Below are 144,179 nucleotides of genomic sequence, written 5' to 3'. Positions count from 1 at the left end.
GACCCAGAGAGAGCTATTAAGTCTTGGGAGCATTCCCAGAAGGGATCAACGTTGGTCTTAATTAATGAGCTAATTAGCATGAGAAGAGGTTGATATAAAAGAGCAGGACAGGCAACTTGCTGCTCTCTGGCTTCCTGCCTCTTCATGAGAGCTTTCCCTGTCTCACATTCTCCAATCATGATGTTCATTATGCTGTGACAAGTCAAGGGGGTCCTCATCAAAGCTGAGATGAGGCTGGTGCCATTCTCTAAATCTTCAAACCTGTGAATTAATCTTTTTTTTTTTTTATAAAGCACCCTGCTTCAGAATTTTGTCATAGAAACAGCAAAGTGACAAATATACTAGCTGTGGCTTTGTGTTGATGATGTTCCTTCTGTTTGGAAAATTATTTCTCAATCTTACACGTCTTCATTCAGTCTGTTCAGAAGAGTCTCTGCTTAGGTATCACCTTTTCACAGGTCTTCTTTTACAATGGCTTGGAAAACAGCCATTTCACTCTCCTCAGGAACTCTACTACATAAACACTCCTCTGCTCTATTTCTTTTAAAATTAGCCATCACACACACACACACACACACACACACACACACACACACACACACACATGCATTGCCACTGCCAATAGATTTTAAGTGGATTCTCTTCTCCAAAATAACACAAGACACATAATGGACTCAAATACATACCAGAATTATAGCTTAAAACTTTGAGATGCTTTTTACTGTAAAAATAGTGTATACCCAGTGCTTTCAGGGGTTTAACAAATATTACTTTAATGTCTAATACCTTCTAGGCACTGGATAAAATACTGAGTAGAAGAGTGATAATATTTATTCCCTATGGGAAAAGAATGCATCCTATTGTGTGTGTGTGTGTGTGTGTGTGTGTGTGTGTGTAGCGAGAGGGGGGGGCATATACACACACCACATACAAGCACACACACTCTCACATGCAGAGACATATAACAGATTACTTAACATATAATGTCTCAAGTGTAGCAATAGAAGGCCATATATAGTGGCTAAGAATATTAGGTCCAACTTGAGAAATCAAAAAATATAAGATTTTTAGAAGGAAAAGATGAAGAGCTGAGTCTATTAAAAAAGCTGTTTAACAGATTTTCAAAATGCAATAAACACTCATGTTTTTCATAGACATTATAAATGGTATGTTTTATTTAAATTAGTTCAGATCATCTTTCAATAGTAAAGTAGATTTGTCTTTTCTCAATTTTTCTTTCCCTCCAATAAAAAAGTTTAAGTTAAAAGGGTTACTGAATATGTCTTCACAGCATCTTCTTGTTAGAGAGACTTCACAACCTCACATACTGTCAACACAAAAACCAGCAAGCCATTATAATCTTCCCTATTCCTTAATTTTCACACCAAAGGTCTTCTTAAATCAGATCCTTTTCATCAATGATTCTTAAATTCATTTTTCTCCCTTTTACTTCCCCATTGCCTTCTCTTTAACACTCACTATTTTATTTTTAGATACATCTAATATCCTAACTATTTTCCATGAATTTATCTTTCATCACTTTCAAACATCTGAAGAATATTACAATGCTCTTTAAGCAAAACAAATTGGATAATATTTTCTCCTTTCTGCCCTTTATCATCACTAAAATAAGCATACATCCCAGCTTTCCAAATGCAAACAGCTTAGTGCTAAACTTGAAATTCTAATTTAATTGTTAGTAATGTTCCCTTCTACTTTCACAAGTGTCTTGTCTGAATAATAAATTAATACACTTACCTTCTAATTGCCTTCATTATTTAGTTTGAATTCTATAGTCTTACAAAGTCTTCATCATAACATGAGTCTTACTAATCAGAGCGGCAAGGTTGATCTTGAAAGCTTTTTTACCCTGCATGATCTCATTATATCAAAATCATGGATTGGGTTTTTATCATAGCTAGCATTCATTACCATGAAAGGCATTGGACAGGTACTTAAGGATGACAAATGATTTTGGAATAGTTGCATTTGAAATTAAAAATATTAATTAATCATTTTCTGTTTATCACCTGTTGGTTATTGAGTGCATATTATTTTAACATGTTTATTTGTTCATTGACAAAATTATTGTTGACCACCTAGTTTATGTTATTCAAACAATGTCATGTGGATGCTCAGAGACAGAGAAGCTGAGGAAACAAAGATATAACTACCTACAGGCACAAGCCTCACAAGAAGATATTGCTGTAACAGGATTCAAGATATTGTAAAGACAAAAGTGGAAGTGATACACTCTCAGGGAACGGAGGGGAAAAAATAGCACTATGCCAGAAATGGCTCCTAGACTGGGTCCTAAAGAAGATCAATTGTTTCTCTGACACATAACTTGAGGAGGCTATTCCAGACCTGGATATGCAGGGATGAAATAACTAGGCACATGGAAGAAGATGTAAATATTCAGTAGTACCGGAGTAGGAAATAAGAGGAGTCATGGATGAGTCTAGATCAAAGGGAAGCCAGAACTTAGAGAGGATTATTGGCGGGTTGCTATAAACAATAGTGAGTTTCCAAGGGGTGTCAGATGAAGGAAGGGCATGAACTGACTGGAAATGCAGACAGGTGTGATAGACATATTGTAGACATACTGAAAGATGCAGACACCTACCCTGGGGAAATAAGACCATTTAAGATACTCAGGAAAGCAAAACAGGGTGCAAATTTAAGTTCTGCTGTGGAAAATGGGAGAAGATCAATGCTGGGCAAAAATATTAACGAGATAGATTTGAAAGACTTGTTGACTAATTGGATGTGGAAAGTGAAGAAACATGGCCATAAATTTCAGGTGTTCATTTGGGAAGATTTAATGTTTGGTGCTGCCAAATAGAAGTCCATTGGATTAAACAAAGAGGAATAAAGGAAGGAAAGAAGACTAGAAATAATCACCCAAAATAAGGACATCTGTATGAGAAGCAAGTTTTTGAGGAATGATGAATAAAGAGAGAAACAGTAGTGTATGAAAAAGAGGATGAAGAGGTAGAGAAGTAGGAGAATGATCAGAAAAGAAGAATGTTGTAGAAACTTAGGGTTGGAGGATTTCAAACTACAGACAAATATCAAAAATAAGAAATTCTTCAAACTTGTTCAGAATTGTAAGGAGTAGAAAATATAAAAAATACATTCAATGTAGTATGCTGATTTTAAGTCCTTTGGGTATATACTAAGGAGTGGGATAACTGGTTCAAATGGTGATTCCATTCCAAATTTTCTGAGGAATCTTTACACTGCTTTCTAGAAAAAACAGCATATTACCGTGATGCGGCCACATCAATGTTTACAGCAGCTAGATTCACAATAAGTAAGCTGTAGAACCAACTTAAGTGCTCTTCAATAGATAACTGTATAAAGAAATTGTGGAATATATATATATATATATATATATATATATACACACAGTGGAATATTATTCATAAAAAAGAATGATGTTATGACTTTTGCTAGCAAATGGATGCATCTGGGGACTATCATGCTAAGTGAAAAAAGCCAACCCCCAAAACAAGGGTCAAATGTTCTCTTTGATAAGTTGATGCTAATACACAGCAAGGGGTAATGGGTCTGGGGAGGCAAAAGAAGTCCATTGGATTAGACAAAGAGGAATAAAGGAAGGAAGGAAGACTAGAAATAAGAAAGACAGTAGAATGAATATGACATAACTTTTGTATGTTTACATCTGAATAAACTACCAGTGAAATGCCACATCATGTACAACACAAAAATGGGATCCTAATTAGAGTGAGTTGTAGCCTACGTATAAATAATATGTCAAAATATACTCTACTGTTGTGTGTATCTATAAAAAAACAAATAAAGAGATGGAAAAAAAGAAATACATTTATATAGAGAAAACTGAATTCACATAGAGAAAACTGAATTTAATGATCCTTTTGCAAATTCATGGAAAACTGTGTAAAAGTTTACTCAGTTTTATATTTATCCCACATACATTGGAGTCAGTTCCTCCAAGTTCCATGTTCCATTTTAGGAACTGTGAATACTCACATGAATAGGGACAATCTCTGACTCCCAGTTCAGAAGGGTAAATCAGATATAAATCCAGATGAAAATTTTATTGATTGACCCCACTATGTTGAGTATAAACGTAAAGCTTTCAAATTTTTCTTTATTGCCTTTAACCATATTACATTCACCGTCTCTTCTGCATCCTTTAGCAGAATCTGGGTAGACATTATAACTTCCTGAAGGTTCTCAGTCATTAATGTTTCAACAGCATAATCAATTCAAAACTTCCTCATCCTTCATACCAGGTTAATTTACTTAGCTGTGATTCCATCAACTGTGGGTAGCTTTCTGTGATGTGTGGCTCTCTGTGTAGGATTTGTCAGCAGTGTCAGACTTTCTCCTCATCTTTTATTCCTTATGGGAAAGTGGTGTCATCCTTACCAGGGGTTTACACCTTTTATAGCTCTTCTCCCTGAGCAGACTCTCTGGGAAGCCCTACAGCTCTATCCTGCAACTTCTACTCTCCTTCCCTGGAGGAACATCAGGTACTGGAGACTTATTTCAGATGCTCCAGTGCTGCAGAAAATTGTAAGGGAGTATTGATCATGTAAGTCCCATCAGGCACACAACATCACAGTCCATACAAAGCTTTCAATAATGTGTTCATCCACCCCCAGAAATATGGAGCAAGAACTGGAGCAAGAACTAGTCTCAGTGTCTACGTTTGTATCCTTCTTCCAATTCTAGAGGATCCATGTCAAAACTCCATTTAATTGACTAAACCAGACAGGCCTTCAGATTTTGCAACTCACTGACCATCCTAACAGGGAAAATAATTGCAACCTTTTCTTCACACCCTAACTCTAGGTGATTTTCTTGGAGCAAGCACCAATTTAGTTATTACTATGTGGGATTTAGGGACTTAGGGTTTAATGTAAAAGAAGTGGGTATGTCTTTAAATAAAATCTGAGGTAACGTATATAGTGCTAATTATTGGTGGATCTCCTTATAATGTAAATATTTTCATCCTCAGTTTTGGGTCTTTGAAAAAATTTTAGGAATTATGGAGCATCAGAATAAATGATGTATAATGAAAAAAAATGCTATATATAATGTTTGAAAAAAAAAAAAAAAAACCTCCCTGCCTAAACGGTTAATTTCAGTGGGCCTGGGATTTATCTGAATTGTCTTGCTCACTAGAATTAGAATTAGCCATTAGTGCACTGAGGGTTTAAAAAAAATTATGAGGTGTAGTGACTCCCACAGTCCTTGATATAAAATTCTGACTTCTATAGTTGGTGATAATATTGAATTTCATCAGTATTAACAGTTTAACTGTTAAAAATTTTTGTCTGTATTTCATGAAGATTAAAAATACTTTAAGCTATTAAATATTGTATACATGTTTTTAAAGTTGGTTGATAAACTGGTACAGACAGTTCTAATCCTAAAAGGACAATATACTAGAAGGTCAATCTTCAATTGGAAAATAGCTTGGAGAAGAAAATGGAGGTGGGGGAAGTGATACTTCTTGACTCTGCTTGTGTGATGTCATTCCCATGAAGGTCTAAAGCTCGGAAAAAAAGAGGATTCTGGAAGTTTTACAAGATACTATTCTGGAGGAAACATCCTACTTCAACTACATGGAGTGAAAGACTAAGATTCTATGCTTACTGAGAAGGTTGTTGGAAATGGCCCTTTGTTAGTTTATTACCTAAAGTCTAGCTTCAAACCTAGCATTTTAAATGTGATGCTGTTACTGCTAGCTCCTCTGAATTCAGCATAGTCCCTGGATAGAAACATTCTGGCACTTTGTCCTGTGGGAAATCCTCATATTTCAAGTAAACACTGTGTTAATGCATATTAACTCTGCTGTGGCCATTTTGAGATTTTTTAATATCTTACTAATTTTAAAAGTTAAATCAAGTGAAAAACACTGCAACATTTAAAAATTTTAAATCACAAACTTTATGAACCTATTTCCAGATTTTAAAATTCAATGCATTTTCAGTAAATAATAGAGAACTCTTTTTAAAACAAAAAAGTACAACAAACTTGTGACATAGATGAAGCCTTTAAACAATGGTTCTATTAAATTTCTAAAATGAGTTTAAAGAAATATGATATCATATTACATATTAATATGCATGACTGTGTCTGAAAATAATATGAGTTAAAACTTTTCTCAACAAATCAATAGGAAGCAAAATGTTTGTTCAAACACAAATGAGAATTTAATTGGTATTTTTAATTAAAACCATAACTCACATTATATGTCAATTAAAAGAATAGGAGTGTTTTGATATTTGCCACTTAGAAATTAATATAGGTGATGAAAATTATACTATTGTTATGAATTTATGTTGACAATGAATTGGCCATAAATATACATGCATGAATATGTACATGAACATACATATAATAAATGCTATATGCTACATGAATTTAAAAGTTAACTGTGCATTAATTCTTTCATAGTTTTAGTTTGTTTTTTTTAAAGAGAGAGAGAATTTTTTTTAATATTTATTTTTTAGTTTTTGGCGGACACAACATCTTTGTTCTGTATGTGGTGCTGAGGATCGAACCTGGGCCGCACGCATGCCAGGCGAACGCGCTACCACTTCAGCCACATCCCCAGCCCAATTCTTTCATAGTTTTTCAATGAAAATATTTTGGAAATGAATGAAGAAGAGAAGGCTGAAGTGGGAGAAAGAGCTGGAAAAAGTAGAGGAAGCAGGTGAAAAATACATCTGAGATAAAGTGTGATAAATTGGTGCATTCTGAGAACAAAATACAAAGTAATGGAGAATAGGCTCATATTTCCAACTAGAAAGTTAACTTGTTCTTTCATGTTGTGACTGTGTTGAGCACCAACTAGGCTAAGAATGCAATAATGAAGGAAAAAAAACACAAATATTGGAAGCTGGAGAACTGGGTTCAGATCTTGAACTTATACTTAAAGCTCTCTGAGAGATCAGTTTTCTTGTTTCAAGTAAAAGGGACGAAGCAATGCATTATTCTAACCTCAAATGTGAATAGGGAGTTAAATGCTAACTGAAGCAGGACCCTACAGACTGTTTCAAGGTAATGATCAAAAAACGTATCCCTTTTACTTTTTCATACGAAATTATGATTTATTAACCTTAGTACATTTCTTGTTTGTTGTAGGGGAAAAGCAAACACTATCTCAAGTTATCTTAATTAATGATTTGCTGAAAAGATGTTTTGATTAAATTACCCATGTCCATTGGATTTTCTATGCATGATAATGTGAGTATTTGTTGCAGATTTTGGTGCAGCAATGATAAAATAAAATTCTACATATCTGCAATTTAAGAAGAGTTGTCCCACTAGAATTCCAAACCATTTGCAGTTATTGTTCAGAGCCTCCTAGTTCAAATTTTAAAATCAGTTATTGAGGTAGATACTAAAGTTTACTATTTCTGGATTTATTTTCAAGAACTATAAAAATAACATTGAAAGCATATACTAGAAATGTTGTTGTACATTTTATTAGTTGATATGTTTGCTATTTACTATTTTAAGCATAAAATAAGCTAATAATCTAAAAATTTTCTTTCTTAAATCTGTTTTTATTTATCTAGATAAACTTTCTATGAACTATTATATAATTTTACCTTCACTAATTCAGAATTCTTTATCTATATTTTATCCTAATCACTAACGATATCAGTAAAGTCTTAGGAAAATAGGAGCCATAGTAGAAATATGGGTATTGGTTCAGTTGTCTTAAAGTACTGCAAAGGAGGGACTGGGATTGTCACTCAGTGGCAGTGCACTTGCCTAGCATGTGTGAGACACTGAGTTTGATTCTCAGCACTGCATATAAATAAATGAATAAAATAAAGGTACATCAACAACTAAAAATTTTCTGTAAAAAATACTGCAAATGAACACAATAGGGTAACAGAAATATTAGTGGGTGTAAGAAGCATGATTCTCCTATAATATTGGGGCCACAAAGGTCAAAATTTGGGAACAAGCACCAAAAAACTTAAAGCAAGAATCCCGTGAAGGTGGCACTTCTATTTCTGAGGACAGGTTACCATCAAGCCTGTGCCACCACATCAAGAGTCCCAAGGAGATGCCTTGAAGAATGGCAGCCAGACTCCAGGAGGGAGGGCACTGCTTGGACAGTTGGTACCTGGATGGCTGGCAATTCAAAATCCTAAGGAAAGAGTCCCACATTCTTGGGCTTAGACATTAGAGGAGGGGGTGCTACTTTTCAGGTCCTGGAATCCCTGAGAAAAGAAATCACTGTTTCGGGGAATACAGAAAGAAATTAGAGACTAGAACCAGTTGCTGCTGTAAGAGTGGAGGACTATGGCTTGAGAGGGGTGGCAGTGATAATAGCAGCCATCAAGCAAGAACCCTGGAATCCTTTTCTCCTTGCTGTGCATTATTCATCTCAGTAAGGTCCTTTATTGGCAGACTCATAGAAGTTTGGCTGGGGAAGAAACATATTTTGTAGATCCTCACACTAGTACTAGAAAGAAAGGAAAGGAAGAATAGCCTTGGACAGTAGCTTTGTAACTGGAACTGTGACACTTTCATAGGTTTACAAAAATCTTTCTCATCATCAACTCTGTTCTGCAAATCAACTTATTCAGACGTTCATATGAGTTGGTTTTGTGGTAATCCATCAAGAAAGAATAGAGTGCCCAGTGTTTTTGGAAAGCTAATTAATATCTTAGTATAATTTTTAACTCAATATGCAATATTTTTATTTGAGCCCAATCAGGAAATTTTTTGAAATATCATACTCTTTTCAATTGATTACCTGGCTATAATGATCTAGTTGTAAAGCTGTCATTAATTTTGATAAATTATTACTTCTTATCAAGAATATAAGTATTAATAAGATATATCTTCTGGTTTTGGACTTTATGAAAATGAATAATAAGTGTTTTACTATTATTGTCATCCACTGCACAAATGCGTGGCTGTGGTATTCATTGAACTAACAATGTCCTTTATACAGAATCAGTCCAATATTAGTCAATCTGCTCTATGCTTGTGTCCAGTGGTGAAAGATATGACAGGGATTTGATTAAGTACATAAATTTGTTTAGTCTTTATAGGGGAATAGCCCTTCATGTTGCCAAATACCTTCCTGGTTCAGGTAGACATCTTTATTCTTGATGTTTTTCCAGCATCCATAAAGCTGCATTTATTTTAAAGTTCCACTTGCATCACATTTTGTCACTGAGCAAACACAGCTGGACATAGAGTGTACTCTATAACAGTTGGAGGGACAGAAAATTTGAAGAATGTACTATAAAACTAATGTAGTAGGCAGGGTAGACCAGTTTTCCCAAAAAGTCCATGAATGTACAACTGATTGAGTTGCTGTTCTCAAGTTTTCATTTTCTTTGCAGAGTTTCCAATAGTTCTGTCATTAAAAAGTATTTTTGCCAGGATCAATGACTTCAGGATTGAATCTGGGAAATAAAGTGTCCAACATCCAGGTAAAAAGAATATGTAAAGAAGAGTGAGTGTGTCAAAGCTGCCCTTTCTTATTCTGATATCATTCTGTTATCTGGATGAATTTCATTCATTAAAGGAATAATAAGACTAACAACATTAGTAAAGATGGAATCTGTGGGTAAGAAAAGGGGAAGAGTAAAATTGCCTGAATTGATCTCATTCTCATGAAAATATCAAATAGTGAGCTAGAATGATGTAATCTCATATTTAATTAATAGTAGATTTTATATATATATATGAATACATAAATATAAAACATTTATATTTTATAAATTTATATATTATAAATATTTTGTGTATATTTTAAATATGTATATTATAAATTTATATTTTATATATGTTATAAATATATAAATATTTTAAATATTTATATTTTATCATTATGTTTATACAATTATAAAATATATATTATAAATATAAATAGGTTATGTATAGTTTACATATATACATATACATATTGTATATACATATAAATATACAAATCTGCATTTAGGAAGACTGGAGCAAATTACCAAGTTCCAAAAAATGAAAATGATTCCCAGGGCAAAAGACTTCACTAGTCCTCACAGGGGTTCCTTGGGTAAATAGGTAGTTCCCTATGATAAGGAACAATGGGAAAACAAAGAGGACAAGTACTGTGAATTCAAGATCAGTGAGTGAACAATCATTTGGGAACCTCCTGATTGCTTGCTCTAGCCCAATGCCAGGTACTGGAGATGTAAAAAATGTGTGACCATTGCTCAGTGGTTCAATAAATAACACTGATATGAAATGAATAATTTGATAACACTTCACAATCAAAATTTCAAATCCCAGAAAAATCTATTTAAAACATCAATCCCTTGGAATATTGGAAAATTCTCTACAAGGCTATCTTCCTTTTTTGGAGTTAATGTGCATGTTTTATACTGAATTGTCGAGGTTTTCAGAACGGGAAATCTTGCAGGGTAGGAAGCTCAAGAGTATGTTAGTCAACTCTATCTGAGATAATCAATTTAGAGGAGGAACGATTTATTATGGCTTATGGTTTCGGAGATCTCAGTCCATCGTCACTTGGCTTCAGTGATTCTGGGCCAGAGGTGAAGCAGGACATCATGGCTGGGAGGGTGTGACAGAGCAAAGCTGCCTACTTTGTGGTGGTCAGGAAGTAGAAAGAAAGAGGGCCTGGAGATAACATATAGCCTTCCAGGGAATGCCTCCCATTAGCTAACTCCTATGACTAGGCCCTACCTCCTACTCAATAATGACATTAAATTACAGATCTTCCAATGGGATAAACCGCTGATAAGAACAGAGCCTTCATGATCCAATCACCTTCCTGAAGGCCCTGTCTCTGAACACTCTGCATTGAGGGCCAACCCTTCAATACATGAGATTTTGGGAAATGTACCAGATCCAAATCTTAACAAAAAAATAAAGGATGCTTTTGTTCTTCCACTTGGTTCTAGAAAGAGTGATAAAATCAGACAATACACATTAAATAATCTAATAAAAATTTAGTTCCTGACTTTCTCAGGTTTAAACTTTGCCTGCTATATGGATGATTTCTGAGGATAGCACACCTATTTAACAAGAGACAGCTGACATAATATCAGTCATAAGATACTGATGGTTTTAGAGTCTCCAATTCAAGCTTCAGAACATTATTTTTAGTTGTGCATATTTATTTTAAAGTATTCATAGTGCCAGCTTATGTACTCTACCCCCAGATTTTGTTCTCTACCTTCTGAAGCTGCAGAGCACAAAACAAGCATTTTAAAAGGGAATGATTGGGTGGTGCTAATTCTATGCATTCTATTCCCTGGCATATTAGAATATGAGAGAGTGGACAAAGGTATTAATAGATTTGATTTTACAAAGTGGCCTCTGCGTCATCTACTGGTATGATACCTGTTGGGCTGGGCATGTAGCTTCTCAAAGGTTTAGGTTCCCTGGACAAAGCAATGTGTAATGATTATCATGTAGCAACAGTTTTACTTTGTAAATATAAATACTACCTTGACATATTTGTTTGCCAGGACTCTCATAACAAAGGACCACAGTCCATGTGGCTTAAACAAGAGAAATGAAATTCTCTTACAATTCTAGAGGCATTTTACCTTTATATAGATACGGTTTACCAGGGTTGATTCATTCTAAGACCTGTTTTCTTGGCTTGTAGATGTCGGGTTTATTCTAGTGTCCTTATGTTGCAGTTTCTCTGTATGTTTCCAATGTGCTCTATTCTCCCTATGAACATATCAGTCATGTTGAATTAGTACTCATTCTAATGACATCATTTAAGCATAATTTACCCTTTGAAGATCCCCATGTCTAAATACAGTCATTTCCTGAGGTACTGAGTGTTATGATTTCAAGGAATAATTTGCAGGGATGAAATTATCCCATAACACTTGGGATGTTCGAAGTATCGTCTAGCAGTGCCTCAGTGAATGGCTGCAAAGACCAGCATTTTAGGAGAGAATACTTTATTGTTTTTTTCCCCCATGGGATATAAGAAAGTTCAACATGAAAACATGAAAGGAAAAGACAGAAAGAGACAAAGGATAAGGTGGAAAGATAGAGGAAGAAAAAAAGTGAGATATGTTATATCTATTTTATTCTGGCTAAATGAGACATCTTGTGCTAATGCAGAAATGTTCAGAGATAGAGTGATTGGATTGAGGAGCAGTAACTAATCAATCCATCCTCGCTTAAATGGGCTGACAGGGTGTTAACTGTGGGCAGGGGGGTATGACTGGAGGAGGTGGGTTAGGGGGTGTTATTTTTCTCAGTATTCCCCTATACCCTGCTTTTGGGCTGCCATGAATTTAACAGCACTCTTCCACCATGCCCTTCTGCCATGATATTCTGCTTCATCTTGAACCCAAAGTAAGAGTCATCCCACCATGAACTGAATCTTTGATACTGATCAGATTGTATCATCAGTACAGCCAGGAGCCCTGGGCATTGTCAATTGAAATAACTAAATAAATTTCCATTTTTCCATATAATCAAACTTTAGTTAATAATCTTATGCATTTATGTAATTAAGAGAGTTGATTAGCAAGAATGTATGTAAATTAAACTGGCTTTCTTCAGAGAATTGAAGTTTGTGACAGAATATTACAACTGATCAAGTTCTATCTTTATCATTTTTTTTTCCTCTTAAGTTGTTCTTGGGTGTTTTAGTCAGTGATGAAAGTATGACTAATACAACCCGTTAATTATGTGAAGATTCTAAATTCCATCCCCTGTATATTGAGCAGGATTTCTATATTACTTTTTACCTTCTTTAAAGGTCTTGAAATAATGTCAATCAGAATATGCAATTCATATGTTGACAACTTTCTCATAATACCTTCTCTAAATCCATAGAAAAAATAAATTTGATTAATCTTCCCATGCTCCCCCTCCTCATATCAGAGAAAACATTCGGCATTTGGTTTTTTGGGATTGGCTAACTTTTAACATTATATTCTCCAATTCCATCCATTTACAAACTCTAGAGAGAGAAAAGGAGAGGGAGGAGGAGGCGGGGCAAGGGATAAAAAAAAAAAAGATGGTGGAATGAGATGGACATCACAACCTTAAGTATTTCTATGAAGAAGACACAAATGGTGTGAATACACTTTGTATATAAGCAGAGGTATGAAAAATTGTGCTCCACATATGTAATATGAATTGTAATGCATTCTACTGTCATATTTAACAAATTAGAATGAAAAAAGAAAAAAGAAATTTGAATATTTTTCAAAGGCTCAAAAGCTCAACAACATTCCAACACTGACAGAATAAATTGAAAGGATTTTAGATGAGACTTGTTATATTATTACTGGCTCCAATTAGCACTCTAAAAAATATAGCATTCTTTCTATGCAATTAAGCTATATTCTAAAAGATGTTATGTTAGTTGTTTTTTCCTTTGAGGAAATGAAAGATGTAGAGGAAATCTTGAATAATAGAAATAATGTGATCATGAGGCTGTGGATCAAGAATGCCAAATAGCCCCCTGTTATTAGAAAAATAACATGTAAAAATTATATTATGTAGCTGGACGTGGTGGTACATGCTTGTAATCCCAGCAGCTCGGGAGGCTAAGGCAGAAGGATTGAGAATTCAAAGACAGCCTCAGCAAAAGCGAGGCACAGAGGAACTCAGTGAGACCCTGTCTCTAAGTAAAACTACAAAAATAGTGCTGGGGACGTGGCTCAGAGGTTGAGTGCACCCAAGTTCAAGTTCCCTTGTAATACCCCCCATCCCAAATAATAATATAATGAACAGTGCTGGCTATTTATTATAACAGGAATCATGTACTCTGCAATATTATTTTGTTCAGGTAGGAATTAAAGAGCATGATTCCTTCTGGGAAATCAAGTAACCCCTTCTACATTCTATTCTTTGGAGATAAGTTTCTGAGATGCTGACCCTTCCACAATGGAAGGGACATGTGTCCTGTTTCATTATTGCTCTTATCTGCCATTTTGCTATGCTGTTGTTAGCCCTGATAATAAAAGACACCCATGAGCTTCCATGAGCTCCCACCTGTCTTTAAATATGTCTCTCTGTTACTAATACTAATACATGTAATAGTAACCGAATAATAAAGACAGAACTTACATTCTGCAACCGTATAATAAAGACAGAACTTGACCACTTGCAATATTCTGTTACAAATCTCAATTCCCTGAAGAAAACCAGTTTAATTTACATATACTCATGCTAACAAACTATCTCAATTACATAAATGCATAAGATTATTAACTAAAGGTTGATTACATGAAAAAATGGAAATTTCTTTAATTATCACAACTGATAATACCCAGTGTTCCTGGCTGTAATGATACAATCTGATGAATTTTTATTTGAAGCTTTTTTAATAGCTCTACTTTTGTTAATGATAGAAAAGGGAAGAGAATTGTTTTAAACAGAAGAACTTTCGATGTTTTCAAACATTTTCATGTCTGTCTTAAATTTTACTCTTCTAGTTTGTTTCAATTTTTAATATTAGTTTGGATTTATAATTTAAAAGACAGTGTTACATATATGGTTGAACTCAATTTCATTCTGCTTTATATCTTGATGCCAATCACTTCTTAAGGAATTATAATTTTGTAGACGATAAAATTGAATTATTTTAAACAAATTATTTGAATAATTATAATGAGTATAAGGCAGACATGGAACAATTCTAATTTTCTTGTAAGTCGAATTTTTCGAAGGATTGATTTGTTTTGGTGTTTTTCTTCTTAACTGGGAAACTTTTATAATCCTATTTTATTCTCATCTAATCAGTAGCTCTTCTGTGTTCAAAACTAAGTCTATCCTTAAATTATACAAGCATTATTTTGGCACATGCATTTGCTCAGCTAAGAAAAGAGCAGCACGATGATTATTCTTGGCTTTTTTTTCCCTCTACAATATGCTTTATAAGTTAATTGGGGTCAGAGCCTTCACATACCATCATAGTAATTGTTTACATGTACTAGCTCAATCCATTTTCACAAACATATGAGGTATATATAGTTAATCATTATCTCTTTTTTAAATTTTTTTTTTGAGAGAGAGAGAAAGAGAGAGAGAGAGAGAGAGAGAGAGAGAGAGAGAGAGAGAGAGAATTTTAATATTTATTTTTTAGTTTTCGGCGGACACAACATCTTTGTATGTGGTGCTGAGGGTCGAACCCGGGCCACACGCATGCAAGGCCAGCGCGCTACCGCTTGAGCCACATCCCCAGCCCTAATCATTATCTCTTAAAGAACAGAGAGCAAGTGAAGAAAACGGTAAACTGCAAGAATTGATGTTGTACTGTCAGCTGCTTAAGAAGAATATGGATCCTCCATGCTTCCTCACATACTAGTGACATGACATAAAGAGGAAGTGGCCTTGGACAACCACTTAAGCAGAAATGTCATGGAGCAATTGTATTGGTAAGAACTTTCTATTGAAAATGCCAACAAGAAATACATTTCTTTGATATATGATATTATGTTCTTAGGATACATTTCAAGAAATACAATTGCTAAGTCAAAATGTATATTGGATGATATATATATATATATATATATATATATATATATATTTTTTTTTTTTAAATGATCTTTTAGAGATGGTAATTTTTCAATAATAAAGGCAAAGGATTATCTCTTTGTTGCTGGGCATATTAATATCATATGTTGCTTTCTTTTCTTATCGACATTTACTTACTTTTCTTTAATTAATTTACTTTAATTCTTTTTTAACAACAAAAAATAAAGAAGCATTATATTAATAGAGTGTCATGTCAGTTTGTCCTGCCATAGAAATTTACTTTGTCTTTTAATCTATGCTGAAATTGTTATTTCAACTATTTAAATGTTTCCCACAGATAAGATCATAATCCAGAATGACTAAAGAGATGGAATGCTCATTTAATTGATTATTACTACAGACATTCCCACAGAGATAACCAAATCAATTAAATGCAATCTCTTTCACATTTAAAAAATCTTGCCAAATTACATCACTACTATCCTTTTTTTTTAGTGTACATTACATTTGCATCATAGATATGTATGTGCATGTGTTTGTATTCTATTCTTTTGTCTGTATCTGGGAGGTATATGTTAGCTTTTTATTGCTGTGACCAAAATAACTCACAAGAACAACCTACAGGAGACAAGACTTGTTTTGATTCCCCATTTCAGAGGATTTAGTTCATGGTCAGTTAGCTCCATTGCTCTGAGCCTGAAGTGAAGCAGAACATGATGCCATTGTGGGAGAGAATTTCTTAGCTCATTGCAGCTGGGGATTGGGGAGAGAATAGAGATAATCGAGATAGATAGAGAAAGGAGCCAGAGAGGAGATAAACCTTCTCAGGCCATGTCCCCAGTGACCTAGTTCCTCCAACTAGGTTCTACCTCTCAGTAGCCCAGTCAGCCATTAATGTCCTCATTCACTGAAGAAGTTAGAACCCTCAAGCTCTAATTATTTCTGCAAAGCCCCACCTCTGAGCACATGAGACCTTGAAGGATACTCCATATCCAAACTGCAACATTCCTCCCCTAGCTTCCACATGTTCACAGCCACCTCAAAATGCAATATGTATTCAGTCCATCTCCAAGAGTCTCCAGAGTCTTAACAGTTCCAGTATTGCTCAAAAGTCCAAGTCCAAAGTCTCATCTGAACTCAAGCTAAATTCTTGGCTATGAACCCTGTGAAGATCAAAAGCAAGTTACATAGATCCAATTTACAATGGCATAGAAAAAGTCATTGCCATTTTAAAAGACAGGAATGGGGGCCCAGAAAGGAGGGATGGGACCAAAGCAAGACAGAAATCCAGGTAGGCAAACAGGATTTGCAGCTCCATATCCAGCATCCATGGCACATGGTGGTGAGTTGTGGACCCCAAAGGGCAGGGGCAACCCTGTCTCTTTGGCCTTGCTGGTTGCAGCCCACATGGCCTCTCTCTTGGGCTCTGTTCTGCTCTCTGCCGATAGCTTTATTCAGTAGATGTTTCATGTTCCTGGCATCTCCAAATTCCTGTGGTCTCCATTGCAGCTTTGGCTTCAACTCTTACAACTTCACAGTCACTCTCTTAAGAACAGCTTACAGGATTCAGACCCTGCTGCATACTACCTGATCTCACAGGCAGTCCTTTGACTTCATGACCCTGTAACTCCCACTTTTTTTAATCCCTGCAAAACCAGCACCACATAAATGATTCCAAGGTCTGCTGCCAGCAGGAACACTAACTAGGTCCACTTGGAGAATGGCTATAATTGCCTCTGAGTCACTCTGCAGCTGAGCATGGTGAAAGGAATACTGGGGGAAGAGCTTCCTAGGAGGCCCTATGGAGATTGGGTGCCCTGGCTTCCTTTCAAAGTTTTCAATTTTAAACCCTTAAGTCTGCAATGGGAGAGATCTTGCTAATTCCTGTGATACCCTCCAGTCATCTTTCTTATTGTCTCTGAAAACTTCTTGGTATCCCACAATCTCTTTAATGTCCCCTAAAGTCTTCACTAACCTTTCTTGACCTCAATTTTACATGCACTTATCTAGTCAAACTGAAAGTTTTAAAAATCTTTCTACTGTTTTCTTCAATTGTCATAGTAAACTTGACTAAAAGCCATCAACAATACCCTTGCTGCTGCCTGGATGCTGTTCTGCCTTAGAATTTTCTCTAACAGATTAATTAATCTGTCACCATTAGCATCAGCCTCAGACAAAGTCTCAGGACCTGAACAAAATGTTAACAAGTTCTTTGCTAGAATGTACCACATGTAGAATCTATCGAAATCCCAACGGAGTTCTCATTCCCACAGGAAACCTTGTGAACAAGATCTTTGCTTTCTGTATCCCTATGCACATTCTGGTCTCCCAAGATCACACCAGAATCATTCATTCAGCTCTTCTTGCAACATTCTAAGGCTTATTTAGCATGCCTGTCCAAACCTTTCCAAACTCCTCTGCAAACCAATTCCAAAGGCTCTGAACCATGTGGTTAGGTATAATCAGAACAGCATACCCAATTCTTGATACCAATTTCTGTTTAGTAAGCTTTTCCTATTGTGCAAAATATCTGATGAGAACAGCTTAGAGGAGCAAAGATTTGTTTTAGCTCTTTCGTTCATACAATTCAGTTCATAGTCAGGCGATTCTCATCTTTGTGAGATGAGGCAAAACGTCATGATGAAGTTCCTGGCAGAGGAAATCTACTCAGCTAACAGCAGGAGAGATAGATATATCTGAGTGAGAGGAAAGGGCCAGAGAAAAGACAAACCTCTTACAGGCCATATGCCCAATGAACTACTTCCTCCAATTAATTATTATTTCCAAGTACTTAATTTAGCTGTCAATAGATTAATTTAGTGAAGAAGCCAGAACCCTTATGATTCAATGGCTTCCCAAAAGTCCCAAGTCCAAGCACAGGACACTTTGGGAGACATTCCAGATCGAAACAGAAATAACTTCATTAATTGAAAATGAGCTACACCACATGTGAGTAATCCGTGATATATATTATCAATGAATCCGTGATATATATTATCAATGAAAGTAAAATCATTGATAAAAAATGTGATGATGTTTATATATAATTTTTTGTTATACATATATTTAAAAATATATCTATGAAACATCTAGTTAGACTTCTGGTAGGCATTAAAATGTGTATGTACGCATATTAATTTGTGTAGTCTAAATCTTAATAAGAAAAATAAAAATTCAGAAATTTATTCTTTTAATTTTTCTTAGGTGCTTAGTATGCACTATAATGAAAAAAAAATTCTTGGCAGTTATTAGTCTGATTACTTGAAATTTCTTTTTATTCTTAACTAAATGCACACACACCACAAACAACTAGCATTTTCATGAGGAAAGCTAAAAACAATTTGTATAGAAATGGTCTCAAAAGAAAAAACTTAGAGAAGGATCATAGAGAGTTTGCTTAATAGAGTTGACTTGACAGAAAATTATTAATAATATTCAATATATGAAGAATCAGAATGATTAAATTAGATATTTAGCTATTCTTGTAAAAACAAAAGAAATTTAATTCAACTGATGTATATGGAATATGAAGGTAAAAATAGATGATTGATTAAATGCATGATATGATAATACAATAATACATTTTCTAATGAAAACAACATAAAAAATCTGCATTTGTTGACACAGATGTTTTGAAACTACAGTATTTAGCATATAGTCACTAAGAAATAATTTTTCCTAATTTCCTTTTTTTTAATGTCTTCAATAACATAAATTTCAAGTTTTATGTGGAATAATAAACTCAAAACATTATTGAAGTATTTTTCCATAGTGCTGAGAAAAAAATTTTAAATGTCACTTTATACTCTCAAGTACTTTACACAGAAAAAAGATTACATGTATAGATATGTTTGATATTATAAGAAACATGTTCATTTATTAATTTGCTATGATTTCTCTTTTTACAGTGGCCTTTTGACTTCAGTTCAAAACAATACACAAAACATTATATAAATTCTTCTGAGCAATTTTTATCTATTGCTTTCTGCCATTCTGAACACAAGTACTATTGAAAAGTAGCTGTGTCCTATCAATCTGCCCATTCTTCACTCTCCTGGGATGCTAGAGTTTGAGTTTTTCTTTGAATTGGATATTCTTCTGAAATCTTTCAGTCAGAGGCATGAAGAGTCTGGCAAATTTGGAACAGAATTGTTGCCTCATTCTATTTTTCTCCCTTAACAAATCAACATTATACAGAACTTCGCTACTACTCCTTTAAGAAGTCAAATTTGAGAATGTAAAAAGTCAGTAAAGATGGGGAATATTCATTCTGTCACTGTTACTATATAGTTCTTCAGGCTACTGATGCAAACTGCTACAAATCATGCTATTTTAACCCACACTTGAGAGAAACAAAAAACAACATTTGGCAGATTTTTAATTAATTATCCCTCACATTGTTCCTTGATGTCTCTTATTCCCTCTTTCTACAAATTTCCATCCCTGGTTGGAAATATTTTACTCACCATAGCAAAACAAAGTTATTGATGAGAATACCAGATACCTCAGGTGTGTGGCTGATGAGCTGAGATTATGGAAGGCAGGATATAAGGTGGGAAATGACTCCACTGAGAAAAAGTTCTTCCATGGAACCCCAAAAATATGGGGGTGAGGTGACAAAAATGGCTACTCATATTGGAGAGATTCCACTATGTCTGGCTCCCTGCTAAGAAACACACCATTTATTCCTTAACAATTGCACAACTAAGTTATTACCATTACATGGAAGTAAAAGCTAGAGATTAGGGAGGTGAAACACTTGCTCTGAGTTATCTTAATAAGTAGCAGAGCTCTAGTATCATTCGAGTTGTACTTGTACTTCCACTTGCAGAAGCCTGTCATTCTCACCAAAGCTAAGTGCATTTCTTTCGCTTATCGATGCTTTTTCCTTGTAATTTTAAAGTCATTTGAAAATTCAGATTCTAAAATATTTAAATATCCTTTCTGTCCTTTAAAGTCTTTTTAATTTTTTTTTTAAGTTGTCAATGGACCTTTATTTTATTTATTTATAGGAGGTGCTGCGTATTGAACCCAGTGTTTTACACATGCTAGGCAAGGGCTCTCCCACTTAGCCACAACCCCAGCCCCATCTTTTAAAGTCTTAATCTTGCATGTCTTTATGTTTTAAGGATCACACGAACTATAGGAATATCTAAAATTATTCCAATTGAATATCACACAGTTCACATGATATTTTCCTATAGTCAGAATTTATTATCACTCTTCATTATTGTTCATTATTTTTGCTGCCTATGGTATCATAGAATCAATATGAAGCAGCCCATGGGGTCAGATAAGATAAACTTTGGACACTGCACTCCCTGTTCATCATACTTTATTCTTATTTGGAGTAATGCTCTCTCTTAAGTGCACCCCTTTCCGAAAATCATACACAATGCCGTCCCAAAACCCTGCAGTATTTTTTCTCTCCTGCATCATCCAAAACAGGAGATTACAAGAGAAGCCTATTGGAGCTCTAGCTCTTGTCTCTCACATAACTTCAGAAGATGAGGGGAAGGTGCAAACAGAGAATAAGAAGCAGATAGTCCAAGGTTCAACACTGCCTTGGTTCTGTGTTCACAGCAAATATGGAATATTATCCAAATATAAAGATTAGTTTTTCCTCATTTAAACACACAAAATCAATTCTTTCCTCTTGTTAATCATGTCACCCTAAAAATTCAGTCTTCTTTGGGGACAATAAAGGAAGTTTTAGTTAAGGATGCATTTCATAGAATGTTAATGTTTTAGTTTAGATCTAAAAATATTCCTTCAAAATCTTGTGTTTTGAAAGCACTATCTCAAATGAAGCAATGCAGTTCAGAGGTGGAGTTTTTAGGCAATTATAAGAGCTATAACCTTATGGGTGGATTAATCAATTTGACAGATCAATAATTTGAATGGACTACAGGGTGGTCAATGTATGTAGAATGGCTGTGGCTAGAGTAAGTAGGTCACTGGGTGGGGCATGACTTTGGGGATTATATCTTGTTCCTGGCTCTGCTCTCTCTCCACTTCTCTGCTGCCAAGATCTGAGCTTTCCTCTATCAGGGCTTCTGCCCTGATGTTCTGCTCCACTTTAGGCCAAAGCAATGGTGTTGGTCCGCCACTAACTGAGACTTCGGGAAACCGTGAACCCAAAAAGTTTTTCTTCTTTGAAAATTTTCTTGTCATGTATTTTGGTTACAGAGATAAAAAGTTGAGTGTTAATCCATAGCTAAATTACTGAATTAAACCCAGATAAAACAATCCTATAAATGAAAGGTGAAGTATTTAGATTCCATTTACAAAAGAGAAAAACCAACATGAATGTGGTAGTTAATGCTCCCACGAGGTTATTCTTCCATGTTTCTTATGAGGTACAGGTGCTTTACTTGCTCTAAGTTTTAATGTTATATTCAGAGAGGCTAAAGATTTACACAAGGTCGTGATGAAAAGAGAAAGAGAACTCTGTATTAACTTCCAGTTGCCTTCTTTGTCTTTGAGTAGCTCTGCCTCTTATCTCTGTGTTCTGACTTTAGGTAGAACATAAATAACACCCTGTTGATATTATCTATAATTAAAACTTTAGTGAACACTTACTACATTCAAAGTGCTTTGAGGAATGAAAAGAACTATAATTAATTCAAAATAACAAAATTTATTTAATTTTTTTTCTTTTGTGTGGGTAGTGAGAAATCATTTCTCCTCACTGAGGAATATTAATAGAAACAAACCTAATTTTCAAGTATGAATGTACTGTGTTGTAGGAACATAAATTCTTGATTTCCATTGTCACAGTCAAGTTTAAAGGCAAGTCTAACCACAGCTGGATCTCCCCTTGTTCCTACCCACCCTATGCCACACCCATTCTGTGGACTTCAGAGAGAGATTATCTCAACTCTGCCTCATTTTTTTTTTTCTTCAGTGTTGGGGGCTGAACCCAGGAGGGTTCTACAGCTAAGCTATATCCACAGTCCTTTTTATTTTTTATTTTTATTAAAAAAAAAAACAGAAATTGAACTCAGGGGCTCTTAACCAGTGAGCTCTAGCCCAAGCCTTTTTTATTCTATACTTTAAGACAGGATCTGCTAAATTGCTCAGGGCCTCCCTACATTGCCGATGTGATCCTCTTATCTCAACCTCTTGAGCTGCATTGGACTACAGGTGAGCACCACTGTGCCCAGCTATTTTTAATTTTGAGACAGAGTCTCACTAAGTTATTCAGTTTGGCCACAAACTTGTCATACTCCTTCTCAACTTCCTGCTGGGATTATAGGGTATGCCACTGTACTCTGCTTCAGCTGCTTCTTAAGAGTGAACTCAGAGTTTCAGATCACCTATCTACAGAATTTACATAAAATTTAGCTTACCCACTTGTTATTATTAAATGACATGTTAGTTCTTAACCAACCATAAAATGTCATACAAGGGTGTGGAATTTTGCTGTTACAAGAAGCACGAATGACCCCAAATAATTCGTTCTTTGGTCTGCTAGTGGGACCTAAAATATTTTTTACCTCTTTAATTTAATGCACTTGGTCTTGAGGAGGTTCCTGTTGAAGTATGAAATGTCATATTAAACAATACATTGAATAATTGACATCATAATCTATCAAGGTCCCTGGATGTGATGTGTCATAGTGGAAAGCATATATTATTGTCAATAATAAAATGAAACGATAAAAAGCAATAAAAAAGACAGTAGAATGAATCAGACATAACTTTGCTATGTTCTTATATGAATACATCACCTTTGAAACTCCATATCATGTACTACCAAAAGAATGGGATTCTAATTAGAACAAGTTATACTCCACGTACGTATAATATGTCAAAATACACTCTACTATCAGGTACATCTAAAAAGAACAAATTTTAGTAAAAGACAAAGCTACTGATGCATGCAACATCATAAATGAGTTTAACCAATATTCGGAATGAAAAAACATCCAAGAGGTACAAAACAAAGGTCATAGTATGAGATTTTGTTTTTATGGAATGTGTACAACTAGAAGAGGCCTAACTTGGAAGGGTACAAAGCAACTTTCTGGGCTAATAAAAATGTTCTATGTCTCCAAAGTGAGATGTTACACTAACTCATGGATTTTTCAAAACTGATATAAATACACTTAAAAATGAACATTTCACTATATAAGTTGCATTTTCATTTAAAATATCATCTAATGTTTTTGTTATTTTAAATTGTTGCATTTTATTAACGTAGGCTGAATTATTCACAGTTGAAAATATATACGTAAAATTTAGAATTTGCTAAAAAGGAAAGGGATTGATAGTGATAAAGTGGATAGACATATAGATGGGATAAGATCAACCATGTACTGACTCCATATTCATATGGGAGTCCTTTATTCTCTCTACCTTACTATGGGTTTGAATATTTTCCGTAGTAAAAAGTTGGAAAGAGAGGAATTCTCTAAGTTCATGTCTTCATTTACAAAAGGGGAAACTGGAGACTGGAGAGCATAAGTTCTCAAAGTCAATCAGTTCCCAAGTCCAGCCTTCTTTCTCTGATCCCAAGGAAACAAAATACAAACCACTGCATTACAAAGGCTACTTTAAAAAAAAAAAGGCATACTAAGGGTGAAGGAGTTCAAGCAATAAATCTCTTTTTCTTACAAACATATACGTGTGTGTGTGTGTGTGTGTGTGTGTACTTTTCTATATGTTTAATACATAATTATTTAATTCTTTTCCCTCCTGGTTTCAAAAGGTTGTATTTGGTCTAAGGATATCTAAAATGTCTTTACTTAAATTTTAAATAAAACTTAAACTTCATTTTACACAACATTTAGAACCTAAATGAGTATAAGAGTCAGAGAAAACATTTTTTCCTATAAAAATAAAAACAAAACAAAATTTAAAAATGCAGCAAAAAAGTTGTTTTTCCTTCTAGTACTGTTCAGAATCCAGGCAAAGAAAGCAAAGGCTTTCTGCTGGAGGGAGGAGCTTGGTTCTCCATTCCGGTGGGATCCGGGAACAGCTGTTCTCCACTCAGCTCTGAAAGAGGTGAAAATGTATTAACCTATGCAAAGATTGTCTTGAAGCTCGCGCTTGTACGTCTTTTTGTCTGTGTACGTGTGTGTGCTGGGAACTGGAGAGGGGGCTGTCAGCTCCGAGTGCAACCAGAACCAGAAGTCAGAAAGGTGAGTGGTGTGCAGAATCTGCCTTTCAAAAATTGGATATGATGCTCCCGGAGGGTAAAACCACACCGGATTTATCTCCTAGACCATGTTCTTGGGTCTAGAAATAATGTCCCATTTCGAAGAGGGAATGTCTTATGATCGCTTGTTTTCGACGGCTGGGGAATATTTATTTCTTGCTCTACAGATGGGAAAAAAAAAAAAAAAATCAGCGTCTGGCATCCGCTGATTGGTGGAAAAGAAAATGGTGATAGTGGGGTGGGAAGAGGATTTGCCCAGCCTCCTGGACCTGTAACTCTTCCGTAGTCGTCTTCTTTCCCCGGGACCCTTTCGGGCTCTTGCCAGATTAAGAGCAAATGAAAATCTTGGGGATGTTTGAACAAAAGCGACCCTTAACATTGTGCCTTAGACCGTATCGATCTCAATGGTGCCAGGAAACGTGCTCCTGATGGACCGGTTGTGAGCACCCTTGCCAAAGCCGCCTGACTCCCTCAGCTTCTTCCCAAGAGCTGGGCACTGTTTTTGGTGGTGACTCTGACGGGAGGGTCCCCAAGAGGAACCAAAGGAAAGCCCAAGACAGGGAAGCAGGTGGTGGGGAAGCGGGGGAGACTAGAGCCCAAGCGTAATTGTGCCGGATAACCCCAAGAGCCCCCGTGACCCTGAACTCGAGGTGAAGCGCGGAACAGCCCACCTATGCGCCGCCCGGACCTTAAGGGGGGAGGTGCAGTTGGAGGTGCAACCTGCTCCCCCACCCCCATCCCCATCTCCATCCAAGAAAAGGAGCGAAGCGCACGCGGCAGCGAAAGCAGCGAGCGCGGGGAGAGGGGCGGGGAGAGGCGCTGACAAATCAGCTGTGGAGGCGGTGAGCCGCGGGGAAGGAGGAGGAAGAGGACGGGGGAGGAAGACCGAGACCACGAGAAGGGGGCCGGAGCGAGGGGGCTAGCGACCCAGCGCGGCGACGTGGAGTGAGGTGCGTGCTGGCTTTAGAGAGCCCTCGGGGACCCAGCCCCGCCGTTTCCATCCTCTGCTCTCTCTGCCGCCTTCCCTTTCTACCTTCTGTATCTTTTTCTCAGATCCTCCAGTGTGGGGGGACGGGGAGTGGCAATTCGACGACAGGTTCGCGGGTTTGCCTCCCACGCCCCCACTCTCTCGTCCCTGTGTTGTGCTGACAGCAGCCTCCACGGAGGACCATCCTCTCTCCTGGTGCCGCCTCCGCCCTTCCTCTGTGCTCCTTTTCCTCCCTCTACCTATTTAAATAACATTTGGAAATTGTTTAGATTTAAAAAGGAAAAAAAAAAAGAGGAGGAGGAATTGGAGTTCTGGAGACGCAGAGGGACACAGGTGAGTACCTGTAGATATAACTCCCCAGCTTTGGAAATTCTGGGGCGGCAGTGTGGGTGGGGGGGACTGGTAGTAGGGGAGTCACCGTGGACTCCTGGGAGGTGGTTTGGTGCAGCGTTGGCGACCAGCTGCGTCGGGGTCTTTGGGTACTTGTGGGTTAGTGAGCTTAAGGAAAGTAAATTGACCCAGGTTTCCTCCTGCTTCCTACACTCCCAGCTTCTCCTTCCCAGAGGTTGAGGGGTCAGGTTGCTCCTCCGGAATATGCTTTTGCTTGCGGAAACGCTAGGATGATGGATGCGTGAACATTCAACTTTTATTTCTCTTATCACATCCCGCTCCCCCTCCCGCAGCCCGCTTACTCAGTTTTCTCCGGAAAGTGAGGAAGCTGCGTTTGGTAAATAATTAAATGGAAGTGCAGAGAAGACAAGTCAACAGGTGGTGAGGGGTTAACAAGTGCGAGGCTCAAGGTCAGATACCACGTTCTAGCTGAGGAAGATGCTCTCTGGGTTGGCTGGCGCTAGACTGGAGTCTGCCCTTAGGATAGAGAGGACCTGCTCTGAGTAGATAGCCCAGGGCGGAGGTGGATGGTCTGCAGGATTAAAACCAGCGCTTTTGGGTTAGCTGTTAACATAAGGTTCAGCCACATCTGGAGTGGGTAGATTCCCTCCCCGCTCCTGGATCAACCTATAAGCCTTCGGCTTGGATTCATTTTAAGGATTCCCCTGACCCCAAGCCTCCAGCTCCCTTTCTTCTAAGCATGCTTCTAACTTTACTATTACCTTTTGGACCCTGGGAAGTTGAAAGAGAGGGTCCATCTTTTCAAGCAACTCCACTTCTGAAATGCAGGAAGAACAACTCAGATAATTCATCCTAATCTATGTTTAGGTGACTAGACTTTTACTAGCCAATGTGGATGGGAGATGCTAAATTTTTAATACAAAAGCTAAAAAGACTGGTCTGTCCCATGGGTGAAATGGGGGTACTTTAAAGTCTCTCAATCTTGGGGATTTCTACTGTGGTTCTTTAGTTTTTTTTTTTTTTTTTTTTTTTTTTTTTTTTTTTTTTTTTTTTTTTATCTTGGATGTTTTAATCTTGGTTGTATTTGTCCAGATGTTCTCATTGGAAGTGTATTTTGTGTTCTCCAGGGTAGTCTCAAGGAAATCTTTAGCCATGGATGTATTCATGAAAGGACTTTCAAAGGCCAAGGAGGGAGTTGTGGCAGCTGCTGAAAAAACCAAACAGGGTGTGGCAGAAGCAGCCGGAAAGACAAAAGAGGGTGTTCTCTATGTAGGTATGTAAACCCCAAATGTCATTTCATCTCTATTTATGACTGAAGGCTCAGAATGATTGATACTCTAAATGCTGGTGCTTCTTGCTTGATTCATTTTCGCGTGATCACTTCTCAAGAGGATGGTATGAGTCATAGCTGTCCATAGGTAGGTGAATGCAAATGTGTGTGTTTTAGCAAATAGTAAAAGATAAGGCTAATCTTTTGTATTTCCAGGATCATTTTGCTAGAAAACTAGGATTTTTATTTCTTCCTAAATGAAGATGAGCAATTAAGGTAGAGGATGAGCATATGGAGTGGTATAGAAGGCATGGATGCTACTTCTAGGTTTATGGAATTAAAGAAAGCATGGTGTCAATCCACCGTAAGGGAGCAAACATTTATAGCCTGAAACCATTTTATGAATGCTTCTCATCAAAGTTTATAGCAGATCACTTTTACTTATTCTTCAAAGACTCTTTTTTTAATTGAATCTCTCCACCAATTTTTTCTTAAAATATACTTTCTTTACTTTAAGATATTTTCAGAAAATCTTAAAATGAGTGTGAACAAGAGGGAAAAGATTGATAAGTTAATTTCAGCTTATTTTTTTGTAAAGTGTGATTATGTATTTTAAATGAAATTTGAAGTACAGAATTAGTGACATCCAGGTAATTGCTGTCTTTCTCTCTATCCTCAGTTTTTAGATGTTTTGCAATTTCAGGCTTACAACTATTCTTTGATATCAATTACTCAGTAACTTTGTTCTCTAATGTTATTTTTTTTTTAGAATGCTAAGACTTACTCCCTTAGTTTGTAATAAACACATAAACTATTGCATATTGATGTAATGTATTGCTCTTTTTCAGATAATGAATAGATCTTGTCATTTAGAACACTTATATGTTTTCATCATTAACTGTGAGTTTGGGAAAATAAAACGTTTTTATTTTTCAGAGATTCTCTTATTTGCCGTTAAGTGATTGTATAATATTGTAATATGTTAATGTGTCAAATGTTCTAATAATGTTCAATGCTATTGTAGTATCTAACACATAGTATATCTTACAAATTATTTATTGGTTATGTTCTGAAATCCAATTAAAAGTTGAACATGTATATAGGACTTAGGATGAAAAATGACCAACTGAAGACATGAGAACATGGTCCAGGTTTTGGTGAATATTTCTGGTAAAAGATCATATAGTAATTATTTGGCTTTAAGATCCCAGTCTCAACTACTCAACTTTGCCGTTGAAGTGAAAGCAACCATAGATGATAATTAGTATGTCTGTGTTTCAAAAAAAACTTTACCTAAGAGGATAGTAGACTGAAATTGACCATAGGCCCATAATTGGACTACTCATAAAGTGGAGAGAACACAGACTTGATGTTATACAGATCTAAGTTTCATATTACTTCTTACCTTTAGTGTCTTGGTGAAGGTACTTAATTTTTCTGAGTATTACTTCCCTCATTTGTAAAAATATGATCTAGAAAAATACAACTACCTTGTGGGATCTTTGTGAGAATGGCATACTAAAACAGGACATCTGAGTAATTGAGCACACTCTCAGTTATAAGAACTATGGTTATTACAATCAGATCAATTCTCCAAGAGAGCAATTACTTTGCCAATATGATTTATTCTTATCTTTTTATCCTTTGTTACAAAAACCATTGTTAATAACAAGTTTGAAAGACTAGAAGTGATCAAAGAAAAATGTATAATTTCACTTTTGTCTGAAGAAGTTTGGAAGAAGCCTCAAAAGTAATCTCATTCCATATATAAAATACATATTTGAAAACTACCTTTTACATGATTGAAGAAGTATCATAACAATCAGTGTTATTTTTATGTATTTTTTCCTCCCTTGGTAAAATCTGTGTACAGAAATTTTCAATTAGCCTACTTCAGTTTAGTAGATACAAATCTCCTCAATCACATGACTCAAAATTGTAAACTGGGATTCAAAAAAGCAGAAAACTTTAATTATCTTTAATTAAAGATAATTAAATTAATTATCTTTATATACTATAAAGTATTGAAAAATAAATGCAAGAAAATGATGATCTTCACAATTCTTCTAGCATCCTGCTCAACCAGCAATGTGGTCACCGGTGTGACTGATCTCAAATGCTCAAGTCACAGTATGCTTTCACCTCACAGGTTGAGAAAGTCAACACAGCATGTGCAAAAATTGTACAGTGGAGCTCTTGCAAATCCCAGGTGTTACTTGTGATCTTGTCTACCCTGCACCCCTGTGAGGTGGTGAGAGAGGTGAGATAGGGAAGGAGTGGGCTACCTTAGCTCAAAGAGGTCATCAGCTCTGCTAGCCCTTCAGCTTTGATATCTTGCTATCACATAGACCCTTGGTACTTATTTTGTAGTATGTTTTATCAGTTAGAGATTGCTCATGAGTTAAGGGTTAATAATCAATTAAATTAAATTACCAATGAACAATTATGACAGCAAAGAACAGGTCATTGGCTTGATGTGTGTGTGTGTGTGTGTGTGTGTGTGTGTGTGTGTGTGTGTAAACTTCATAGGGACTCTTGTCTTTGATTCTAAGTGCATTCCACAATTTAACCAAGGGTCAAATTCCCAGGTACTGCTGAGGCAGAGAGGGAAAACCAGATCAGCCATTAAACTTTTCCACAAGTATTTATTTACTTTTAAAAATGTGGAGTGCAGGCTGTGAGGGTGAGGGATAGAGATGAGAGACATTCTTTTAAATACAAGGTGTTCTTATTGTGCATTGCCCAGTATACACAGATTACAGTTAACACAAAGTCACACCTGTCCCCTAACAGCACAATTTAAATTTCTGTTATCACAGTGCATAAATTGAGAGTAACTGCACAAGGCATAAACTTTACTGCTAGCTCTTCAGCCCCCATACCATTACATAAATAACAGAATTGCATTATACTCAACAACTAAACTACATCACCTTTAAAGTTTGTCAGTGATTTGTCACTTTGCATTTGTCATGCTGTTCATGCAGAAGCAACACCTGTAGTTGTATAGCCTCCTTGTATTCTAGTGATCAGTCCATGTGATATTTCACAGAAGTGCACAATAGGCACAGCAAAGAGGCCCACAAAGATGAAACAAATAAGTGAAGTAGAAAATGCTGGAAGTAAAATTTGAATCAAACACATGTTGATTTATTGAAGAAATAGCTGATCACAGAAATATGGTTACTAGTATAGTTCAGAGACTCTAGGTATGCTGTCAAGAAGACTCTTGAAAGTAAAGAGTGAAAGTAAAGTATATCAACATTAGGGAGGAGGGGCTGGATTGGTTGGAGTGTTATCAGAGGAAGTAATGTCACAAAACACTTTAAGAAACTATCAGGGAGATATTATCATATCAAAAGTGCAAAGGATAACATTGTGGAAATTGATCTAAACTTAGAAAGACTATGGTGGTTCTTTAAAACATAAAAAGGTGGGGCTGGGGATGTGGCTCAAGCTGTAGCACACTCACCTGGCATGCCTGTGGCCCAGGTGTGGCCCAGGTTCGGGCCCAGGTTCGATCCTCAGCACCACATACAAAGATGTTGTGTCCGCCGAAAACTAAAAAATAAATATTAAAAAATTCTCTCTCTCTCTCTCTCTCTCTCTCTCACTCTCACTCTCTCTTTAAAAAAAAAAAAAAAACATAAAAAGGTGCCCAAATAGAAAGTTATGCAATGATAAAGCAAACACTGTTTTAAACTTCTTTTTTTAAAAACTGGGGATTGAACCTGGGGGTATTTTATCACTGAATTACATCTCTGGCCTTTTTTATTTTTTATTTATGAGACAGGGTCTTGCTAAGTTATTTAAGGCCTCACTAAATTGCTGAGGCTGGTCTCAAACTTGTGATCCTTCTGCCCCAGCCTCTGTAGTTGCTGGGATTATAGGAATGTGCCAACATGTCCAACTTAAACTAGTTTTGATAAAATTTTTATGAAGCAGTAAAACACTTTCATTGTTAATATTTTGAATTACAGTATACTAAATAAATAGCATTTTAAGAGTAAGTTAAATTAATTTTAACCTTTTTCATTTCTTTATGTATTTATAAATAAGATTAAATTATCTTATTTCAACAATAAAGGTCATAAGACAATCAGGTTTTTCTGCTGACTACTTGTAATTTTCCACTCATTAATTATTAAGATAACTTACACAGCTTTGGCTCAATGCATCTCACAATGTCACAATACCATTTAAAAATGAACCTTGTCTGGAATGTTGTATTATATATAATGCTATAATATATACTTTGACATATTTAACAACCGTACATCTTCATTTTTATGACATTTACAATTTGGTGCTTTGTCCTCTGCTTTAAACTGCAAATCCCTTTGCAAACATTATTTATGAAGAATAATAGTTATCACTTACTAAGTATTTGCTATATACTAAACATGCCTTAAGAACTTCATATGAATTATTTCCTTTTATCATCATGTAGACCAGTAATGTGTATTTGTCTATTTTGAGGTGATATGAATATTCAAACTCTGACATTCTGAATCCAAAGACTACATGCTTAACTATAAAGCTTTAGTTTATGTTTTATTTGTGTTGGGGGGGGGCTCTTTACATTGATATTGAAAATTCTTAAGAATACTTATTAAATCTGGAAAGTTCCATTGGCTATTTTTATATCTTATAAAATAGCAAAGGTTCAATAGGTTCAGATATGATGCATGCACAGTTCACTTAATGCCATATTTTTATATGTTCAAACATATTCAATAAATATTTTCAATATGATCTTATGTATTTATTTAGATCATCTTATCAATCATATTATTAGATCATCAAAGTCTTCTAAATTTTAAATAAATTTGGATCTAGAAACAACCTCAGATAAAACATTTTTCAAAGTTTGATTCATGAATTACGAGCAAGAGTTAATGAAGATTATTAAAAATTTAAATAGCTGTACAATGTATTTTCTTACCATTTGGACTCTGACTTGATGGTCAGCATTTTAAAACCAGCACAACCACTAAGTAATTATATTCTGTCCCCATGGTTTTAAAAACATTTTTATTTTGAGAGTAGTTGATTAATTTATTTATTAAATTTGCTGAAAAGGAAACTGAGGCTCCCTTACAATTTTCTGGTTTATTTTAAAAAAACATTGCTAGTTATTTCTTGTATGCTCAGGAAGGGTTTTACAAAATTTAGTGCATTTTTTAAATGAAGCTTAATAATTATCTTAATGTTCACATATGAGTTTAAATCCTTTTCAGCTTTTATGTCCTCATTTCCTTATATTCTAGGTCTTGATAGAGCAACATTATTTGAGGTTTAGAATAGCTTTTAAATGAATCTCAAATCTATTTGCTATTTTATTTTAGCCCAAAAAAACCTTTTAGTCCAAAAAAAAAATGGTGTCAACTATACTAAAAATTCAACCTCAGAGAGGTTATGAATGAAATAATTAAGAAACATAGTTTGACTGATGCATGTAATGAGTATTTGTTTGTAAATTTAGTAATGGTCAAGGTGTGAAGGAAATTCTTACATTTATGTCCTTATTTCCTTATATTCTAGGTCTTGATAGAGTGACATTATTTGAGATTTAGAATAGCTTTTAAATGAATCTCAAATCTATTTGCTATTTTCTTTTAGAACAAAAAAAATTCTTTTAATCCAAAAAAATGGTGTCAACTATACTGAAAATTTAACCTCAGAGGTTATGAATGAAATAATTAAGAAACATAGTTTGAATAATGCATGTAGTAACTATTTGTTGGTAAATTTAGTAATGGTCAAGGTTTGAAGGAAATTCTTTTCTTACATATGAACCAAGGTTGAATGTGCTTGTAGCCTATTAGTATATAGCACTGGGCAAAGCACTGTGGTTTTTAATTTCCTCAGGTATGAATTGGGCAAAATACACTTCTATTACATGAATATCATAGAGATTAAATAAGATTTAATAAGCCTTTTACATAATAGCTGCTTGACAAATGTTACTGCCTTCTTTTGCCTTCCATCTGTGTTTCTGGGATATCTCATCTATTGGGCTGTGCTTTTGTGGTTTCAACAGCTCTGAATCTAAAATCTTTTTCTCACTAACTCCAGTGTTATCTCACTTTTTGTCTTTCTGTATGTGGAACTGTGAAGTGGGAAGCAAGGGAATAAAAGGTCATTTCATGCCCAAGTCTTTTCTTTCATTTTTTAAATTAAGTGTATTTTATTAACTGATATAGAAAAACACAAAATTGTTTATATTAATAGAGTACCATGTGATGTTTTGATATATATATATACATATATATATATATATTATGTAATCAGCTTAAACATATCCATCTCAAACATTTATTATTTCTTTATGATGAAAACGTCCAAAAATCTCTTCCTCCAGCTTTTTGAGATATATAGTGCACAGTTGCTCTCTGTAATCATTGTGCAGGACCACCCCAGAACTTCCTACTGCTGTATAACTGCAACTTAGGGTCCACTGATCAACCTCTCCCTACCTCACCTCCCTCCTGTTAGCTTTGATTTCTTCTATCTGTGGTAGTGATTACTCAATTTCCTCCAGTTTCCTTTGTTTTTATGTTTGGTATCCTCAGGAATATCTTGACACATGAACTTCTGAAGATTGAGATTTTAAAATTTGGTTCTATTTAAAATTGGCTAACTAATCATCTAAGGATGATTTGAGACTTATGTTTTGAATTTTTTTGTTTTATAGGTTCCAAAACCAAGGAGGGAGTGGTTCATGGTGTGACAACAGGTAAGCTCTCAGAGACTTATATCCAGGGATAACATTCAAAATATAGGGTAACCAATAGGGCATTAGCATTGATTATTTAGAATGTAATTGTAAACAACTACTATGCCTATAGAGGAGCATTCTAAGGGAGTATTAGCCTAATTTAAACTTATTTATGAATGTTTTAATTATACATATTCATGAAAAACAAGAAAGGCATATATTTTAATTGCCAAGAATTGCTAAGACTTTGCATTGACCTGCTCTGTTTAATCTATAATCATTGGGCATTCGGGTATTCCAACCAAAAATCGGCAAACTGCTAGCATTAACAAAATGTGAAGGTTATTATTTGTCAAAATAGTAACATAAAATTTCAAGTCCAATAAAATATTCTGGGCATAAATTATGCTGATTATAGTATTTCTTTTATGATTCAGAATACATTATAGAAAATAACCTTGAGGTGATTATAAATTGTTTACTATATTTATCTCTACTTGGACCAATTGTGTCAATAATTTGAATAAGTCAATAAGAAGATTTATAATTAAAAAGTAAAAAGAATAGTGAAAATGATGGTTATGATGAGCATCAGGAGGATGAGGATAATAATGATAGAAATAGAAAAATCAAAGGAGAATAAAAATTTAACAAATTATCCTATAGACTCACTGCCATTGTTCCATGTTGTGATGACTCTCTTTCCTGAGAGGTGTGCTGAGATGAGATACCATCAGAAGCATGAATCATATCACCAGAAAGCCTTAAATATAATAGTGCCTCACCAAAATAACATGTTTTGTGTCACTAAATTATAAAATGGAGATGGGGAAAATGAAATAGGAATCTTAAATCAGTTGTTGGTTATGACTGCAAACACTAGAGTCAATCCTCTCGGGTTCAAATTTCTCTTATACACACCAGCTGTGTGATGTTCTGCATGATTCTTAACCTCTGTGTGATTTAATTTACCCATCCGTAAAAGAATTAAATGAATCGATATACACAAAGCATTAGAAAACTGAAAGCAAATAGTATGCACTATACAAGTATCATTTCTTTCTAGTAGACCTTTCTTAAGCAACAATTTTATAGCATATGAATAAAAGCATCTTATATGTCTTTTTTTTTGCGGGGGGGGGGGTGGGGGGTGATGGGCTACTGGGGATTGAACCAAGAGGAACTTTACCACTGAGCTACAACTCCAGCCCTTTTTATTTTTTATTTTGAGACAGGGTCTCAGTAAGTTGCTTAGGGTTTTTCTAAGTTGCTAAGGTTGGCCTCTAAATTTCGATCCTCCTGTTCAGCCTCTCCAGCCACTGGGATTACAGGCGTGGGCCACCACCCCCAGCTCATATGCCTTTTGAACTTATATTTTTTATAAAACTGAAACTACAAAATAAAACAGAACTCTTTGACAACTGAGTCTATTAAAAGCTAATTATGCAGCTTCCATTTACTCTGTTGTAATCCAATATATAATGCAGAGAACTAGGTAAGTCCCTTCCTGGGGCCTTCTGTAAATATTATCAACCTTGATTTTTGTAACAAGTGGATAGCAGACAGGAGGAGGCTATACTATCTGAAGGCAGCCAACCTAGATTAATGGTATTCCATTATGACAGTCGAGGGTAAATCATGTGGTTTAGAAAGAAGACAGCAATTCCCAATATTTCCATCTGCTGAAAATCACAGAAGCTTACTAATACTTACTGATTTCTAAAGGAAACTATGAAGATGAGCTACAAGGATTAAATGTTGACAAGTTTGGAAATTTTCAGTCTTTTCCAGAATGTAATTATGAGTGTGTGTGTGTGTGTGTGAGAGAGAGAGAGAGAGAGGGGGAGGGAGGGAGGGAGAGACAGAGGGAGCGAGAGGGAGAGAGGTGCTCAACATTTTACAAAATATTCTCTGAAGTAAAATAGCCCATGAGCTTATGTTTCTATGGTTTGGTAATGTCGTAAATTGTATAGTGTAATCCTTCCTTTACTATGTTAAAGAACAAGAAATGTTCTTTGGTAAAATTAATTCTCATAACATAGTTTAATCCAGGGTTTTTCAACTTTATTTGACTCTTGAAAGTTTCTTTCAATATTTATAGGGTCAAGAGAAACTAGTGTTTCACAGAAAACTATGAGAAAGGCCCTTAGGTAGCAAGGATATAGTGGTTTAGGCTTGGTCAATAGTACAGTCACCATACCAGTTAATGACCCTGGAAGTAGCAGAATATCAAAAAGATGTCATAATTACTCTGACTCTGAGAAGGCATTTCAAGTAACTAGCTGCAATAAGTGCCACTCCTCTTCCACATCAGATAAACACACTAATTAATTTGTTGTATTTACTATCAAACCCAAATTCCAGTTATGGGGATAAGTAAGTTTGTGATAATCACTTCAGTGTATAAGGAGAGAGAGAACTGATTGCTTATTATACTTCGTCTAAAATGTTTATATAGGAATATCATAACTGTTAAATAAATGTTGTTCATTATTGTCTTTATTGAGGAAAGCAAGAAAATATTTTATAGTACATACATTATCCAATATTGTTAGAAGAATACTTTCCCCAAGATTCAGCTTGTGAGTTGCTTGTGCAGAAATATAGATTTCAGTCAACTTATGCCAGGGATTTTCTATCAATAAAATCTAAAGAAGTAAATTCTCTAAGTAGATAATTTCAAGGTAAAAAAAAAGAAAGCTTCACTTTAAATCCTGGCATTTGTTGGGCCTCAGAAAATTATATTTAAGTTGTCAACCAAAGCATAATGTTAAAGGAATATATGAGAATGTTTTAGATTGGACTAACTGAAACACATGACTTTTTTTTAATAGTTGTAGTTGGACATAATACCTTTATTTTATTTAGTTATATGTAGTGCTGAGGATTGAACCCAGGGCCTCACATGTGCTAGGCGAGCACTCTACTGCTGAGCCACAGCCACAGCCATGAAACACATGTTTGGAGAGATGCTTTAAACATAAATTAGGATAGGCCAGGTGCAGTGCCTGTAATCCCAGTGACGTGGGAGGCTGAGACAGGAGTATTGCAAGCTTGAGTTCAGCCAGTCTCAACAATTTAGAGAGGCCCTAAGCGACTGTCTCATAATGAAAAACATAAAGAGCTAGAATGTAACTCAATGGTAAAACACTCGTAGGTTCAATATCTAGCACACACACACAAAAAATAAAAAACAGAAAACAAAAAACCAGAAACACACATACCTCACATATATGTAGATTTTTTTCATATAAGTATGGTATAAAGAAATGTCGAACACTGGATATTTTCTGAAAGTTTTGATTCTTATCAACAGAGATTTATTACATCACAATAAAACATACCAAAACTCATTTTCAACATGATTTAATAATATTCCTCAGTAAATTGTTTTAAATTTATTTTCCCCAAATCTAGAATTTGTATACCAATTCAAACTAGAACTTCTTATTTTATAGTTTGGTTTCATGTCAAAGATTAGATTTACCTTATTCTAAAACTTGTTTCTGTATTTCCATTTTGGAATTTTTACTTAGCTAAATAAAATGTAAATTTAATGATTGAAATTAATGTAAACATTTAAGATAGACACTATATTCCTTTTAGTGCATTCCAAATTATGTGTTGACTGTCTATTAAGGGATAATATAGGAAAAATAAAGCAGGATCCTTTTATTTGAAATAAAATAGGGCAGATGAAGAGGAGCTGACTAGTGGTTAATGGATGATTATAGTGCAAGGCAGAAGGAAGTTCAATAGCAGAGTATGTCTAAAACTTTATGAAGTCATGTGGTGAGGAAAATAGGTACTTTTGGGAAAAGGTTTTTTTTTGTTTTGTTGTGTTTTGTTTTAAATGGAATATGACATTTGAGCTGAGTTTCAGCAAAAGCCAATTGAGTCTGCTTAGTGAACAGGAATGGGATAAAGGCTTCAAACCAGATGGAGCTGTGTGGGCAAAAATGGGAAAGACTGGCACATTGGGAAGGAGATAAGTGAATTCAAAATATTATAGTATCTATTGGTTGGGAGGAAAGTAATCCTTTGTGGTCCCAATTATAAGTTCTTTTCTTTTCTCTTAAAATTAAATACCTTCATTAAATTCAAGTCTACTGATTTGCATTTCTCTGGGTTCCTTTTGTTCTGGCATCTCAGTGAGTAGAAAAACAGCTTAAAAGACCTTAAATGGGAAATACTAAGGTCAAGGTCAGGGGAGATCCTCTTGGAATAATCAGTCCTAGAAAAATCTCTTCAGATGTGTCTGTTATTGCTATCTGTTCATTCTGCCATTTATAATGGAATTAATTTATTTGCTATTAAAATAAGCCTAGTGAAATTATAGTAACATACAAGGTTCATTTTACTGTGAAGTTTATATGTGTTAAAACAATATATTAAAGTTTATACATACGTAAAGGATTATCTGCATACTGTAAAATTCATGGCTGGCAGAAAAACCGTGAGTCTGTTGAAAAAAAAAAAATCAAAACCTATTTTTGTCTTGCTTTAAGATTTTATGACAAGAAAATGTTCGTCTTGAGCAAAACTTTCTATTCGTGTTCTTGGAAAAGAAAAGAAATGACAATTTAAACCATACAATTCACTATTTTTAAAGGATCGGCATTCCAGGAATGTTAAAGTCATAAAATTTTCAGGACAGTCTTTCACCGGCATTTGAATAGAACTTGAATTGTGGTTAGCAATGATTCTTCAAGAGGTATCAGCCATGACCTAAAAGGGAAGACAGTAGGTAATCTACAAAGTTCTAGCCTAAAAGGCAGATAGATGCAGAGCAACATCAGCTGTGGATTCTTTTTGGTTTTAAGCTTTGTGATCCATGTCAGGCTTCCCCACACTGCTTGGACTAAAGAGTCCTTACAAACCACGTTTGCTTCTATGACCTCAGTTCATCCTGCTTAACTATTGGCCTTTCCAGCTAATGATGTCAGCTCTGCATAGTATAATAATCATGTGAATAACACTTAAGAGCTGATATAGTGTAACTCTTTGGGGTCACCATACTGAGGCTTATCTGGAGAGTATAAAACATGATGAAAAAATAGTCTTTTTATTTGTTTAGGAGAGTGCCTGAGGAAGAGTATCCCTCAAAAGCAAAGATTTCTTAAGTTTGGAGGGAAAAACAAAGGATAAGTTTGTGAGATAAAATGAAAGGCAAACATGACATACATACATGACCTAAGGCTTTGACAGAGGTTTGGATGAAGAGGAGCTGTTTCATTTCTCTACTGACCTTGGAAATATTAAAAGAACAGAATCTCTTTCTTTGGTTAGTTTTTTTTCAAAGAACCCTTTAGTTGATTGAAAAAAACAACAACACAGAACCTTTTTTAAATTGGAGCTTTCTTTATGCAATCTTATGGAAATAATATGGAAATATCATTCAGCACTTAGATATAATTCTTGAATATCTTGGAGAATTTTTGATATGAAGTTAAGATCTCTACTTACAAATCCACTCTGTACTATTAACACTGCCTTCTCTTAAGTTTTATTTTACTTTATTTTACTAAGATAAACTGAGTGACAAATGAAACTGTTATCAGACTCAAAGTCAGGCTCCTAAATTCCCATTGAACTTATGGAAATCAATTTTATTACTAAGAACCCTTCTGTTTTCTAAAAGGATAGACGTTGCCTTCTATTGTTGTTTATTTCTAGCATGTGTAGGTAACATGTATACTATCTTACCTGAAAGGCTTAGGACCAGTAATGTTTCAAATTTCAATTTTTCCTTTTTTGGTTCTGGAATATTTACATATAAATAAGGAGATATCTTAAGAAAGGGACTGATGGGACCCAAGTGTAAACAGAATTTTTTTTTGTTTCATATACATTTTATATGAATCGTGGAAATAATTTTATATGACATTTTAAATAATATTGTGTGGCTCCATGTTGGTGCCCAAAAGTTTTGAATTTTAGGAGCATTTCCAATTTTGGATCATTGGATTAGTAATGCTTCACCTGTAAGCAGTAAGTGTTATATTACTTTGGAGGTGTGGTGAAAATGAGTTTGCTGAGTGAGATCAAAGAATTGGTACTGAAAATGAAATAAAGAAATGCATTTCATGCTGAGACTGATTCAACTGTAACTAATCCTGTAGTATGGCTTTAAGAACACTTTCCTCAATATAAATCCAACCCAAACTGCTAATGAGTGTATGTTCATGATAATTAAATTTGAAGCACCTTTTAGCAATGTGCACAATTACAATGAAATGCTTCAGCAAAGATTCAAAGATTGAATCTTGGTAGATTTTGTTTCTTCTGATTCCTTCATCACATCATCTAAGGCTTATGTCAATACAGATGTATAGAAGTTCACAGTGAAAGTATTTAAAGTCACTGTCATCCCACCATGCATTAATCTATTGTTGCTTTTGATTTGTTCAAGTGGCTGAGAAGACCAAAGAGCAAGTGACAAATGTTGGAGGGGCAGTGGTGACCGGTGTGACAGCAGTAGCCCAGAAGACGGTGGAGGGCGCAGGGAACATTGCAGCTGCCACTGGCTTTGTCAAAAAGGACCAGCTGGGCAAGGTACGGTTGCCTACGTTTTATGCTATATTTATAAGGTCATGAAGTCATGGTTCATTTTCCCTTGAGGGAAGAGGCAGGAATAAAATGCTTCCTGTGAGGGATGGCTGCCTGACCCTCCCTTCTTAAAAAAAAAAAAAAAAAAATTACTATCTTTATATGGATTTTGTTCTTTGCAGTAATAACCCAGAGAAATGCCATATAAATTGTACAATAATCATGATTGTTTCAATTTCTGGAAGAAAGTTAATGAAACGAACAATGTAGTAAATGCCAAAAGGATCAGTGACATTTCATAAAGAATGGGTGCTTTCATGTGAACTATGAATCTTAGAATTTCTCTTTGTTGGAATAACAAATCTCTTTGTGCCTGTACTCTCAATTTCTAAAATGAAGATCTTTTAGTTGATTACTGTACAATGACATCATCTCCTATTAAATGCCATATTTGCATATCAAATAACAGCATTTTACAAATATATGTTGGTCGGAACAGAGAAAGTTAAAATGCATGCCAATCAGATCATGGTTCTGGAGTGATTCATAAATTTTCAGAAGAATTTTAACTTTGCATATCTTGATAAATTCAGGACTCTACTAAGATTATATAATAGGTCTTATGACTTTCATCTTAAATACAGAAATAATAGAGTATGAAATGTGAACCAAAGATGAAATTTTACGTATTTCATGATCACAACATCAGGATGATTTTTGCTTTACCCCTAGCACAGTGGTTTCCTTGCTATTCCTTGAACGAATCAAGCATATCCTGGCTCTGTTTCCTTCTCTGCCTAGAAAGCTCTTCCCCAAGATTGCATACTTGGCTCACTCCCTCATCTCCTCAGGACTTTTTGAAATGACACTTTCTTGGTGAAGCCTGCCTTGACCTATTTAAAATTGGAAACCTCTCCTGTGATATTTCCATCTTTCTACTCTGTCTCATTACCCTTCCCCCTTTTTTTGCCCAAGTGTTTATTGTCTTTTAAAATAATAATTTACTTATTTTACATATGTTGTTTATTTCATTTCTCCTCTTGCACAAAGTAAGGATTATGAGAGTGGAATGTGTTTATTTTGTTCACTGATATTTGACAGGGGTCCAGGAGAATTTCCAGCCATGTGAGATAATTAATGAATTTTATTAAATTAAGGATAGATGAAAGGAAGAAAATATGTGAATAAGCAGAGTGACTTTCTGAGTCTTTTGTAATCATGTGCATTCTATAAGAACATCAGTTATTCAGCCATCCATTCAAAGGTTATAATCAAAGTGTTTTGGTGATGAATGTTTTGATAACTGTGAGAAAGGAGCTTTGTGTGGATAGACATTTTTTGGTGTATGTGTGTGTCTGTGTGTGTGTGCGTGTGTATAACTGATCCTCGTATACTCCTAAGTAGCAGGACTACCTTGGTGGCCCATTAAAATATTGATAATAAAGAGGAAGGACTAGAAATTGGTGATATATTTACATTTTCCATATGTAGTTACATTGTCTGGCCAATTAATGGTAATCATGGAGAATCTGGACTGGGCTTCTATAGAATTCCTTCAGCTAACATTTAAATGTATGCTTCACTATAGCCATGCACCTGTGTACAGAATGTTTTTTTCCAATAATCTTATTCGTGCTAATAGTTATACTGATTCCTATTTCCAATTTGAAATTATGTTCATAGCTTTATTGCATTCAGAAGTTACAAGGGACTTCAGATACTAATACAGAAGCAATTAACTTGCTTTTTGATCCAGTTTCTTTTGACAATCTAATAAAAGCTATAGAACCTCTCCTCAGAAAAATGCATGCTCACATGTAGACACAGGAGGGCCTAAGGAGACATCCATTGACAGAAGCCATGATTTAGCACAATCCCATGATTGTACTGAAAGTCACAGAGGAGACTTAAGTATCCAAGGTCGCACAACCAGGCGGGGTAGACTGAGCACCCAGAATGTTGATCCATCTACTTTAACACTCCCCTGACAAATCCCTCAATAGTGAACCTCCTCTGGGTCTTTATAAACTGAAATGTGGACAACCAGATTTAACTGGAGAATTTCATTGCTTCAGAATATGAAGAAATCAGGCAAACATACACCCTCTACTTTTTGCCTTTATTTAAAATATATAATGCAAAATGCAAATGAGGTGTGAAAGTGCTTTATCATTTTCAAAATTGCTTTTTTTCACCTTTTAAAAACACGGCTACTTATTTTAATAGTTTAAAGCAGAAATCTAAATGATATAAGAAAACCATTTGGAGATATTTCTCTAATGGGTACTACAGGTTCTAACAAGTTTCTAAAATGAAACGAAGTCATAAGACCTAGAAATTGCAGCATGGCTATGGGAAAAATACATTGGACTGGGAACTAAAATGGCTGATCTTTGTGTCTTGCTTGGTCATTAATTGACTGGATGACCTTTTGCAGATCCCTTAAAACCCTTTCTCATTTACTAGCAAATTCTACTAGAAAATTGTTAAAGCCAAATTTAGCAATAATATGCTGAGTTTCTATAATAATTCAAGGAATATTCTAATAAACACCCATAATTATGGCCACATCTTTGGAGTTCCAAAAATTCTAAAGAATATAAATGAAATTATTGAATTATTCAATATGAAATTTAAAATAATTTTATCTTTTACACTCTAATTAGAATGATCCATGTGAATAGAAGTAACTTTTTCTCACTTCCTTCTTTTCTTTTCTCCTCTCTTCTCCTCATCTCCTTGCTTTTTCTCCATCTTTCTGTTGTGGTTTGAGTATGAGGGGTCCCCCGAGAAGGCTCCTGGGTTAAATTAGGGATGTTCAGGGGTGAAAGGATCAGATTATGAGAGCTATAACCTTATCTATCAGTCCATCCTGAGTTGAATGGACCAACTGGGTGGTAATTATAGGCAGGTTGGGTGTGGCTATATGGAAGTAGGTCACTAGGGTAGTTCCTTTGGGGTTTATGTTTGTCCCTGGCACTTGATCTCTCTCCCTCTGCTTCTTGGCTATCATGAGCTAAACAGCTTTCCTCTACCGTGCCCTTCTGCATCACCTTGAGCCCAGAGTGATAGAGTTGGCCAGCTCTGAAATGAACCTCTGACAGTGTGAGCTTTACCTCTTCTAAATCATTCTGGTCTGGTATTTTGGTCAGAGAAATGAAAAGCTTACAACCTCTCTTCCTCCCTCCCTCCTTTCCTTTCTTCTTTTCTTTTTTTTCTTCTTCAAGCACTTGTTATTCTAGAAATAATGATGGTTTGCTATATGCTAGAAACTTGGAGAAACATGAATGTGACAATGAGGACTGTTAGATATCTGAATTGCAGGATGAGATGAATGGCTGTGCCATTCTCTTGGCGATTGGTATTTCTCTTTAGGATCAGAAATGCTGCAAAGTAGGAGAGGGCATTGGTTTCCCCCTTTATGCCCTTGAAGGATATCTGGTTTATAATTGGATGTTCTCTCTCCCTTCTTCCCCCTTTTTTTTCTGTTTTATTTGAAACTAAGATGTTTAGTAGTTAATTTTTATTTTCCTCTTTTTATTTGGTGCATTTATTTCTTTGGAATGTTTGCTTTGATGTATTCTACCTACTTTTGATGTTAACAGAAAGATATAACCACAGCTACTTAAAGTGGTTTCTCTCCAGCTTTATTAAGGTATGATTGATAAATAAAAATTATATGTTTATGGAGTATGATATGATAGTTTTTTTGTTTTGGGTCCTTTTGTTCTGTTTTTGTTTGTGGACTTGGGAATTAAACCTAGGGTTCTTCCACTGAGCTGCATTCTGACCCCTGAGTTTGATGTGTGTGTACATCCTGAATGATTCCAGGGTCAACATTATTAACATATACATTATCTCACATAACTATCATTTTCTTTTTTGTGGTGACATTTAAAATCTACCCCCTTAGTACATTTCAAGTATATAATATAGTAGTATTAACTACAGCACCTCCTGCTATACATTACATCTCAGAACTTATTTTTATTCTATTTATTTATTTTTGCTTCATTCTATCTAATTGAAATTGTATACCTTTGACCCCATTCTTTTCCGTCCACCAGTCCCTGGCAACCACTGTTCTATTCTGTTTCTTTGGGTTTGACTTTTTTCGGGCTTCACATAGAATAGAAATCATGCATCGTTGGTCATTCTGTGCCTGGCTTAGTTTACTTTGCATAAAGTCCTCAAATTTATCCACATGGCAAATGGAAGTGTTTCTTTCTTTTTTTTTTAACACTGAATCATATTACAATGTGTGTGTACACACCACAGTTTCTTTATCTATTCATCTGTGGATTGACCCTTGGGTTTGTTGCATACCTTGATTATAGAAAATAATACCACAGTTCATGTGGGAGTGCAGTTATCTTTTCAAGATCTATGTACCTAGAACTCTGATTGCTGCATGATGTGATAGTTCTGTTTTTAATTTTCCTAGGATCTTCCATACTCTTTTCCATAATGGCTGTACCTTTCTACATTTTCAACAACAGTGTAAAAGGGTTACATTTTCTCCACATTCTTGTCATTCTTTTGTCTGTTTTATAAAAGATATTCTAAAAGGTATGATGAGGTCATATCTCATTTGAATTGCATTTCCCTGATGATTAGTGATGTTAAGCATATTTTTATATGCCTACTGGCCATCTTTATGTCTTCTTTTGAGAAATGTCTATTCAGATTAGTTGCTCATTTTATAAATCAGGTTATTTATTTTCTTGCTATTGAGTTGCTTGAGTTCCTTCTATATTTCGAGTTCCTTCTGTATTAATTCCCATCTGATGTATGGTTTACAAACATTTTCTCCTATTGCATGGGTTGTGTCTTCATTTTTTTGATCATTTTCTTTGCTGTGCAGAAGCTTTTATGATTGATACTATTCTATTTACTTAGTTTTGCTTTGTTGTCTGTGTTTTGGGGGTCATAACTCCCCAAATTATTGCCCAAATCAATCTTGGAAAATTCTGCTTTATTTTCTTCTAGTTAGTTTTATAGTTTGTTGTATTGTGTTTATGTAAGTTTTTAATCCATTTGAGTTGATATTTGTTTATGGTATGCGATAAGAGTCCATTTTTAAAAGAAATTTTCATGTGGATATCCAGGTTTCTCAATACCATATACTGAAGAGACTACCTCTTTACCATTGCATGTTTTTGGCATCTTTGTTGAAGATCAATAGATTACAAATGTGTGGACTTATTTATAGGTTCTCTTTTCATTGCCATTGCTGTTTATGCTGGTTTTTTTTGATAGTGCACTGATATTTTGACTACTACAGCTTTATAGTATTTTTTAAAAATCAGCTACAAAGATATCATATGGCTTTGCCATTACTTGTGGCTCAAGATTGTCTTGGCTACTTGGAATATTTTGCTTTGACTCTTTGGGTTCTGTATGAATTTTAAGATTTCTTTTTCTATTTGAAAAAATACAGTTAGAATTTTGATGGGTACATTAAATTTCTAGATTGTTTTGGGTAGTACAGACATTTTCAGAATATTGATTGTTCTAATCAATGAGTACAGGTAATTTTTCCAATTATTCGTATTTTCTTCAATTTCTTTCATTCATGTTTTATGATTTTCAGAATACTGGTAGGTATTTTAAAAACTTGATGAAATTGATTCATAAGTATTTTATTTTTATTGATGTCATTGTTAAAGGTATTATTGATTTCTCTTTCAGATAATTGGTTTTTAGTATATAAAAATGCTATCAATTTTGTAATGTTGATTTTGTATCCTGCAAGTTTACTGAATTTATCAATTATTTCTAGCTTTTTAAAAAATTGGGCACTTTAGGGTTTTTTCTATATATATGATCAAGTTGTCATATGTACACATGGATGATTTAATTTCTTCCTTTCCAATTTGGATTGCTAAGAGTTCCAGTATTATGTTGAATAGAAGTGGCAAGAGTTGGCATTCTTCCCTTTTCCTTTCAGGTTTTTACCATTAACTATGGTGTTTGTTGTGAGCTTCTTATATATACTTTATTGTGATGATATACATCTTTTCATACTTAATTTTTGAGTTTTTAATAATGAAAGAATGTTGGTTTTTGTCATATACTTTTTCTGCATCTGTTGAGATGATCATATGATGGTAGTAAGAAGTCCTTACCTATTAATAATAACTGTAAGTGTACATGGGCTAAATTTTTCCAGTCAAAAGCTGTAATATGGCCAAATCGATAAAAAAATCAAGGCCCAACTAATGCTACCTATAAGAAATTCACTTTAGCTTATAAGAACACATGTACCATTATTCCAAAATCTGAAAATACTCAAAAGTCTATGTGAGTTCTAGTGTCAAGTATTTCTGATAAGGGATACTTAATCTTTAATAATATATAAAGTGTCCAATTGATCAAGAGGATATAAAAATTGTGAATATATATGCAGCTAACATTGGAGCCCCTAAACATATAAAGCAAATAGATCTAACAAACACGGATAGAACATTTCAGTAATGTACACGTCTTTTCTATTGGACATTGAACAGTCTTCAGGATAGACCATGTTGAGCCACAAAACAAGTCAACAAATTTAAGAAGATTGAAATTATATTAAGTATTTTTTTTAATCAAAATAGTTTGAAACCAGAAATCAATAACAAGAAGAAATAGGAAAATTCACAAATATATAGGAATTAAACAACATACTCCTAAACAACTAATCAGTCACTCAAGAGGAAATTAAAATTGATACCTGTAGATTTGAGCATATAAATGAAATCACCCTTAGTAATAATTTTTAATTATAAAATACTAGATTAAAAAGATAGATTGTCTTTAAGATTTGTTTTATCAAACATTATTACCTTCTCTATTTAATACATTAGAATAATAAATTTTTTAATATATATATTTTATTTGTGTGCATAATAGGTTATCAGTCATATAATTAATTTTCCACAACTTGATATTGATTGTCACAGCAGAAACAAGCTGAAAATGCATTTGCAGAAATTTCAAGTCAAACTAACAGAGATGTTATATGGATAAAATTTACCTTTTCTACTTAAATTGAGAAAGATAGATTTACTTGTAGCAAGATTTGCTTTTGCTTGTACAAAAAAGTTACTGACATCAGAGTTGTTCTGTAGTGCCACTGTTTATGATATAGAGCTAATCACAGGAACAGTTGATCTATCCCAACCCCTCAACAGTATTTTGCATGTGGTTGCTGCTAAATGATTGTTAAATAAATGAGCTTCTCTTTAATGCTATCAGAAATGCTCTAGAAGAATTGAACTGTGAGATTTTTTAAATGTTTGCAATTTTCTGAATTTTTAGAGTATGAAAGTCCCAAGTAATCTGTGAAACCATTGCCTGACAAATAATATACCGTTCAGCTTCATTTTCTTTTCCCATGTAGACATTGAGCTATCTACATGGTGATTAATCATTTTCTGCAAGAAATAATCTTGAAATATCTATAGCCTTAGAAACTTAACATTTCCAGATTCAATAGTATTACTTGTTTTTTTAAACCAGAATGAAGTTCTTAAGCAGTGCTAGTTTTCAAAAGTTAAATTTGTATATGATAAACACTTTTTAAACCTCTTGATTTCAATAGATAAAAACATGTTTACTCTGTAACCCAAACTTAATTCATAAGAGGATCAGTAACTAAATGTGTGCTAAAAGAAAATGAAAACATAATGAAAATGTCAGAATTGACATTATGATTTATCACATTTATAACATCCTTCTACTTATTCCTTTTGACTTATCAGGATTGCTATGTTTAGATTCATGAAAATAAATTTTAAATACTTAAGTGTTATATACCTTCTGATTAAATAATTAATCAGATGATGTATGCTGCCCAGAGCTTAATCATTTAATACTATTTCACAAAGAAACCACAGGTCAAAGGAAACATTTGCAATTTCTTTGAAAAAGTACACAAATCGTTAGGTATAATGTTAATATTGTTAATATGAAGGTAGCGATAAGAGATATGAGGATTTGCAAAATAATTTATAGTAAGCTTTCTTCTTATGTGTTCAATAATGATCAATATAATATATTGTCTCAAATAAATACAAGTTTGATCCTTGTCTATGTGCTTGACCTCAGAAAATAACCAACATGACTGTTAGGTATATTTAAACCTCAACTAAAATTAGCGTTGTTGCACAGTGACTTGGCTGATTTATATTTGTTATGGGAACACTGTGTACTAACAACATTGTAATCTTAAAGTATACAGTGATCTAACTGGTTTATTTCAAAAGATACATAATCATTAACATTTTGCAGTGTGGTAAATAAAAGTCGATATTCTATACTCATGTGAGTTTACTGATGGTACATAAATCGTCCCCATTTAGAAATGCATCCATTATAAACTTTCTTTTTATTTGACAACATTTCACTGGGTTCAATTTGGATGAATTGTGAATTTTAATGATTCTTACTCCAGTAAGGTTTAAATAGGAATATATATTTTATAAATGAAATGGTAAGGAAAATAGGCTTATTGTTAAGTTTTGATTACAATTCAATCGAATTTAATCATTTATTGACTATATCTGTTAGACATTCTGGTGGCCCTATCAGGAATGCAAAAGGGAATGACATTAGAGGGTTCCTGCCTTTGGGAAATGTGTAATCCAGGCATGGAGACTAACATGCTTATGCCTAGAAAAAAGGAGCAACTCTGCTCTCTGAGAACAACATGTCCTTGTTAACAGGCCTCTATCCCAAGAAAGTCAAAGTGAGAAATGAGAAGAACTAGCCTCTCAAAAATATTATACATACTCAATAAATATATTAATTAATGTTATACTTTAAATTGTGTTAAATAAATATCATTCTTTGTCAGTAGACTGAAGTTATCCATATAGATGATACTTTAGCTGTTTACACATAGACATAAAAATACTACCCCGAGTCATGCTAGTCTTGTTTGTTGAGAAATGTATTATAAGGTGGAAAAATTGCTTTGAGGCACACTGGTGAATGGGTTGAAGTCATATTTGTGCAACTGACTTATTTCTTCATAAATGCTCAACATAGATTAAAATTCTGCTGAATGCAACATGAGAGCAATGACTATACTTTTATGAGCACATTTTATTATGAATGTGCTAACATCTATTGCTAGTGTCCCTTCACCTGAAAAGATGGCATGATATTTTTGATAATATCTCATATCAGGTTAAATGTAGGATGGTTTCAAACATAGATGATTTTAAAAAATTTATCGTGTATATTTAAGGTTTATAACATGTTTTGATATACTTATCTTCACATATGTGTGTATGTGTATATGTGTTTGTGTATGAAAATTAACATACATTACCTCATGTAGCAATCATTTTGAGTGTGTATGTGTGAGTACCTAAAATTTATTCTTCTTGGCAAGTTACCAGTATATAATACAATGTTATTAACTAAAATCCTCATGCTGTACATGAGATCTATATTCTTGTTCATGCTATGTAACAGGTTGTTTGAGGTTTTATTGCCTCTGTTCCCATATAAGCCCCATTTTCTTTTCGTAATAAAGTTGGTAAACCTAGAGAGCATTTATAGGTTTAGGTGAGAGGCATGAAGAAAATAAGATGTGTTAACATATTATGATATAAGATACTGTTATCTCATACTTCAATGGTAATCAACTTTGTCTCTAAAAAGTGAGAAATAATTTTTGCCTCTTCCATTTTAAGCTTTCAGTTTCTAACCTTAAGGAGGCATTAATGGTAGTGTTTGCAAAAATGATCCAATGATGCTCTAAAATATTCAACACACACAAAAATCTAGTACATAATACAATTACTTCATAGTCACAGGAATAGAAATAAGATAAATGAGGTATCAGTTTTGTTTGGCATGTAGATATACAATTATGGGTCCTAGAATTGGCTGATAGAATTGGTTCATCAAACTAATTGTTCGTTTACAAAGAGAAAATGAATAGTTTGTCAACTCAAATATGAGGTAATTCTTTTATAAGGAACTTTAATAAAACTTCTACCAGCATTTGAATTTTTAAGTTTCAGTATAGATATCCTTCTTTCCCAAGTGATTCTAGAATCACTAAACATGTATTTGTGGATATACCAAAAATTGTATTTAATTATTATTAAGACTATAACGTATATTAATATATAAAAGCACACAGGTATTGAGTAAATAAATAATTTGAAAAGTGAAAAGAAGGTATACACATTTCACCTTTCTGCTTAGAGATGGGAACTGTCTTGTCTTTTGTATTTTTCACATTAACAAAGTATAATAAATCTATTTGGAACTCAATTCATATGAATTAATTCAGTTGCAGCTTTATGAATTGTGAATTACCATGTGAACCTTCAACTTAAAAATCAAATATATTTTAACTATCTGTTCTTAAAGGGAATGGTAAAGTTCTGATATTGCTTAATAGCAAATCATCTCCAATTTACATGTAGACATAGATTTTTTTTTCTCTTTGATTATTTGGGATCCATGCAAGGATAGGAAACTTCCCTTTTATTATACATTTACCCATTTTATTCAGCATTTTTACTTTTGTCCCCAAAGATCTGACAAGAACAACTGGAGAAGGAAAAGTTTATCTGGCTCCTGGGTTAGGTCTCAGTCTATAGATGGTTGACTCCATGCTCTGAGCCCAAAGTGAGGCAGAACATCATGATGGAAAGGTGTGGTGGAGGAAAGCAGCTCAGGACATGGCAACAAGGAAGCAGAGAAAGCTCTGCTCACCAGGGACAAACTATAAACCCTAAAGGCATGCCCCTGTTGACCTATCTTTTCTAACCACACCCTACCTGCCTTCAGTGACCACCCAGTCAGTCTGACTCAGTGGATGAATGCACTGATTAGATTAAGGCTCTCCTAACCCACTCATTTCACCTCAGAAAGTTTTTGTATTGTCTTACACCTGAGCTTTTGGGGGACACCTCATATCTAAACCATAACAACACAATTTCATTTTTGTATCTGAGGACATAATACAGCTTAGCCTTAAGGCCCCAGTTTTTGCTCAGTGGATTTTGTATTTTTTGCTATCTCTAAGGGAAAAGGCATATGCTTTCTACTTAGGTCACTGAGTTTGGGATTAATATAGTTTTCATGCAAAGCATAAAATGATACTAAGAATAGTTCATCTTTAATCTCTTATATTATTATATATATAAAGTAGCCACCTTGAAAAAAGCAATCTTCACTACATTCTAAAAGTGCTTACAGTAGCAATCCTCCCATGGTATTTTTTCTGAAAAGGGAAACTAATGTGAGTTTGAAACAAAAGGCAGTTCACATTTGTTCTGACTATAGCTTCTCTATATGTGTTGTTTGACCCATTGTTAGGGCCAGATTGCCTTGCTCTTCTTATGGAGAATCTGGTCTACCTGCACCATTTGATTTGGTCACACATAGTGAAAGTATGGCTGGGTGTAGATAGCATGGAACAGAGTTGGTCTTATCTCCTTCATTATGCTGGAGGAGGTCATAACACTACTCTGAGAAAGGGTTTTCTCATTTATAAAATAAAAATGTTGAATTAAATGAGTTCAGAATGTTTTGAATCTGTTTAATGGCTTGAAGTTTAGTCCCATTTATTCAATTATGCATTGCCAGACCCCTTGGCAGCTCATTTAACTTTGCAAATACAAAGCTGCTCATCTATAACTGGCCAGCACAGGGTTGGAGTATGAGTAAAGTATGAGATTTTTGCAGACAAAAGATAAATGATGAATTTTAACATTTTGCTAAGAAGGGCTTGAATTTCAACCTCTAAGAGGTAAGTAGATACATGATCATAGATTTATTTTTCCAAATTTGTTTATAGTTTGTAAAATCATGCAGTTCCTTTGAATTTTATGCATATGCTATAATTAGAAAAGGCTCTTGGTTCAAATAATTTGAGAAACAGTGGAATAAACAAAGTTAAAATATTTTTTCTTTTAATGTGAGAAAATTTCAAGAGTCTTGAGGTACTGTTTTCTTTCCTAATGTCTCATTAATATCATACATGGAGACTAGTTCCTAATGTTCAGAGGAACATAGGTTTGAGATGCTGCAGGTTAACTGAATTTTTTTTTAATCTACTCTCTTCCTCCTTCTCTTAATAGTAACTGGGTTTAGATCCCAGATTAAAGATAAATAGAGATTCTCATAAAAACTCAGCAGTCTAAACCACACTCCACTCTTCTGTAGTCATTTATTTAAAATTCCTTGAGTCAACTCCAAATAAGTGACCTGATAAAGATCTCTGATGACCTGAATTATAGAAGGTCCAAGTAGATGGCAGCTGTGAAAATAGGCTGGCACATCTTCTTAGATCCTTTTCCTCATACCCCAAGGCAGAAAAGTCATTAAAGGGAAGAGTACCATAGAGTTTCTCCTTACCCTAGTTTCCCATGGCATAAATTTCTAAATGGGAGCAGTTCCAGTTGAATGTAGGATGGTATATCTCCAAAGGGTGAAGGGAAGAAAGAGAGGAACAGGAATATCCTTGTTATCGATAGGGTCTGATTTTCATTCATCATACTTACTGCAGGGCAACTCATGTCTTGGCATGAGTCTTCTCATGTGGTCTAACTGTCTTGATGGTCCCTTCCTAACCTTAAGTCTAGAAAAGAAACTACACTGATGTTCCTGTCACTTAGTATCCTCCATCCTTTGGTCAGCCAGCTCCTCCCTACATTTCTTTCCCAGACCTTATCTGAGCCCATGGGAAACCTAGGAATTCCTATTATATCAACCTCAACTCTCAGGAACCAAGTGTGTATGTGAGAGTGCCAGAAGCTGACATTCTACAAATTGGCATGTCAGCACTCGCTGTCTGTATTATTGTTGGCTCACACTATATTGGCAATGAGAAGGATCCATAGGCCTTGCTCTTAAGGCAGCGTCCCAACAGGGAATGAGGTGCAAGACTTCCCTGCTTGAAGACATCTCCAAACTTCATTAGTCACCACTTGTCTCCACAGAGGAGGGATTAGAGCAAAAGTCAAGCTCCAAAACTTCACTACTACTTTCCATCAAATATCTTTTCCTGACAACCTCATTTTCTTTCTTTCTTTAACTGGAAAAATAAGGAAAAGGTCTGGCATTTGTATTTCAGATGAGTTATATGGTTTTCAAAGGCAGATTTATCCTACAGTAATCCTTGCACCTTCCACTAAGATATGGGATGGGAAAGGGACCAGCCTGCTCCCAGGACACAGTGTTCTCAATTGGTGTTTCACATTTTATTCAGCTTTATGTTAGAGACATCCATCAATCACCAACAATATTGTTGTACAAAGAGTTGGCACAAATCATTCTTGAGGACATGTTGGAAATGTATATTAAAAGTACGAACTTGACTGATTCAATGTCATGTGTAAGAATTTTAACGATCATAAACATAAATAAAAGGACATGTACCATAGTACTGATTATAACAAAATTGAAACAATGAACAATGCTAGAAATTTGACTGTAGGGACTTTATTAAATGCAGTATAATTATTCAAGGTATGCTGAATAAATAAAATGTTGGTGTAGAAGAATGAGTGACATGGTAGTTTTCTCTTGCAGAATTATGTGAAAGAATAGGTTATAAAAACATATGAACAGTTTGTGTAGTGTAACATTTTTATTCTTAAAACTATCCATATGTGGTGTTTTGTATGTCTGTATAAAGACCTGAAGTAAATGCACCAGAAACTCAATTTTTCTCAATGAAACACACTTTGCATTTCAGGCTGGGAAGTTCTTTGCTGTGGGGAACTGTCTCATTCACTGTAAGGTGTTTATGAGCTTGGTGCCTTATTCATTAAATGGCAGTAGTGCTCCCTGGGCATTTGCAGCCACCAAAAAGAGCCCCCCACCATGTTGTCCTTGAGGAAACTGCAACTCAGGGACTGTTTGTGGATCATGGAGTACACTCATTTTTTACTTAATAGTTTCTCCAATTTCCTTTAATAAGTATGTGTCAGATTTATAACAAAAGCATAATATGTGGTCTTTGTAGTATTCCACCCTATTTTACAATTTATATATCTAAGTGTTCTGCTCCTTTAGCCACAACTAGACATTTAAGGGGATAATTTTCCTTCTTAGTGCCCTAGGTCCCACTTATATTCATGCAGCTGATTCAGAAAAGTCATTTTAGTTTTCATGGGTGCTTAAAATTGTGGTTAAAGTATGGTCCACTCTGATAATCTCTATCAAAGTTGATTCCTTGGAATCCATGAGATGGTTTCTAGTGGTATATTCTTTAATGTAGTGAGCTGGAAATTTGGAAATTCTAGCAGGTTTAGTTCTTGAAAACTATCCAGTAGCTTTCTACAACTTATAGAATCAAGTCCTAAGGCCTGATCCTTTTATTCAAGACCCTGATTTATCTGGATTCTCTTTTCAACTGTTCATCTCTCCATTACTCAACAGAACTCTTAACTGTAGGTACACAAGTATCTTCAAGATGCCTCTCAAATTCCTAATGGAATAGACAACTTGTAACTCTGTCTTACCCCTGAGAAGGCTTTTATGTCTACTGTCTAAGTATTATTCATGCTGAAAAGTCCAGATCAAGCATCCAAAACTCAAAAAACAAAAAGCTTTTTCTGACTACTGAAATGCATAGTAATTTGTTCTTTCTCTAGTCTCATAGCATTTGCAGATATGCTACACATATCCTTGATGCTTTTCCTTTTACGCTCTTCATCCTTTAGCCAAACATTTTACCTGTATTTCAAAACTGGGTCTATAATCTCATCACATCTCATTTTTCCACTGCTACCAGCCTAGGCCAGGCCTTCATCACTTCTCACCTGGGCTGCTTCCCTAGCTCTCTGCTGCTCTCTCAGCTTTCACTCTATATCCGGGCTAGTCTATTCTTGATCAGACAGACTAATTCTTTAAAAGGGTAAAGCAGATGATGTCTTCCCTGCTCTAAACTAGCCAATGACCTCTTATAAAATTAAGAATGAAATCCAAAATTTTACTCTGATTTAAAGGTCCAGCATTGTCTGGCCCTTATCAAGTTCTTAAGTTCCACCCCTTTCTCTCTATAAACCCCAGCTACACTGCCCTTCTCACTATTCCTCAGACCTGGTAACTGTATTTTCAATACTTGCTAAATAGTAGAAAATGAGTTACTAGTAAAGTAAGTGTGGACTATTTCCTTCTATCAGATAATTGACATAATCTTCTACAAAAAACCTGGACAAGAATTCTTGATCTTAATTTTAAAAAGAGGAATTGCAAGACTATGTAAAAGGGCAAAGATAACATGCTCTACTTTAGATTTCCATGAGGTTTTACTGCATATTAGTAATTTAGCATTTTATGGAACATGAACCTGCTCTAATGAACTTAATTGTGCCTGTGTTATATATACTTATCTCTGAGAAGGCTTTTATGTCTACTAAGTATTAAACATCAAAAATATTGGGAAATTCATTGTATGAAACTGCATTTCAGATTTCGCTAGATTTATTCATATTATTTCATACAAAATTATTTCTGCTTTTCCATGCTTTTATAACAACTTTAGTTGTTGTGCATTAATACGTAAAATCAATTTTCTTCTTAAAAACAAAGCAACCATTTCACAGATGAGCCAAACCTTTGGAGATTTAAAAAAAAATGGTTTATAACCATACATTATTCATATCCTATGAAATATTTTCTTTGTAAACACATTATTTAGAATGTCTGTTGGACAGATGGGTAGAACCACATGCATCCAATATGAGGCAGTTGGTGAGTATAAGATGCCAGGAACAAGATTAGGAATATCAAGACAGGGAGAGTCTGATTGCTCTTGAAAATGTTGATCCTGTGATCCTGAATCTCCACTATGTGTTTTACTTTGAAAAGGAAGGTCTTCCAAAACAACTCCCCTTGTCTTATCTACAAATGTACCCAATGTGTTCTCACGGCAATTGGAATGTAAATAATAAAATGAAATGTTGAGGCAGATGGAAAGAGGACTTTCCCCTCCCTCTGCCTTTCATGCCTGTATGACAGTTATGAAATGTAAATTCCTGTGCAGGGAAGATTAGCAGTGTTCAGTTGCAAGAAGATGAGAGGGCAAGAAAGGTGGCACACTGAGGAATAGTGTGTCATTTGTCACTGTCTGGACTCATCAGCCATGCAGAACTCTGAGATATAGTGTTGGAAACGCCAGGCTTCTTTATTTCTTCAGAACACTTAAGCAGTGAGGATTTCATTAGCAGCAGAGAAAAATGTTAAATTAGCATTTGTGATATGGAGTTGTCACCTCTGAAATTGATCAAGGTTCCAAAGGAAGGTTCTGTACCTCCCTTTATCTAAAGGCTATACTGATTTATTTAGAAAGGTCTAATTTCAGAAGATAACTTGGTGACGGATCTTCATTATAATAAATAATCTACTCAAAACTATAGATAAATTCCGCCACTTACAATATTTTATTTGGTTTGATTCATTTTAAGTTAATAATTTGTCTGCTTTAGGAGAGAGTCAGTTGATAGCCTACAGAAGAATCATGGGTAAAGGCCATTGTCTTCACTTCCAATGCAGATTTTGTATATGTTTACTCTGAAATCCAAAACATTTCCATCAGATCTAAATGCCAGTGAAAACTGTGTGAGTCAGATGGGTTGAGGGCCACAGTCCTTTCCCTTTCATGTCTGTCTCCTCTTCTGAGTTAATAAAGTTGGAAGAATCCTAAACAGTCCCAAATGACCCAGCCCTTTTTGCCTCAGAAGGTAGAAGTAGGCAACCACACCTTACCTTTTCTTACCAGATAGATTTGGGTATTTGCTTGAAATTGTTACATCCTACCACATTAAAAATATTGGGAAATTCATTGTATGAAACTGCATTGCAGATTTTGCTGGATTTATTCTTATGATTTCATATGAAATTATTTCTGCCCACAATTTTCACTTGTTCTCTGCCCAGACACACAGGCACAGCTTTTGCTGCCTCCAGGTAAATTCTTCCTTTAAAAATTGATTTTAAAAAGTCAGTAAAATATACTTTTTAAAATTTATAGTCTTCTGGTTTCTCAGGCATTTTATCCCATTCCTTTTGATTCTATGTCTATAGTTTTCTTGTACAAATAGACTTTCAGCCTCCTTTTTAGGTGCATTCTCATTAAGTTTTCTCAGCCTGAAATATGCCTTTATTGATTTATTTTCTCTATGTTCCCTTTTGGGTTAGTGAAAGGTTTAGTAGTGTTTTTAAATAATTTATTTTTTTTTTTACCATGGGAATGTCTTAAAATATTTTAAAGAACATCACCAATTTTTCCTTTTGGAGCTCATGGATGGCTTTTATGCATTTCACTGGGAGAGGAGTTAGCATGATGCTTTTTTAATGATATTAAAAAGCTGATATTAATGGCATGGCTTCTGAGAATGCCATTGTTCAGTTCCATTGAGGAACAAATCATACAAGCTGATAGAGTCAATACTTGTTTTCAGGATCTATTATTGCATAGATATTAAAATTTGTCATTTTTATCTATACATTTGGGATCCCTTATGTGATTTAAACTAGAAATGCATTTGCATTTTTAATTTTCATTCTTTTTAAAGTTTATATTTTCAATGAGAATTAAAGGTGATCCCTACATAGCAGCCAATAATAATTTCAACAGCAAAACTCTCTAAAAACCATCATAAGGGCAAACACAAAACGCAAGTGAGTTCATAAAATTATATTAGGTTCTATTTACATCATTAATTCCTTCCCCAAGGAATATCTGACTAATATTTAATGAATTTCTGTGCAGTGTCAGGCACTCTACTAAGTCCTGGAATACGAGTGTATAAGACATATTCTTAGATCTTAGTAGACAAGAGCTTGGCATCTCTGCATGACAGTTACTCTGACTCCTCTTTTGTGCCTCAATCCATATAATCTAAAAAAACTAAAGGAATGGTTTTCCGAGATCTGTTTTGAACTCTGGATGTTTAGTTCAATGTCTTTTTATCCTTATCAGATTGGAATCATTCCAAGCCTCTTAAATTCTGGGCAACTGTGATAGGATACTAAATCTGTCACCAATTTATCTTGATATTCTATCCAGTCTTACTTGGTATTGAAGGTCAGAAATAGAATAAGGTGGTTGCTGTTGTTGTTGTGTGTATGTGTGTGTGTTTGTGTTTTATCAAAAGAAAAAAATAAAACAGCACTATGAACACAGAATCAATGTCTAAACCTGATTGTTGAGAAAATAGGAATCTTGTAGGCAGGATCTCTACAGAGATTCCACATTTTAGCATCATCAATGTTAAGGTTAATGTTTGTAGCATGGCTTGATTTCTAGACATTTGAATTCTAGAAATTGCCTGTGCAGTTGAGGATATGTTATAGCCTTCTCTCTTTTTTTATGAAGGATGGAACTATACTGTCTTCATTAGCTATACTTCCATGAACAAATTGCTTCATTATTTAGTTACCTCATCTGCATGAAACAAGAATAAAATTTACATCTTGAAGGTGTGATGGAGATTAAATGGTATAAATGTGGTCCCAGAGCTTTGCATAAAGGAGCTTAATATTTATAATCCTGTCCTATTATTATCTTCATTAAATGTGCTATATCTCATCTTTAGCTCTGACCAAATTGAATCAAATTGTACCTTGGTTAATTTCATGCTTCTAAATTCTTTGGGAGTAAGGACCATCAATGATATTGTACTTTACATATCACTTTATGATTTTTCCAATTCTCCATTATTTCAAATACACAGTATAGTTGATAAGTTCTGATTATTATTATCATTGTTGTTTTCAACATTATTACACAAGCTTTCTAATAAGGGGATATATATATATGTGTGATATATATATATATATATATATATATATATATATATATATATATATAAGAGAGAGAGAGAGAGAGAGAGAGAGAGAGAGAGAGAGAATTTTCATTTTATAAATGCATCTTCAATGCTTGCAAAAGACGGTTGAACCAAAATCTGGACCTGTGATCTACACAGAAAAAAACAAACTGAAATCCACTGACTTCAAGCTCAGTGCTTAACTAAATATATCAGAAAGAGTATTGCCCCTTCCAGGAAAATTTCTAATGTTGTATTACATGATTCTCATCTAAATTTTCATACATACCAGAACAAGTATCCTGTTACTTGAAATTGCTAGCAATTAACAGATACTGACAGTTATTATTGCCTAAAACTTTACAAATGAGACATTGATACCAATGCAAGAATGGGTAGCAGAAGGTTCATATCCTGTGTATGTCAACTTTAGAATTTTTTTTTTTTACATTTTCCATACTGGTTTACTGTAGCTGCCACTTACTTTCTCATTGCTTCCATAGAAAAATAGAACTTCTGATTCTCGGCTCTTTACTTGATCACTTGCCAGTCCAAAACATAGCTATCAAATTGTAAAACTCACTACACATCTATTAGAATGACTAAAATCCAAAATGCTAATAGTACTAAATGCTGGTAAGGATGTAGAGCAATAGTAACAACTCTCCTCCAATGCTAAAGGGAATGCAAAATGATATAGTCATTTTGGAAGACAGTTTGGCGGTTTCTTTTAAAGCTAAACCTAGACTTAACATATGATCCAGCAATCACAGTACTTTGGTATTTACCCAAATGAGTTGAACACTTATGTCTACACACAAACCTGCACATGAGTGTTTATAGTAGCTTGATTCATAATTGCACAAACTTGGAAGCAACCAAGATTTTCTTCAATAGGTGAATGCATAAACAAACTGTGGCACATCCACTCAGTGGAATATTATTCAGTGATAAAAAGAAATGAGCAATGAAATCACAGAAACACATGGAGGAATTTAAATACATTTCTAAGTGAAATAAACCAGTCTTAAAAGGCTACACACTATATGATTCCAACTATGTGACATTCTGGAAATGACAAAACTATTGAGACAGTAAAGAGATCAGTGGTTTCCAGAGGCTCTGGGAAAGGGTGGAAGGATGAGTAAGTGAAATGCAGAACAGCAGGGAGCCTGTTTTTTAAAGAGGGAATCATAAATGCAAACTATGGACTTCAGTTATAGTAATATATCAATTTTATTTAATCAATTTTAATAATGTGATACACTAACACAAGATAATAATTATGATATATTATTATGAGAATTTAAGGAGGAGAGGAATAGAATATATGGGAACGCTCTGTGTTTTTTGTGTAATTATTCTACAAACCTAGAATTCCTTTGAAAATAAAGTCTTAAGAAGGATATAAAACCCAGATTAGATATAATACCAGAATAGTGGGGAGTTTGTTTCAGATTCTTTCACCTTTTTGACCTTTTAAAATTGGATTTCACTTTACTAAGGCTTAGTATACAAATATCTGGATTAAAATTTCTGGGGAAATTATTTTTATTTTAAAATAATCTGTAATTAATGTAGCCCTAAAGTAAGCATGAATAGATCATTTAATCACAAAATATTGATGTACACAAGATATGATTGAAATGCAATTAGAAACTGGAAAAAATATATCATATCTTTAGATTCCACATAGCACTGTGATGCACTCTGTGTGTTTTTGGCATCCTTCCTTGAAATTTTTTTACATTCAACATTTTATTGTGGGCCTATCGTGTGGTCTCTCCACAGATACTGAGGAGATCTTTTTGTGACATTGATGATTTAACATTCAAAATTCACTCCACCTACAGTCTTATTTGTTTCTCCATGCATTGGAAGATTGCAAATTCTTCCTTAGATTGGACCATATTTTACTCATCACAGCATCTAGCACAATCAAGGTCTTCAAATTTAACAGGCCCCAAGAATTTATCATCTCAATGAACCTGTGGCTCAATGAATTAGCAATCACCTATTTCTACTTCCCTGCTTATATTTATGAGATGTGACAATCAAATACTGAGATAGATACACATTATCTATGGTCACAGTCTCATTTTATTACCATCTCAATACTTCTTTCTTTGGATATAGTGCTATGAACAATTTCAGTGACTTGCCACTTGTTAGTATAAATTCACATCCCCATTTCACCTGATAGTAAAAAGAATAAGTAGTGTTTTTAACTGGTCTTGTTATTCATATTTAGCCTTCATTAAGCTAATTAAGATATATGGAGTAATATAGATATCAATCAGTGGTTATTACAGTGCTGTGTGCACAAAACGTTCCAATGATTGGGGTCTATAAAGAGGAAGCATCTCAATGACTATTTGCCATTTTGCTTCTGTAAATATTTTGATGCGCACTTACCCTGTATCAATTGTAATTCCTGCAGGAAACAGATCATGCACACAAATGAGGTAATTTTAGGAGACTATATAAATGACCATTTATGAAAGTTTGGACAAAGTTAGGAAAAATAGAAGGACTAGTGCAGCCCCTCAGGGTGGTAGCAATGGACAACATTACAACATTAGGCCAAGTGAATAGGGAAGGTTACCATATAGTAGGTGAAAGAGGAGAGAGAAAAATGAGCAAGCAAATTCTGTGTGAACATGGCTTCCTGACCAGAGCTGTTATCTTTAGAGTAACACTGCCTACCAGAAGTGGTCTGACAAGGAGTGTATAGTGCATACCTGGGAAAAAAAATCACCTGACCTTACTTTCTTCCTACCCTGTGCCCTCTCTTGGGTGCTCCCATTGGCGCAACTCACGTGGCAGCCAAAAGGCAAAGGAGTACCTTGCGGTCTCAGTAGTTCTCAACCTGGGCAGTTTTGTTCCCTGAGATGGTTTAGGTGGTCATGACTCTAGGGAAGAAGGGGAGGAGAGTGCCACTAGCATTCCACGGGGAATCCTCGCCATTCTTCTAGGCATCCCATAGTGCAGAGGACATCTTCCCATGATAAAGTAACCCATTCAAATTGTCAGTAGTGCCAAGATTGAACGACCCTAATACTGTCAATATGGCTCATTTTTCTTGGGGCAGAGCAAGAATAGGATAGTTTCTGAAGGGGCTAAAGGAAGGAACCAGTATAGCCATAAAAGAAACTAATGAAAGTAGACCTGGGAAAAGATAGTACTGGAAATGCAGACATTTCAAAACACATGTAGTAATGTTTTATGAGATTTATTAAAATTCAACCTGGAGTGCATAATATTTAGCAAGCCAAGTTTGTCTTTAGAGAAATCCTTGTGGGATTTATACAAGGATTTATTAATAAAGGGCACACACAATTCTCATATTACAGGAAGTCACATTATGTAAAACATGGACAAGAATGTAATAGAACACTGTGATGTGTGTACAGAGGATTTCATGACTACACAGGCAATCCTCTATCACTTTTACTTGTGTGCTGTTTAAGGTTGTGGTTTGCATAATGATACAGCTAGTATGCTAGTAAACTTGACATTTTGCAGCTGTATATGTATATATACACCTAGATGCATGGCCTCACTTAGTTGATATTTATTCCTTTTATTCATCTTCGGTTTATTTCTAAGAGCATTATCCACAAATACCATTTTCCACATTCTCTCAAGGTAAACCTTTAATCCACTGTATAGACTCCTGATTCATCCTCTAACCTTTTCTCCTTTTTCCTCAGCAGAGCCATGTATTCAAGACTATTTATCTCCTTCTTTACAACCCCCCTTTCCTCTCTGGGGGAAAGATTAAGTTGAACTTTCAGACCTATTGAAATTTAGGTGATGATGTAGTATCTATGTAAAAACATGCAGTTAACAAAGAGAAATATGAAAGAGTAGATTAGGCAGGAGCCAGAAATACAGGTGGAGGTGATGAAGCCTTTGATATTTGGCAAAGGAAGGGAAAATAGACTTTGTCCTAAGTTAACAGACTTTAAAAATACTAAATGAAAGGGATAATAATAACATGCATTTTGAAGGAGTTATGGTTTTTACGTAGTATAAAGTGTTACATATAAAGAGGAATTATATTATTCATCCAGGGGAATAAAACATTAAAGATCTGTTAAGGGGTCCAGGGAAGTAAAATATGCAGGAACGTTTTGTTAAATGATATATTTAACTTTCAGAGCATGTGGAATAAAATTGTGCAGACAATGGAAGGGTGATTTTATATCACTTGTCATGCTGCTCATGCAATGAGTTGACCTTTTCCTAAATTTGCTCCTCCTCCTAGAATCTATCCTTTGGATCACCTTCAACTCTTCCCCCTCCTTCACCCAACTTCCTCACCTATACTTACTTAATCACAAAGTCTTTAAATTTCACTTTTTATTATAATGTAATTCTGGAATTCGCCTCAGGGATTCAGGGTCTCTTAAGTGGATAATTGCTTAACTGGTCTGTCCCTTTCTGTGCCTAGAGCCATAGCTGTCAAAGTCGCCCCCTCCTTCAGATTCTGGATACATTTCTGGTACAGAGCAGCTCAGGTTTCTGGTCCTACCTCATCTCTTGCCTCTGCCACCCCACATTTTACCTTCTGTTTGGTTGATGATTTCTTTAATATCCTCTGCCTATCTTTTCATGAATATTAAGACTCATGTTGTCTCGTAACGTTGTTTAATAATTTATTTCCAAAATTTAACAAGGAACTTCTCAAAGGCAGGCATTTGTCTTTCTCATTAAAATAAAAGAATCTTAAGCATTTTAAAAGTCCTTGAACATAGAAGATCTACAAATGAAATCAATCAATTATTATTTAGTTTGTGGTTTACCTTTTTTTACTCTATTTTTAACAAAGAATAAAAGTTATGATATTTTTATTATGTAGAATAAATAATGCTGCATAAACAACAATTTTAGGAAAATAGAAGATGTCACTTCTTAAAGTTCTTTCTATAATCTTCCTAAATATTTTTTCATAAGGGTATAAACAGAAAACAAATTAAAAGTCTGAGTATATATCCATGAAGTGATATTATGATAAATAATTCTAATAATTATTTGAATTCTCATCCAGTTGTGATAAAGGTTGATCTGAAGTTAAATTTTTCTCCTTTAATGTAAATTAGTTTCATTGGACTACCATCAAAATAAGATTTAAAAAAATCTCCCAAATTTTAGACATTTTAGGGAGAAGAGGACATGGATTTTTCTTCTTTTGGAATATTAACTGAAGGAATAGGATAGGTTCCCTGTATATTTGAGCCAATTTTGTGTGTCACCCCTCTTTGGTAACCTCCATCCAAAGTGAAAAAGATTTGCTCTGACTTTAAAGTTTTATTGATTGCTCTATGTGGTTTTTTATTGTTTGGATCTCCATGTGAAGATGATTAAGTAGCTCCATGTCCTCTCTAACACTCTTAACAATAGGACAGAAATATTATATCAATTGCATGACTTAGTGATATTTATAGTTACAATACTGGATTATTTTTTAACATCTTTGTTCAGTGGTAATTTGAAGCAGTTCCTGGCATACATGTAATTATACTCTAGACAGGTTAAGAAATCCCCAAGGAATGATCATGTGGTAAACGAGTTCTAGGTTACATACAGTACGATGAGAAATAAAATAGCATTAAGATTATTACATGAGTTATCAATGGATGAAAAGTACATTAAAATGCTCCTGAACTTTTGTTTCTTTCTTCATCAGTTCTTTTCACAGTCAATATTGTTTCAACTCTTTATTATAAGTACAAAATATATACAAAGTAGAGCTCTACAGAGGATGGAAATAAATCCTTAAGGATGGTTTATCCTCCCTTACCCTCCCAAGTACCAACACTACTTTTTGGCTTCACATAAATCTTCTAATTCCACCATCACAATGTCAATTCTGATCTTCATGATACCTCACCTGGACTGTAGTAATAACTTTCTATTTTCTTTCTTTCATTATAATGTTTGCCTGCTATGTCAATCTACCAGATTGCAATAGTCACACACCATAACCTCTGGAAAGAGTCTGCCATGAGGCTCTTAACCTGAGGCTTGTGAGCAACAGGTGGATCACTGGGTTATCTGCAGTTGCTTAGTGGCATGTGGGCATGCTGTGTGTGGGAAGTAGCACTTTGTGAGCATGAAGGGACTGCAGTATCAGAAGAACTGTTCCTGGCTTTCACCATGTTCTTACAGGATTAAATAACATACTAAAGGTTAAGAACTGTAGGGAGAATTCAAAGCTTCTCCCATTCCCGCTACCATCCACTCTGTCTCATCTGATGTCTTACACTGAATCCTCATGAACACATGACAGAACTTTTATAAGAGTGGACACAGTAGCATAATAGGTGGTAGAATGAAAGACCCCTCAGGTTCTTTTGCTACATACACCTAACATTCATTCAACACGTTTCTTCATTTTCTATTTTGTACCCGACACTGTTCTAGATATTGGAGAAGTAGAAGCAAAGCATGCACGATTCTCCTTTTATGGAATAATTTAAAAATTAGTAAATAAATAAACAAGTTAATTTGGATGGTTATAGTTGCTCTAAAGAAAATAACCATAATTCTATTTTAATAAATAATAATAATATCCTTTGTGTTAGATACTGTGCTAGCAGGTACTTACAAACATAAACTCAGTTAATCCTTAAAATAGCATTTGGATATTAATATTCCCAGTTTACATATGAGATTTAAGATGTCTTCACATTTTTTTTTGCCAGATAACAGTTATGGAATGATGGAACCAAAATTTTGGCTCACTAATTCATTAACCCATGTTTAATGAGAGTCTGTTGTGTGTCAGGTATCATTCCAAGATACTAAGATATAGTTCTGAACAAAACAAATACAAATCAGCATGGGAATTAGCATCTTCCCAGAGGTTAGGCAAGCACAAAAGCAGAAAATGATCATGAGATATAGCATACCAAAGAAGAGTGATCATATCCTCAGGAGCTAGAAAAGGCAAGGAAACACCCTCTCCTGAAGCTTCCAGAAGGAATGCAGTCCTTCCAGTATCTTGAGGTCAACCCAGTGAGATTGCCATTGGATTTTTAACCTGGAATTCTTTAATAAATTTGTGTCATTTGAAGCTACTAAATTTGTAGTAATTCATAACATCAGCAACAGAAAACTGATACTATATAAAAATAATTTGTATCATAGAACAATGAAATGTACATGTAACAAATAGTAGCTACAAAAACTTTTTTAAGTACTAAAGAAGATTATATAATCAAAGCACTTGCAGTAATCCATGCTTAATATCATCATCATCATTATCGTGAGAATTTAGAGGTTCAAACAAATGATGTACATGTAAGGAGATCTGAGACAATTTTCTTCCTAAAGTGAAATTTATAATAGACTGTGTACCAGTATAAACAGCAATCAAACAAGGAAAAACCAGTATTTTATTGGATTAATTTTAATTTAAAAACCAAGTATGCATGAGGAAAATGTGAGCCAAAAGATAGTTTAGATGCTGACTGCTGTGTGTTTACGAATAATGGATGATAGAAACATCAAGAGACAGCACTGAAACTCTTTATATACTAGTGACAAAGTCATGACCAGGGAATTAGCTATGAGAAATGAATTGCACCAGAAGTAACAAGAAGACTGATAATTTGGGAGTGTGTTCACAGAATTTTTCTCAGTCCAGACATTGGGGTCTTGTGATGGAATTTTCTAGGTATTGTATGACTAGGCCCTATCAGGGAGAAAGTAAACTGGATGGCCCATTCTGTTCTTCTACTAGCTAATGGATTAGGAAAGGTACTTAGACTAGCATAACCCTGTAACATTTATAAATATGAGGATGTGTGTTGCAAGATCTCTAAATGGATCTCTGCAGCTCTAACATTGTCTAACTCTTCATTGTTACCACAGTGAAAATTTGCTATTTATTGTAAATATTCTAAATGCATGGGATATCAGAAATACTCATTTAAAAAGCAAAATTCAAAAAGTAAACGTTCACGCATTCTAGAAATAAATGCAGATAATATTTAGAGTCTACATATCTTTGTTTATTTTCAGAAGTGTTTACAATACAGACCATCCAGAGGTGAGAAAATTGTCTGAGGTTGTTAATACAAGTTAGAATGATTTGCTTTTCTGAAGTCCTTTTCATTTTTTCCAATAAAAACAATTTAGAGGGGGTTATTATTCATGTTTGAAGGCAACTGGGTCATGATTATCTGTTTGCAGATTTTATCTGTAGAAACCATTGCTATATGTAAGCAAGAAATTTGTTGGTAGGTATATTTATGAAAAACTAGAAATTACCCTGAATATGATTTTGAGGCAGCAGTGTATCCTCACCATAGGGGCTGAGAACATTTCACCTGGCCAAATGGTGGTGATGGGGGAGGGAGACAAGAGGAGGGGATTCATATTGTGTTTGCCTTGTAGACAGAGAAATACTTTCTTCATTTCTGTCACATACTAAATCACAGCTATGCAGAATTTATTAATCTTTTCTTTGTGAGACAAGAATAAAGCCACCAAAGGAAATTAATAACTTGCTTTGTTCATACCCAGAGAATAGTGTGAGAGACCTATCTATCAGTGACTTTAGTTTTTACCTGAGAAATATTCTCAAGCAAAACAAATTAATTCAATGACCATCCTACTTAATCTTTGACTTTTATTTTATGAGTTTTTTTATACTCCATGCTAAGCTGTTTGAATGTCAGCTTTTTTTTTTGAGATAGAAGAAAACTCACAAAGGTTATACAGCACGGAAATCTTTAACAGTAACTACATACCAAAATATTAGTTAAGTAGGCACAGTGCAATTAGTCCCCACTAATGTCAGAGAACATTCTATAAAATACTGAATCTGGGCAGTTAAAGATATTGCGTAACAGCTATTAGTTTACCCTAGCTTGCAATGTTCCAGACAATATAGTAAATTGATACTTGACAAGTATTTCCTGAAACCAGGATTTTGTTACTCAGGAAGGCTTCTGCTGAAATGATCTCATGGACTTTGATATTTCTGGGTTAGAGATGCAGTATTAATAATGTGTTATATTTTTTTGGCAAATTAAATAAGACTGCTTTGGACTTGCCTTGGGAACCAAAACACATACTTAATGCAGTTTTGATGGTACAAAGTTCTTTGTGTAGGCAAAAGACTTAAAAATTATATGCCAGGACCAAGTGTGCTGGTGTATGTCTGTAGTCCCAGCAATTTGGGAGGCTGAGGCACAAAGATTTCAAGTTCGAGGCCAGCCTCAACAACTTAGTGAGACCCTGTCTGAAAATCAAAAGGGATGGGGATGTAGCTCAATGGTAAAGCACTGCTGAGTTAAATTCCCAGTACCTGTGTCTCCAAAAAAGTACATGTTATGACAGACATTCATGGTTTAGGTGACATTGCCATAGGTAATAATATTCTCTTGCTATTTTTTAAGTCATTTGTTTTCTTATATATTCTTATTCATATTGGTTCATTTTAGCCCAATTTAATAGAATTATTATAGATATTGAAGAAAGTCTTTACTTTTTGTTAATTTATCAATCTTGATAAAATTTTATACATAGTTCATTAATCATGGGATTTTTACAGGATTATTAAAATCAATAGACATTTAAATTGTCTAAAATCAAAATTATTATTGTATTAGATAAGATACTGATAAACAGTTCTGTCTTTATTCTTTTGTGAGAATATTTGGCAAGGATTTGTGGATATTCAATAATGAAAATGTATTTTTAGCAGGAATGTTATGCCTCCTACATAGGAACCAAGTATTTACTAAAACATCTATGAGACAAAATGTTTCTGAATGTGTGTTGCACATGGTTTTCATAAAACTCTTCTATAAGTATATTTCAGGGGAAAAAAAACACTTTTCTTTGGCAAAAGAATCATGTTGACTTACACACGTATTTTATAAATTAGCAGTATTTGGTATGTGGTGAAAGATACAAAAACATAAAAAATATTAATCCCCCATGAAGAAGAACTTTTTGGTGATTTGAATTATGCTACTGGACAGATGAAAGGAACGTTCACTGTTCTCTGGTGGCCTTTAGACTCTCTCTAGTCTAGGAAGATATTTTACAACAAAGAGAACAAGAGAAGAAGGATTTATATTTTAATCTGAGTGAAAACTTCAGCTTGGTATGCCCGATTTGGCTAATTTGGAATATAGCAAAAAGATGGTCAGCAAAGAGAATTGTAATTTTGGCAGCCAGCTCTGATTTTTTGTCCCCTGTCCTCTATTTTTAAGAAATTCAGACGGAACTTGGGGTGAAATGTAGATGTCCACATTAGGTAGCCTCTGAGGACATTTTTATTACTGAGGACATTTTTATCACTTGCTGGCATTTTCTTTCATGTAGTTTTATGTTGAAAATGAATTTGTTCATCCATTTTCCCTTATCTTCTCTCCTTTCTCTTCCTTTTGCCATTTCCCTCCTCATTTGGTATGGAGACATGCAGACCTAGTGCCTGGTGTCTGAGCAGACATGGTGATGAGGGAAGGGGTGCCAATCACAGGCCAAGGGCAGTGTCTCTGGCAGCAAGAAGAGTGGGAGGGAAGTAGAGGGATGCAGAGATGTTGGATGGAGGAGGAAGTCTAGGTGGTTTTGAGATTTTTCTGTCACACCAATAAATAATTGAACAAACATAGACTAGAACATTTCACCATCTTTTGGCTTGGAGGGTAGTGTTATTTCTGTGCCAGCTTCCTGGTTTGGGCAGTGTTTTTTTCTGTATAGAGTTCTCCTTATTTTGAGGAGGTACATGCTAAAATACCAGGGGTTAGTTTACTATCTTTTCTTTGGCTGAAACTGAGCGAGGTGATTAGCATATAGAAATGTTGTAAGAACACATACCTGGAGTTAATTACTTGCTAGAAAAAGGCACATGTGTGCATGTGTGTGCATGCGCGCGCACACACACACACACATTGGACAGGAAACAATTGAAGTAAAATACTAACAATTGGGGATTCTGAGTGAAATTGACACAGGGACCCCTTGTCACTATTTTTGAAACTTGTTTTGTGGTTTTGAATGTATTTTGAATTTTGAAATAAATCAAAACAAATAAACACCGAAGTATTTATTCGGTGAATATCTGTTGAACTCTCTGCTAAATATCATAAAATGAACATCTATAAAATACTCAAACATAATAAAATTCCCATTTCTTATTCTTATAAGTCCCAGGTATGTTTTTATGGCAGGTGGGTGAGTTTTCTCCTTCCAGTTGCAGTCTACCATCTTATAGAGGGATGCATCCACCATGGTATGATGTAGCATATATTTATTTTCTTTCTCATTCAGTTGACACTGGCCATAATTAATGCAAAGTGTAGTACAGAGCCACATGCCCTTGCAAATATTGGTGGACCACTAGAAAACTCCAATGCTACCTGTTAAGCACTCTGTGTGGAGAGATGCTCAGTACAAAGAGATTCTCTTCCCTTTAGCATGCTCATACTGAATACCTTCTCATTGGTTGAAACTGGGCAAGGTGATCAGCATTTAGAAATGCTATAAGAACACATAGTCAGTTCTGTAAATGAACCCACAAAGGATGAACATATGTTAAATCATCATATCTACCTAGGAGTTTTGCCACTTGAGCAAAATGAAATATTTGCAAGTAGAATTTAGCTATAAATTTCTGTGGGGTGGTTAAAAGTCATCATTGAATGTCATTGTGTCAGGTAGAGGGAGACAATGTTTTGATTGGAGGGTTTGTAATTATAGTTGAAAATAGTTAACTTTTTTTTAGTTTTTATTTTCTATGTTTAAACCTATCTATACTTGCTAACATTCAGAGGGTAAAGACTATTGAGTTTATAACTTTGATGAGAATAGAATATGTCAGCAAGGCAGTTGCTACATTTTTCACAACCAACTAATCATATTGATGGTTTTGTACAAAATTGATCATACAGATTGATCTATCCAAGGGTTCAGTTAGAGCCAAAATATGGAGAAGCCCATCTGTGTTGCAGATTTCCTTGCTTATTCTTATACAAATACTCCATAGGATTTTTTTTTGTTTATTAGTGGATATATTTTGGAGATCAGATAGCCTCTTGGCTAGATCATCACCTCTGTAACAAATCTATATGCTATTCTCATCAAAATATATTTAGACATTGCCCTACTGGGAATTTTTTCAAATAATTAATGTATAGCTTATGTATCAGCTTGAACTTGGCTTCTTGGGTATAATTCACTCCTAACAGTATCTAATGCCAAAAGATCATTTGAAACCTCTGTGAATGCTAACTTACAACTTTCCTTTAAATATTATACATTAGTTATCTTTTCTCATCTGTTCTTCTTTGGCTTCCCAAAAATGAACCCAAAATGTTATTTGAGAAAGTAAAAGAAAAATCAGTTGAAGTATAGACTTAGGTTTATCCCTAAATTTTAATAAACTTGATTTTAAGCTCTGTTAAACTCAGTCCTTAGTTGTCATATGAATGAGACATTCTGTAGTTACAGTTTTTAGTTTGACAAGATCATTCAACATTGTGGCTTTTGAAGGAGATAAAGACCTTGGACATATATTTAAAAATGAAGTGTGTTACATAACATTTGGTACATGTAGCAGTATGGCAATCTATACTGTTTACTTTTGCCACAATCTATTCACTTATAGATTCTTCTTTCTTTTAATAAAAATAGTGACTTTAATCACAGTTATAGACAAACATAAACCCATAAGCACAGTTAGGCACAGTATCATTCCTGCAGTTAACGGATAGTATAAAAAGTTCCTGGTAGGGAAAGTTCTATATCTAGAGGTTGCTAACATAGATTTGAGTCCTGCTCCTAACTACTGCTGTGCCTAAGATCAATCATGTGGCCTTTCTGAGATCTGTTTATTGATGAATAAAATGTTATCCACCTGTTTTTGAACATTGAATTTTTCTGTAATTTTTGCATATTAAAAATAAGGTTCTGATGAACATCTTTACATTTAAATAATTATATCTTCATCAGTTTCTTATGAAAAGGTGAAAATAAGTCTGAGAAGCATATTTTCCATTAACATTATTAAGAACTCCTGATGTATAATAAATGCATTATGCAAGATAAAAATTTCTCATTTTTAAATGTATTCACCTTCCTCATTTTGCAATAGTTTCTGAACAAATGCATATAAGGCCACTAAAATGTTAACAGAATTTTACAAAATCATGTACTTATGTGTCATATTTTAATATCAATGGAGCTAGCTGTTCTGATAGAAAAAATATTAGAATTATAATTAACTGCACATAATTTAAGACACCCTCTGACCTTATTTGTGATATTTACTCTCTCTGAATCTTATTTATAACAAAAGGGGTTTATATGTAATGTGTATATATACATGTTTATGTCTAATAGCAGGGTTATTATGAGAATCAAAAGGAAACTTATAAAAATACTCCTTTATGTAAGACAGTATATATATTTTATTACTGTTAATTTTTTGGTACAGTGGTCAACTTCATTAAGGTACTTAGAGGAAATTCAATATAAATAGAAATTAAAACTAATATTTCTTAAGAATATTGAAAAAGGTACTTTTTTCCTAATAAATATATCAACTATTATCTTTCAGTTGAATGCATGAGATAATAATATGATGTAGTAATATGAGACATAATGAAATTGTGAAACTCTTTACAGAGTACAGATTTATGAGCCAGACTAAATGTAATAAAATGTACAAATGAGCTTTTATGAAACATTTCCCAAAGCATCTCATCCCTAAGAGAGGTTAATTTTAAGAAAAATCTGACTTGTTTTTCATGGACATTTCAAAATAAATATAGCTCATATGGTTCAGTTTTAAAGATGGGGGTGGGGGAACCCATCTGAAGATCTTTGAAACCCTGCCAAAAATATCATTTGGCATTTTTTCCACCTTCTGGATGCAGTTGATTGACAGCAGTGATATGATGCCAGGGCCACAGTGGAACTAGAAGGAGAAAACCAGAGAATTCAGTGTTCTTGCTCTTGTAGAAGAGCTTATTTCTTTACAAACAGTAAGATTTTACCGCCTCATCCCCCAAATGTATATGTTTTGTGGGATAAGTCCCTTTTGTTGTGCTAGATTTTAACATTATTTTCCCCACACTGTCTTAAAAGGATAAACATTTCTCAAAAAATACTGGTTGACAGTCCCATTCCATACTTCTAAAACAAAATTACTTGAAGATTGAATTTATGCATATTATAGATTAAAGTGACTAAGTAAATATTCATATAAATATATTTTATAAAGGAAAATGCTTAAAGGCTTAAGTTTTATAATCAAGTAGAATGGTATCAGTTTTAAATGAATTTCTAAGATTTATTCAGTCCACTATCTTTGGAAGCAACAACCTAAGATGAATTTTAATAAAGACACCTCTTTACATGCATGATATGTATTATGCTTAGGAATTACTGCCATAGTTTTGTTGTTGTTGTTGATTTTGTTTTTAATAAGTGGATGTTGAATTCTTAGTGGCATTCAAAAATGCCACTGAGTTTCCGGATGGAATTATGTTTGCAGAACCACTGGTCTTGGTGTTGGAAAAGAGCATCATAATCCTTCATGTTCAGATTTATCTTCACACCCAGAGTAATTGGCTGACTTTGAGTCACAAAGCTACAACATGACAGGATGGGCTTTAGAATAAGTACCACTTTCCCTAATGCTGCAGTTGTTTGTTATGAAGCCCTGTATCTTCTAAAAGCATTGAAGACCCTCTCTGATCTCCCTTTCTCTGATCTGTTTAATATATTTTCAGCAGTATAGATACAACCTCCTCACCTCCTATCCCCATCCCATAGTAAAAGAAACATTTCTTTTCTTTTCTTTTTTTAAGACACTGGTCATCCTCTCTTCTTTACCTGCAAGAGGGTTGATAGTGATGGCATACCATGTACGTTTTTCCATTCCCATTAAAGCAAGGTTTTTCTATTCATTAGTAAAAATATCACATCAAGAGTTGAAAAGTGTTTCTTTAATGGGGAACTTTCATTCCTTTCTTTCCCTTGTAAAATAATTCTGAGCTTTGTGAACCCATGTTTTTCTGGTATGTGTATTTAAGTCTGTTTATTCACAGGTGGAGGAGGCATGTCACATGATCCTTTCTGAGAGGCCAGCACTACTTATACATGATAACAAAAGGGTCCCCTGGTACAAGAATACATCATCCATTCACTCATTCTCATATTCAACCATTGCTTCAGCTTAATAAATACTACTATTAATTTTCCCTCAGGTTTAGTTTCTGTCACTCCACAAAGAAGGAACATAGAGAGAAACCACAAAATACTCTTTGCTTCTCTCTCTATCCTTTTTAAGTATATTTATTTCTGTAAATATATCTAATTTTGACCATAGTCTCTTTGTTGTACTTCAGGTTGCTTATTTTTTTAATTGGTATAAGGGATTTTATTTATTTTTTCCATAGCTTTATTGAGGTAAAATTGAAGTACAATAAAATGCATATATTTGAAGTATGCAATTTGATCAGTTTTGACATGTATGTAAGCAATACAATCACTATAAAAATAATTTCTATTATTTTTTAAAAATTTGAAGTCATACTATTTATTACATTAGAAATCAACCTAAAGTTATGTATGCAGCATAGAGATTCTCTCATTCACTTAAAATGCTTTTGAACATATAAAACTAAGAAAAATGATCCAAAATTATTATGGCACATTATAGTCATTAAGCAAAAATGCTGTCTATTTTGTTATTATATGATATTCTTTTATTTATACATGGTTTAGAAAGTTTCAAACAAGGTGTTTAAAGAGGACATAGGTTCCATATAAATAGTATAAATAGGTTTTATTACTCCCCTTTCATTCTCTAAGCCAATATTAAAAAAAATGTTTCTTAAGAATCTAATCTGGAAAAAGGCCTATCATTATGATTAGGTTTCTCTATATAGTTAATAAAGTCAGAGTTAAAAATGTGGTTTCCTATGAGTCCGTTTAGCTGTTGGATTCTTAAAATTTAATGGCAAATATTATGTTTTCATTTTTAAAAGTAAAAATTTAAAAATTTTGTACAAGCATTTATTAAAGCTAGAGATAATGAGGTGCCTAAATTCAGTTTTTCCTATCATGTTGAATGAAAAATGATGAAAATTTTTTCCCATAATGTAGCCTCAGCTATAATTAAATTTGGAGTCAAGAAAATAGAAGGTATCTTTTTGCCAGTCAAAAGTCATGTCTATAGATTAATGGTAAAATAGAGTATGAAAATAAAATTTATTTAGCTTGATTAGCAAGGGCCCATCCACTTGACCTGACAAACAATAATTGGTAATGAAAAGAAATTGCTTAGCTCAAGTAAGAATATATGATCCATTAAAAGCAAATGTAAGAATTAAGAAGAAATATCTATTTTCTCATGTCACCACTGTAAAAGAAGTTAAATAGGAAAATACAATTTCAATCCCAAAATATATTGCAGATCCAATCTATTTCTTTCCTATTCCCTGGTAGATATATCAAATCCGTAAAGATCTTTCTTAACACTTAGTTGATAACTGAAACAAGCATAACTCCTTGTTTGACCTGACTTTTCTAAGCTCAAACATCAGAATGACAGGATACTCAAATAGCCTTTGGTTAGAAGATAAATAATTTATGGATGGAAGTTAGTATGAGAATTAGGCTCAGAATTCTAAGTAATAGAATAATTCTGTAACAATTTGTATTGAAGCGGGTGTGGTGGCGCACACCTATTATCCCAGGGGCTCAGGAGGCTAAGGCAAGAGAATCTCAAGTCCAAAGCCAGCTTCAGCAAAAATGAGGCACTAAGCAACTCAGTGAGACCCTGTTTCTAAATAAAAAATATAAAATAGGACTGGGGATGGGCTCAGTGTTTGAATACCCCTGAATTCAATCCCTGGTACCGAAAAAACAAAAAACAAAAAAAAAAATAAGGAAAATTTTATATTGAAGGCATGCCAAATGACAAAATATATTTGCCTCTGCATGCAGAAGTAACTGTATTCATATGAATATATGAATGCTTAAAATCACAAGGAAGTGATCACCCAGGATTCCACTGTACCAATAGTATTTTTCCAAAAGCATAAATAAATTTAAAATAAAAATGCTTGTATTGGTTAGTTCTCTTAAAGAAGGGCATTTTCAATTGGTAATGCCTTTTAAAAGTTGAAACAATTTCAGCATGTTGGTCATTCATCTCGAACATCTTCTTCACTGTCACAGTAATTAACCATCTGTTCTCAAATCTGAAGAATGTTTCTTTGCTGGATCACACTCATTCTTACATCAATGAAATGAGTTTAACATAAAGATGAGCAATGAGCGGGTTAAGGACATGGCCCAGTGGTAGACTCTTTTCACCATGACTGATGCTCTGGGTTCAGTCCCCAGAACTGCAAAAATAAATTTACAAATAAATAAAAAAATAAATACAGGAAAACTGTATCATTAACACCTTTCATTATTATTTTCAGTGAATCCCCAAGCACATATCTGTCTGTCCTCTGAGACCATGAAAAGAACCAAACAACATTTATACTACTTTAATACCAGTTCTAAGTGGTTTCTGGTTATGTTTGTAAAATATGTATGTGTGTGTGTATAAATGACAAAAGCCAAGTATTTTGCTTTATCTACTTTATGAACTGTATTTATAAAATAAATATTAAGAAGTGTTTTCCTTTTATGTCCTTGTTTAGAAACAAGATAGAAAGGATTTAAAAGATATATAAGACCTTTATATAGTCCCAAAGTGAGATACCACTGCTATTAGGTAGAATACTGCATTATTTCATAACAGAACATAAAATCTTCTTCTCCATTGGGAGGAGCTTAACAAAATATAAAAAGAGGGAGTCTTGTTGAAGATTAAATGTGAGCTGCAATCAGGATTGTGCACTCAGACACATAATTTTTCTTTTCCATGAATTTTGTTGAAGGATATTGAGAACCCTCCTGTGGCCACAGCTTATTGCAATGCAGCTAGTCAGGCTTAGGGATCCTCTTCTTGATGTGAAAGACTGATGTCCCTGGGTGAAACATGGGTCTGTAAAGGTTTTGACTTTCCAACTAGGAGACCACAAGACTTCAGTTGCATTTTTATAGATAAGTGAAACATTTATCATACTTTCTCAGCAAGGTATTATTTACTCAAACTTTACAAAGTGCAGCTAGTTGATTAATCAAATAACTGATTTCTACTTGATTCTTGTACTTTATGTGAGGGAATATATGAGGCCTTATATAGGAGACTGTCTACATAAAAAAGTATAATTTGATTCAGCAATCACTTATTAGTTCTCTACTCAATTGACCTTAAGCTTTTAAAATCTAATTGATAAGGCATATTAATTAATCCACTAATTTAAAGAATAGGCCACTTACTATTATAATTAATGCTTTAATTACTACTTGGTCAAATAATATAATAAAACTGTAGTCAAATAATAAGATACAATATAATTGGGCTGGGGTTGTGGCTCAGTGATAGAGTTCTTGCCTAGCACAGCTGAGGTACTGGGTTTGATCCCCAGCACCACATTAAAAGCTAAAAAAACAAAATAAAAGTATTGTGTCCATCAGCAAATAAAAATATTTTTAAAGTTACAAATAATTAGTGCACTTATTAGAGTAAATACTAATGAATGTTATGAACAATAATTTTAATCAAATCCTTGAAAACTTAAAGAAAAATAACAAGATAAAATTGAAGTTTTTATACAGTTAATCTGACGACAATGTGAAGAATGCTTTTAAGAGAGAAGAAGTCAGAGGTAGGAATGATAATTGGAAGGTCACAATAGATTTATCTCAATATTTTGGAGTGATTTTTACATATTTCAAGTGCTAGTCAAATATTTAACAGGTAGTTTCTCAACGATAAAATACTCTGTTAACATAGCACATGTATAATAATTAAAATTAATGTATTTTCTATATTTTGCCATGGATTTAGAAAGACTTTTGAAAAATAATTTTCTTGTTACTAATTCATGGATTTCTATAAGCTGGTATAGTGTTTCTTAAGATCCTCATTATAAATAACTTGGGGAGTGTTTGTCCTTCCTTCTGAGGTACTGAACACAAACAATTCAGACTTGTAGATATATTCTGAGAACTCTTTAAAATATTTGTCATCTTTGTGTTTGTGTTTGGCATAGGGATGTATATCTCATAACAAAAGAGCAAAAAGAACTAATATCTATATGATGCGCAGCAGAAATCAGGAAAATCAATAGTACCAGAGGTTTTCACTGAGGATTTACCAACAGGTGGCAGAGCACATGAATGGAATTCCATGGATAGTCTTCCTCAGGAGTCAAATACAAACTACACAACACACACACATACACACCAGCAGAGACATCTGTGAGGCAGGGAGGGAGGGCCATGATAGTATGATAAGCATCCTATATGGCCATCAAAGAGTGAGTTACAATTTCCACACAAACAGTCCATAAACACAACCTCAGTACAGGTTTTTGGCATTGAAAAGAAGGATTAAAAAGCAGGGTCCCAGGTATACAAATTGAGATACATAGGGTATGAATTGAGGCATAGTTTCCCTAGACTTTGTCTCTGGAAGATAGCCTTAAAAACACTCTTTAGGAACAAAGTCTTGTGTTCATTCAGGGAGATATATATATTGTGGGACACTAATGGCTAGGAGATGATTCCATGAGCCAGGCATTGCCACTGTCCTCTAAAAGACTTTTGACTAAAGGCAGGCGATCAATTCTCAGGTTTTTATGAAATGTAACTTGGTGTCTAATGTGCACCAGGTTTGACCAAAGAGACATTAAGGACCTGTCATGGACAGACACAAGGCCAGAGACCCTCTGCAGTGCTGTTTTAGATAAGCATTTGAACCTGCTTCAGTACCTAGAACCCTAAATCAGGTGGGTTCTGGAATGTGAAGAGGGGATAAGCTGCATGGGAAATCAGTGGGTCCTGCAGTTATAGAAATTTCAGAGAAATGCTATGGGGTAGTTTGTTGTCGTTTACTATGTAACTGATTTCACAATAGTTTGGGACTCCAAATATTAAATTGTTGGAAATATGAGGTTTTAAATTTTAGTCTTCATTCCTCTAATTTTAAAAGAGTTTATAATATTCAACATGGTTCACAAGGAGAATTCTTGAGCATGTGCTTCTTAAGAGTTGGAATATTTTTTCTCTCCCAGTTTCTCTATGATTCCACAATAGAAAGTCATGGAATTTAACCACCCAATCTTCTCTAACCCAGAAATTCACAGAATGTTTGTGTGGGTCTCACTATAAACATATTCTAGGGGTGAGAGATACAAAGATGAATAAAGGCTATAACATCTCAAGGATAATGGAATTAGATCTAAGGTGATTCAAGACAATAGGGAATCAAGAATAAACCCTGAAGGAGAAAATTGCAGAAAGCGTCACAAACTGTCATTTGAACTTCAGCGAAACCAAATGCTTCTGCTCAGTCTTTTCTTGACTTGATGCCCTGTGTCACTCTTTTATTTTTATTTTTAAATTTGTTCTAATTATGGTAGAAGGCATTTTGACATGTTATACAGAAACGGAGCACAACTTCTCATTCCTCTGGCTGTACGTGGTACAGAGCCACACCAGTGGTGTAATCATGCCTGTATATAGGGTAATAATGTCTGTCTCTTTCTACTGTCCTTCCCAACCCCAACCGCCCCACCCTAGCACTCACTCCCCTCTGCACAATACAAAGTTTTCTCATTTTTTTCTACCCCTCCACTCCCAGACTGTGGATCAGCATCTGCTTATCAGATAAAACATTCAGCCTTTGGTTTTTACAGATTGGCTTATTTCACTTAGCATGATATTCTCCAGCTCCATTCATTTACCTGAAAATACCATAAATTCACTCTTCTTTAAAGCTAATATTCCATGGTGTGTTTGTACCCATGTAGCTCTTTTTGTTATTACCCTGCTGCTTTTAGCCGATTCTCACATGTACTTCAAGACTTCCTAGTAGGCATGGCATCCAGTAAATTCTTCCTTCTTTCAGTGTGGCTTCTTATTTATTCTTTCTCTTTGCTCTCGTGGCACCTGTGCACATTTCTGTCATTACATTAGCTGAGCTGTTATATAGATCTGCTTGTCTTTCTCCTCAGACTATGAGGAGAGTAATGGCCATCCCATTCACCATTGCATCCTCAACACCATTCTGAGAGCAAGAGGAATCCCCAGATTTTAGCTGGAAAGTTGGTTATGTCACTTGAGGAATGACTCTTGGTGTTCTGCATGTCTGAAAGCTGTAGCCATTGAGCAATATGGACACCATGGCAGCTTTGCAACAGGGGATCAGTGAAATAGCTTATGGGTTTTAGAAAGGAAACTCTAATGACATGCACAGAGTTAGGAGATTAGAGGGAGGAATTCCAGCCAAGAAATTTAAGCACACGTGTAAGGGAGAAGTCACTGAAGGTCTGAAGCAGATTGTTAATGTGAGATTGGAGAAAATAGTTAATAACTTCTGTGAGAGGAGTGAGGGAGTGAGGTGTGAAGAATGATTAAGTGTGGATCTGTTTTTAAGGAGTGAATGAAAAATTGAGTATTGGGCTAATCAGTCTTAATATTTACTTTTGAAAAGCAAGATGCTTGTGATTTATCACTTCACCCATGGAACGAAAAAATGAAAAAAAAAAAAAGAAAGTTCTCGCTTTGCAAACTCTTTCATATGTCTGACTTGACAAAAGGAGTCTATTCCCATTGCCACCAAATTCTATTTGAAATCCTAGACCAGCAGAAATGAGTGAATGTTACTTAACCCAAAAACACTATTTGAAAAGCCTATTGCCTTTATTCTAGTCTTATGTTTGGGAACTTTTGGGAAGAAGTAGGTCTTAAATGAATACAAAATGTTACATACTTACAGGTAGCATGTGATATTTTAATACATCTACACAATGTATAATGGTCAAATCAGGGTAACTAAACATTCCCATCTTTTCAAACATTCATCATTTCTTTGGGTTAGGAACCATCCAATATTATTCTTCTAGTTATTTATAAAATCTGTAATAAATTATTGTAATCTCTAGTTACTCTACTTTTCTATAGAGAACACTGGAATTTAATCTTCTTACCTAACTGCATTTTGGTGCCTGGTATCTGAATGCCCTCTGCCTCCTGTCTTCTACCTTAACTAGCCTCCAGTGACCTTGTCTATGAAATTAAAAATTAAAAATTTGTCTCTTCAGTTCAATAAATTTTGGGTATAACCATTTATCTTCATAGCTTCTTCAAGTAAACAATTTTTTTCCCTAATCTGAAAATTTTACAACTGGGAAAAGTGTTATTCAGATAAAAACATAAAAATGTTAAAATAAATACATTTGAAATTAAGCAATTACACTTTAAAAAAAAACCTATTGGTCAAAATATCTCATAAAAAGTGATATAGTTACAAAATACTTGAACTTTGATTGCTATTTCTCATTATGCTGTTTTTATATATAATGTCATATTTATATGGTCTTTTCTTGAAACCTTATAAAGCACACTTCATTGTACCATAAACCACCAGTAGTATCTGTGGATATTCCATGAGGTAGAAAGATACACCATTCCTCTTAAATTATACTAATTACCCATCAAAGGAAAATGCTTCATTTTATTTTAATTTGGAACCAAGGAAAGAAAAAAGTAGAATTTTTACATAGTATTAAATAATTGAATATTGGTATTAAGTTTAGGAAAACATGAACCTTTTATTCATAACCTACACCTTTTAGAAATCATACAACTCTTTATTTTTTCCAAATAATAATAGGCTTAACCTAGGGAAAATTTTAACTTTTGATTTTTTAAGCAATCCACTATTTTAGCACTTTACATTTTACCTAAAATGTTTATGCTTTAGTTTTTACAAATTCTAGCTTAAAAAACAAAACAAGTAATAACAACAACAAAAAACTTAAGCAATTTGGATTCGAGGTAGAAGAAACCAATTAAGTGGTTTGGAAATATCACACATTCTTCTTTGGTTTTTAATTTTTAATTCAGAAACAAAAATTTTAGAATTTAGCTTAAGTTTTGATTATCTCATAAGTGTCAATGTTTCACACTTGACCATGTCATTACAGCAACTGAAATAGTATCTTAGTAGCACAACAAAATTGGGCTCAGAAATTTGATTAGAAATTATCTGGCTGATGGCCAGTATCTGAGGAAAAAGTAACAATCCTGACCATATTTTTGAAGCCAAATGCCAAATTGTTTGTGCTTAACATCACAGTATTAGATTACCCTTCAAAATGGTTCCAGACCAAATGCTAGGCATGTTCTGCTTCTGGCTACAGAATTCTGTTCAAAGTGAGAAGACGCAAGAGCTTGCATCACAATTATATATTGCTCTTGTTGTCCTCAGAATAAAGATCTTTACTTTCCTAGTTAATGGTTAGAAAATGACCTGGTTTTTATTACATGCCCCAATAAGATGATTCCTCGGTGAGAAGTGCTCTCAATATGTGCATGTGTGCATATGTATTTTTTTAAACACTAGAAAGCTTCTGAAAGTAGTACAAACCTTGTAATGTTTAATAGATGTGATGAAAAAGGAACTTAAAATATTCTTTCCTTATCCTGTCCTACTTTGGCATCTGCATTTTAAAAATGTTCTGTTGTAAACACTTTTTTTTTGGTGACAGTAGCTGTTACCAAGGCAACCCTGTAACTCCACCCAAACAAAAATGAATCCTGAAGATGAATTTCTGTGCCTCTGAGCAGATGTTACATATATGAAGAGCAGAAGATTATAGAGGGTCAAAGATATCTAAACTTTTGATATTTTCCAGTTTTGCACATATGTATTTAAAGTTTTACATATATATATTTAAAGCTATATATTTTCTTATTTAGATAAATAACAATATAAAGCAACTGCTTCTCCATGAAATATCAAGTACATTCTCAATAGAATATGTATAAATGTTCCTTCTGCAGCTAGCCATTTGTCTATCTAATTTCTTTCTTAATCTCACTACTCAGTTTTTTTTCTGTTAAAATCAGTCAGCAAACATTTAAAAATGCTTGTGACATCAGTCTCATCCTGTGAAAATTTTAGTAATGATAAAAACATATTTCAACTAATATAAAATAGACTAGTTGTTCAGGGAGGCAAAAAAATCTACTTTGTATTTAGAATAACTAATTTTGTTCTGTATTTTCAAATTGTTCTTTCCTAACTGTAGGCATCTTGAATATAAATTAGTTACCTAAGGATAAATAACAGAGTAGCAATGAACTGAAACAGAATATTTTCAATGAATTAAATGAATTACAATAAATTCTTTTCCCTTTAAAAAATAGTTTCACGCTTATTTTTCTTTCTCTCAGATTTTTAACGGAATTTCCAACAAGAATTTAGTTCAGTGAACACTTCTAATGCCAATCTTCTTACAAAGAGCACAGTAATCCAAGTAAAGATCTTGCACCTTGGCACTCTGCTCATCAGCAGAAGTGGCAGCAAGGCTGTCAGGATAACCACTACTGAGCCATCTACCTCCCTGAAACTGATGTTCTTAGATCAGGGAGTTGTTTTCTCCACATTCCCATCTGTGACTCATAGAGATTCCAGGAGGCAGGGGATTTGTGATTGGAGCAATGCCTTGTTCAGATAAGAAATGTACAATGTCACCAGTTTTAGTCAAGAAACATCCTCAATGTCTTTAACACCAAAGGAATCCTACAATTTGCAAATTATAGAATCCTCATCTACCACTGGCTAGTCGTGTTAATTACACTTATGTTTGAAACAAGCGAATTCTTAAAATGAGTCCCTTTGTCCTTTGTCTGATTCTCATCCCTTCAATCCCTGCCAATTTCTAGAGAGAGCACTGTTCTGCAAGAAAGTTTTGTTTGTTACTCCTGCAGGTGAGGGATAGCTTCTTACTCTTCCCTGAATTTCTGACACCTCTTACTTTGTTGGTCATATAGGAGATGTTTGCTGCAGAGTTGAATAAGATGAAGTACCCAGGAAGGAATTATCCTTGTTGAGGGAGATGTAACGAGATAGGGGAAAGAAAAGCTGTGGAGGGTAAATCTTCAATCAATGAAGTCTCCTCCTCCATGGGTCAGTTGCCCTTAGATTTCAGCCATTGAGTCAGGCATTTGATATGATACTATTCCCTTACGTTCTTGACTTTTATATCTAATAATGAGTTATGAAATGAATTTAGTAATATTTTGGAAGGGACTGGGGGGCAGGAGGTGAGGGGAATGTATACACCAATTTAAAATATGTATCACACTATCTCACCTGTGTCCTGCGCAGGTGATGGAAATGGGGTCCCCCTCAGTGGAATGGGCTGGCTGAGTAATAAAAGCTAAGAAAAATCAACCACACACACACACAAAAATAACCCACACAGGACACGGAAAATAGTTTTCAAAGTAAGGGCAGGACAGGCAAGCTGATCAGACAGATGAAGCTTCATTACTCTGGCCAAACAGAGCCTGAATTTGATTTATTTATAAGGAGGAGGGACGTCAAAGGCAGGGATAAAGATTCAAGGGTGGAGTCTTGTTTGTGGTGTATTACAATCAGTCGGACGATTGACATCTTGGCAGGTCATACCCATCTCAGGTGCTGTGTGGGATCTCTGGTAGAACTTGAGGGGGAAGTTCACCTACATCAGGAGGTCAATCCTTATGCGGGTGCCACAAGATGTTCCCAGTGCCAGACTTATCCCCTTATTAGGCTACTATTTAACATAGTCCACACACAGCCCATGGACAGCTTGTGACAACAATATCAGAAATAAAAATATGAAAAATATATATCATTTAGTCAAAAAATACAACACAGGTTACCATGTTGACTCTGACCCAATAGCAGCACATCACCATTATTTCTCACATATACTGAGCATTTTCTATGTGCCAGGTATTGGATTTTGGCTTTTATATGCATTATCTCATGTCATTTTTATAATATCTTATGATGTAAGAAATTTGATACATTAAATAACTGAGTACTGAGTATTCACAGATGTTTCCAGCTCCAGAGTCCATGTTTTTTTGCTATTGTTGTACTCTCAACATTAGCCCCCAAGTTAGTCTGCAGTCCAAATATTAAAATCAAGTCATAAACTTAGTATCTGCTTACTGAGCTTTTCTTTCAAATGGTGGTTTTGTCTCATTGTAATGACCTTGGCATATTTCCACATTATAGAATGTATGGTTTAGATATGATGTGTTCTCCCACAAGTTCATATGTGAAATGATGCAAGAAAATTTAGAGGTGTAGTTATTGGGTTATGAGAGACTTAATCACTGTATTAATCAATTGATAGGGTTAACGGGGTGGTAACCATAGGCAGGTAGGTTATGTCTGGGGGAGGAGGGTCATTGGGGGTATGCCTTTGGGGTTTATATTTTATCCCTGGTGAATGGAGCTCTCCTTGCTTCTTGACGGCCATGTTCTGAGCTCTTTTCCTCCACCACGTCTGCCATGATGTTCTGCCTCATGTAGGACACAGAGCAATGGAGTTTACCATCTATGGACTGAGACATCTGAAACTGTGAGCCAAATAAACTTTTTCTCCTCTAAAATTGTTCTTGTAAGGTATTTTGGTCACAGTGATGAAAAAACGGACTAAAACATACAATAAGACCCCTTTTGTAAATATGCAAGAAACTGGTTAGAGACATAACTGTTTCCTGGGTGATCTCACAGTGGTGGAGCATAACAACCAACAAAACTGCTAATTTTCAGATACTCACAGGCCTGTGATTTCTGAATAGGAAAAAAGCCCACTTACAACAGAGAAAGCATGTGAAATATTCCAGTGAACAGAGGTCTTTATTCAGCTACAAACTCAAGAGAAAAACAAAAACAACAAAAAAAGAGAGGGCAACATTTTTCATGCAAAGTTCATAGAGAGTTTACTTGTGCCAGCAATCCAAGTTCTACAGCTACTAAAGATCCTTGCCAAATATTGGAATTATTATTTTCTTAGATATCCTCCATCTGTGCTAAGTTGATAAGGCCTGGTATATTTTCAATTTCCTCTGATTTAATGAGATGTATAATAAACATGCTAAAACAGTTGTCTCTGGTTTCTGTTGTTGGTGTCAGAGTTCTGCTTTTCCACTTACAACTGTGCTATCTCAGGAGATTCAATTTCCTTTCTCTCAAAAATCCAAAATGGAGAACAGTAATTGCCTCAAGCCAGCAATAATATGTCAGTGTTGGGAAAAGTGCATGGCACATACTGAGCATTGAATAAGTATTGGATATTATCACCTCTTTGGAAATGGAGAGTGGAATTATGTATGCCCCTAAAATCCTTCTAAATTACACACATGGGAATACTACCAGTGTATTTAAGAGAGCTTTGCTGGACTGTCAATTGTGTTAGGACCAGACAGATCAACTTCAGCTTTCAGTGAGTGTATATCTAAGTGCTCACCCCTGAGAGCCAGACCTCTCACATCATCATGTAAAGAAGTTTTGATGGAGGCAGACAGTGCCTTTGACCTGGCTCCATGAGTTATTTTTTTAGTTATTGCTATAACCAAAATACCCAATAAGAACAGCTTAGAGGTGGAAAAATTTATTTGGGGATGATGGTTTCAGAGGTTCAGTCCATGATGGCCTACTCCATAATTTGGGGCCCAAGATGAAGCAGAACATGGTGAAAGGGCCGTGGGGGAGGAGTAATACTCTGCTCATGGTATCAGGAAAGCAGGGGAGGGAAGGGGGTCTCAGGGAAAAAGAAATCTTCCAGAGACCCATCTCCTCCAGCCACACCCCACCTGCCTAGAGTTATAACCCGGTTAGTCTGTTTAAACTAGGATGTACTGACTAGGTTGCAGCTTCGAACATTCCACCATTAGCACAGAAGCTTTGGGGGACCCCTTACATCCAACCCATAACACTCCAGAAGCTTTCCTGGAGGAGGTAGATATCCTTTTTCCCACCTGAGAGTCAACCAGGACAGCTGGGGTTGTCTGGATAAGTAGAAGAAATTGTCACTTCTATGAAGTCTGAATTCTTACAACGTGTAGAAGTAGTTTTCAGCCCCAGGACTTCTGTGAGGGGTGGATTTTTATTACAGAGGCCTGTACTTTACGGAAGTACAATACTTCAAAGTTGGAAACCAGAGTCAAAACTACAACCTAAATGAAGAACTTTCAGAAACTGATAGAAATAGAAAATCTCCTTGCTGCTACCTGATCTTCATTCAGTCTTCACTAGACTCCCACAAAGCTTGTACCGTGTGCCTGGTCTCTGTTGAAGTCCCTGACCCCATCTGCCTTTTCTTATGCTGTTTTCTGTTCCTCTCACTCTTCAAATCACAATCACACGAGGAAAAACAAGCAAAACTCTTTTTGATGTCTTCTTTTCACCATCATTTTTTAAAAACAAAATTCATCTTCCATCCTAATAGAAAGCACTGTTAAAAGTTTTGATTAGAGCTTTCCAGAAATTCTTCTGTGTGTGTACCTAGACTCATATGCTAACATGCACATATATTTTGGTTTTCTTATATTAAACATAATGGTTTGCATTTGTATTATATTGCCCATATTTATTTCATCATGATTCTCACCTGAGCTCTCGCTGTTTCTTTCTAGTAGGCTTATGGGACTCCAGAGTCCTACTAGGCAAAACTTTTATGTTATGAAGAATGGCTTGCCATGGGATTTCATAAGTAGCTCTAAGAAAGGTACATTTTAAAATTAGCATTCCTGCTGGAATGGTGGAGGTGAAGAGTTATGACACCTATTTTATTTTTGCAATCTGAGAACTATCTTGAAAGCTGCATGATTGTAGTTCTCTCTCTCTCTCTCTCTCTCTCTCTCTCTCTCTATATATATATATATATATATAAATATGTGTATGTATAAGTTATAGATCTCCTTAAGTTATAGCATCATCTTCCTAATAATTATTCATTTGAATTTGGTGAGCACCCATAGTATGTTAAAACACTGCTCAGTTGAAAGTAGGATTTTTATTTGGAAATATTAAAACCACAATTAAATCTATTTTTGATCAGATTTTTTCATAAATAACACTGTCAGTGTTGTAAATAACATCTGTCAATGACTTATATACACAGATGCACAGGCAAACACACAGCCTACCTGTGCAGTCATAGCCTGGAAACCTCAGGTCTCATCATTTTCTCCATCTTCCTGTGATCCAGTTATGTTGGGTCAGTAGGAAATGGGAGTTTTAATCTTGGGGAAGCAGCCACTGGGAGGGCTTAGTCCAGGCTAGGGGTGGGACTAACAGCAGGAACAGAAACAAACATTGTCCTAGCTCAGCTACAGTAATAGTCATAAAGTGGAGGTTTATCAGACAGTGGCTCCCTCAATCCCATCAGTCACAAGGGTTTCCTATTCCACTTCCAAATAGTTTTTGATTCTGTCTCTCCTTTCAAGCTTGCCAACAGTAAAATAGCTTGGAGTCTCCTCATCTTTCCTCTGGTCTCCAGTTAGATGTCTCCACAATGCAATCCTGCAAATCCCCTGCTACTACCCTTTAATAATATCCTATCCCATGCAAAATGAAGTCTGAACCTCTTAACACATTCAGGTTCTCTATTATACTGCAGACTATTTTTCTAGCAATTTACTTCCAATGCAAGTTAAAACTTTGTGCTATGACTTCAGGGTAGATGAAAGTGAAGCTGAAGACCACACCATGAACTGTCTATGGTAATAACACAAGAGCCCATAATAGTATGTGGTTGAGAGTTTGGTCTTTGCTGTCAGAAAGATCATTTGCTAGCTGTGAGACCTTTGGCATGATGCCTTAATTTTTTATGGGTCTCAATTTCTTCACATGGGAGATGAGAATAAAAATTACCCCTACTTTATAGAATTTAAATAAAGTATTCAGCCCTAGTACTTACCCTTTAACAGTTGCAATTCAGTGGTGATTATTATTATAAAAGGAAGATGATTGACTTTATTGCCCTGTTTAACATATTCTGATAGCTTTAAAATAGAGGTTAGGAAATGACCTAGAAAGAGTCAACCACAGGATGACTCAAAATAGTGACAGAATAAAAAATGACTGTCAAAGGTAAACCTGCAGTAGCAGGAAGAATGAAGTCACTGGTCCTGTGGAAACTGATACAGGGAAAAGACACTTCAAAAAGGCTTTTCATGTTCCTGGCCTCTTTTGCCAAACTGGAAGTGAGAAAATTGGGATTAAAAATTAGAACACTCGCATTTAGTTTCTACATAATTCTGACCCCTATAAAAAATCTCTAAGTACCCACCACCCCACCCCAAAGAGGCAGCCATGTGTAGCATCTCATTTTAAATCATCTTTAAGGCTATTCAAGTTATAGTTTAAGTTTCCAATATTAACATAAAGTTTGTAACTTAAAGCAATGTCCCAAATTTGTGATAAGTAACATAGGATGAAATCTACTAAGGATGAAATCCATCTTTTTAGAAATCAAGTATATGGATTATGAATGTTCAGTCGAGCCTTAGGTAGTACTCTTTCATCATAATTTCAACATATTATTTAATGATGCCAGATAGCTGCACACTCTCTTGATACCACATAGGCATAAAATGATTTATGCAATAGAATTGTCAGTAAAGCTAAGCTACACAGAATGTTCAAATTGTATATGAATTTATGCAGAAAATGGAATATCAGTGAAGTAATTCTATTGGGATTAGAAAGAGGCAAAAACTGTCATATCTTTTGATTTACTTTTTTTCTTAAATGGAATATCCCTGTTAAAGATAGTTTTATATGGTAGGGTTTGCATAAATATTCTGTAGCTAAAGTTCAAAGAGGTAACATATGGTCCCAGTAAAGCTATTAAAGTAAATTAGTTTGTAGTTAGGCAGCAATTATGTTACTAACCAGAGCTTTGGTCCTTTATCATTTTCCATTTGATTTTGCACAGTGGGATTTTAAAAGTTCAATGTCTTTGGCATCTATAAAATTTATTGAAAGATGTGTTCATTTATTTAGGTCTGCTGATTTTTATAAGCATACTTGCATTCATAGATTTCTTATAAGAGCAATGCACATGATTTGGATTGTAATAAATTTGTTTATTGTATGTATAAGAGGCTTTTACTTAGGGAACTCCAGTTTTGCTCTGCAATTCCTTAAAAGAAGAATGAAAATTGTTATAGCTTACATGTTGTAGAATTTATAAATTAAAAGTTACATGTTAGGAAAACCCGCACTGTATGAATGTATTAGAAGTTATAGATAATTAATCTGTCAACTATATCTTTCCAAAAACCTCCTTTCCTTGACAAACAAAAGGAAATTTAGCAATGAAAACATCACTAAATAATTCAACTAACATAGATTATCTCTAAACCCATTGTAAATTCAACAATATAATTTCCCATTCAACCATCACTTACTCCTTCATTCAATAAATATTTTTGAGTGCTTATAATGTATGAGACATTGTACTCAGCCTAGGCACTGTATTATGTATTACCCTTTATGTACTTTTGAGTCTACTAAGAAAAAAAGTTCTGAGGAAAGACAAAGGGTTAATTCATTTAAAAAGTAACATTTTTGAGCACTAATTTTTTTTTTTTTTTTTGCAAAGCATAAAGTTACCACCTCTTCTAAGAATAGATATTTCAGACTTTGGATGTGAGACTCCAGTTCCAGTGAAGCTCACAGAACAGCTGCTCCCTGATTAAACTGCTACATGAACTCTGAGCAGCCCCACACAGTAACTTCATGCTTCAGCTTTCACAATGGTTAATTCCTTCCATTCTCATTAGTGGTGTTCTGAGCTTTGGGATTTCCTGTAGTATCTCAGGTCTAAAGCATATTTACCCTGAAAAACAAAGAATTAGATGAAACAAATGCACGAAAAATATGAATGCCTTTCTCACTTTATTGTAGCAGAAAATGGTTGTGGGAAAAATTAAAGCTGATGCTAGAACATGTAATTGCTTTTCAGCTGGAAAATATTTCAAGTTTTATATACTTTGGGGTTGAGAAAAAATTAGAACTGAAATTTTGTTCACTGTCATGCCATTTATTTGGATGAGCTTTTAGGAATAAGTGCTATGTAAATTTAGTAGAACTATTATTTATAGGTTTTTCTGACCCAGTTCCTAAATAATTAGTGTCATTTCAGGAGTGCCCTTAATACTTGACCTTTTGCTGCAAGCCCTACCTAGACACACATCCAGCCTATTTTTCACTCTCGTTCATAGACACCTTGACAGTATTCTTCAGATAAAATATCTATTCCCCCATTCACATGACTCATACATAACAACTGGCCCTTAGGACTGGCCATGCCTAATTAGAGCCATGCTGTTGGTCCATTATTGCAGCTCTGTGAGGAAAAACAAAACTTCTAGGTAAAATACCCCTTGCAAGAATGATCCATCAGGCACCCAGTTGACCCATCCATTCTCCATCTCTTCACTTAAAACAGCACCTGAATCTGCAGCCACACAGCTCACAGTCAAGTTTGAAACATTGTGCTTCTTGGCAAACCACAGTCTTCCCTGGCCTAAAAGAGTCTGGCATCTTTTAATTCTTTCCTGTCTAATAATTGCAGATGGTATTTCATATTTTGTTAATGATTATTAAAACAATTGTATCAAAGCATTAACAATTACAATAAGGTTGAAACAGTAAATTAAACTAGAAATGTATAGAATAGTAAATGATGTGATTAGAATGCTTCTTCTATATGGATATAAACTTTGTCTTTTTCTCTTCTTATATCTTTTTTCTATGGATATAAGAAGTCTACAAAATGCTTATTGATTAGATTTTCTGATATCATGGGAATGTTCAGAGTATCCTGTTAAATAAGCATTATTTCTATACAGTGGCCATTCCTAATGGTTACTGAAATTCACAGAACAAAATTGGGATGTGGAAGACTATGCAGGGATGCTGATGTACCAGTGAGGCATTTCCCTACTTGTTTGTGATTACACAAGCATACTTCAAGAAATGTATGATACAAGCTCAAAATGTCTGTCCTGTAAAAAGGGCCATTTTTCATATGCTGCCTTATAAAAAGACTAGTTATCAAACAGATTAGATGATGGAAACAAGTTGGGTCAGAACTTTATATAACACCCTTGAGAATCACTTGCTTTTCACCACAAGTATGCTTCATCTGTTGCAGATTCCATTTTGGATTCTGCTTCTAGCTAATAGTCTTCACACTACATACATACTCTCTCCTATGACGTGACTAGTGGTGCACAGAAAGCATTGAACAGAGGTGGTTTTCTGTGGCTTCACAAACATGTCTTTCATAATCATCCTTGAATATCTTAAGGCTTCATTCTTAAGGTATAGTCAAAGATCATCCACGGGGGTGCTCAAGTACACAAAATTTAAGAGGGATTTTAATAGGTCATTTTATTGTCAGATATTGTTGATCAGATTGAAAACAAACACATCAACTGAGCAGAACTCAAAACGCCAGAACCATTTGCAAAATGTGATCTTTTAAAATAGGAGCGCTGGCAGTTGAGATGAGTGTTCTGTCACACTTGAGAGAATCCAAGTCCCTGAAGATTTATACAAATGCTTAGCAATTATCGAACCATCTCCTTGTAGATGACTTAGTAAAGGTCTGTTTTTGCATCTGATAATGGCTTACAAGTTAATCTCCTCTTGCTCCCCATTACACACACGTATACCTTCTTCCCACACAGCTTATATGAAAAAAAAAAAAAAAAAGAAGACGAAGACTTTGATTTCTGGCTGATACTATCACACAGACTGCCTGCCCATCATCTGCTCATCACATTGGAAAATCTTACAGTTTTAAACACATTAAAAGCAATGCATGTTAGGAAATTAGGAGTTTTTTGAAATATGGTTTATTATTTTTTATAAATTGTCTATTACCTCATATTTTGAAAGTTTGATAATAGAAATGGCATACTGATTTTGAACTCCTTGTTTAGAATAGCTTATGAGAGCGATATCTGGAGGCTAAATTTTAAACTTTTCATTCCTCCCAAAAGCATTTTGACTGTATTGGTATTAGGGGCAACTCTTACAGACTCTATTGGGATCATTGCATTGATACATATAAATTCTTTTAAAGGTTATTTCAAGCCAAAGCTGCCTATTGTAAGTCAAGCACACCCGAAAGTGACACAGAACAGTGACCTCCAATCTCTCAAAACACAAATGTTATTTTTATTTTAAAAATGACATTGTTCTTTCCCAATATATTGTATTCTAGATGTATTCCTCATAGTCATAAATATTTTGTTAACTGTTTTGGCATCTCTGAAATAAGCATGTATATTTTCAACTTTGTCATTCCATCAGAAATATCTTGTGGAGAGATGTTACTATGAGTTGTGCATATGTATGCTTAAACGACTAGAGTAAACAGAAGTAATAAACCAAACCAACAGTGTAAATGTGTGTGATGTTTTCCAGGACTACAGATTGAAATAGTTCCATGAAAGAAATTTATTTGTTCAGTTCAGATTGCCTTAGCCTAAGATAAAAATCTTTTTCTGGTATTATACAGCTTATTTTAGTGAATGATTAGTTTTCTCTATTGTACTACACAGATTTTATATTTTGGTTGTCTTTTAGACGTTGCCTAAAAGGTATTTGAAGAATAAATGACTAGCAATAAGAACAAGTGTCTATACAAATACCCTTTATTTTGGTACAGTTCACTACTTTGAGTTGTTAATAGCCACAATGCATGACAGGGACAATTAGTTGAATAAACCATTTGGTTGATTATTAGAATATAATCTAAATATGCATAAAATCTGTACTTCACATTACTATTAATTAGGTTATCAGATCCTGATTCATTTAACTTTTATTTCCAATAGTTCCACTTAATTTTTTGCTTGCCTGTTAGCTGAATGTCAAGGTAAATTAAGCCTAAAGGGGAAGCTTATTAAAAATACCAGAACACTTAAAGCAAAAATAAATGTAACATATATAGATATACTTATTTTATTTTTTGGCAATCTAGATGTACTTTATTTTTTATTAATTTTTATTTTCCAATGTTTACATTTTTAATTGTTAACGTGATTTTCTGCTTTCCCTTTGTTCTTTTTTTTCTTACATACATGACAATAGGGGAGTGCATTACATTCATAATTTTTTTGCATTACAATTCTTAATACACCTTTATACCACAATTTATCATATCTCTGTTTGTACATAAGTCATGTTGACACCAAATTCACATCTTCATACATGAATTTTGTATAATGATGACCGTCTCCTTCCACTATCCTTGCTATTCCCCTCTCCTTCCTTTTCCCTCCCACCCCTATTCCCTATCTAGAGGTAATTTTCACCCATGCTCTCCCTCCCTACTCCACTTTGAGTCACCCCCCTTATATGAGAGAAAACATTCGGCATTTGTTTTTTGGGGATTGGCTGACTTCACTTAGCATAATCTTCTCTAATGCCATCCATTTCCCTGCAAATGCCATGATCTTATTCTTTTTTTTTGTGCAGAGTAATATTTCCATTATGGATATACTTATTTTATATCTTATGTCATCTATGGCTTTTTAAATGGATCATATTTATAAATTTACATTTCTAAAATTATCAGTAACTTAAAAATATATTGTTAATTTTAATTTTCTTTGAAATATTAAATTAAAAAAGGAATAACTACCTCTTAATCACACATTCATATACAAACATTCAATTTTGGCAGTTTTGCAGGCTCCCAAGAAAGCTCTCTATTACTTATGCCTTAGAAATTAGAAATCTAAGGAATGTATTATAAAAGCCATTTTTCAGCTTTCCCCCAACTTGATAAAAATCTTTGCTTCTTTATTACTTCCCTTCATCAGGAATCTTCATGAGCTGTATTTCATCTTAAGTCTCATGAAATATTCAGGGGAATATTTTAAAAACTGCAAATACTGGAAAAATGAAATTTCAATTTCAACTTAATACATTTAGTAGTTTTAAATTAAAATAATTAATTAATTTAATAATTAATTAATTTAAATAATTAGTAGCAAATACATTTAATATATCCAAATTTTCTTGCTTTTCCCATGCTAATAGTCAAAAATCTTACCTAGTGGTCATATTAAGTATCCTTTTTAAAGTCTCTTTCTCTCTCCCTCTTTCTCTTTTGTATATTAAAAAAAAAAATCATATATGGCATCCCTCTATCTCTGGGAAGGATTGGTTCTAGAACCACCTACAGATACCAAACTCTACAAAGGTGCTGATGCTTAAGTTCTTTATATAAATTAGTGTAATATTGGCATAAAACCCACATCTTCTTGTATACTTTAAGTCATCTCTAGATTACTTATAATTACCAAATGCAAGGTGAATGCTATGTAAACAGTTATTAATGCTGCAACATTTATAGAATAATCACAAGAAAAAGTAGTCTCTGCATGTATAGTTGCAAATTTTTTTTTCAGTAATTTTTGAAACTCGTGACCATGAAGTCCAGACATGGAGGGTCAGCTCTATTTGCCTTAGTACAATGGATGCATCAAAAGAATAATATTAACAAATACATTCTATCACTTTATATTGGTACTTTATGATAATTATATTTGAAAAAAGCATTTAAAATCATTCAATTAATTTGTTTTTCATTTGTATTTTTGTGCTTTTTATTTTCAAAATAAGTGGCTTTTCAATTTCACTGCTTAATTTTTAACATTGGCCTACAAATAATACATCTGATTTGAAATTTATTATGACCACAAATTGAAGCTATCTGAGCTCCAAATGGTGCCTAAATGGATGGCTGAACCTTATTATTCTGAATCCCCCACTGCTACACAATATGGTCACATAGAGTACACAAAAGCCGTCTGACTCAGTCTCCGTGCCATAAATAGTTTAATGGTGTTGTTGGAATCTGGAAGTGGAGCTGTCCACAGATGATGCCTCTTCCTTTGAATCTCATTATTATCTCCTTTACAAGTTAATTAATAAAGAATAGATGTTGAATTAGCACTTGATGAAATCTTAAAAACCTTGCTATTATGATTCTGAGTGAAATTCTTGAAAAAATGAAAAGCTTGATCATATGCAAGAATACCCACAGGTATCAAATATATTTTTAATGCTTAAAATGGTTTACTATTCATTATAAAATGTTAAATATGATTTTAAAATACATTATCAATGGCTCAAACTTGTTTTCTGATTAAAAAGTAAATCTTCAAATGATACTCCTTTTGAATAAAAGAGCAATTTGTTGTAGTTCAGTTAAAAAATATCCTTATTATCAGTTATAAACTTTATAAAAATATCCTTATTATCAGTTATAAAGCATGTACAAACAGTTTCTTCATGGGCTGAGATGATATTTCAAGTAGGCAAATTCAATTAAAAAAATATGTCCATGATTTGTTCAGTTCCTATGCAAGCTAATTTGTTTGATATTTAGAAGAAATATAGCCACTGACTAGAAACTCTGCCATATCCACCTACCTCTCAAATGCATCCTACTGGACCCATTGGAGACTAGGAGAGATATGATTCATGAAAGTCCATAAGCATCAAAGAAAAAAAACAGTCATTGAAAGCATATATTATACCGATAGCATTGTAGGATAACTTGTATGCAAGCAAGAGCATATTAATACTGTCCTATTAGTTGTAATTCTTCATAATTGAGAATCATATGAAATGCTTAAATGTATTGAGTCACTGGAGTTAAATACAATTACAGTGAGATTTATGGCTGTGCTAAAATAAAGCCAGTTAGAAAACAGACTAAATTCCCTGACAAAACCAAGTCTGACTAATGATTCACCTTAAACTGGGGAGCACCACTTATCTTCACTTCTTTGTTTCTCTATTTGACAGCTTGCCCATATCCATTAAGTAGCAAGGAGGAGAGGGAAGAGTACTATGTGGGTGTGTGACAAGACTCTGAGATTGATTTGTAGTTTTTGATAATTCCTAGATACTGGTATCTGTTTTGGTGCAGAGACAGATCTCTAACTGCTAATAATTGCTGACTGTTATCATCCCAGGGGTCATTTGCTTTACCCAAGCATCTTCAGACCTGACAGCCTGAGGATAAACATGATTTCCTTCCATTGCAAATTCCATCTGCTAGGTCAGAGCCTCCCCTCACAGTCTCCCAAGTGATTTATTGGACTCTCCAAGGGTATCTCACATGTGCTGAAGAACAAATGTGCTCTCTTTTCTCTGCTTAGTTTTCCTTTTTGAAATTTGTTGCCTTCGCATTGCTAAGGTAGAGCTCACACCATTGCCACCCTTGCTAGTGACCTTGCTTCTTGTGTCTGGAGTATTCCACTTGCCTCTAGCAGATCAGCACTGTCTCCAGATGACACATTGCTCCCTCTCTGTGGATGTCAGACCCTAGAGCCAGATTGGAGAACAGGCTCTATTTCCACTTTCACTATACTGTACTTACATTATTCACAAACACCTTCACCTTGTTTTTTTCCAAACAATCATAAAATAAAAAGTAAAACCAATCACCCATTTGATTTTATTCAGACAACACAGCTTATATAAATTTTATAAAGTCACCCTTAAATTAAGTCCAGAAGGGTGAATAGGGTCTGTTCATGTGATGAGAGAGAGAATTTAGGGGGTGAGCTATTAGAATGTGAAGTGGAAGTCTCCAAGGCAGAACAACCATACATGTGAAGGCTTTGAAAATCTGAGACTCAGGTGTTTTTAGTGTCATGTCATAAAAGAGGCCAGACTTACAAGAATATAGTGAAAGAAGATGAGGACTGTAGATAGGACTTATAAGGTAAGTCTCATGAGCTATAATAAGAATTCTGTATTTTATGTATAGACTTATGAGTATTTTGAGGAGATTAATATTGTCCTATTAAGTCACATGTAATTTAAAAGCAAAAAAAGTGCCAAAAACCAGCCAAAAAAATAAATAAGTAAATAAATAATAAAAGATAGCAACAACTATAATGGGAGTACAGTGATGATTTTGGTTAAAAGATGCACATCAGTTCACATCATGCTTTGTTGCTCAGGCACTCAGAGGCCACTGTAGCCAAGGTCCAAGGGGACCCAGTGACCGTACAAGCTGTGTCAGGTCTTGGTTTTGCCCCTGTGGTGGTGGCTCCGTAGGATGTGAAAGTTAAGGTGTCATGGAAATTTCCACCAAGATGAAAGGTTTAGGAGAGCCTGCAAAGTAGAACAGGGTTGAAAAGCCCCTGAGAGGGTGATGCGTATGACTGTAAGATGGAGGCCAAACCAGGAAGGGAGACCCAAGAGATTAAGAGATGCCAGTAACATGAAATGTCTGCTGAGGAAAGCTTCAGACTGTGGGTAGAGCCAGCCTGAGAGACCATGTGGGCTGCAACCAGCAAGGCCTCAGGAGTGGTGCTGCACAAGCTATTTGAAGATCATATCTTGTCACCATGTGCCCAGATGTTGAACATGGGGCTACATACAGTACCTAACATTTGCCCTGCAGGGTTCTGGTCTAGTTTTCATCTCATCCCTTCTTTCTGTGCCCCATTTCTCCTTTTTAGAATGGAAATGTTTATTCTTTGCCATTGTATATTGGATATGTGTAGCTTGCTTGGTATCTTATTTTGTCTCTGGCTTCCCTCTCCCTCTCCTTCTCCCTCAACCTCTCCCTCACCCTTCCCTCTCCCACCCCTTCTCCCTCCAACTCCCCCTGCTTTTTTGACTGCCATGGGGCTGTCACACCAAGCCCTTTCTACTATGATGTTCTGCTTCTTCTTAGTCCCAGAATCCAGAGCAAATGGAGTCAGCAGACCATGGATTGAACCTGTGAAATCAGAATCCCCAAATAACTTTTTCTTCTTTCAAGTTGTTCTCTGTTCTTGTCAGGTGTTTTGGTCACACTGGTGGAAAGCTGACTAACAGCTCTGCTGCATGTAGCATACTTATGTTTTTGTTGAAGGTCCTTCAGTCCATAGAGCATTCTGTAATAGTAGGTGCTTAAAACACATGATTCATTGTATGAAGCATCTTAAGATTACAGACCATCACCACAAATACAGCAGACTTGCAGGTACAAAATTTCATTGCCTTACTTTTGCACAAATAACTATTTCCTTTGGCTTTAAGCAATAAAGTCCAATGCTTTTTTTCTCTCTCAAAATAACTTCTTTCCTCCCCGTAAGTATAAACTTATTCACAAAGGAATATTCCAATATCGGATGCTATTGTCTGTGTTTCTTCCTGGAACCAGTGTTAATTAATCTCTTTGGGTTTGTAGGTAGAGAGGAGTAGGGATTGAGCAAAGGTGAGTAATTATCTAGAAAGTTAACTTCATCTCTGTAGGAAAGCAGACATGATGTATGTGAAAGGCTTTTAAAAAGAAAATGGAGTAGCCACTTCCCCAGGGCTTCTCCAATGGCCAGACTCCCACCATTGTTTAAGATTCTTTGGCTTTTTTTTTTTTTTCCACCCAGAGGCTACTTGATTGAATGAGGAGTAATTATTCTTACTCTTCTTTTGGCTTACTTACCTGTGCTCTTTAGAAGAAATTCCTAGAATAAATTGCATGCTTTCTCTGAAATAATCAGGCTATATTATGTGTTGCAAATAAAGAGACAATATGATTTATAAAAATTACTTACAACAACATGCCAGGGGATATGTATTTTTTAAAAATCCATCTACTTCACTGAACTCCTATTAAAGAATCATTATATTGAGACAGATTGGAGATCTGGGAAATAACTTCAACATTTTTTTGTGTATTTACCATTTTTATAAAACCTTTCAAAAAAAGCTTAGTTAACTAATTTGGTAGCAGACTATAATATTTAGAACATCTATAAATATGACCTTAAAACATTTTCTGTGTTTTTAAATAATTTAAAATCATATAGAATGTTAAAACTTAAAGAGGAAACCTGTTTCAACAGTGCCTCGGATAATTCTAGCCACTGATCTCTCTTCAATGTGCTAAAGCATAGTTTTCAAAAATAAAGAACATAACTTCTATACAAAGATAAAATGAACACATGTAAAATATCTCCCCCAACTAATGAATTCATGTTAGAACCTGTAAACTAGTAAGACTGATTTATTCTGGAATATACAAAGATTAAATATTTATAGAAATAATGAGTCAAAGGAATTCTGAAATGATTTTACTAATGGCTACAAAGCTAGTTAACATTTCACCTGGCAAAGAGCTGGGATTATGTTTTCTTCTGTACAGAAATCTATAAATTAACATATAACTCTAAGATGTTTGGGTTCTAATTAAGTAGTTAACAACAAAGTCAAACTCAGATGTTTTTCTTAGATATTTTAATAAACATTAACTGAATCCATTAAAAAATAACATTTAAAGGACAAGTTTTCTTTATTTCCAAGCTTTCAATTTTTCTCATAATGACAAATGCTAAGAGATTTTGGTAAGTATAAAGATATCACATAGGCCCCAAGAACCATCTTCAAGAAAGATAAATATATATATAAAACAATTATATGTTGTATGCATGTTATATATCTATGTATGTACATATACATGTTATACATGCTACATACAAACTTAGATATATAAACATTTGTACATTATACAAATGCATGTATTTACACATATATTTCTGCATATTTATATTTTTATCTAAATACACATTTATTTGGACCTGTACTGTTATTCACTGATGATATAGAAGAGGTGGCATGCTATATAGAGAGAATTGGAAAATGACTGTATTATAATAATTGCTCACAATTGTATTCAATCTTTTCTCTTTTTTCTAAATCTTTAATAGAATTAGGCTAGCTTTCTGGGAAATGTAGCAAGATCTAAAGTCAAATCCAGAGGGAACTTGAGTAGATGTCAAAGTTCTGTTTCTTCCTATGCAAACTTCAGGGTTTTTTTTTTTTTGTACTTGTATTCATTCAAGTCATGCAGTTATAAAGTTCTCACCTACTTGTTAGATTTTAAATATACTGCTGAAATACAAAGTAATAAAGACAGTTAATGAATTTCACTGAACTCTTTGGTTTAGGAGTTACAAATATGTTCTCATTTTTCTAGAATTCCGGCCTTTAAGGTAAACATTCCTAGAGAGTTTCAGCAAAACACAGTAACATGCTGGTATCTGGATGGCTGAGCATATTTACCCTTGCCACACAGACATGTATGGTTTGAGAGGCTTTGTAGCTGATATTTCACAGGGTTACTTGTGAAGCCAAACTCTCTGATTTCATTTCCCATAAACAGAAAGGGGTGGGGTAAATTACTTATATCTATAGAGTGGGCCTTACCCTAGTATGTTTCTCCTAAAGTTACAGTAAAGCTCCTAATGAGTATCAAACAAAAATATATAAACTACTATCATCTGATCTACAATTTCACTACATAGTCAAGACACTTTACATGTAAACATTGTTTATAATTACTATTTTTTTATATTTCTGAGAGACCATTGTTTTTGCTTTGTTAAATTAGGTAGTCTATTTTGTGCAGTCCTTTCTTTATCCGGATACCTAAGCTGCTGTGAGACACCAGGAATGGAAACTGGGCATCTGTGATGGGATTTCATAGCCCTATTTGCAAGGGAGTAAGGGCTGGGAGATGGAGGTCACTCACTCTCTTGATTGGTAGTCACATGGACTGGGACTTTGCTGGAAGATACGATTTTGGAGAAAGCTGAGGATCTTTTAATTTTCTCCATAGAAAACAGTCTTTGTCAGAAAAAAAGGAGGCTTACCTTCCAGTACATATGTAAAAAATATAAATAAAGTCCCTATTCACCTCTACGAAGAGATAGCTTAAAATAAACCTCAAATCTCTCTCTTTAGTTTTCTTTGTTATGTGTTAAAGTGTGTTAAGGAAGTTCACTCATGATGCATAAGAAACATTCTAAGACTTAATTTTTAAGATTCATATTCTTGTTAGCTTACTCCCCAAGATTCTGATTTAGTAGTTATAGGTTAAAGCCTAAGAATTTGCATTTCCTGTGTACTGAATACCTCTGATAATACTCATACATGTTCTTAATGCTCTATGATTATCTGTAGGTAAAAAGTTGGTATTTTTTTTTAAATTGAAGTGTAATATAAACATATACATTTTTGCCTATAATACAACACATTATGATATATTCTCAGAGCAATAGTCTCTTATTTGAATCCGAATCCTAATATCAGCTGTTAATGAAAGTAGGGATTCCTACTTTAGAAATTAAATTGAAAAAAAAAATTGAGTTAGATTTCTTAGTGACTCTTGATTTTCTGTTTTGCCCACTGATGTTTTACATACATGCATTCCTTTTTTTATTTTGTTATTCTCCCCCCACCCCACATCTTTTACTTGGCATTCTTTGCCAGGCACTGGACAAAGAACTGTAGGAGGTACAGGTGAATGTGTCATTGCCCTTGGAGTCTCACCACCCAGTTGAAGACATTCACCTACACCAGGAGTCTCCAACCATGGCACTTCATAATGAGCTAGGTCTGTGGGAGAGCACTTATGGAAGCTCACAGGAGAGAGAGATTAGTTCTCTTGGAAGATAATTGTGGGAAGCCGTTCTCATGCGTGATTGGGCACCTCCCTGACTGGGTGTGAGGTGTTCCAGCCAAGCTGGGTCAGAACTTATCCCCAGCCTTTTTAGGTGCAAGAGCCCATCCATGTGGGGGTGTGATTGACCATTGACCCTGAGACCAATCACTGACCCTGACCTTGGAATGCTGTCCCCCTCTACCTTCATTGGATGGAATTTTCCCCTGAATTTCTTGTTCCCCAATAAAAGGCCACTCTCTGGTGTGCTCCTCCCTCTCTCCTGCTAGTCTCTTGTGTAAACCTAGGGTGGCTCGAGGCAGGAGCCAGGAAGGGCCATCTCTGAAATGGGCAAGAAAAAGGTAAATTGAGTTATGTGTCTTTATTTTGATCTCACTAGTTAACTTCTATGCTTAGGACCTCTAGTATGAAGCTAGCGTGCTGGTCAAGTGGCAGATTGATAATCAAGGGAGAATTCATAGAAAAGGTGCATTCATTCACTAGCTACTGCTTGGCACTTACTAGGTACATCTTTGTTCTAGGCTCTCAGTGACAATGAACACCTTTAGGTTATTCTTCTCAGATACCTCCTTCTCTAGTGTCATGTAAGCTGGCCTCAGGAAAAGGTATTAGGGAAATTGGGGAGGACAAAAGAAATTCTTACTACTAACTTTACTTGCTTTTGCTTATATTATTTTTGTAGTGTGGTGCAATGTAGTAAGGCATCTTACAAAATTCTGCAGGTGGCTATGCTTTAGTTGGCATTTCTGTGGCTATGAGCCAGGTTTCCCTATCACTGCATTAACCCGGGAAGGCTCCCCTCAATGTAGATTATACCAGTCTCCAGCTGATCAATTATCAGTTTACTTCTTGTCTCACTAAAGCTTTCACACCTTACAGTGGTGATGTAGCACTCGAATATAACTTTAGCATCTTGATCACAGCAAGCACCTGATTCACATGTCTTTACCAGTTCAAATGAAGTCAGATCAGAGAAGTACATTGCAGGTCATAAACAATGTGCAAATTTCTTAATAACCTTCTTTAAGAATGTGAAGAAATAAGATTGTGAAGGCACACTCTGAAAAAATCCTTTCTTTTTTATTTCTTAAAGAATATCTGTGAATCAGGGCTGGGGTTGTGGCTCATTGGCAGAGCGCTTGCCTTGCACAGGTGAGGCACTGGGTTCGAACTTCAGTACCACATCAAAATAAATAAGATAAAATAAAGATAATGTATCCATGTATAACTAATAAATATTTTTTTAAAAAGACTATCTGTGAATCAGAAAATTGGAAGCAATCTTTTTCTTAATGCTTTTTTTCCCTTTTGAAAATAAAGGACTAAAAATACTTACAAATGCAGAACAGCAACCTATCCCCAGTGAGGCTTTCTTAATTAATGAAGTGATCTATGTGGAGAAAAGGGACAATTGCAGAGTCCCTCAATAATTATCTAACCAAGGGTTTTAGATAATTATAGCAGAAAGATTTTCAAGACACAGAATATTCTGAAAAACTTGACCTTTCTTGTTGATTCAAGCTTTTTATTGTTAAAATCTCCTCTCTTGTTGGTGTTTATGCTTGACAAAGCCTAATGTCAGATCAATCCCTGAAACTCAAAACATCACCAAATTCTCAGATGAGGGATTTCAATATTAAATAAACCAGCTTTTAAAAGAGTGAGAATAAGAGGACTGAATGAACAGAAAATGAATAGAGAAATGTTGAATAGTAAAATATGTTCAAAATAAGAAGTTATTTAACTATTGGCAAAAATGTCAGCAGTGTATTCCCTTATTATAGATGACTATTAATTTGAATTCTTATGACATAAAGTATTGGTGAAAACTTGCTGAGCCATCACATTCATGAAACCATTCATTAACAAAACTTCCTTTGGACTCAACTTCACAAATGAGAGATTAAGATTCATCTTTCCCCTATTGTAAAAAAAGACCTTAGCCTTCAGGTGAATCTTGGGACATTATGTTCAGTCAGTTAGAAATTGCATGAAAATATTTTGGTTTTGATAAGAACCACCTTGCTTCATGATTTTTTAAAAATCTTTTTAACGATCTGCCTTCAGCCCTCTGACTTGAATTATGGCAGTGCTTTCTGGAAATGGTAGACTTTATCTCCTTGATTGCCTCAAGATGTGTGTAAAAACCATCCTTGGAGATTGAGCTCTAAGTTCTAAATTGTCCTTCTTGAAAGCAGCAGGAACATTGCTTTGTATTATGTGGTCACAACATTAAGCAGAGTCATAGGCAACGCTGTTGTCAAAACACCTTATGTTCTTTTTATGACTGATGGACATCATATTATAAGTAAACAGGTGGATAGCTGTTATATTTTTGGCACCATATCTCTTTCCCCTGGAGTTACTTCTCTGTTTGGGGGCAACCTTTTCTCTCCTGTGCCTTGTGCTCTAGAAGGGCATGTGTTCACACTAACCAAGGTAGTCATCTTAACCTGCCAGAAATAGCTGTGACTCTGAAAAAGAAGGCTAGAGGAAAGAACAAGGCTTCACACCCAGTGCTGAAAAGCTAATTGTGAAAGTGAGGTGTCAGTTACCCAGAGATTAAGGAATAATACTGTGCAGGTTCATCTTTCAATATTTAAGGAAATGAGTTTTGTTCTGAATATGATGAAAACTCACCCATGTCAACCCATTTCATCAATTTGTTAACTCATTCAATATGGCTTGTGCTAGGCCACGAAGAAAATAAAATTGAAGATCTCAGCTTTCTCATCTGGTTGCTCACAGAATATTTGTTTTGCAACATCTGTGTGTAGCTGGTGGGAATATGTGCTTTAAAAATTCCCATTTTACAGTATGCAGATGACACACAGGAATAGTAAAGACTGTCATAATAATTTATCAATGGTGCTTAGAAATGGCCCCAAGTTTCAAATCAGTGATACTCTATTAAATCAGACTGCATTTTCTGATGCAATGTGTTTGTACCTTTCTTTTTATAGAAACATTTATATAGTTCATCACCGTGTTTTTCACACTTGCTCCAGTAAACCCCAAGAATTCCTTTGCTTTGTTTGTCTCATGACTAAGGGAAAGAGAATGATGAGCAGGAACCACTTTTATATATTAACACAGAGATTTTATTTTAAATTTCTTCTGAAGAAATACTTTTTTGTACTTAATAATCATGCTGATAATGCCGATGATGATAACAATGATGATGCCAAGGTTTAAAATTACTAGATTATCAATCTGGAAAGGAACTGTTCTACTGCAATGACATTTAATGATACAGAAGCTCTGAGCTGCTTATTTTCCAGGCATAAGCACACAGAACACCACATAGTTCTACCACCCGGCTTTTACTTGGTTTGGGTTGCAACATTTGGTGGTTTTCAAGCATTTCATTTGCCTAGGAAAATTGCAACAGAGGCAGACATCCTGTCCCCTGTTAAATTTGCTGAGTCTGGTGAGAAAGTAAATGGTGTGCGCTGGCTCTTCCGATCTGCTCTAGTGGACTTTCTAATAAAATTATCTTTGCATTGCCTACATCTTGGTTTCCATAGAGATGCGATGCATGGGTACTCCACAATAAATTATGGTTTGAGGTGTGAAAAATGGGATAGTAAAGCCCCAGCTCCAGAAAAAAAATAATATCAGCACTGGAAAAAAGATAGGGTTAGTGAAGGTTGAATAGTCTGTTTAAAATTCAAAGGTTAAAATTAAAAATATTAAACAAGTAAACAGAATGTTAAGAAAGTGATATTTGCTATAAAGAGTATCAAAACACAGAATATTTATTCAAAAAATTAATATCCTCATATTCAGTTGTTTTTAAAATCATATCACATTTTTGTTTTTATCACAATTTAATATACATTTTATGTAATCTATATTTCTTAGATTGATGGCAAAGTGACAGTTCTTGTGTTTGTGTATATGTGTGTGTATAGTGTATATTTACATATTTTTATTGTTTTTAGTACTGGGAATTGAACCCAGGAGTGTTCTACCACTGAGCTACATCCCTAGTCTTTTTATTTTGAGGGTCTCAGTAATTTGCTGAGGGTCTTTCTAAGTTGCCCTAGCTAACCTTGAACTTTTAGTCCTGCTGTCTCAATCTCCCAAGTTGCTGGAATTACAGGTGTAACCTGACTGTCTGTAAACATTTATAGTTATTTTTAAAATCTAGTTATATGATTTAGGTATTTAACTTACAAATTTAATAGATTATTTCTTTGCATATAAATATGTTATTATATGTGTGCTTTCCTCTTGGCTTTTAGTAAATGTAGCATAGGAGGACCACGTGAATTATTTGTTTACAAATTAGCTGGAAAGTTGCCCTAGAGGAGAAACCCTGGCAACAGAGCTACCTGCAGCAGGAGAGTTTTGGCATGGTTGTCTGTTGGATTTGACACTGTTACATTATTGCTGTAAAACAACAGTTCACAATGAATTCAGTCCATGTGACAGTTCAAAACTTACATTTAACCCTTTGCCTGTTAAATAAAAAATCAAGGTATAGGCTAATTGGTTTATATAAAAAGTGATGATAGGAAGATTTGACCTAACACTTAATTGTGTCTCAGCCATTAATTTTCTTCTAATTTATAAAACTTTTCCACTTAAGATCACAATCCATCATGGTGATTAAAACTGATGCTCTAATGTAATACTTAGATGATTTCAAATGTAACTTTGTTATGATCTTTTGTGACTTTAGGCAAAATTGACGCCTTACATTTTATCTTCAACATTCGTATCTTATCGTAAGATGGAATAGTAAATGCTTTACGAGATCATTCAATAAATACATATAAATTCCCTCCCCTTTTTTTTCTCCTTCTCATCTTTATTATCTTATTGCCAATTTTATCCAGAAAATAAATTGTGTCATGGGCTTCTTTCAGTTCTGGGCTGCATCTGGGAACCTAGCTACATATTAACATGCCCTACTTTTCCCAATGTAAACATCTCCTGTGTTCTTGACTCCATCTTTTCTCTCTTTTTTGAGATCTTGTTCTGTCAACCAATCACTCTTTGCCTCCTCTCATGAAACCCTACTCCTACCAAATCCTTAACAAGTCTCATAGTTTCTTTAAAAAAGGAAAACAAAGCAAATAAATAACAAAACAACTCTACTCAAATCCCAAATCTTGATTCCCTCAGAATGAACTGTCCCACAGCAACATTCTCTGTTCACAACTTCTTAAACTGTTGTCTCTCCTTATGGAGTCCAGTGGTCTTCCTTGTTCTTTTATCTCCTGAAATCTGACTTATTTCTCCATCTTTTTCTGGAGCATCATACAGACTTAAGGAAACAAACATTTATTAAACATGTATGTATTCCCAGCATGTAAATACATATTTCCAAGAGTGTACACACGTGGCTCTTTTCCTTATTTTCTTTATTCAGTGTTTGACACTGACAAGTAATGTTACAATTCCACATAATAGACTTTTTAAAATTTTGCTTCTAAAACATTGTTATTTCCTCTTTTTGTTAATCTTCTGTCTGACAGTATCTTCAGTTTTCTTTTTGCTGCTTTGTCTCCTGAGGAAGTTCTTCATGTGATATTGTATTGCTTTTCTTCACTTGCCTTTCTCTCCTTCAATTTTATGAACTCTGTGAAGGAATTACTCAAAATACATCCATAATTCTGAAATCTCTCAACTCTAATCTCATATATTTACAACCTATTTTCTGAAGGCATCTCAGATACACCATATCCACAAAATTACTTATCTGCCTCTAAAATCTACCCTGTCCCTTTTTCTCTGCTGTTAATAATAATGGTTGCATCTTCCCGGTCAAAATGCAGCATTTTTATATCCAGTCCCCATGTCTTCTGCACACAAACAATGTTTAAGACCACATATTTCACTTTTGTAATTATTTTGTGAGCGAGGCACTTTCTGACTTTTGTTTGGGACTATATTTTCAAGATTTTTGTATAAAAACATAACTTTGTGAGATAAAAATGACTTTGCCAGGCATGGTGGCACATGCCTGTAATCTCAGCAGCTCAGGCAGCTGAGGCAGAAGAATAATAAATTCAGAGCAGCTCAGTGAAACCCTGTCTCTAAATAAAACATTAAAAGGGCTGGGGATGTGGCTTAGTGGGCTCAGAGTACACTTTGTCCCTCTGGAAAAAAAAAAAAAAAGCAGGTGTGCATTCAACCTTCATTAGAGATTTTGTCTCTTTCTGGAGCAAAAGGACATTTTCTATTCCATTATAAAGATTCAGATTGCCTAAGCTCTGGGTTGGTCCTGTACTAATACAACACACTAGGCTTGTGGGTTTCACCAGAACTTGCTTGTTGAAATTAGGGCTTGGAAAGTCAGTGCAAGAAAATGATCATACTCCAGCAACTGCTAGTACTGTGAGTAATAAAGACATTGTTTCTGACCTAGGACTATTTTGTCTTTTCCAACATTCATAAAATTATTATTGCTAAACTTTTTAGCTTGCAGGTAAGACAAAAGAGGACTCATCACACCCTTAAACAGTTGTTGATAACTTCTATCCATTTAATTTCCACAATATCCCACAAATCAGTCTTTTTTTTTTCCATTTCCACTCCTGATACCCAAGTTACCTACCACCTCTCCCTGGATTATTGCTTTAGTCCTCCTGTAATTCATTAACTCTGATTCCCTTTATTTTCTATTTTGCACTTCATTGCCAAAATATTATTCCTGAAACAAAATTTGGACCACATAATCAATACTTGAAACAACAAAAAATGGGTTTTCAATGCTCAAACTCCATGGGTAAACTTTCAAGGTGCTTATTTATCCCTCTACCTATTCTCCAACCAGACAAAATTAGTTTTTCTGCCATCATGTTTTTGCCCATGATATGCCTTATAGCTGAAGTTCCCACTGGGACCAGAATATTTAGACCTGATTTTTATATTGTTTTCAGAAGTATTCTGATCCCATACTGAGCATTTTATTCTTATCTCCCTTATGTATTGTGTCACATGTTTGACTTTCTTTTATTAGCCTTTTTATATCTCTTAATTAATGTTTCTAGACTTGAAGTGATTTGAGGTTAAGGGACTATATCTTGTACATCATTTATCATCATATTATACATATATGTATAATATATAGTTTATATATAAAAAATATACTTGTGTGTGTATATATATATGTTTGTGTGTGTGTGTGTGTGTGTGTGTATATATATATATATATATATATATATATATATATATATATTGTATGAGGAAATGAATTTAGGGGCATTCAACCACTGAGTTACATCCCCAGCCCTTTTCATTTTTTTGAGACAGGGTCTTGCTAAGTTGCTTATGTCTTCTCTAAATTTATTTTCTTTTCTTATTTTATATTTTTTAGTTGTTGATAGACTTTTATGTTATTTATGTATATGTGGTGCTGAGAATTGAACCCAGTGCCTCATACATGCCAGGCAAGTACTCTACTGCTGAGCCTCAGCCCCTCTTCGCTAAATTTCTGAGGCTGACTTTGAACTTGTGATCCTCCTATCCTGAGCCACTGAGATTTCAGGCATGTGCTGCTGTATCCAGCCATTCTTGCCATCATATATTGTGAATAATGAGTATTTTATTGGAACTTATACTGTTAATGTCTCTTTTTTTTTTGATTCATCAGGTAAGTTGATATTGGCAATAAGATTGCATATTTTCTAACAAAATATATACCATTTCTGAATTAGACTGTAGAAAAATAACATTTACTATTTTATTGTTTTTATTGTGATTTAGAGGTCTTTATTGATTAATAATATTGCAAAAATGCTTATTGTAAAGTCATTTGTTAGTGCAAACCAATTTTGAGTCTACATTTGCATGCTAAGATTTGATAACCCTTTATAAACTAATATGTGGCATTTTTTGGAAGCCAGACAACATGCTACTAGTTATTTCCATGTCATATTGTCATAATTAAAATTATTGAGATGGATATGCGCCATTTTTAAGATCTCCTTTTTCTAATCTTTTTTCATGTGCTGTTTCTTATACAGGGGTTGGAATTGACTAATAAAAGCAGTCTAGAGTTTCACAGGTGTAGAACTGACCCTTCTCTGAGATTGAGCCAAGAGAAATTACAAAGAAAGGGTCAGAGTTTTAAATATAGGTCTCATTTTGTTTCTGTTATGAGAAGCTTGTGATTGAAATGATAAAAGAAGTTTTCTTGGGCTGGGGATGTGGCTCAAGTGGTAGTGCTCTCTCTCTCTCTCTCTCTCTCTCTCTCTCTCTCTCTCTCTCATCTCTCTCTCTTAAAAAAAAAAAAAAGATGTTTTCTTACTAGCATCACAAAAGTCACTAGAAGCAAATTCATCTCTAGGTACCGATCCTGAAAATATTTCTCACTCTCACTATGGTAGAACTACACAGCACTAGCTCACTGTTTCTACTTTTAAGTCTTAAGTTGAGAACAATTTAAACACTATACTTGTAGCATTCTTACCTGCCTCAGTAGGATGTAGTGTATCAACTGATACTGAAGTCTTCAACTGTATTACTCACCAGGTAAGAGGAAGGAAATAGAATAGGATCCCTGTGCTAGTGTGAGAAAGACAGAATTCTGAGGCCCTTTGGAGATTGGAGATGGGAATGAACTTGATGGAAAATGGCAAAATCAGTAGATTTTGTTTATAACAATCTTTACCAAACAAGTTTTTAAAAAATACAAAATGAGCCATAAGGTGAAAATATAAAACCCAGAGGTAACATTTATTGAGATAACATATGACATACACTTATTGGGATACTTAAAATAACAAAAATAAAGTGTTTCAAACACTCTAGCACACAATAGATGCTCAGTAAATATTTGGTGTTGATATATGTGTGCACTGGTCATTATAGATTTTATGCATATCATCTCATTTGATATTCACAGTAACACTCTGGAAGAGATCTTCTTATCACCATTTTCCCATAGAGATATTCATATTGCTGAAGATATCATAGGTACCATTTGCTATTATGTCATTCTGCTACCAAATGCCATGCTTTTACAAGCTTATTTCCTCCTGGGCTTCCTAACAACAAATAGTGTATAGAACTGCTGGTGGAGAGACTATGATTCAAAGTACTTAGATTGTGTAACCACAATTTCAGTTCCTCTGCAGCATGACAGAGTGATAAATCATTCCCCGAAAACATCTTCACAATGCACACATGCACACTTACACAGGAATACATGCACCCATCCACCCACTGCTCATAACCATAGAGACAGTTATACAATCTTCAATACAGAATATTCTTTATGTTTGTTCTTCCTCCCTCTGATACAGAAATCATGAATTCTTATTTAATAAACACCAAAGGAAGTTATATATGAGCCAAAAGTATAGAAAGGAGATAATGTTAAAAAAAAAGTAAATATGGTACTGTGAATTGATTTGAGAGTATAATAACATAATCCATAAAAAATGGGTGCTTTAAAAGTAATTAAAATAACACAAACATTTAATTATTGATTAAAGAAAAATGCACTATTAAACAAAGAATTTTTATTTATTATAATGAGCAAATATTTTATTTCTCTTTCAATTCTCTGTAGATAAAGGCAGAGTTACAAATAAATAAGCATCATGACTAAGTGTAACATCTGCTTCATGGACTTAATGGATCATTGTGTTTTATTGTGATAATAAAAATGAAAGTGATCAGGGGCTTGGGAGGAATTACTATTTCCAGAGTAAATCTAAGAAAGATAAGGTCTGTAACCCAGGTAAGAAAACTTCATTTGTTATCAAAAGGAGTGAAATAAGGAACTCAAGTGATAATATTTCAAACTGCTCCAAACAACTGTTGTATTTTTGCCACATATTTAGGGGAAATATGAACATTTTTTTTCTGAGAGTTTTGTTTTTATTTTGTTAGAACACACACTAATACAAAGGTTTAAGACACTTAGAAAGTGCTATGCATTAAATTCAGAGTAAGCTAGTTTTACTTATAACAAAACGTTGATTCACTTAATGTTCTTAATGTTTCCAGATTTAATTACCATATAGTTAAATATATGTATAAATGTCTGATTTTTGCCCTTTTAAACACACACACACACACACACACACACACACACACACTCACTCACACACACACACACACACACACACCTCCTTAACCTCCTGGAGGTTTTGTTTGCTTTTGCCAAAAATAGTGAAAACCTCTAAGTAATAGATATCTAAGATACTTATTCATAAGATATTTACAATGTATTTTTAAAGAATTAATTTCTAAAACTTAATTTTAGCATGTTTAAGCAGCACAACTTGATTTTTTTTTCCAAGAAGTTTGACAAATACTATTACATATAGTCCACAGTGTGGCCTATGAAGCCAGACTGTCCATCTCTGTTCTTTGATAAGATACAGGTTATAGCAATAACTTCCTTATAGGGTTTTTTTCTTATCTTTTTTTATTATTTGTGTTAATTAGTTATAAATGACAGTAGAATGCACTTATATACTTTGATGTATCATACATAGATGGGATATAATTTCTCATTTCCCTGAGTATACATATTGTAGAATCACATTAGTCCTACAGTCACATACATACATACAGTAATAATGTCTGTTTCATTCTACTATTTTTCTTATCCCCACATCCTCTGCCTTCCCCTCCTTTCACTTCCCTCTACCTAATCTAAGGTAATGTTTTGGTTTTTTTTTTGTTTTTACATTACAATTCTTAATACACATAAGTACCACACTTTTTGTATTCCTATTTGTATATAAAGTATGTTGATACCCAATTCAAGTCTTCATACAGGCACTTTGTATAGTGATGTCCATCACATTCCACCATCCTTGTTAATCCCCTGCCCCCTTCCTTTCCCTCCCACCCCTCTTCCCTATCTAGAATTTATCTATTCCTCCCATACTCTCCCTCCCAATCCCACTATGAGTCAACCTCCCTGTATCAGAGAAAACATTTGGTATTCACTTTTTGGGGGATTGGCTGACTTTGCTTAGCATTATCTTCTCCAATGCCATCCATTTACCTGAAAATGCCATGGTTTTGTTCTTTTTTATGGCTGAGTAAAATTCCATTGTGTATATATGCCACATTTTTTTATCCATTTATCCATTGAAGGACATCTAGCTATTATGAATTGTGCTGCTTTGGGTTTAGTCTGAGGAGAGGAATAGCTGGGTCAAATGGTGGTTCCATACCCAGTTTTCCAAGGAATCTCCATACTGCTCATCATGTGGGATTAGGCCCCAACTTCCTTAATAAAACTCCTATATTGCAAGAATTAAAACCAAGAATCAATAAATGGGATGGAATCAAACTAAAAAGTTTCTTTTCAGCAAAAGAAACAATCTGTGAGGTGAACAGAGCCTACATCCTGGGAGCAAATTTTTACCCCTCACACATCAGATAGAGCACTAATCTCTAGGGTATATAAAGAACTCAAAAAGCTAAACACCGAAAAAACAAATAACCCAATCAGCAAATGGGCCAAGTACCTGAACAAACACTTCTCAGAAGATGATATACAATCAATCAATAAATATATGAAAAAATGCTCATCATCTCTAGCAATCAGAGAAATGCAAATCAAAACCACTCTAAGATATCATCTCACTCCAGTCAGAATGGCAGCTATTATGAAGACAAACAACAATAAGTGTTGGCGAGGATGTGGGGAAAAAGGTACACTCATACATTGCTGTTGGGACTGCAAATTGGTGCAGCCAATTTGGAAAGCAGTATGGAGATAGGGTTATTTTTTTAATATCAAATAATGCATGATGAAAAATAAATATTTAAAAGTATTTCATTACAATGACCTTCTAAGGATACCCTTAGCCCATCATCTTTCTTGATAATATGGTAATGCGATTCCCTTTTTACCACCAATCTGTTGAGGTATGGGTAGAGATTTTCAGAGAAAACTTTTTCTGGTTACCAAAACAAAATGGCAATCACACCCATGTGACAAAGCTTTAAAATGACAGAATTTACAGGGCAGAGTAATTGCAACCCTTTCTGAAATTAATTACTGCAGCTGTGGGGCATTGTTTCCTCAGTACTTCCTGTCTAGGATGGATGCTAAGCAAGATATTCCACCTTGAAGTCTGGAACCCCCTTACCTGAGTTTTCCTTCCAGATCTTTGAGGACATCTTGAACTTACTCTGCTTGGTGTTTGTTCTCAGTAGCACGGAGATCCCTATAACCCAAAGATTCAGGCTACTACATACACTTGACTACTATATATTATTCCTGTTCTGGTTTTCTTCAAGCTCTTTAATCTCTTAAACAAAGAAAACACATCCTTTCCTTGATTTTTAAGATTTTTCTGGATTGCATAGCCACAGTCTTGAAGGTATTGCCTTCATTCTCTTCTGAGTGCCATAAGTCCTATCCATCCTTTCACACATAAGCTTGTTTTGTCTGAGCATTTTCTCCCAGCCACATGTTAAAACACATGTCCCTTTTTAATTTGTATTGTTTGGGGGTACCAGGGATTGAACTCAAGGTCACTCAACTACTAATCCATATCCCTAGCCCTATTTTGTATTTTATTTAGAGACAGGGTCTTGCTGAGTTACATAGTGCCTCGCTTTTGCTGAGGCTGGCTTTGTACTCAGGATCCTCCTGCCTCAGCCTCCTGAGCTGCTGGGATTGCAGGCATGCGCCATGGCATCTGGCCACTTCCCATTATTTTTTAAAGCAAATACCTGGGCTTTGGCTTGCTTATATTTTGCTCTTTCTTAAGAGTATCTCAGCATTCCCTAGATTACCCTAAAATACAAAAGCTGACTCCCTATCTCATATTTGGCCAAAGCCTATATCTCCTCACAGCTTCATCCCCCAGTGGCTGGTTTAAAGACTTGCTCCCAATTATCAATTCACTTGAAAAAAAAAATGAAATCGCTGGCTGATTCTAAGCCCAACACAGAAGCAAACCTTCCTCAGCTTAGCCTGTTTTCACAACCAAGGAATTGATCTTTAGGAATCCAATCCATGCAATAATCAACTTTATTTAAACAAATTCAAGTGTACATTGAAACATACATAATAATGTTTTTATCAGTAGAAGATGATCCATCCTTAGATATGAAAAGTAAAGATAGTTTATTCTCAGATTTCCCATTGTGTGTTAGTATTTGCAACCAGGTCTATATCCAAGTAACGGGAAAAAAGCTGGCAATCATTGCTGTGCAGTTATGTCTTATTAGGTGAGTCAGCTAATTACATGGCTCTGCCATTAATATGGCAGCCACTGAGCTGCTTACCAGGAAGAATTAGAATCTAAGATGGAACTACTTCTCTGCTATGTAATGAAAAGTTCTTCTTAAAAATAAGATTACACTGATTCCTAATTTATGTATCAGTTATTTTTATAAATTATGATTGTCCTATATAGAAACAGAATATTTAAAATGATTTAAAATGATTCAGTAACAGTACTTACAAATAGCTTTCATAAATAACCCTCAAATATGTTGAATGCATAGGCTTACTTTCTCCTCATCCCAAACTTAAAAGGAACAAGATAAGCTAGTTTTCATTTCACTGGTTCGCTTTATCTTTCTCTTGCTCTGAGAAGATTACGAAGACTAAAGAAATAGCTAGAAGGGCATAAAGGCAAGAAAATGAGTAATGTGGTAACATTATTCAAAGTATAGCATTAGAGGCTTCCAAATACATTCTGTTTCTATGTAGGACTAGTTCTTTCAAAGCATCATTTAATTAAAATCTGCATTCTTAATCTGAAAAGGCTCCCTGACAGTATAAACTGTGGACAATGTGTTTACTATATAACTTACAGTGCTTACCACTTTGACTCTTCCCAAGTGACCCAAATGGTTGATGACATAGTAATGTGTCATTTACTGAGACACAATCTGAATAGGTATATACCATAGCTGAGGTAGGGTAAGTCACTTTGCCTATAAGGTGGTCTCCCAGTTGACTCAAGAGTCACATTTTAACTAAAAGTTATGGCTAGGTATTGCTTGTTGTGTCTTAAGTAATGTCTGATGAATATCATATGCTATCATTTCACTTTTTAATTAGGAGATTCAAGATAGTCTTGGGAGATAGCACCAGAGGTAATCAGTGGCTTGCTATAAATTAACATAAATTGCAGTGTAAAAGCAGGGATTCGAAAGGTGCATCTCTTGCTTTGAATGCTTAAAGTCTACATGCCAGGTAATTGATGAAGCCCTACCATTATAAATAAGACCATGTTGTTTCACAGTGTCTTTTGAAAACCCTGACTCTTTGCTAGCTTTTCATAGACTTCAAAATTGAAGACATCTTTTACCTTAATGTAGTCACAATGACAGTACATTGCTGTACTATTAAACTAAATGACACCGCAGAGTTTACAAATGGTTGCTGATATTGGGCAGTGTTTTCCAAGGAGTGTACTTAACAAGACATTTACAAGACCCTAGAAACTTGTATTTTTAACAAGGACTCCAGACAATTCTATGTTTTGCTTGAGACTGTGGTTTGGGGAAGCCATTTCTATCTTCCTCATGTGCCAGACTAAATATGTAATAAAATTAAATTATGTCATGGAATCAAAAATTTTTAAAAACTATAGAAAGTATTAATAGACATATAAATACAATAAAATTTAAAACATGAAATGAAATGAAATATTATCTATTCATAAAGACAAGTATCCTAAACAAAATCTGCTCAATGTGAAACATTTAATGGTAGAAATATAAATCGAATTAATTAAATTTGATGTGCCTCTTGAATCATAGTTTGGTCAAGAAAAGAGACTACACTCTGTTTTCTAAATATGGAAGTTTGCAATAAAGGGAATTATTCCCTCACACAGCCAAGGGAGGCACCGGAAATCTGGGAGGCCACCTCCACCTTGCTCGGGAGGCAGCAGCAAGCTCTGGCTCTCACCCTGGTCCTGAAGCACACTGAGTAGTCAGCTTTGTGTCTCTCCCACAGCTGAAATTTGTTTCTGTTTCTCCTTATCCTTCTTTCTTTCCCTCACTTTCACGTCCTTGGAATTGTACTTCCCAATAAAGTATTAGCCTAGTCTGAAGATTGGTTTTATACAGAAAGTCAGCTAAGACAGACTTCAGGTGGTCATTGGTTATTATATATTTGACACAATAGATTCATTTAAAAATAAATTGAGTCTTTTTTTTTTTTTTTTTAGGGTGGGAGAAGTCAGTCACATCATTTCTAGTCCCCACTCAGTTACTGTGTTTAAGGCCCTCCTCATTAGCAATGGAAGGGCATTCCACTATAATTTTTTTGAACAGTATTTTTTCTTTTCATGGGTTGAATGCAGGGATAAGATACTGAATTTACTCTCACTTTTAAAAATTTTTATTTATGTATTATTTGTTTATTTAGCAGTATTGGAATTAAACTAAGGGTGATCGACCACTGAGCCATATCCTCAGGCATTTTTATATTTTATTTTGAGACAGGGTTTCGCGGAGTGGCCCAGGCTGCCCTGAACTTGCAATCCTCCTGCCTCAACCTCCTATATTTCACCATTCTTAAAATAATCCCACTTGAAAAAGGAGATCATAGACTTTCCAGAGACAGGACATATTAGAGAGGAAAAGAGCTATTATAAGTTCTTTTCCCAAACATGCAGAGATATATCAGAATCCAGAATTCTCTTTGTATGTATTTTATTGCCCTAAAATATTCTGGCTTAATATAATATCTTAATGCCAGGTAATTGATGAAGCCTTGCCATTATAAATAAGACCATTTTGTTTTACAGTGTCTTTTGAAAACCCTGATTCTTTGCCAGCTTTTCATAGACTTCAAAATGGAAGACATCTTGGAAAGGAAATGGCTCTTCTCAAAGATGTTTAATATTTATTGTTTCTCCTTTTTTGTGGTAAAAATGAATAGAGAATATATCTCAAATTTTCAGATATAATTACATTTTGAAAACAAGTCATTAATAGTCATAATATGCAAAATTTTATGTTATTTTTTGTAACAAAGTATAATTAAGCACAGTTCTAAATTGGAATTGAAATTTATCCAAATAATTCTTTATCAATAACATTTAATGTTTTTAAGTATTTATAGGTATAGACATAAAATTGTATCTGATGATCACATAAATTGTTATATTCTCTTTTAGAACATCTGCCAAATATTTTAGTGTGCTTAAAAATCGGTTAATATTTTGAGGTCAATAAATTTGGAACACATAATCATATTTAGAACAACATATTATAGAAATAATTTGAAGTGAGTATATACACTTTTTAAATTTTATAACAGAATTGAATACAGTTTCTTCTGTATCCCAACTATCTTCCCCCACCCAAACCTGTATAATTTTTAAGCAAATACCTAAATAACAATCTAAAAATTAAAAACTTCTCAAGTCAAAGCCCCAACATTTTATCATACTAAAAATAAACAATAAATAATTAATTGTGCAGTCAGTGTTCAAATTTTCATAAAAAATCTCACATGTGTTTGCTGTTTGTTTAAATCAAGATTTAAATAAGAATAAAATTAGTGTTTAGCTCTGAAAACCCCCCTAAGCTCCTATGCTAAAGTCCTGCCTACCAGCCTGTGAGGCTATTGGGAGCTGGTGGAACTTGTAGAAATGGGGCATGGTAGAAGGAAGTGAGGTCATTGGAGGAGGTGTGCACTTGAAGGGGACATTGAGATTCTGGACCTCTTCTGCCTCTCTCATTGCTTCTCTGCTACTATGACATGAACAGTTCTCTGTCACATGCTCCTGCCATGTTTACTAGCCCATACAATAGGACTAGGTGTCCATGAACTAAAACCTCTGAAACTGTGAGCCAAAATAAATCTTTCCTCCTCTTAAGTTGATTTTTCTCATATTTTGGTCACAGAAACAGAAAGTTGATTAACACAGTAAAGTTCTTAAGTGGCAACTTGGTGATGCTCAGTCATGTCTACTTTAATATATAAATGACAAATAAGTTGTTTTCCTTGCAATTTACTTGTTGAAGTAGTTGTGTTACTTGCCTTGTACACTTTTCTACATTCTAAAATTTGCTGATTGCATCCAATGATGTGAAGCATTTCTTTAGCCCCTTCTCAGTGATAAATGGTAATCAGATTCAAAATTTTGGCAAGAATACCTGCTAGATGGTGATGTATACTTCCTTCAAGGAACACACAATACATGGCTAACTCTCCAAGTCATATTAGCACCCATGGGTGACCTCTACCCAAATCCATTGGGAAAAAGTGATATTCAGTTCCTTCACTCCTGCCTTAGCTTAATTATATCTATAACAAAAAGCTTATTCTATCAACCCCTTAAACAAGGAGTACCTTAAAGTACAGTTTGTATAGGAAGAGAAGATACAAGCTTGATAGTTTTTAAGTCTGTTAGATTTTTCATTACTGTGGCCAAAATACCTGATAAGAGTAATTTAGAATTTGGAGAAAGGTTTATTTTGGCTTATGGTTTCAGAGGTTCAGTCATAGTGGGCCAATTCCATTGCTCTGAGCTCAAGGTGAGGTAGAACAATATGGTAGAAGGGCATGTCAGAGAAAAGCTGCTCAGCTCATGGCAGTCACTGAGCAGAAAGAGATAATGAAAGAGGGTGCACAGGGAGCCAAGGAGTAGATAAAATCCCCAAGGGTGGTCCCCAGTGACCCATTTACTCCAACCATGCCCCACCAACATTTACCACCATTAGAATTATTAATCTATCAAATGGATTAACCCACTGATGAGGTTTCACCCCTCATGATCCAATCATTTTATGTCTGAACATTGCTGCTGCATTGACTCACATGTGCCTTTTGGAGGACATTCCAGAATCAATCCATGACACCATGATTACATTCCTCCTGGTCAATTCTAGCCCTGAGTTCTTCTTGTTTCCATGAAATAATCCTTCTCTTCCCTGTACTTTACCTTTTCCATCTGGCAGCTTCCTGTACTTAACACTGTGTGTCAAGCTTCAATAAAGAATTAGACACAACAAGGTTATGTGTGAGAGGCCAGGTAGGATAGAAGTGTTGTATTGCAGCACAGGACTGGACTAAAAATAGGATATTGCATATCCGATATACTTCACTTCTTCTTACAGCATATGGGCTATTTTCATTACAGGAATTATTGCTGAGGTATTCCTTTCTTTTCCACTGCTAAATGCTTCCAAATACACATGCACACCCAGATCTAGTAACTTTCACCAGCCCTAGTTGAAGGGCAGTAACTCAATTGTAATAATTAATAATAAGCAGACCAGGTTGGCCACATTGACTAGTCTAGTCTGTGTCAAAACTTTCTAATAAATTACATTAGAAAATTAATTTTATACTTGTTAGTTTAAAAATTCATGGGCTAGGGATGTGGCTTAGTGTCTGCTTGGTATGTATGAAGCCCTGGGTTTGATCCTCAGCTCTGAAAACAAAAACCCATGAGAACCAAAATTTGGCCTTATTTTTCACATACCTATCACTAACAGTTATCTATATATCAATGAAGAGGTTAATGTTGTTGATGCAAAGAAAGTATTGCTGTCCATTTTATTTCTAAGTGTAGTTGATGCTTAGAGAAGCATAAAAACACTAAAAAGCATAAAAGCCCAAATTCACAAAAGATTAGTAATAGAGAGAAGCTAAAAGTCTTGTGATACTACAGTCTTTGTGCCTAACTACCACATAACAGAACTTGTATTATTAGACCAAGACATGAAACACTATGAAAACAATATCTATTCCATATTTAGAAATGAGGTGGTTTAGAAACAGTTTTCATTGTATTTAATTTATAAATAACTTGCACTTTTGGGTGTATAAAAAGGAAGGGAGTCAAGGTAGGATAATATATAAACTTCTCTGCTCACCTACCTGTGATGTTTAGTTTAATGTTTTCTTACTGTGAGCCACTTCCTTATCCTCCTGCCTACCTGTCAGTTATGTTCATGATGAAGGCAGGGGAAATATTATTTACATCAAACATATTGTTAAAATTAAGCTGAGGGACCATTGGATCTCTTTAAGCACATTTATGTCCTCGTTGCCTCTCTGCTCTTTGAATTTTTGATTAATTTTTTCATTTAGAAGCAAAAGGTATTTAATGAATAACACTAATAAAGCCATGACCATTTCAGGCCAAATTTGATCTAATATTTCTATGAAGAGATAACTTTGAAAATTAGTCTGATCGTGCATTTTATTTTCTTTTTTCAAAAATATGTAGTCCAGATCTTTACATTTCAGACAATAATTTGTTTGCCATCACTTTACAATAAGTTGTAAGACAAGTATGTTATTTGTATGTTTATGTTATAAATAGTAGTATAAGAAAAGTTCAGGAAAAAATAAGAACATACATATCTGTCCAACAAAATACTTGCAATATTTTATTGTATTTTCTTGCAATCATTTTACTCTTGCAACTGAATTATACATAGATTTTATCTACAATATATACAATCTTTTATATCCTGCTACAGATTATGCCACACATTCTCATTTTGCTGCATAATTCTCATGTCATAATACATGTCTTCCTAATAACTTATGGAGTAGTTGAATGATAATCGTATTGACTCCACATCTCCCAATTATCAGTTAGTTTTTAATGTTGGCATTGATCTAGTGCTAAAAATCTTTGAACTATAATTTTGGACTTTTGCGAGTTACTTGGGCAAAAACTTTGTGTATTTTTAGGGTTTATAACCCATGTTGCCATGTTGTTTTCCCAAGAATGTTTTATAATTAGAGGGCCAGCCATAATGTAAAGGAGTGCCAAAAATTTGTACAGCATCCTTGCCATCATACAAAATATATAGAGATTTTGAAAAAAAAAAGTTATTTTATATATAATGTAATATATAAGTTTATAATAATTTTATATATTTTTTAATTTATATTATATATATTTTGAAAAAATTATTGTATATATTTTATATAAAATATGATTTTTTTCAAAATGTGCTTCACAAATGAAAAATTGTACCTCATAGCATTCTGTTTTGTGTTTCTCACTTTAAATATTAGAGTGAAGAAGGATCCCCACAGGAAGGAATTCTGGAAGATATGCCAGTGGAACCTGACAATGAGGCTTATGAAATGCCTTCTGAGGTAAAGAGTTATATGCAAAACACTCCAAAATTAAAGTTTAGGAATTTAAGTTGAGTCTTCCTAATAGGAAGTACCAAATCTCTGTCACTGTCAGATTTCTTTTATGTTAGAATCTGTGTAAGTCCATCGGGAGAAGATTTTTTTTGAGGAGGTGAGGTTGATCTGGTGGGAAGGGGTAGGAGATACAATAGGTTAAAATGAGGCAAGAACATTCCAGCACAGGGATATATCAGAAGCAAAGGCATGTAGGTCTGTGCATATGGACAGGTCTGAGGAACAGTAATTGTGATTCAAGTTTAGGAAACAGACTTAATAGCAGCAAATTAAGATTACAGATGTGGATACTATGGTGCATGCATGTAATCCTAGCAGCCCAGGAGGCTAAGTCAGGAGGACTCCAAGTTCAAAGCCTGCCTCCGCAACTTAGTGAGGCCCTGTCTCAAAAAAAGGGGGGGGGGGCTGGGGATGTGGCTTAGTGGTTAAGCAACCCTGGGTTCAATACCCAGTGCCAAAAATAAATAAGTAAATGAAATATTGCAGAGATGGTTTAAAGACAAATTGTAGAACATCAGGACAACCATGTAGTTTGTTTGTACTTTATTCAGAAAGCAACTGGAGATTTTAAAGATATGTTTAGTTTTAAGCAGACTCCTAATCTTATTAGAGTTGGCTTTTAAAAGCACTTATATGGGTCTTTTAGTTAAACACATTAATATTTTTATTGTGGATACTACCTAAATATTTTATTGATGAATTTGGCTTTAGAATAAAAATAATCATTGAAGCCACAGGTGAAGATGAAATTTGCAGTTGAGAGAGTGAAAGGAAAGAAAATATATCTATTCTTGAAATGTCTTAAATTTCTATTAAGAATTAGAGAATTTAGTCCTGAATTTAGCATTTAAGAGGTTTCATAAGCCATTTTATTTGGCTTTCAAATTTTGTAATTGAGAAAATTGAGGGCAAGAGAGTTCCACCAATATGTTCTATAGGACTAGGTCACATGGATATTAAATGGCACATCTGGAAATAGAACCAGAGACCTTAATTCCAACAATTATCATAATTGACTTTCATATCTGACAAGTAAGACAAATTATTAAAATTAAGATTGTATCTGTTTATAGTAGAATAGTTCCAAACTATCATGAGTATAAATTTTACTCAAAATGGTGAGCCATGCCCTAATTTGCTCTAAATCCTTGATTACTGATTGCTTGCTGTCTGTTTGATTTTCCTTATTAGGAAGGCTATCAAGACTATGAACCTGAAGCCTAAGAAATATCCTTGTTCCCAGTTTCTTGAGATCTACTGACAGATATTCCATCCTGTACAAGTGCTCAGTCCCAATGTGCCCAGTCATGACATTCCTCACAGTTTTTACAGTGTGCTTTGAAGTCTTCCATCAGCAGTGATTAAAGTATCTGTACCTGCCCCCACCTAGCATTTCGGTGCTTCCCTCTCACTGAAGTGAGTATATGGTAGCAGGGTCCTTGTGTGCTGTGGACATTGTGGCTTCAAATCTAAAATGTTAAAGCAAATTAAAAACACCTAAGTGACTACCACTTATTTCTAAATCTTCACTATTTTTTTGTTGCTGTTGTTGAGAAGTTGTGATTTACTATCATATAAGATTTGTAGGTGTCTTTAATGATTCTGTCCAAGAATAATGATGTATCGTGAAATTTGTTAATATATACAATATATAAAATATGTGAGCATGAAACTATGCACCTATAAATATTAACTATGAAATTTTACTGTTTTGTGATGTGTTTTATTAACTTGTGTTTGTATATAAAATGGTGAAGATGAAAATAAAATGTTATCTCATTACAAAAATATTTTATCCCATTTCACTTTAACAATAAAATCATGCTTATAACCAATATGAAATGAGAGCTGACATAATGAACTTACATTTAAAGTTCTCAACAGCCATTTGAAGAAGGAGGCATTTGAGAGGACGTAGAAGAGATGAAATAGTAAGCCCATACTCAGAATTCCCTGAAACAACACTACCTCATGGGTGTTTTGATGTACATTGGTGCCTTAGATGGCTGTACTGAAAAGTGGATTCCCGGGAAACCAATGTGATTACATTTGTTTACATCCCCTATAGATATTCATTAAGATGTTACAGCAAAAGCTCAGAAAACCTGCTTACTTAATCCGTGGTGCATGCATGTAATCTTAGCAGCCCAGGAGGCTAAGTCAGGACAACAACCAGTAACAACCACCACCAATAGCTTTAAAAAAAAATCTAAAATCCCCACTCCCCACCCCGGGAAATGCTTTTAAAATCATCTCTGGCCTAGGGTGTTGGCACACGTGAGGCTGTGAGTTCAGTACCCCCAATGAAAATCGAAAATAAAAACCCCTGGATTTTATCTGATATTAGGAAAAGTCAAGTCCCCAGACTGGTAAAAATCTCATAGGTTTCTTTAAATTTGGTTAAATATGTGAATTCTGTGAGATTTCCTAAGGAAACGTTTTTCTCTTTAAGGAAGTTTCACTAACTCCCACTGAGTGCTGACAATAAAATAATTGTGAAGAACCCTGTAATAAGTTAGTTGAAAAATTATTCCATTTATTTTTTTACTTATTCAAGAAAAATGGTATTTTTAAAAATCACTTATGGAAAGTATGTCTTCAAGAAAGAATATTCTAGATGTGCCAGCAGTTCATATGTAATCATGAGTGATTTGATGTATATTGGGCATTGGCAAGGAAGGAAGAAAGGAAGGAAAGAGGAATGTGAGACATAAAAACAGTCACCATAGAAACTTCCTTGTCTGCCTAATTGGAAAGAGACTACTACAGAGTTCTCAGACACATGTGTCCTCTTCCCCTGGAAAGAAGTGGTTAAGTCTCTTGTTTTATTTAAGTTACATTTAAGCAGATAAAAATTCATTACTGAGCAGTCTATGTCAAGGCAGCTTAGAAAATGGTGGTAGATTTTAAATCTACCTAAAACACCGTGCTATAAAAGACAAAAAGAATTGGCATTAAATAATAAAGACAACAGAATTTAATTGACAACATGGTTGAGAATAGTTTAAAGTTAGAAAAGGTATGAATTTGAATTTAAGGCTTTATATTGGTAGAATTTCTACTCTAATGTGCTTAGTCTCTGAACATTTATCTGGCAGTTATTTATAAGCAATGAATTATTTTATCTACCTTAATAATTTATTTTGAACTGAGCACTTACACAAAAAATTATAAGCCATATGAGCCTTTTCAGGATGATTGTTGTATGTTCACTTCCAAGACCTTAAACTAACAAATAGCCTGAGGATTATCCTGGTCCTGGATTTATTTTCTAGATATGCATTTTATCCAACTCTGAACTCTTCAGTGTAGTACTATTTCACAAGAGGCTGAGCCAAAAAACTGCACAAGGTAGACTTTGGCACACTAATAGGCAGCAGAGTAATCTAGTGTGTAGTTTGGCATTGCAAGTTGTATCTTTTTCAAATTCTTGCCACCAGTGTGAAATGCAAATATGTTTCCTTATCTTCCAGCCGTGCAGGATGTAGCTATTTGTAACATAATAAAAAATATATATTTGGCTTCTGCTCCCCAGTTTCTGCCATAGAGTGCCAAACCCTTGTAATGTTCGGAGCCATAAAATTGTTTCATACTTCTTCTGTGGCCAATAGCTGATCTGTAACTCCTGCTCCTGACCGAGTTTCTTGGAACTCCCTTGGGATTCCCTGTGTGTTAGGAGCATCTGTTGTCCTATGAAGTGCCTCCTGGGGTAGGGGAGAGAAAGTGAGAACTTTTCCTCTCCCATCACAAGGATCATGGCTGACATCATTAGAACATAGACAGATTAATAAGAGAAAAGCATAGCAAATTCATTTAACCAGAGTTTGATGTGATACAGAAGCCTCCAGAAATGAAGACCCAAGGATTCAGAGAAACTGCAATTTTATGATGAGTTTCGATGAAAGATAGACAGCTCGGTAGAAAGGGATGACCTCATATTAGTAAGCTATGTTGCTGTGACCAAAATACCTGACAAGAACAAATTAGAGAATTGGTTTCAGAGTATTCAGTTCATGATCAGCTGACTCCAAGGTGGACACATCATGGTGAAAGGGTATGCCTGAGGAAAGCCACTCAGCTTATGGCAGCCAGAAAATAGAGAGTTGGGAGGCCAGGGGACATAATGAAGGTACCAAAACCAGACATAGTCCCCAAGGGCATACCCCAGGGACCTACTTCCTCCAGTCATGTCCCACCCACCTATAGTTACCACCTAGTAGCCTGTTCAAAGTATTAGTCCTTCGAATGGATTAATCCACTGATGATGTTATAAGCCCTCATGATATGATCATTGCCCCAAAGTGCCCAAAAGCCCCACCTCCAAACTTTGATGTACTGGGGAATGCTTTCAGTGCATGAGCTTTTGGTGAAACAGTCCAGATCCAAACCCTTAAGAGACCTAATAGTAATAAACTAGAGCAGGGTGGGAAGTAGTCAGACCTTTCTGTTCATATTCTTCTTGGCCTGTCTGTGTAATATTCTTTCCTTCTGGTAGTGGGGCAGTATACCTGTCCCCTGAGGGTATACAAGCAAAAGAAATTCAAAGAGTCTTTTTGTTTCTGCAGTGTTCTCAGTTTCCTTCAGTTCAAAATATGCATATGACAAAGTGTTGTACCTTGGGGTGTTGTGTTGTGCGTCCCAGCATTGGTCGTCAGAAAGACTAAGTCGTGGTTACAACTTTGGAACTTTCAGCCACACTGCTGATCATCTGGGAGAAGGAAAAGGAGTTAGAGACTGAGTTAATATTCTAGAAGGCTTTCATGAAGCCTCTATATAGTCCCTAAAAGATAGGATTCAGAGAGCTTCCGTGTAGGCTAATCCCCAGACATGGCATGAATGCTCTCCACTCCCAATCCTCTATTTGAAAATCCTCTACCTGCAAACTCTTCCATCGCTGTTCCTCGATTGTATCCTTCTATGATAAACTAGTAATCTAGTAAGTAAATTATTTTCCTGAGTTCTTCAAGACACTCTAGCAAATTACCAAAACTTAGGAGAGAATCCTGGAAACCTCCAATTTGTAACCAAGCAAGAAGCTGTGGGTAACCTGAGAACCCACCACTGAGAACCACTGGCTTTTCATGGTAGCTCTGTCCCTGGATTTCAGTCCACTTTGACAAAAAATACATCAAATAAAGATGTAAGTGATTTATCAAATGGCATCTTAAGTGGAGGAGGCAGTCTTTGGGGACTAAGTCCTTAACCTGTGTGTTTATGCAAACTCTCAGGAGAGAGAGTCAGTTCTGAACTACGGAACATCAGTTGGTGTCTTTAGAGAACTGGAGAAATTTTCATTGAAAAAAAAAATACACCTATCTGGTGACAGAAGTGAGAAGTTCTTTTCAGAGATCAGACAACATTGAGTGTTGACAGTGAAACTATAGAAGGAAAAAACAGGTGGGTTTTCTTTTTTACTATTGCATTAAACACACACACACACACACACACGCACGCACACACACGCAAGACAACCAATAATTCTCAGAGTGCTGTCCAAATCTATACTGAGAAAGAAAAATATTTTCTTACTGCAAATTTGACAAATTGCCACTGTCCGTTACATTGATGGCACTCTTGAGTGTTTTTGTTTTTTCTTTTCTGGGATGAGTTCATCCCACTTTGTTCTTTCAGCCTTGAGCAGGGCAGAAGTGCAACAGGACTGGCATTTCATGCTAGCTCTGTCCCGGATCTCAGTCCACTTTGACAAATATTACATCAACTAAAGATATAAGTGATTTATCAATATTAAGTTGTTTAATTCTCAAAACAACTCTAAGAGGTCCCATTATTATTCTCATTTTATACAGTTGCAAACTAATGTACCTATAGATTAAGAATCTCTAGGTCACCTAGCTAGTAAGTGGAAGAGATAATAGTCCTAAGCAATCCAGCACCATGTTGTCTGTCAGAGTAAACACATGGAACTATGTAAGGGAAATTTCCAGAAGTCTACCATGTGGGGTGGTAGACTTGGTTTTCTAGGCATAAAAATTATATTTCTATTTTTCTTCAGGCATCTGTGTGTGTGTTAAGCAACACTTATATATGTGGAGATATATTCATAATTCTAGGAGAAATTAGCCAGAACCCGATATATATTTCCTTGTAGTTAAGCTATGCATACCTTAGTGATAGAGCTGTTACTTATTTTCAGTAAAAAAAATAAAAATATTAATATAATGATAACAACAGTCTACATTAAGGCAGGCTTTGTCATTTCCCATATTGAATCATGGGTACTTGGCTTCTGCCAAATGGCTAAACAAAAAATATAAATTAAAGTATAACCAGGATATTCAATTATAATAGTTGGTAATGGAATTACTGAATTTGTAAATGTATTAAATAGTAAAGGGCATGACTTAACCATTTGTATTTGTAAATAATATTAGCACCTTAATATTTTGTAATATCTTTAGTATTCCTCATGTATTTTTTGACACAGTAATGCTATATTTTATTCTTTGCATAGGTTAGGTTTGAAGAATCCAAAACAATAGAATAGCTGTAACACTAAAACTATCTCTAAATATGACTTTAGTTCCAATATTTTTTGTACAATTATAAAGATATCCTTTAATGTTTTTTTGCTGCTACTGAAGTATCTTTAATTATTTTAAATCCTTTATTGGAAACAATTAAACACATTCCTTCAAAAAGCTCTAGTTTGAGTCTCTACTGTTTTGCTAATATAATTTAGTTCTAAAATCAACTAGGACTACATAGGGGATTTCCAAATTTCTCGACTACAACTGTAGAGTAATATGCTGGATTGACTTCTCTTATGAAAATGTACCCTCAGATTCCCTCAAAGGTCAGTGACCAGAAAGTCCCCACTGTTTCTATGGCAACACAGCAAGATAGGGTGCCTTGGAAATGTGCTGCATTTTAATTAGTTTCCTCTAGGGCTTCCTAACTGCCTTTTATAGGTAAACTAAATACCAGGTTGCTTTATATTTTGCAGTGAGATAAAAGCTAACCCATGTCTGTAAATGTCACAACTAAACTGGGCTCCAGTAAAGTCAAATCTAAACAAATATAGTAGCAAGTCTATGTATTTATCTTTAAAAAATAATACAAAATTCTACCTAGAATAATAAGCAATGCCTGCTTAATGAGACGGGCAGGGATAGTAGTGAAGAGCTCAGACTCTAAAACTAAACTATGTAGTTACGTCAGTTGCTACCTGTGTTAGTTTGGGCTAGTTACTTAATCTCTGGGCACCTGTTTCCCTATATGTAAAAGTGCAGTTGACAACAATACCTCATAGTATCATTAAGTGAAATAAATGAGTTAATATGCTCAGAATACTTAAGACAATGCCTGGCTGATAGTAAATGATCAATGAGTCCTTCATGCTGGTAGTAGTAGTCGTGCTAGTAGCAGTGGAGTGTATTGTATTTTTAAAGGTAAATAAGAAATAAAATGACCATGTATATTTATATCATTTATGTCTTCTAATAACATAAAACAGTAATCAAGATTGGGATCTTAGTAGACTCACTCTGGACACTGGAGGCAGAGGCTCATTACTAATAGTCTGGAAGCAGTTTAATAGTTTGACAACCGATGTTGCAATATTTGCAAAACTTGGCAGAATATCACCAAGTACCCACAAAGAAAAACAAAAATGGACTAAAAAAAAAAGCAGACCTTATGAAGAAGACACTAGGAACCAGACACATAAGTAGTATGTGCATGGAACATATGTATCTTTAGACTTAGCTATACTTATTGGATCACATATCTTCTCATCCTCATGAGATAGATGATTAGATAGATAGAAATAATATTCCTATATTCACTGATTATGGTTCAGGTCACTAGAAAAAAAAATAGTAACTGTATACAAACAAAACTCACTGATCAAAAATTCATTGATCTGTCAACTAAGGGGGAAAAAACAGGCTTTTAAATGTCCATCAATTTCCTATGTCTACCTCATCTTCCATTATTTTCCCTCATTTCTCTCTCCTTTGGTTATATTTTATTCTTGACCCAAAAGGAGGCTTACATGACAACTCTTACATTGCTCCAGAAACAACAGAGATATCAGCAATTATTTTTCTGGGGAAAGCATTGTTCTTTCTTTATGCCTTTGGTGAGTTCCCAGGATAAAGACCAACAAGAGGGACATGGTCTACAATGTAGACCATCCTGGGCAGCATTTTTCAAAGATGACCAGCAAGATAGTGTGGACTTGCCTTTTTACTCTCTGTACACTTTGTCACAGCCTAGGGAACTAAGTTGGAGTAGCAGAAAATTAACTCTTGTAAACTATAACCAAAATCCACAATACAGACAGATGAACATCTAGGACATATTATTTGTTGTATCAAGCCTCTCTCTCAGATCTCTGTGGAAGAGATCTGTGAAGGCAAGTCTTGAGAGGCTGCCAAATATTTTCAATTCAGCAGCACTGACTCCTGCTGTTGGAGAGGGAGTGCCAGGTTGAATAATGAGAAATTTGGCAAGCCTTTTTGGCAGACTTCCCAGCCAGTCAGTCTCGGGCAACCTGAGCGGCTCATGCTGCACTTCAGCCAGGCCATTGCCTGAGAATGGTAAGCAAATGGGTGATCATCGAGATTTTTAAAATAACTCTACAATTTTTAATATTTCATTTAAACCCAGCAAAGACACATAATCTAAAGCAAGTGTTAATTATATATTGTTAATAACTTATTCTGAACCGTAATTATTACAGCAAACTTTGCTGGTAAAGTATTGGTGCCATTTCTATAAAGGAGTCTCTAGCACAACCCAAAGTTACATCTAAGAACAGCTCCATAAATCAATATTATGATGGCTGTTTTGTCATTGCCCATGGTGAGAAAAAACATCCAAATGCTACACTCTGCCAGTTTTTTACAATCAGACCTCGTTCCAAGCCATTAGACATAGCTTTTAGTTATCAATTTCATGCCAGCACTTCCTGGATGTGCTAGAAGCAGTTTGCTCAAAGTAATTCTTTCTGGAATAACAATGATTTCCACATAATAGGCTCTTTTTATAGATGATAACTCCTATTGACAGTTTGTAATTGACTTGAATTCCTTGAGCAGTTTCCTAGCTGACAAACTTCTCCATCCTACTCCCACTCACGCCCATCAGCAGCTTAACACAGACCAATCTGTCACCTTGTGGATTTAATTATGGAATGTGTTAAAGATGAATATGTTGATATCTAATCCTTAACACTTAATATCTGGGTAATGTTTTTGACTTCTTAATGTATTTTTATCTGTATCAAACTTAACTCCAAAATAACAGCCGTATTTAACAATAAAACACGCTAGCAAACCACAAAAAAAAAAAATGAATGAAAAGACACTTGACCATGAAATAATGCTGAATTTATTTTTTAATTGAAAAGTCATATTAAAGAAGACTGTAAAAACTATAGTATAGAATAATACATTTTGACCCTACATTTAAATTTCAGTTTCTTGCAGTCAAATCTATATGAGAGAAACACAAAGATTACATAGTTTTTGGTATCTATAAGCAGAACACATTTTGTTACTGTTGTTGTTTGTGGTCATTATTATTGTTTTGCAGAGGTGCAGAAGAGCCATTTAGTTTTTCCTTTTATTACCAAACATCTCTTAAAACATAGCATGGTCAAAAGCCACCTTTCCAAAACAACTACCTCTAGTCAAAGACATAATTATAAACAGGATCTTTCCTAAGGAAGGAATATTGAGAGTCCTGGGCATGATAATAATGGAGGATCTGAACCAACTACACTGTCTTCCCCTTTAGTAAAGGGAAAACACAGGAATGGATATTTCAATTTGTGAGTTCTTCTATGTTTTCTAAAGCAGTTATCCCAAGTCCCAAGTGCTACCTACACAATGACAGAATTAAAAGCATGACCATACTTTTCCTTAAGAAAAGGATCATTCTAGTAATCTGTACAAATTGTGACTCTATCACATAATATTGAGGAATAGAAGACTTAGACACTTGTAGTATGAGACATGTTGGGAGGTAAAGCATTGTGGAATTTACTTGTGTTTGAAAATGAGATACTAGGAAGAAGTCTAGATATAGACAATAGAGAGGAAACCACTCACAAAGGACAGGGCAAGAAGGATCCAACATCAATTGGCCAGAAGTGTGCTGATGAGCAGAAACATAAACATGGGAACAAGGACTATTCACAGGGAAGGGTCCAGCCTTGGGATTCTGGAGCCTTCAGTGAATTGGCAAGACCCTAGTCCTGACTACAGAATAAAAGATGATGGTTCTTAAGAGGTTAAGCAATTATCTCTCCTTGAAAAGTCTTATCACCATATCAATGAGGATAGTCAAAAATATCGCAAAATAATAAGGAAATCTCTTAATATGCTCTTGATACTTTGGAAAGTTTTTTTTTAATTAAGAATGATTAATGTAGCCTTTGAGAATTTGTTCAGAGTGAAAAATTTTCATGCATATCTTCAGCCAAAGTGAAGCAGAAATACAATAAAATGCTATTTTGTCGTGTACTTAGGCCTCACATTCTTTAAGATAAAATGCACACTTTAATTTACTCTCTGTTTTTGCATCAAAAATCAAAGTCATCTAACATATACATTACAGGGAGCAAATTGATTGACGTAGTGCATTGTAAACATCTTCAAAGCACACATTTGAAAATAGTCAGGTTTCTAGATGACATCTTAACTGCCCAGTGAGCTAGTGTTCCTTGTGGTGGATTTGTTTATCTTATTAGGTTCAGAAAGGAGCTGTGAAAAGGATTGCTCTACTAACATTCCCTAAATGACAGCAAAATCAGAGCAGCTCAAAATAGCCTAGATTGCTAAATGATAAAAAAACAAAATTAGGAGTTAGACCAAGTCAAGATTTAGGATTTAACATAGGTGTTGGGAGAAAAATCAATCTGTGTAGTTCACAACTTCAGGGACCAGTAAACAATAATGCCAATAGCATTCCAGAGGATTGATTCAACCTTTGTCCCCCTTTCAGCCCTTCATAGTGATAAGAAGCCCTACCATGGTGTGACCAGAAACTGGATTAGTAAAGAATCAGAGAATGACCAACCTTTATAAGTATCTTAATTCCTTTGCTTCATAAACAGGCAAACAGCTAACATTGCACATTTTGAACAGAATTAAAACAAACTTTCACCCATTAATGCTTTATTTTTATAAAAACTATTATTGGCAAATTTTATGCTACTTCATGACAATATTCCAGTACATGTCTCCAAGGAATACAATTTTTTGAGTGTCTGTGTGTGTATGTGGTGGCTGGGGATCAAACCCAGGGCCTAGTGCATGCAAGGCAAGCACTCTACCAACTGAGCCCAGGAATTCAAAATATTAACATGAAAAACTAACATGAATGGGAAGCATGACAGTGCTCCTGAATGTTGGCTATTCTCCTTTATAATGGGTTCAGTATTTACTACTTCTTGCTCCTTTGAGCCACTATATTCATTTTTACCCCCATAACTTCCCTACAACTGTGGAAATGAAATTGCATCTTTAGGCAATCTTAAAAAGTACAATAAAAGTTACATATAAATAAGAAAGTGAACACAAAATTCCATGCCTAGATGTTAAGCACAAAAAATAAAGAAAATATTAAGAACCATCTATATACTAAAATACAAGATCATCAAGTTCCTTAATGAACACATTTTGGGGGCCCTCACAGAACACTTCCTGGTAGACTCTTGCTCAGAAGAAACCTCTTATTGAGTAATTCAAGCCATTAGATGTTGCTCTTAAATATAAAATTTCTTGTATAGGATATGTTAATATTGAGGTAGGAAGAAACTCATTTGTACATTCACTAAATAAAAAAGCATTGATAAAAGTTGCCATATTGTTCAAGTACATGAGTAATATATTCTAAAAATAGGATAGATGACCTTTGAAGCGCTTACCATTAAGTACACTGATATTTACTTTCTAATTGCTATCTAATAGTTCTTTAAACCATGACCAAATTGTCTTGATTCTTTAAATAAAGGTCAATGGGGGAAAAAAAAAGAGGTGGGTGTAATCTTTTAGAAAAGAAAGCTTCAGTCATCTCAGGACACCATCCACTTAAAGAAGACAGCACTTTTTTGGGAATATGTTTGACATTTTCCACATATTTCAAGAAGGTCTTACTGATCTAAAATTGTAGCAGATGGAGAAGCAGCAGGTGTGAATTCAGCAACTATACAAGAAACAAGAATCCAAACTAGGCCAGCCACTTAAGGTCTTTCACATTTGAGGTTAGAGAATAGATTTACTTTTAAAAAAATGTGGGGGAGGGCATTAAAAATATGAGGGCATTTTTTTTCTATGGAATGTCATGGATGGAAATTCTAGGACAGGGATGATAAGCAAGGGGAAACAGGTAAGGGACACGAAAGTAAACAGAAGACTAACTCTTCCTACTGTGCAAACTGAAAACAAAAATGACACTTTGGTCAGCAACAGACCACACATGTAACAGTGGTTCCAGAAGACTGTAATGAAGTGGCGAAGAAGTTCCTTTCTCCTGGACAATATGGCCCTCACAGCATCATAAGACGTGCCTTTCTCAAATGACTGTGGTCATGCTGATATGAACACACCTACTGCTGTGCCACTCATGAAAGCCTAGCACCTAAAATTATGCAGAGCATATAATACTGGATAAATAAAACCAGAAAACTATGTTTCTACTTTAGGTGTTTAGTATACCATGCTTTTTCATCATTATTATAATTGGTATACTCCTATTACTTAGGAAAAAAGTTTACTGTCAAGCAATATGCCAAGTGTTTATAGTGTGTGCGTAAAATGTATTTAAAAATTACCAGAGCATCCTGAGACCAGACAAGTGACTGACCTACACTCTTTAGGTACACTTAGGATGTGTGCACAATGATAAAACAGCTTAACAACACATTCCTCAGCACATACCCCATCTTTAAACCAGGAATGGCTATAGTTGCTATGACTTTAATACCAGGAATTTGTTTCTCTAAAAAATTTTTATTCTTATTTATTTTGACAAGCTCACCCAAATACTTGCCATGCTGATGACTTTAAATTACATTATTATTAATAATTATTATTAATATTATTCATTATTATTATATTTGTAGAGATGGGGTATCTTTAAGTTGCCCAGGCTGGCCTCCAACTCCTGAGCTCAAACCAGCCTCCTGCTTCAGCTTCCCAAGTAACTGGGCCTACAGGTATGAGCTACCATGAGCAGTTATTTTAAAATTATTAAAAAATAAAAATGATTGGCTACTTTTAAATAAGAAAACCTGGGTTCAAGGTTTTATTACCTTTTAGTTATGTGACTCTAGGAAATATTTTGGCCTCTAAAAATTAGATATAAATTGAGAATAATGGCATTTATAGTGCTTTGTCAAATATTAATTAAATTACACTTAAAAAGTCAAGAATTTTTTCATTTCCATTTTTTCATCTCTAATGACATATGAAAAAATCAAATTTTTAAGGTCAAGATGCAACCGAAGTGATGTTAATATTATTTAAATAGATATATCCATTAGATTTATAATGTGCTGATTTCTTATTTTACTATGCTGAGTATTATAAAAAAGGAATGAAATTTAAAAACCACAAAGAACAAAAACCATCAAACAATAAGAGTTTAGGGAAAAAGAAACCAAAGGAAAAAATGTTTGAAATAAAGTTTCAAGCTTTATTACTAATACAGAAACACCTTTCTAATCATTAGCTTGATGTTTGATAATTTCCAAAAAGCCTTTTGATTCAGTAAGAACTTCTAGACTTAGATTTAAAGTAGATTGTAAAGCAACATTTATTTATATCCTTACATCATCCTAACTTACATGGAAGAGAAAGGAAAATAATAGAAAAGCTAAAAGTATCACATCCTTAGATATATATTTGAAATAGTCTGCATACTGGCTAAGGACAGTCTGCATTTCTTATTTTTGGCTAAAGTAGAACACTAAGAAATGTTTTAGAGACTGTTAAACCAATTCAGTAGTATGCTTTTGAATATCAGTAATATAACAGAATAAGGAAATTCTAATATATCAACAATTTATTCACAAAATAAATACACCTATAACTTTTATCCTAAAAACTATATTTTAGAATACTTAATGGGGTCAGGGAGGAAGCGACCTTGATTTTCTGGTTCTTAGTTTTCTGAAAATATCCTTTTCCTTTCAGATTACTCAGAGGGGCCCTGAGAAAGGTGAAAAGCTGACATTCATTAAGGAAAGGTGGGGTAAAATCGGTAAAACTTATTACACTGAAATACACTTCATGGCAGAAATACCAAAAGAAAGCTTAATTTGTAAGTGAATCAAAAGGTTCAGGCTTCTTCAGCATGGTGCCCAATGGTGTATTTTAAGCATAACACTTAAATAATATGCAAATTTTGAATTTTACATAAATTTAATGTCCATATGTCTATGTCATTTTTCTGGCTAGAAACGTTGACCCAGAAGAGATGATGAATCTAAAGAAAAATATTGTGTTAATTATTAGAGGTATATCAGACTTGCCAACTAAATCTTATTTTTTCAAAATATATTTCATAAAATGTTAGTTTTCAAGGAATTAAATATAAAATAATTTGATGGCTAAATTAAACTTTTTTATTGCACTATTTTTCAGAGCTTTTAATGTTACTGTGAGCATTGTTCATCTTCAAGAGTGAGATGCAACAGGCAGGGCTCCAAAAGCTCACCCTCATGAGGTACTTCCTGTTCTAGGGAGCATTGACTGGTTTCAATATTCCAAGGAAAACACTTGGAGAAGTGACAGTTTTAAGATTGCAATTCGTAATGAACAGTGAGTGACAGAAAATTAAATGAAGATTTTATAATTCAAATTTATAATTCAATTCAGAAATAGCAATTTCTTTTGGGGGAGATATTCCCGGGATTGAACTCAGGGGCACTGGACCACTGAGCCATATCCGCAGCCCTATTTTGTATTTTATTTAGAGACAGGGTCTCACAGAGTTGCTTAGTGCCTCACTTTTGCTGAGGCTGGCTTTGAACTCGTGATCCTCATGCCTCAACCTCCCCAGCCACTGGGATTGCAGGCGAGCACCATCTTACCCTGCAGATATGGCAATTTTTACAGTAAAATGGTGAATGTGCCTTTGGCACTAGGTTGTTTTCAATATGAAATAACTGTAGTTTTGCCCAGCTGGGTAACTTGGCCAACAGGTCCCCGTTGGAAGAGTGTTTCCCACATATTCTTTAATCATCAGGCTAAATTACCTTTTTAAAATACATAATGCCTGGCTTTTTTGTCCCAAGCGTCCTTATTATTTTCTCCCTAGCTAATTAGCTGATATATAGGAAGGAAAAATGTTAAGAAGAATAATAGAAACAGAAGAGAAAAAAAGAAAATGTTTCTATCTGAAATCTCCAGGAAGCAGAGAGTCATTGGTAAAATTGTGTAAACTGTGATAAGTATAGACATGAGCTAGGATTCAGAATTGCTAGGATTTTAATCTAGTGTGAGCCTATGCCAAATAGAACAAACAAAACTAAAGACAGAGATTATTAGCAGACAAACACTCTGCTTATACTTCAACTTGAAAAATAGTGGATTTCCATTACAATACTTCCTCAGACTTAAAAACCTATGTAATTGCCTCTAATGTTATAAAAACCTGTAAGATTGATGTTCTTTATCAATGAAAGGAAGACATATTTTATTTCCACTAAAATGACAGTTGTAAACTCAAGTAAGAAATAAGCTTGTAGGTCACCCTTTTCCTTCTCATCTATTTTATCAGAGACTCAATTATATCCACTCTGTCCATTCAAACTGACAACTGATATTTTTCTTTTATTCCCTCTGCTCCAACTAATGATTTTTTACCTTCTCTGTTCTTCCTCGTGCTACCATCTTGCTTTTGCCTGCATCTGCTCATCATTAGCCTCTCAGGGAGGTGAATTTTCATTCAACAAATATTTATGGAGAACTGACCATAAGACTGAATATATGTGTTTGGGAGACTTGTGTCATGACCCAGGGAAGCTGGTAATATTGCAAGGGAGCAAAGGACAAAAATAACTGCTATTTTATTCAAGAGTAAAATGAATTTTTCAATAAGTGTCTTTTTTTTTGTGATAGTAGTAAATGAGATGTGGCATCACTAACTTGATTCGTCATCTGTAAGAAGCTATTTTGACATTACATAAGGGTTGCTATGGAAGCTGTTATTATTCTTCATTTGTACAGTGGCAAGAGGTTGAACATTTAAAAAAGAATGATGAATTATCAACAATTTAAGGAAATCTATTGTTAAAAACCCTAAGTTGGACAAGTAACAATATTTAAAATGTTGAGCTGATCTTTATTATACTGTGACCTTTAACAACTGTCCTTTACAATATTTTCCTTAGTTAGAACACTGATTTATCAAAAATTAATGGAGTATACTGAGCAGCAGAAATGAACTTTCTAAGAATAAATCGACTTAAAAGATAATAACCGAATTTTTAAAAATATATTAGATTTTGACGGAATACCTTTTATATTTAGATTAAGGGCATATTCTCTCAGCAATTATTTTTTTTTTTTTTGTTAAACTATAATACTAAGTATGAAATTTTTAGTTTGGAAAGACTTGAAATTTTGTTTCTTATGATTAGTGCAAACATTTTAATCTGAGTACAAAGTTTTAGAGAAAAATACTTGTTCTACCTACTTTAGTAAACAGGAGAAGTGAAAAATAACATTAATGTTTACAATGTGAACACAAATGTATATATGCATGATGAAAATAGAAGTCAGGCATTACTTAAGTATATGGTTGCAAGGAATAGACACCAACTGGAGCTAAATTAAACTAATTAACATATGTTTTAGGAATATGCTGGCAAATTTCGCCAAAGTAAAACACCAAATTGTATTTGCTTATAAAATAAAATTGAATGCATTTTGTACTGTCTCTCTGTCTGTACTACAGGCAAAACATGTATCAGAGCAGGTTCTCCTGAGAGAATTAACAGATCTTGGGTATACTACCATAGTGAAACTGAGCTACCAAAAATTCCCAACCTCTGTTTTTATCCGTTCAGCTTGTTAAATTCCAGGGATCATCTGATTGCCACAGCTTAAATGAAGTGTCCCCAACAGACCCAATCAACTGGAGCAGAGAAAACAGGTTGGACATTAATGGTGGAGCCCCATCGCTATGTATCAGAGTTAGTTCCCAGACAAGCACAACTGTTGGTAGACATTAAAGCAAAAGCTATTGCCACAGTCTAAAAGAATAGCATGTGATAGTTAACCAAATTAAATTTTAATTTTGATTATCAATCTTGATGTTATGTTGTGATGTTATGTTTAAGACCCAACATTCATTCACTAATAATAGGCAGATTATCTCTCATTCAACAATACAACTAAGAAACATGCTCAGCCTTCCCTCATAATTCACAGAGAGAAACATTGCAAATTGCATTCAATTTTATTTTTATAAATAAACACTTAGATTAAAAAAAAAAAACTCAGCCCAATCAGCTTTGTTATTTTTTCTTTAAGCTTTTTCAATTCTTGGATGTGAAATGTAATCATTCAACTCTGTTGAATTTGTTTTTAAAAGTTTAAAATTGAAATGCAATTTTATAAAAGAATAAAGTAACTTTTCTATATACCAATCCATTTGTCAAAAATGGATGCATTTGAGGCCTTTTTAGAAATAAGCTAGGGTTTCTTTCTTTGCCTTACAAGCTATTAGAACTTTTGACTACTCTTAGATTAAAGGATTTTACTCTGTTACCTACAGCACTTGATAAAGGTAGTAGAAGAAGTTTCTTTAACTTGATCTCCAGGAAAGTTGATCATCATATGTCAATCATATTTGCTTTAACATTCAGGACTTACCAAAAAATTCAGTAACTTCACATGTGGCACATAAATGAGCAAAGAACAAAGAAAACGCTGATTTCTTCAAATACTCACATATCTGTCCTTGATATGTTTGTGTGTGTGCGCGCACGTGCACTTTGAAATGTTTTATTGTGAAAATGTTTGCCATTGGATAGTTAATCTGTCCATGTTTTTTAAATAGCAACAAAACCCATAGTTACCCGTCCTATAGTGGCATCTGAGGTGACCAATAGAAATTGTATGTGATTCTTTAGGATTGCAGTTAACAAGGAAAAAGGTCACTTTAATGGCTGTTGTGAAAGATCACTGTGGTTAAAAATAGCTACATTTGTCCCCACCTCCCCCTTTGATAATAACCAAACACTTAACTCCTTTAATGAATTCCTTTTGTTGGATCTTGGGAGTGGAGAATGGAGAGTAGGAAATTGCATGATGAAGAGACAGGCTCTCATTGAGCAGCTGACTGCTGAGCTGGAGTAACATCAGGGGAGCTCAAGCAAGAACAGAAATGGAAACAAAACAAAACAGAATTCTTTGTGCATTCAGCAGCGCTCTTAGATTCAGGGCTAGAAACCAGTGGTGGAGGAATGACAGAAAGCAAGCCTGGATATCCTTTAGGCGATTGAAAGCCTTGCTGTTTTGCATGCTGCCAAATGGCATATGTGGAAACTTCAGAGTTTTTTCACAAGGCTCCAGTCTTTCTTGTTCCTTCTTTCTCTGGAAGAAGGAAACATACTTGGAGACCTTGACATTTACCCCAAGCATGCAAACAAGCTACAAAGGCATTCCCTCTGTGTTAGCCTGTAAAACAAGCTTGAAAGAAATTGCACTGGGAATGAAAGGCAGAGATTTGGGTGAGGGGATAAGGGTGGAGGTGAAACTGATCCCATTATGTTCCACTAGTTAGGCAGTACTCCTGGAATTTTGCAGGTGTCTACTCTAAGTCATAATGGACTGCATTTTAATAAAAAAAAATACATGTGTGTTTGTGAGGGTATGTAAAGAGGATAACTTCTCACTGAAATTAAGAGCTTTGCTACAACTATTTACACAGTTGATTTTAAAATTAACCTAGAACAACAACTGGGGTTTCTTTCATTACATGTGGAGAGCTCTCTGTCAAGAATCCTGGTGTCTATTTCCAAAAAGCCTCACAACAGGAGGTACTGTCTGGAGCCACTTAGATTAGACCCCAACACATCAGACTGAGCTGACAAGCCAATTTTAGATAAATGATAACAATTAGCTTAGCTGCAATCTATTTCTTATTATGAATCTGATTCGTTCCAGCAGATAGAATCCAGTTTTAGTATATTAGAATTAGCTTCATTCTGTTTGCATTATTTAAACAAGCAACCAATTATTGGACTTAGTGAAAAATCATCACACAGAGCATAAAATAAATCTAATATTTACATATTCAATAAATAGAGTAACTACATTGTGTCAAGCACTGAACTAAGGACTTGCAACTCATTTTGAATATTGTCTAGTGAAGAAGAAAGGTATAAAACAAGGAGATATAATGAAATTTGATGATTTGATGTGAGCAACAGTTACTAAACTTTCCCTCTTGGAATGAAACACCAGAAAATGAAACTGCACAGACTGCTACAATTTATCAGGCTTTGGAGAGACTGGTGGAAGTACTAATTATAAAGACAATGGAATCAGATGGCTCTTGCTGAGCATAATTGATGCATTGGGGAAAGACACTGAAAGGCTGAGGGTAATTAATCACAGATCAAGAGCAAACTGTGAAAGTCAGAGGTCCTCCTTGACAGCATATTTAAAGTAACTTTTGTCTTTTACAAAGCAGAGGATCAGGGCCACCAGCAGAGCCACTAAGAAAGCCAATGATCACCTGCATTGTCCAGCTGTGGTTAGAAATGAGGGAGACCCTTAGGTGTGGGATGGTGCCATAGATTAAAAAAGGTCAAAGACCCAGCTTTTCTTGAACTCTCTGGGTCTATTTCAAAAAATCCCATTTCCTGCTAGAGGCTATCCATTTGCTCTGCCTGAAGATAAGGCAGCAATCTTTAGAGAGCAGCCCCACCTAAATAACTAGCTCCACCTCATTTCCTTACCACCAGACCAGTAAGTAACATCAAGCCACAACCTTAACTGGCCAGTGAACTGCTGGGACTGGAAGACAGGAAATGGACTATGTCCCAACGGAATTCTGTGATCTAGCCCACATATATCAGCAGGAACCAGAAAATCATGTTATGAGACTGGATGAATTCTGTAGATGCGGTATTGGGAGTTTGGAGGACAGGTGGAACAGAAACATAAATAATGAGGAAGTCTATTGATATGGTAATATTCTCCTATACAGCATACTCTAATGACCTGGCAAGGACTTGAAGAGGTGGTGCACATAGGCTAATTGGCTTGTGCTTAGAAGTTTGAGATTAAAATGGCCTGTTGTTCTCATTATATCAAAGAAGACATTTGGCATTTGTTTTTTAGGGATTGGCTAGCTTCACTTAGCATAATCTGCTCTAGTGCCATCCATTTCCCTGCAAATTCCATGATTTTGTCATTTTTAGTGCTGCGTAGTACTCCATTGTGTATAATGAGAGCAACTAAGAACAGAGCAGGGAGGAAGAGCAGGAGGAAAAGATTAACATTAAACAGAGACATGAGGTGGGAGGGAAAGGGAGAGAAAAGGGAAATTGCATGGAAATGGAAGGAGACCCTCAATGTTATATAAAATTACATATAAGAGGTTGTGAGGGGAATGGGGAAAAAAAAAAGGAGAGAAATGAATTACAGTAGATGGGGTAGAGAGAGAAGATGGGAGGGGAGAGGGGATAGTAGAGGATAGGAAAGGTAGCAGAATACAACAGTTACTAATATGGCATTATGTAAAAATGTGGATGTGTAACCGATGTGATTCTGTAATCTTTGTAATGTTTTGAACAACCAATAAAATAAATAAATAAATAATTTTTAAAAAAAGAAATCAATAACTACTAATTTAAAAAATGGCCTATTGTAACTACAATGGCAAATAGTGGAGTGCTAGAGTGGATATTGATGTAAGGTTAGAAATTCTACCAACTGACCATATTCTGTGGCTATAAGTAGAGGACACTTCTCTTACAGTGATACATTATGTTCTCTTGAGAGAGGCACAGTATCATTGAAACAATAAACAGTGATCTTTCCTCTGTACATGAGTAAAAATAGCAGAATATCCTGTTATAGAACTGGGTTTATTAATACAGTTGAGAATGCCAGAATCCCCAAATTTAAAAATTCCAGGTGGTGTTCCTTCACATAAAAAGAAAGGAGGTGGGCTGGGGTTGTGGCTCAGCGGTAGAGTGCATGCCTCGCATGTGCGAGAGACCCTGGGTTCGATCATCAGCACCACATAAAAGTAAATAAGTAAAATAAAGGTATTGTGTCCAACTACAACTAAAAAACAAATATATATAAAAAGGAAGG

At 34.8% G+C, this 144,179-nt stretch overlaps 1 protein-coding gene across 2 annotated transcripts; it reads left to right on the top strand.

The window, feature by feature from the left end:
- The first annotated feature begins 25,561 nt into the window (after window positions 1-25,561).
- On the top strand, window positions 25,562-124,575 carry Snca (synuclein alpha). Of its 2 annotated transcripts, none has more exons than XM_026405202.2 (6): window positions 25,562-25,608; window positions 27,125-27,270; window positions 33,965-34,006; window positions 40,401-40,543; window positions 122,731-122,814; window positions 124,060-124,575. In XM_026405202.2, the coding sequence occupies exons 2-6, from the start codon at window positions 27,150-27,152 to the stop codon at window positions 124,090-124,092; spliced, it is 423 nt and encodes a 140-aa protein (XP_026260987.1). In that variant the 5' UTR covers window positions 25,562-25,608; window positions 27,125-27,149; the 3' UTR covers window positions 124,093-124,575. The 2 variants fall into 2 exon arrangements, with proteins under 2 accessions (XP_026260987.1, XP_026260989.1); XM_026405204.2 differs by lacking the exon at window positions 25,562-25,608 and adding an exon at window positions 25,947-25,979.
- Window positions 124,576-144,179: the final 19,604 nt, after the last annotated feature.

This window comes from Urocitellus parryii, chromosome 10 (genome assembly GCF_045843805.1).
Source record: "Urocitellus parryii isolate mUroPar1 chromosome 10, mUroPar1.hap1, whole genome shotgun sequence".
Lineage (NCBI taxonomy): Eukaryota > Metazoa > Chordata > Mammalia > Rodentia > Sciuridae > Urocitellus > Urocitellus parryii.
This window is presented reverse-complemented; position numbering and strand designations above follow the sequence as displayed.

What these genes read in the sequence shown, in the direction of transcription:
- Snca (XM_026405202.2), top strand. Translation starts at nt 27,150, where the DNA reads ATGGATGTATTCATGAAAGGACTTTCAAAGGCCAAGGAGGGAGTTGTG. An exon ending in AGAGGGTGTTCTCTATGTAG is followed by an intron (nt 27,271 to 33,964) that starts GTATGTAAACCC and finishes TTTGTTTTATAG; the next exon opens with GTTCCAAAACCAAGGAGGGA. An exon ending in AAAAGGACCAGCTGGGCAAG is followed by an intron (nt 40,544 to 122,730) that starts GTACGGTTGCCT and finishes TTTAAATATTAG; the next exon opens with AGTGAAGAAGGATCCCCACA.